Here is a 144179-nt window from a genome sequence, read left to right as displayed (position 1 = left end):
GTGATGCTGTTTTCGTCAAGTTGTCCAGACTATTACACAAAACCACCCCTCAAATCAAAATGTGCATTCTTTTGAGCTTTGTCTGAGCTTTTGCTTTATAAATGATTAGTGCAGTCTTAAATTATACCAGATCTTTGAACTTTTATGTGTAATTTTAAATACCGTATATCGGTGCTTATTATATCCAACATTATTTACTATACAAATGGCTCTTTTTTTTTGGGTAGTGTGCTTAGTGATTCGAAGATGGCTTTGTAGATGTTGCCCCATACTTCAACACAGTCATTTAAATACGGTAACACAAGCTCATTTCACACGTGTGAAGAAGATTCGTGAGAGCTTGATGAATTACACAGGAGCATTTAGTGAACACTCACTTAAGGAGAATTTAGGCAGGCAGTACAGTTTAACCACGGTGTGTTATCGTGTCGTGCTGTCCCAACTCTCTGAAGTTCCCGTCTTCATGAAGGTGTATTTAAACACATGCTGGGGACATTAACTTTAGCTGAACCTTCAAGGTAAACAAAGATATATTGCTGGCGCTAGGGCTTTGACTCCGAACTTCGTTATTCGAATATCATTCGAATATTAAAAAAAATAATGATATTCGAACGAATATTAGCCAGCCCTTAATAATCGAACCTGTTATGGGCATTATTTTTTGTAAATGCGTTTGCTTGTAAACGTTGTTTTAAGTTCAGATTCCGAGGCTTTTTCACGCATTTCAAAATGTAACTACACGTCGCGGCGACGCGCCGTCTCGGCCGTGGCTCCGGTAGCGTTGCATTCCCCGCTAATTCTCAAAGAAGGCAGGCTGGCCCAGGGCCAGGCCAGCTCAGCGGCGTCTTTCTCCCGTCGCGTTCCGTTCTCTACCTACACCGGGCGCTGCACCCTGTCCCTTCTCCCCTTTCTACCTGCCTGCTCAGTGCTGCTGCACATGAGGAAGAACACGCAGAGCGAGGGGGGCTGCTCCTCAGTCACACAACAGAAGAGAAAGGTGACTGTTTCGGCGGCCACAGGAGAGAAATACATTGCGTGCTTGCTGGACAATACTGGCGACTCTTTTTTATTTTACAGAAAGTCGCTGTCTTTTCTACAGAAAGTCGCCAGATTTGTCGCTAGTCGCTTTTGTGAAAAAAAGTCGCTAAGTTGGCAACACCGCCCACACACACTGGCTCGACGCACACACCAGCACACGAGTATAAACCATTGACATATGGTATAAACATCAGACCACTTACGTAGGCTACGGTGAAAGCTCCGAACTTCCTGTCGAAAGCACACTGTTTGTGTTTAATCCAGGGTCTGACTTCATTTTTTTTTTTAAACTGAAGGCATTTAATGGTCAAAATATTATTAATAAATATTCGAATATATTCGAATATTAATATTAATATACAAATGAACTTCGAATATGATTTTTGGGCAAAAGTCAAAGCCCTAGCTGGCGCCCAAATATCTCAGCACGGATAAAATGTGTTATGTGTTTACTTTCTCTATGGCCTTGGCAAGCTGAGCAGTACTGTCTGATCAGCCAGCTGCTATGTCTCCCATCAACTATGGTGGCACAAAGTTAAAGTACTCCTCTGCCTGGAAAGGTTATGAGATTATGTTGGTTACCGACCTGAGTGACACCTGGGTATCATTGCTTCAACTTACATAGGAGTTCCTAAGCTGGAATTCCACAAAAAGTGAACTATACATAATATAAAGTGCTTTCTTGTTCAAAACATGCCTTGCTTTCCCCATTACTCCAATACTCTGTGCTAGCACTAACATGTTTTAATATGGGGTTGCCAGTAGATTTTGTAATCAAGAATCGCACCCAGAAATGTATTTTCATAGGCTCTTTCTATTCACATAATTCAGGAAGCAACAATTAAATATCTGTTGTTTCAACTTACTTTTGGCACACTTTGACAGATTTGTTTTCAAAATTGAGGCAATTAGATTTATCAACATAACATTTTGTCTACATCTTACCTACTGCACTCTACTATTTACTACCAAATAGGGATGTCATGATACCAGAAATGTAGTATCTATATACCAATTCAAGTGAAATTCCATGATTCTCGATACCCAATTCGATACCATGGTAAAAGAACAAAAACAAAACCATAAACCCAACGTACTTAAACATATACACTCCTTTTATTAAAAACCTTTAAACATTACAAAAAAGAACATGCACCGGTACACTCGGTACCGAAGCATCGGTTCGCTTGACATCCCAACCACCAAATAATGAAAAACTGACCATGCAATAAAATAAGACCGAGAACACAACAACTGAGTCATCTTAGCTCGGCCACTTCATGAATCCACCTTCGTAAGTGTTGTTTATTCTGAGGAACGCAGCAATAACAAGGCTGTTTGGCTTTTACAACTGGCAGTAACTTTGAATGCCACAACAGAGAGCCTGACATGCTTTGCTGTGGGAGAGGGCCTTTATTCACTGGCACCAATGTCAGAAATATTCAATTTGTGCTCCAAGCTAAGAAAAAAAAAAAAAAAATGCGGGGCAGACAGAAAAGGTTGAGGAGGAACGAGAACAGAATGTGCACTTTATTTTAGCCAACCCATCTTGTGTGTGAGGAGAGAATTAAATTGGTTGGTTTCTAATTAAAGCCATTGATGGTGTAGTTTCAAACCACATCTGCTGGACTGGAAGCAGCAGGCAGCCAGGAGTGAGAGCAAAGAGGAAAAAAGGCAACACGTATACATGGTTTTCATTTACGGAGTCATTTCCGCTGGTCTTAAAAAGGACAGTGTGGATTGCAATCTGGTTGCAGTGTGTCTAATAAAGGGGTTTTCTTTGCTGCCTTAGTCTATTGGCAATTCTGTCAACATCAGCTCAAATAGCCAAAGAAGTGATGTGGAGCCAAAAATCCTTTGAGTGATTGTGAAGTTATATTTATTTAAAGGAACATGCCGACTTATTGGGTCTTCTGCTTATTCACTGTAACCCCCAGAGTTAGACAAGCCGATACATACCCTTCTCATCTCCGTGTGTGTTGTAACTCTGTCTGACGCCCCCAGCGCTAGCTAAAGCCCGGGACACACGGGGCCAATTATCGGCCGTTGGGACAGTCTGGCGAGGTCAGTGACTCGAGTCTGTTCGGTGTGTCCCGTGCCGTCGCAAGTCTGAGGGGCTGTTGCCGTTCATTTTGGCCGACCTGACATGTTCAGTCGGCGGCAGGGAAGTCGGGACTCACCCGGAAATGGCGAGCGGAATGAGGTGACTAGAGTCTCTCAAAATCTGATGAAAATCTTTTAAACTTTGTTGAGCTGAAATGAAGACCGATTCAGGAACTGCATGGCCTATTTCTCGCTTAAAATGTTTTCAGAAACATGTTTCAGTGAACTATTTTAGTATAATATGAGATCGTATTCTGAACGGCCGCCATGACAGCCTGGCTTTGAATTTCCGGAGAAAACAAACCCATGTGACACGTTTGTCCAATCAGCTGCCGGTTTTCATTTCTTGGGCAACAATACAGAGTAGCGCCGCCTGCTGCTATGGAGACGTATTACGTTTCTCAAGTCGGTGTCGCCTCAGTGTGTCCCGAGGCAGTTTTTTTGGACCTCGGGGACGCAACTGATCATTTCCACTGGCTTTTCTGCCGAGGGTTGGCCGTCTGGTTGGTGTGTAACCACTTTAAGCCTAGCACAGATCCTGGAGGTAACCGGCTCAAACTAGCCTACTGCTCCCAATAAATGACAAAATAACGCCGACATGTTCCTATTTACATGTTGTGATTGGTATAGTCACAGGGTGTACAAATAACAAGGTCACTATGCTTTTATTATCTAGTAATTGTTGACTCTATTACTCCAACTCTGAGCGAACTCCAGGTGAACTCTCTGCTCCTTACCACAGGGCTTCAGGTGCTGCGAGCAAATCACTCCGCCCAAGTAGCAGAAGTAGCAGTGCTTCGCCTTCTGAGAATATAGTTCCCAGTTTGTATACGGTTGGAAGACGGCTGTGTCTCATATGACCTTGTTATTTGTACACGCTGTGACTATACAAATCACAACATGTAAATAGGAAAATGTTGGAGTTATTTTGTCACTTATTGGGTGCAGTAGGCTAGTTGGAACCAGTTACCTCCAGGATCTGTGCTAGGCTTAGCTAGCGCTGTTGGTGTCAGAGTTATAACACGCACCGAGATGAGAAGGGAATGTGTCGACTTGTCTAACTCTGGGGGTTACTGTAAAAAAAGCTAAAGTCCCAATAAGTCGCCGTGTTCCTTTAAGTAATGCAAGTGATTTGGTTGATTGTATACACATTTTGTTAAAACTCAAACACACAGAAACCCATAGAGACATTGGGTTAAAACTCCTGTTTCCATCTCCAGTGGTGGGTGTTGGAATTTTTTCCCCCCGAAGACCAATAATGACACCCACACTCAGGGTTTCTGCTGATGCCGAGTACCTATCCGACACCAGTCGTGTTACCTCCCAAATTTAAAATCTGTAAACCTAAAGTGTGGAACAGATGTCATCCTGTTGTTGAAAGTTTTCTTGCCATTCATGGGATTTGTTTTCTTGCTAGACTTTGGGCTGTTCCTTTTTTCTCCCAGCTCCAATTCAGTGTTAAGTGTGTGTGTGTGTGTGTGTGTGTGCGCGCCTGTACATATGTGATTTGAAAATGTGATAGATTCAGCACATGCAATAAATCAAAACTAAACACACACACACACACACACACACACACACACACACACACACACACACACACACACACACAACTCACACTCTACAGATGTCAACATGACATGGCCAGATGTATGTGTCTGTTTGATGTTCCCTGGCTTGTCCAGATGGGACAGTGCTGGAAATGATCAAGAGATGAGACACGATGAGAGATGGGTAAAATATGTAGGAAAAAAAAACAACTACTTTGTGTATAATCATCATTCAATGATTTGTTAGACATGTGAGCGACATCTGTGTCTGTCTGTGCATACAAAGACAGGAAGAAAAGATGAGAGAAGTATCATCCGACATGGGAGCATACAGAACATATGGGAGACAAATGTGTGTGGAAAAAATCAAAATTGATGTCTCTCTGGATAAAAAAATAAATAAAAAATTGTATAGAGGATACAGGACAGTTTAAGGGAGACAAAGGCATAGAGATGGATGACAAAAAGCTGTTTTTTTTGTTTGTTGTAGAAACATCTCATATTTAACTTTAAACATGATCTGAAGAGCATTTTTCAGGTTGTGCTTGCAGTCAACTTATAAAATATTCTGGAATATGTCACTAATCAGAATTGAAACTTTCTGTTAACTCTGTAAAGTTTTCCAGTCATGACATAGTTAGGAGTGCGACGTCAAAGGCAGCTGGCTTTGCTTTAGATTCTTGAAGATGTTGGTCCAGCTGGCTGTCATGCAACAGTCATTGGAGTCAAGGTATGAATGAGTCCCTAACTGCCTGGAAAGGGATGTCAGGACAGCATTGTAAGTGGCTAGTAAGTGGTGTGTTAGGTCACATCCTCTGTTGAGTGATGGTTGTTTCAGTTTGACATGAATGGCCTCCTTCACTTCTCTTTCAAACGCCTGTCTTCTCTGTCCAATATGTGTAGATTGCTGTCCCTTGTCTGTTAGATGAGTGTAGACAGCTCTGTCTTGAACTGTTTAGAGTCGCTGCATTGGACTGCATACAACATTGCTCTGCATATGCTTGAGTAGGGATGGGAGATATGGCCTAAAATCCATATTGTGATATACATTGCAGCCTCTATCACGATATATAAATTATAATAGAACCATTTCAGAACAGGTTACATAGACCCTAAGGAAAGCCAAACTGCTAAATGTATTTATTTTATTTTTTTAAAAGAGAAAGTAGTATGTAGTTTTGAGAACATTTATTGTGCAAAACTGTAATTATACAACATAATGTTGCAGATAAATAAAATTCAAGTACACTAGTTGCAGAGACTTTAACAAAGAAAAAGCTGAAAGTATTGGGTGTCTTTCCTTTAGTGCAAACCATTCTAAAAGGCACTACACTTAGTTAGTTTAAGTCCTTGGTTCTTAAATGTCACCCAAGATGCAGAGAACAGGAGCAACTTGTCTTTTTAGTTAAGGAACAGACACTGTACTGAAAATACTTTCAGTATTAGGCAAAGATACTTTAAATAAAAACATATTTCAAACATAAAGTTTCTTACCGGCAGCCTAATGTTAGACAGTAAATGCTGTAAACCTATTCTCTGTAAATCTTTACAATCATTCACTGAAAGAACCTAGAAGGCCTGCCTTGTGCATCTAAATGTCCTTAAAACTTGCCAGATCAAAGTTTGCTGTTGTTTTCCGTAGTGAAAGCGTAGGGATTGTTTTCTACTCTTTCTAAAGAGGTTTGTTCCCGTATTCATTTGTGTCTCTTCAGTAATGTTTGCATGTCCAGTGTACAACACAGGACTGATTAGAAACCATTAACATGCACTGTCTGACTGGACCTGAGACTTTTAATGGAAACACAGTAGTTACAATAAATTAAAATAAAATGATTCCCAAAGCTCCTCCACATCATCTCACCAACATCAGTGATGACGACTGGTTGTCCTTGACCTGCTGCGGTCTAGAACAGCGAGGCCCTGGCTTTTAATTAACCCTGTTACCAGTGGTAGCTGTTAAAGGGGACATAAGATGTGCTTCTGAAGACACCAGATTATGCTAATTAGCCTCATTAGCAAGGGTGACCTTTTATAAAATGGTACATTGTTGCCTCAAATGAAAACCACGTTACTGCAGTTTTGACCTTTTTTTTGATTACCTTTTTAATTAAATAAAAAGTTTACCAGACTAGTGATGTGCTGCGTCAGTTTCATGACCTAGGGCCCATAAAATCCATTAACATCTGAAAATTGTCGAGGTCATCAATATGAAAATCAAGCTTTTTTTTTTTGTTCTTCATAATAATTATATGTGGCTATTTTATAAAGGCATGCATTCATCTGTACACTGCAGTGGTCTGTTTTAATTAAACCCAATTAAAGGGCTAAAGTCCACGCTTATAAGAGACGAATACTAATACAAAATTGAGAGAGAGAGAGAGAGAGATCCATCTGCACAACAATACTTCTGCTTTAATGAGCTTGGTTCCCTCAGGTATCTGTGAAGAGATCTTGAGGTATGCAACATGTATCTAGAATGCAAAATGAGTATTTGATTTAATGATTCAATCATAGCGACTTACATTAAATTATTGACTCTTCACGTACATGAGGCCTCACCCTCACTCTGTCAATGTCTTGATGCTGTTTAAGATATACAATGTCTTTAATGGCTGCTGCGCCGCTGCCTCGTTCTCTGTCTTTGAGAAGTGTCGTGATGAAAGTAAGACCAGTAGGACTTTCCCTGTGAGAACAACTAAAGCATACTTAAAGCTTTAGTGCGTAACTTTTTGATATTCATGAACTTCTGTTACATTCAAGCCATTGCCAAATGAGTTGCTACTAAGCTAATTAAGACTATCAGCTCCACACAACTCTCTGTATTTCTCAGTATGGCTATGTTCAGAAGATTGTGTCGTCAGGTGACTTCCCGCGCTTAAGCTCGAGTGAAGATAATTACCTCTTCAGAAGAGTCCATGGGCCGTTCTCAATCTGTGTTCTTCTATTGACTTGTGTTCTTGTGTCCCTGTGAAACGTCATCTTGTGTTGCCAAAGTACTTTCCCAATACACAAGTTCGCATTTCACCAAGAACAGATAAGATTCCCGGAAATGTTCTTGACACGCCCATTTTACCGAGGATGCATTGGCTGGTAACTTGTATGAACTTGGCAGCACCTGTATCCCAACATTCATTTCGGCATTCAATGATGGTCGGGTGTCCGGTACATAGGCAGCCCAAAAACAGGACAATTAACAATTTTCGCTATCTTATTCATCACTAAATTCACTTCTGAGAACATTTTAGGCGAGAAATGAACGGTTTAGATTTCGAATATAGGCAGTCTTGCGAAAATCTTTGCCAAATTGACAATTTGCTCCAAAGTTTTCGGAGCTCCATAAAGTGACGCGGCCCCCAGCTTGCGCCTGCCGGGGCCGCTAGCTCGGCGCTCGGACAGTCCCACTCGGAGACCCCGCTGTAGGACCCCGGAGGGCTTTTAGACCGGTCCCGTAAATAAGAGGCTTTTATTTCGCCGTTGACAGATCATTCGTTTAAATATCACAACACATGTCCATCATAAGATTAACGGGAACCTGTGGTTAATTGTTTTTTTTAGAGTTAAACTCCACACACACACACACACACACACACACACACACACACACACACACACACACACACACACACACAAGTCTGTATTACTATCTTTGTGGGGACATATCATTGACATAATGCATTCCCTAGCCCCTTACCCCTAACCTTAACCATCCCAACTGGAATGCCTAACCTTAACCTCCTCCACCCTAACCATAACCTAATTCTAACCCTAATCCTAAAACCAAGTCTTAACCCTCAAACAGCCCTTTAAACCTTGGGGTCCAGCATTTTGGTCCCCACGAGGCTGTGCAGACCCCACAAGTATACTGTAGTCCCCGGTTGTTGGACCCAACGAATATAGTAAAACAGGTACACACACACACACACACACACACACACACACACACACACACACACACACACACACACACAGCGCAGCAGGGCGGGGAGACAGATGTACAGTTTCTTTTCGGGAGACTTGTTTAAATTATGCCATAGGCTATACATTATATTTTGTATTTAGTTCATATTTTTTTGGTGTATTTTTCGGATTTATTAGAAGTTGAGTTTCAGTCTGTATGATAAATTAACAGTTGTAGCCTACATAAAGTGGTAACATGCTACGACATGTTATGTAGACTAAAGGGGAGACACCAACCTTTTAATTTGAATTGCTAATTTCCATCTATCTGGGCATATACAGTGCACTACAATAATATAGAAATGATAATTCCACATAACACTAATAGAACACATGGGACACACAGTGCATATGCTTACTTATTTTTTAATTTAAACTGACTTAAACTTATACACCAATAATAGTAGGGATTGTGTTCCATTCTTTTGAATAAGTAAGGGGTGTTTGAGCTAAACCATAAACAATAAAATTAAAGCTCAATTAGTTTTATTTTTCAATATTATTGCAATAGTTGTAGCATTATGAGGTTTTCTTGTCCGGAGATTGTTTTAATACAAAGTGGTTATATTGTTGTGGTTTTTATTTCTAGCTGGTATTTTGGAGCCCTGCAGGCATCCTCTGTGCTGGGAGTGTTGAGCAATAACAGGAAGAACGTTGGTTGTTCCAAGAACAACCAGCAAGAACGTTCTCCCCAAGAACACAAGTCCGTTCTTTGCATTCTTGAGATTGAGAAACACCCCATGTTTTTTTAATCCTCCGTGTCCTCGTTGGCTACTAGCAACTGCATGGAGGAGGTGTGGGGGCGCGTGCATGATCACGGAAGGCTTGTATCATGTGGACGCGCCGACAATTTAGTTGTCATTACTTAGAATTCCTCATTCTGGTCAGTTAATGGTTAATTATTAACATCCTTATGCTTAACATATTTGACATGTAATTCCAAAGAGAAGGCCTTGGTCTCCACACCTTTACTGTAACATTCAGACCACTGCACGATTAATACAGTTGGCTTATGGAAAATTGGAAACTGGCATTACTCAACATATGGACCTCTCTCGTATTAATGGACAGAACTTGTGTAGGCAATTCGAAATATTGGGCTCTTTACTGTTTGAACGTTGCAATCAATTCATTAGCCCATTTGGGAATTATGCAAGAGCAAATGCAGCTTAAACTAAGTCAGATTTAATGTACATTCATTGTGTTTAGTGAATCAGATCCTCTAAAGCGGGGGTGTCAAACTCCCTTTCACTAAGGGCTACACTGGGAAATGACAATCACATTAAGGGCCAGACATGTAGAGTTTATTGAGAAGCTTTTATTTCATTGAAAAGTCAAATATCTTTGACTGTCTAACTGCACTTCGCATTTGTCTAATTTTGTCATTTTTGTCGCTTTTTTTTCAACATTTTTGTGGCTTTCTCAGACATTTTCGTTGCTTTTTTGGCACTTTTGACGGTTTTCTTTTTACTTAAAAATTTTGTTTTATTGTTGTCGACATAAAGCCCTACCAAAGTCTGCAAAAATAATTCCTTAGCCATCATGGAATCTTTTTGGTTTGGCGCCAAAATGTATTGTGAACCTAAATTGGTAAGCGGGCCGGTTCAAAATCTGTGAGGGGCCGGATTTGGCCTTGAGTTTGACACGTGTGCGCAACGCTGTCGGACAATACATACTTTATATGTTATATTTAATATCTCCAGATCATTACAGTGTAGAGACTTACTTTTTGTTGTTTAGAAGCAGAGAAATGCGCCCTTTCAACGAGGTCCTCTAACAATTGTAGGCCAACCAGAAGCATTTTTAATCATGGAATTACAGTGACTTTGTAACATGGATAAATAATTATCCAAAATTACCTTACTTAATTTCCGCTTTGTATGGACTTTTCTGTAAAAAAAAAAAAAATAATAACAAAAATAAGAGTTTTATATTTTTGTTGGTTTGTTTCCCCTGATTGCCAAGACTTAGGAGAACAATTTTCAAAAGCCAAGAGTTTAAGTTCTGTGATTTCAGTGAGATTTAATTTCCGTTTAGTCTTTTGTCTTTATAGTCATATAACAATTTATACATTCTTGTAACATCCCTGCAGCATACATATACTGAAAGCCCAGGTTGTTCTGAAAAAAATTGTCTAGAACTTGATTGTGCTTAACAGGGTTAAGTTGACACCAGCATTATTGCACAAGGAGAGGAGACCAGAGAGACGAAAGGGGGGGGGGGGGATGGATTAGACCTCAGAAGGTTGGGAAAAACAACCATGATTTCAAAAATCTGGGAAAAAATGTTTTAATCAACAAAAACTACTATAAAATGATGCAGTAATCAGTTTGTGTGTTTGAAGGGAAAAGGTAAAAGACTACCGAATACAGTTGAACCATTACTAATGCCAAAAAGATTGTTTTAAAGAAACTGCAAGACATAGGTGGTGGTAGTAAAGCAGAAGGAGAGATGGACAAAGAAGAAAGAAAAATGAGATACATTTTAAAAGAAAACTGAAAAGAGAACGTTTGTTTTCGTTGCTTAATTTGCCACAGTAAAATATAACCACTGATCCTAACCCTGCATTATCCAAATTGAATGGTTTTACAATAAACCAGTCTTAAAGAAAAAAAGGCATCACTGGATTACGCAGGGTTTAAGATATTCCATGCAGGGGTTTTCTAAATATAGGCTTGCCACATTCAAACGACTTGTGTGAACAGCCATCAATGCTACCTGTTACTGAGTAGCTGCATGCAACTAGGCAGGGCAAGGCAGCTTTATTTGTATGGCACATTTTAGCAACAAGGCAATTCAAAGTTTAAAAAAAAAAAGGTGGTTGTATGGTAATGGTTGTAAAAGATACAATACGAGAATAAAAGTTACAGTGCTGTATAAGAAATGAACAATTAAAATATATATATATATATATATATATATATATATATATATAAATAAATATTTTATTAACTCAGTGAATTGTTTTTACTTTGTTATTGTCTACTGTTAATTTTCCTTTACCCAGTTTATCAGATTTGTTTATCTATATAATTATATATCATTGTCCAATCTGTGTATTTTGTCTGTTTTCTTATAGCCTTGTGTTGTCGGCGATTTGTTGTTTTGTCTTTTCTTCCTGTTAAAAAACAATAAAAACTACTGATTACAAAATAAGAAAGGCGGCATCCATAAGAGAGGTTTTCAGCCTTGATTTGAAAGAACAGAGTTACAGAGGACCTGCAGTTTTCTGGGAGTTTGTTCCAGATATGTGGTGCATAAAACCTGAACGCTGCTTCGCCCGGTTAAGTTCTGACTCAATGACTAATGAGCTTTCAGTGTAGAAATGGAAAGTGTTCAAATAATTTCATTTACAAGTTTTAAAAAGCTGTTTATAAATTATTATATTTCACATATTTTGTTAAACCTGCTTGTTTGCTCTTGTGTGAATCTAATAAGAGGCATGTGACTGCCAAGGGCATTAGAGGCGCTGCGTAAACATTGCTTCTCTATTCTGCATGAGTGTGGTGTTGATATTAGAATGAACTGCTGAGATCTTACAGCCTGTGATTAACTGATGAATGGGGAGCAGAGTCGCAGAACTAAAGCCCTCCAGCCAACTGAAAGAATCAAGATAATCATATACGCTTAGCCATTTAATATCAATACAGTGCATATGAATTTCATTCATCCGGAAAAACAAACAGAAATGATGAATCGAGGACAGAATTACCATTAGAGGCATTAAACACAAGAATTCGATTAATAATTCAAGGTGTTTGTACTAGGAGGAAGCCACAGTATCTCTGTGATTTAAGCAGTCCCACAATATTAGACACATATCCCAGGTGTTATTGTGTACAGACAGATTACACTGGGACATTGGTATAATTAGAAGGCCCTTTCAAGACACCTGCTAATGTCTCACTATGGGAGTTTACATGAATAGTAAATACCGATGACCTTTTTTTAAAGCATTCTTGCCAAAGAAAGTCAAGGGATGAATTGTGCTGAAACCATGAAGTTGCTTTTATCAGCATTAGAACACGTTTGGTGACGACACCTACACATGGCATAAGGTTTCTTCACACATGCTGGTTAGAACAGAAGCAGAGGTGTTAGATGAAACGCTAACCGGATTTCCACTTAATTACTACTTGTTATTGAAGAGCTAAACAACTTCTTAAGTGTTTCATTAAATTATGGGGGGTGAGATACTTATTTTCATAAAATCAAGTATCAAAAACTGAGGAGGACACGCTGTTGGATGCTGGCCTCCTCTCCTACTCTTTCTTCAATGCCTAACAAATCTATCTATTTCTCTCCCAGTGACCCTGGGAGTCTTTATGATTGAGCAGCACTGGTTGAAGCCTGAAAATATTGTAAACAAATTAATAACCTAACTAATTACACTGGTCGGACTGTTGAGCTCTGTTTCAGACTGATACCTCCGGTTCAGGCTGGTCCTCATCCTCAACACGTGTCTTTTTCAGTGTAAGAGTAGAAAAATGACATAACCGTATTTATAATAAGTGTATTTGATTCACAGCTGCTACATATAGTGTTTTACCGCAAACTAGTTAACTTTCTAAAGCAGGCGCAATTGCTTGTTTGCTAAGAGTCAACATTAACACTCTGACAACATTGTATTCAGAATATAAAATATTTTTATAGCACTTTTTAACGTGTGATTGTGTAAAGGTGTTCACGAGATACCAACCTTTCGTGAACTTGTGGATTTCGCCAGCAGTCTTCTCCTGTTTCTCCTGTCATGGAGACAGACGCTGTGTGTAGTGTGTGTGTGTAGTGTGTGTGTGTAGTGTGTGTGTGTGTGTGTGTGTGTGTGTGTGTGTGTGTGTGTGTGTGTGTGTGTGTGTGTGTGTGTGTGTGTGTAGTAGCGAGAGGCGGGCATAGAGTGACAGAGGAGAGAGGGAAAGCAGGAAATACGAGCAGCTTGAATAAGCTAGATAGTTTTTTAATTTTAAAAAAAAATTGTCTGTGTGTGGCAAACACTGTAGCATCTTTATTTAGTTTTGTTTGTCTTAATCCTGTACAAGTAATCATAATGCTAGGAGAATAAATTAGTCTTTAATAAAATACAGCAAATACTGTATTTTTGTCTGAAATGGACATGCAATTTACACTGACCCAGCATCAGTGATACCATCCACATGCATTGGATGACTGGATTTATGTTTTAAATATTATATTTGATTTAAGACTGCCTTACATTTTTTTTCTTTCAAATCAACTTTTAAATGAAAGGCATCTGCAGCAGAACTCCATAAAAACGTTAAAACATTTCCATTAACACCGATTCCTTGACAGCAGCACTCGCGGCTCTTCCTTCTCCTTTCAGCACAACCTTTACCTTTTACACAGATTAAAATTTTCTAAATGGAGAAAAAAGGTTCAGAGCCGCTGGGTTATACGAGCCAAGAAAAGCATCAGTATTTCTTATGAGCACCCAAATATGAAGAACGGAGGTATATGTTTTAATTAGCCAGCAATGACGACTGAAGGTAATATGTTCTAATTAGGCAGCAATCAACACAGAAAGTATTGTATGATTTAATTAGCTATTTTTGACAATTGAAGGTGCTATATGTTTTAATTAGCCAGCAATGGAAGGCCGAGGATATATGTTTTAATTAGCGCCGTCTCCTGTGGCCTTAAGCCCTCAGGGCTTAAACATTGTGTAGAGTGTTAATCAAACCTGCAGAAATGAGACTAATTGTTTTCGTACAGCAGTTCTCCTGTGGCATGGCAGGAATAATCCTTTCACATTGTGCATCTTTTTTTCCTTTTCTTTTTTTAAAGCTTCAGTAGTCAGATTTAGGTACAACTAGCGATGGTTGGCCTACTTTCATCTGTTCCCAAGTGACCTGTGGGCTTCAGCAGGTGTAGCCTACACATCCATCTCAAATAACTATAAAACTGTTGCTTCCTGTTTTTGATTTTCACAGGAACAGAACAATTATCTCTGGAAACTCTGTGGGACATAGATCTGGCAGTTTCTCAAAATATATTTGAATATATAAACCTATAATACTCTTTAATCCCTGAATAAATTAAAGTGCCCATAATATGCTTTTTCCTTTATTGTGTTCTATATCTTTTTGTGAATGTAATAGGTTTACAAAGTGAAAAAGTCCAATGTCCACCCCAAAGGGAGTTACCATCTCCAACAGAAAACCGCTCCATTGTAGCCCAGCCTTTACTTACGTGACAAACGCGCGTCATTTTGCGTCACTTTGTAACATACGTTATAATGCTCTCCTAGCTGCTAGTGTGGCACGCCCTCAAACCAAACTAGTTAGAGCGGAGGCCCGAAGGGTTCAGATGGTTGAATCGCCATGTCCAGGAGACAGTGCAGACTTAAAACGTTAAGTATGAAAGACTAATTTGTTAACATTTGAATAACTTACCACTCTGAAATGTGGCGTGCCGTGGTCCTCCATTTGGTGATGCCCACACTATACATGTACAATATGTTAGAAGAGCACCAGGAATCCATTTACTTCTCAGACCACATCCTTTACCATTTGTGATTTCATGCTGCATTCACTTGCCGTTAGTGCCACTTAGTTTGCAGCATAAACGCTGAAATAAGATGTTGACTCTGGCAGAATCTTTTCACCAAGATGAAAGTTTTTAGGAGATGGTTGTCGATGCAGTAATAATTTATGACTATATTCATGTGTGATGCGTCATTCCTCACCTTAGCAAAAAAAAACATCAATGCGATTGAATTATTAATGAGGCAACGGACATGCATCAAGAACTTATTGTTCCCCACTTCACACATGATAGCGTACATTACTTTCTCCTTTTAAGGAATAAAAGTCTATTAAGTCTTCTTAATTTATGTCACTGGTCAGTTGTGGCTTCACTGAATTAAATGTTACTCTCCGCAACAATGTTTTGATTATTCGACTTGACCAGAGTGATAAGTATAACGTGAAACGAACTAGAAACAGTAATGTCAACTCTACACTCAAACTTATGATGAACTGGTGCAACATGCTGCTGATAGGCATTCCATCACAGCGAGCAGCATGTCTAATTTTATTGCCAAAGTTACAACACAGCCATGTGAACCTGATATGAAAAGTATGGTTTTTGCAGCGTGTTGCACACTAATGCTGTACAGACTTATATCAATCAAAACATGAACATCAACACTAGTTTGGTCCTTTAACCCCAGTTTGGAACTGAAAGACGAAGTAAAATCAGAGTGGATAGCAGACAATAATTTTATACCGAAGTACACAAGCTGTACCCAATTACCTGGTGTATATTCCAGCCTTATACGTGGACTGCGACAAACACACATTTGCACACATACAGTACATGTGTACTAATCCACACAAGTAAATACTTCCATCCACGGATATATGCCTTGTCAACTCTTGTCTGTTTTGTGGTTTCATTAGATCACATACTCAAGTCTCTCTGCGTTTATTTGCAACAACAAGTATGTTTGTACTGTATGACTTTGTGCACACATTTGCTTGGCTGTGTGTGTGTGTAAAAGATTGTTTGGTTATACATGGCTGCTCTTTAACAGGGACTGTTTTGGGCATTATGGGGTTTATGGGTTCCAGAGTCCTGCTTTCTCTCATTTAAACGCACGCACGCACGCACGCGCACATGCACTTTCTTTACACCACTTTATCTCCTGTCCAGCCAGTTAAATTGATATCACCTCCTCTCAGCCATATGGCACGGTGTATGGTGTGTTGTGGCTCTGCGAGAGAAAATGGAAAAAAAGAATGGTGTCTGAGCTGATGAAGAACAGGTGCAGAGTCAGACAGAAAGAGAAAGGTGGTGAAGGGATAAGGACGTAAAGAGAAGCAGTGTTAGACAGAGAGATGGTAATAATGAAGAGAAAAAAATGATTTAAGGAAAATAGAAGAGAGAAGAATGGAGTCAGACTCTGCTCTGCCCCCATTACAAAAAGCAAATACTTTTCTGATTGGATTTCTTTCAGCACCACTGGTGTGTGTGTGTGTGTGTGTGTGTGTGTGTGTGTGTGTGTGTGTGTGTGTGTGTGTGTGTGTGTGTGTGTGTGTGTGTGTGTGTGTGTGTGTTTCTTTTAAGCAGAACTTGAAAGGAGATCTTTATTCACAAAAACTATTAATTCCGCTGTCACATCAAAGTTTTGTTTTTAAAGATTTTTTTACACGATGAGTTCTGTTATAAATAAATAACTGGGGGTGGCCTCTAGCTCACCCAGTAAGATTGTTCTCCCCACGTTGGCTGAGCCCTGCAGCGGCGCTGGTTCCGACCTGCTGCCCTTTGCTGCGTGTTGTCCCCCATCTCTCTCCCCCTTTCCAGTCTATCCACTGTCACTATATGTTAATGGGAAAAGCCCCCCAAAAAATAATAAATAACTGAGATTTTAATTTGGGCTTCCAGTTGTAGCAGCCGATTGTTCATGGTGACCAAGTGGCTTTGTTGCATGTCTTTGAACTGCATGAAGCACTTCAAACAGGGCATTTAGTTAAGTGAAAAATTATAGCGTGCACATGTGAAAACTTATTTGGGCACACCGCTGCGAATGACTTGATTTCTGACTAGGGTTGGGCATCGTTTGGATTTTAACGATTCTGATTCCAATTCCGATTCTTCCTTTCGATTCCGGTTCTTATCGATTCTCAATTCCGATTCTTTGAGGGGTGGAGTTGAAACGGGTCACATGCCTATTTTCTCGATGCCCAACCCTATTTCTGACTCTTATTAGCAAAGCTCAGTGTACAAAATGGTCAAGTAGCAGCTTCTCCTTTTTTAGCAGGCCTACCACTCTATATATCTCTCTACAACCCTAATATCAAGCCAGCATATTCACTAAGCCATCTCCACTTATGAGTGATCCCATCAATTCTGTAGGATTTGATTTAATCCCTCTCATAACTATACCCCGTCCACATATTCACTCTGTACTGTACATCACACTACTGAAGCTAAAGACCCTCTCCATTCCATTTCACCGAGACTTTAAGAAGGTGAAATTAAAGCTGCCTCACTATGAGCTGTAAGCTGTTGCTGCCTGTTCCTACTTTTGTTTCATTCATGTTTTCCCTCTATGCCTGCCTTAATGTTTGTGGAATTGTGCTGGCTTCACAAAATAATGTCAGTAAATAATACGCATGTGGCTGGTCTCTACTTCAGAGCTCACTGGTCTTTATTTTTATGCCTGTTAGTTTGAATTGTTACAAAATTATTACAGCTTGTTGACAGCAAAGGCCTCAACACACATTCAAATTGACTGAGTTAATTAACATCAATGTTCCCTGAAGAAGTGCCAGGTAGCTATAGCATTGGCCAGACAATAAGTGCATTACCTTGTCTTTGGAGTATTTGTGCTGATGGGAAAGGTTTCGACAGATGGTTTATTGTGTCGTCCTTGATGATTTGTATTCCCATACATTTAGTTTGTTTTTGGGGACAACAAAGAGTCAAAACAGGAACTACATTTCAACAGTGAAATAATAGCAGACGGGCAGCTTCTCGATTGTTTTTTTTTAACATTACAGTAACGCAAACACATTTTTCAGTGTCATGTCTGGAGACAGACACTGTTGTGTTGCAATGACATGACACTGCAAAATAATACTTATAGTGATATGAATACCAGTGCTGCTAATAGTGACAATTTGGGTAAAAGAGAGACAACAGATGCCCTCTTTTTAATTAGCAGCGGACACAAATGATGACAAATGACAGTGGTTGTGGTATTATCCGTGTCAGCCAACCCGGTTGATCTGTTCAGGGTGTAAAAGCAGGGGATAATAGCTTCTCAATTATTCATATTGCTCCTGCGCTCTATGGAGAATACTGTCACACAGCCACTATATGTCTTGATCTAATTAGCCAGAGGAGAGTCAGAGCGGGAGAAATGGAGAGAAGCGGGGATAGAGGGATGGAAAGGAGAACAGCAGGGCAGGGAGGGAGAGAGAGATGGAGAAAAGAGGGGTGAAATAGGGAAGGGAAGATACAGAAGTGTGGAAGTTGTGTTTTGCCTGGAAGCTTTGTAAACACTCTTCAAACAGTGTTTGTTGTCGAGTACTTCCTGAGTCTACGGAACTATCTCTGCATGACTTCCATATTATGTGGTTTGTGTGTGTACATCTGCAATATTCATATATAGGCTATGTCTCTGGCGAATTGTAAGGTAACTTCATCATCCTGTTAAAAGCAGATGTTTTTGTTTGCATGCTCCTCTTACTACTGTAGTTCTTGTGTCAAGAACTCTTAAAAGTGAATCCAATAGTTGAAAACTATCAAATTTGTAATTCATGTTAAGACCTGATGTTTATTGTGTACCAGATAATCTCATACTGTATATGAGACCATCAAACCCACTTGTTTTGGTTTCAAATTTGCATTTTTTTCTTTAATGGTCCAATATGTAATATTTACTGTAATAAATCCAAAAATGACCCCAATGCGTCATTAGATATTGAGGAAACATTTTCAACAGTTGAAATACTATCTGCTAATGCCAGTATTTTCTCCATTCTCCAAATTTCCGTTCCGTGACCGGATTTCTGTTTGTGTTTTGGCCTATGTGTTGTTACCAACTGCCCAGTTTGACAGCCAGGCCGGGTTGCCAGATACACCTGTTAAAACATAAACCCAGCGCGCTACAGCTGTAACGTTAGTACAGCCATAAAAGCAGCAAACAAACAAACAGGATCAGTGGAGATAGATTCTACCCGACCTTAAAAAAATGGCATGTTTTTAACAGTTGCGTGACCAGAGACGTTACAAACCCCGGGTAAATATTGGAAATGTATTTGAAAGATGGAGACAGCTTAGAGCCCAAAAGGATGCCGAGTTGGCTAATTTCCTCCTGAACAGGTAAGCATTAGCTTCAGGCTAATTTATCACGGCTACAAGGGACGGGCATTTTATGTCGTTTCAACATTCGTGTACTCTCATTGAATTATATAGCTAGAGTACAAGAGTTGGTTACTTGCAAGAACAATTGAGACACAGCCAGTAAAGTGATCCCGACTGGTCCTGGCTAACGCCGCCATGCTAACCCTGCTAACTGCTAACGTTGCCCGGAGGACCAGGCAAGCAGGCCACAGCTGTTTACAACGTGTAGCCTGTTCAGCGGCCGTAGCTGACAACGGTGAGTTATTTTAAGCCAAGAGAGGGGGGCTGTAAATCGGAAGAGAGCGTGAGTTAAGCGATTGTTGCTGTAATTCTAAACCAATAAAGTCTGTTTAGTCGGGTGGAGAGGACGGCAAGGTAGTGTTATTTTTAGCGGTTCTCACCGTAATTCTAAGCCGAAAAAGTGTGTCTGTCAGTTGGGTACAGAGCTCCACGTGAGTATGGGCTTTTATGACGGTCAATATAGCCAGCATCTAACGTTAGCTACTCCGCTGTGCTGTGAAGTAATGTTTGGCTATGTGAGACAATATTACATATTGTCTTCTTTCCTGGTCAACTTGTTTGGCAAACTCTTGAGCAATCAGGATGCTCATTTGTCAGCTTGGATTTCCTTACATCAGAGCATCAGAGAAATGGCATAACTGAAGAAGAAATCAGCATCTGGAAAACTGAATTTGTTTCAAACTGAAAGAAAAGTTTGAGGTATGGAACGGTTCTGATATATTGTCAACAGTGAGAGGGATTTTGACACTGCAGTGACATTTGCGTTCCTTGGTAAAATGATTATTAACAATCACGTTGGTTTGGGCCTTACCATACCAAAACCCCAACACGGACACAGACTCAGTTGGCATGCAACTGAACACTTATTTTGTCATAAGCACAGACGCCTCATTCTTGTAAGTGCTCGGCAAACAGAGCTGACACACATACCTGCTGTAAATCTGTTGTTAGTGCATCTTAACCAGAGCTGACATTTATGAAACAATATCAGCCTGACTCTGGAAGACATCGCCGAGACACAAGCATGAATCAAGTCTTAAAATATTGTATACATAATAAAATAAGGGAAAATCAGTTGTTAAGAAAGCGGATAAATATATGCAGTAGCTATATACACTGTGGTGTCAGTGTGCGCTGATGGCAGTGACTGCTTGGAAAACAAACAAAGGATGAAAAAATGAAAACAGCATTATTAAAATGCACACAGGAGGTATCGGACAAGCAGAGGTTTGACAGGAAGCTACGCTCCAAAAATAAAACTTCATGTTAAAGAAAGTAAAGGACCTAAAAAGACAGGCACTGCACAGCCTCCCTCTGCATTGCTGAGAGATGAAATGATATCCAGAGATGTTAATTGTCAGTCATACTGCAGTCTACACTAGGGCTGGGCGATATGGACCAAAAGTCATATCCCGATATATTTTGGCTGAATATCGATATACGATATATATCCCGATATTTTTTTCCGCAAAGTGAGAGCAAATGTTCAGTCAAAGCCCAAATCAAATATGACATGTCACAAGTAGTTTCATAGAAACAGTTGCAAAATCAAATAAATAATAAACCGGTTTCTTCACCTGGTTCATGATTAAATGCTCAGCTGTTCAAATAACAATAAAATGTAAACCTAAATACTGTATAACAGGAGTACCTTTTTTGAAATCAAAGCTCCATAGGCTATTTGTGATTCGTTCCAAAGGTCAATTAAGCTTTAGATATTAATATAATCTACTTTGTTCAAAATGTAATGCCTCATGCCTGTAAGCCTAGGTTATAGTCCCATTCTTCCACTTGATACTGCTTCCACTTAAGTAAACTAAAAGATGAACTATCGACTACAAAACAAAGAAATTTATTATGATCGGTTCACAGATCTGAGTCCAAACGGAAACTTCACCCTTCTGAACTAAGAGTTTCTGCTTCAAGGTGAAGTTTAAACAGACTGAAATGCCCAGGCTCATTCCTCCACTATTTATTTCTGTATGTATTTATGCGTTACATGTAATTTTAACGGGCACTGAGCTCCAGATCCTGCAGCCGCAGACGGTCGCGCGCCCGGCCTGTAGCTTCTTCTCGTCCGCCGCCGGGCAAACTTAGTGGAACTTTCCGCCGATATCGACATACAGTTCGTCCTGGACTACGTGTAAGATCCTACCGGTCACCACTCTGTCTTTGGCTGGTCCGATCTGGATCAGCGGGGACCGGCGCAGCAGCGAGGCGAAGCTGTGTTTTTGCCCGGGGAAGAGACGCTGCGGCCGGCCACGGGGCTCTCCGCCTCCCGCTGCCGCCGGAGCTCAGATTGCTGGTCGAAGGCGGCATATATAATCATAAAACACATTGTCACCTGTTAAATGTTATCCATTGCTGTTTGTTCTTTTCATTTCCTCTATCGAACATAATTAAGCAGTACAAAAGTCCGGCATCTTTAGCGTTGATCTGAATGCTTCGGCCCCCTGTTCCAAGATGGCGGCGGGTTTTGACGTATGTTTAGAACCTCACGGCAACATATCTATGGGAGCAAGGATCACATTTGAACTATATCGATATATGCGATATGGTCTAATTCCATATCTCATTTAAAAATATATCGATATATTTGTTTATATCGATATATCGCCCAGCCCTAGTCTACACTAGTGTTTCCCTTTTGAGTCGTCTTTTTAAGCATTTTTTGTGCTTACTGCAAAACTGCTAAAAGCCAGCTAAATGAAGTGGACAGTTACATTAGACTTACTGATTTCTGTTATTTTCTGTTCTATTGTATTCTATTCTATCCCAAGGCCTCAGTCCCTGCTGATAAATGAAGAAGCCAGTCAGGTTATGCTAATTGATGTCTCCTCCTTTGCTTCCTTCCTCTTTTCTCCAAAGTTCAATTACACTCATCCACTGCCATCCATCACTGGAATGAAGCTGGCTGCGAGGCTAAATTAAATGTGCCAATTTCAATTAGCCAGCGTGAAGCAGTGCAGGGGACAGAGGTGACTGTGGTGGAAATTGGTTAGTGGAGGGGGATTCAAAAATAGGGGTGACGGTGGGAGGGGGATTGGTAGCGCGGTCGGGTGTTTTTGGGAAGCAGAACTGCTCTGAAAAACTACACTGCTCTGTTTATTCTTACGGTTTTATTCCAGCTGTTTAGGAATAAATGCAGCCCTCTGATTTGTTTTCATCAAGGCTCTCTAAAAAAGTGTAATGTGAAAATGTTGATGCTCTACAAATGTCCTATGAGCTGATATTTGAATTTCACATCCAAGCAAAGCTACTCTCATGCACTCCCATGTTTTGGTGATTCTTTTTTTAATTTTTCATGTATGAAAATAATTTGAGTGCAATAATATGATTTCAGTATTAAGACCAGTCAGCAATTGCCAAACACACTGCATACAACATAAAATACTATTGACAATATTATACCCTGGGATATCATGAGAATGCCTGTATAGCTTTGTGTGTGTGATCTGCTGTAAAGAGAAGTATAAACTATACTGCAGCCATTGCAGTACATCACGCAGGTGAGAGTGGACCTGCTGTATTTAAGTCACCTGCATGAAGGTACACTCATTGAGCACAAATAAACGGCAAAATATGAAAGGGGGATTTCTTCAATGCCACACACCTTTTTAGAAAACACTCGTAGAAGCACCATGCAAAGGAATTTGTTGAAGATCTACGTGAAACAAAGAAAATAAGTGTGGGGGAAACACATTTTGGAAGGAGAGAATAAGTGTGAGAAACCCCTGACGATGGCGACGACGATGACGACAACCTAGCAGAACTGATGAGGGAAAAATTATTATGGAATTTATTGTGGTGGATGACCAACCCCTTTCCATGAGGTTTCCACGCTTAATTGAACATCTCAAGCCTCACTACACGATGCCAAACCACCATGAAATAGCTGTCCCACATCTATGCACGCTTGTGAATTCTTCTCAAGATGCTTGGAAAAAGTTGCTGTGGTGGTTTTAGAAGCTGACATATGGAGCACAAACGTGTCCTGTCATCAAGTTTCACACAACCTAATAAACACTAATAGTGTGGCATTGCATAAGGGAGTGCTGAAGCCAAAGTGATTTATGTCTTGCGCGTTGAGGAGATGCACGGCAGAGTTGAAGAGTAAAGTGCATGTCAAATGACAATACTTGGAACATGTTGTCATTTCAGGGGTTGAGTGAAATAATGGCAAGTCATCCAGAATAAGTGTTATAATAGTGTAATTAACCCTTTTTACACGATGAAATAAACTTGTTGGCAATAATGGTATTGAAACACTGTTTACTTTTACCGAGTTTGTCAATTGTACTGATTATGGAGGTTAAAAAAAAGTGAATGATTTAATCCCTAAAGATTATGTCGGGTAAAAACCAAGCCAGCCCTACCAACGACTCACTGCTCCCAAACCTGATAATATATTCTTCACACAAATTGAAAGGTGTGCCATCGTACCACAGATACTATCCCAAAATAAAACTGCCTTCACCTCGGCTTTACGCGTTGTCAAAGCAGCTTGTTTAATAAGCAACAAGCCAAAGACGTTTCTTTGTTACCTGCTTGTTATTAAAGCTGCAGCGGCATGACGACAGCGATCAGAGGAGTTTCTTTGTGTTGCTGTTCAAGCAGCTCTCACATGATAACTAGAACTCTCGGGGCATCAGACAGGAACGGCTGATAAATAATCTCCTCTTTACTGAGGACTGGCAGGCAGCAGGGTGGAGCAGAAATAATAATTTCCCCCCTTTTTCTCCCAGTATCCTCAGCAACGGACCTGGTTTTAGCCATAACCCCCTCCTCCCTCCCTCCCTCAGGCTGAAACAGGCTGATACTTTACACAGAAGTGATTTCAAACTTTTAAACGGTTTCTCTGTGACTTGTATATCCTCTAATTGTTATTCATAGCTCTGTCAGGAGAGGAGGAGGAGAGGGAGGAGAGAGAATGAGAAGAGGAGAGGGGAAAATGTCGAGGACAGACTATGAAGGAGAGGAGAAGAATAGAGGGCAGATGGGCGTACAGAAGAGATAAAATAGAGGATAAAATGAGAAGAGAAGAAAGGAAAATGGACGGTCTCCGATGGTGAGAAGAAGGCAAAAAAGAAGACAGAAATATAGAAAAAAAGGAAGTAACAGGATAAGGACAAAAAAGGAGAAAAGACAATGTGGTGAATTCATACCCTCCTCATATATTGTAAATATAACTCTCTTAACCAAAGGACCTCCGTACAAGCAAAGAGGCAGACAATTAGGACAGTTAGCTGCTGAGTGTGCTGGTTAACATTTCCTATCTGTTAAACTGTAATCAAATCCTGCATTTGTTACCAACTCCCTTGAGACTAGGGTCTCATTTAGAAAAAGAAAAATTACCAGTTGGGGCATGTAACAAATCGTGACAAAGTAATTAGCCTTATACGTATTATAAAACCTAAACTTGATGTGTAAACTAACCTAACTCTGTCAAGTGTACATTTACCGGAGGTGTTTAACTTATGCTTTCAACCCTGCCCACATCATACAGTATCTACTTCACACGGAGTCTGCGCATAGCAGCAATTGTTGGGTTGCATTCATTTGGTGAAGTATTAGCAGTGCACGTTGATCTTCTTTCTTCTGAGTGAAGAAACTTGGCACAGTGAAAAGAGAAGCAGGTGAGTTTGGTACAGCGTTGTTTAGCTACAACTATTGTCACCAACTTTTGGGGAATCTTACTCAACTTGTAATAACTCTTAAATAGGAAATTTACTGTGCATAAGAACTTTTTTGAAATACTTTGATTTACTCTTTTAACTGATTTGTGCCAGACACGCTGTTATGATGACTTATGGAACTGTTGTTTGGTGTCTTAAGAGCCCTGACTGGGATGATGATGGTTTTCATACGTATCCTAGTCACTATGAACACTACAAATGGCACTGTCAATTAGGGTTGCAAAATTCTGGGAATTTTCAAAGTTGGAAACTTTCTATGGGAATTAACGGGAATGAACAGGAATAAACTGGATATTTTTAATATTGCTCGTTATAATACTGTTAGTCTATAACAGGGAACTTAAATTTAGTTGAAAAAAACCACTTGCAGCATAATCTTGGTTCAAACAACCTGATTTAATGCAACTTCAGTTGAATGTCCTCCCTATATTCGTCAATGACACTTGTGTGTTAATTGCATAGCCCACTATCCATAGTAAATCAAAAATGGAATGTTTCTAAAATTCCCCAGCTAAACTTTCCATGTGAAGCAATATTAAAAATATCCAGTTTATTACCATTTATTCCCGTTAATTCCCATGAAAGTTTCCAAATTGGAAGGTTTCCAAAATTCCCTAGCTAAACTTTCCATGGAAAGTTTCCGGAAATTTACCGGAAAATTTTCGCCCCTTTGCAACCCTACTGTAAACTGACTGACTATACTCAAGTTATCCGGGGATTTACACAAACTCCTGACTTTTCCATTTATTAAAACTGTCCAAAATCACACAAAATATAGCATTTATTACACATATTAACCAAAAGTTCATGCATGTTTCCATCATGAAATACCCAGTTAATTGTTTATTCTGCTACAAAACAAGCAAAACCATTGACCAAGAGGAAACTCAGGCAGACAGGGAACTGTTTTCATGCAGAATGGTAGCGGTTAGCCTGCTAGCAGGGGTGAGGACGTAAATGGGATTATGTCTGTAATTGAACCTCATTTCAAACAGCTTGATGTGGAATGAAACTCATCGAGGAATTTGAACTGACAGCACTCCAACATTAACTACGTTTACATGCACATAATATTCTATAACTAACCCTAACCCTTTTTGCCCTAATTCTGAAAAAGACGATTATTAAAACTAAGCCTGTTTACATGTCTAATGAAAGTGAGGATTCCACTAATATTCCCGCTTACATGTGGCGTGCAAAACAGGATTTTTTAAAAGTTTACCAGGGGTGGTGGACTTTTTGGACCGTGTGAACGGTCAACCAGCTTCTTGAAAAGGTCTTATATCCGAGTCTTTGATAATGTTTAAAAGTAGCTGTGTTTCTCCTTCTTATCGGGTCTGCAGCCTTGCAAACTGTTGGCTGGTTATTTTGTGTACAGAAACCATAGCAACGCACAGAGCTGACCTGAAGAGCTAACCTACGGTAAAAACCCAGATTGAGACACATATTTCCCAATGCGCAAAAGTTTCAAAAAATTTCCAAAGAATGCCTCTAAAACCTGAATAATACCGGAATATCCCACATCTTAGTCGGAAAATGCTATATTCGGAAAAAATTCTTGAGGTTACCTTTTGTTCCTAAGGAGTGAACCCTCAGCCAGTGAAAGACATTATTAAAATTGTTTTGTTCTGCACAGAGCCACATCAAAATATGACTCGAGTGCAGAGCATGCCATGAGGCATGACTAATGAATTTCAAGCAGCAAAATAAAAAATGTTATTGGTTGGAAGTCCCAGATTGGTAGATACTGAGAGAGAAAATACTTCTTGATTTGTTCATAATAGATTGCTCATTCTCAATTCAATCCAAATTGGCTGTAAGTAATTATTTCATTGTTATGCATTAACTCAGCAGTGGTGAAATCATGTCTGCGAGAGATTTAAAAAAAAAAAAAGCACATTACTGTGAAACTGAAATAAAGTTTAAAGTGCAAATTTAACCTAATTAATCTCCAAACAAGTCAGCCTAATGTATTGAGTGAATGCTTTCTGGCAGTTATGTAAGAAATTAGTTATTTAATTATTTCCCACACACCATAAACGGGGATGAAACCAAAACTGAAAACCCAGGGCATACAGGGAAGCTGTTACAGCTGTCCCATCATGTGTGTGGGTTTTTAGGAAAAGCATGAATTAACACCATCAGAAATCAAATACTGATCAAGTAAGGATTTTGGTATTTTCAGCAACACCATATACAGGTACATGTCCTTGTAAATATATCAGTTTATGGCTTTATTTATTGCCTTCAGCTGGGAGCACGGTTTGTGGTGCCACCAGTATTTTATACTGTATCATACATTGCATTTTGCAGACTGTGAATGTGATGTAACGGTTTCAGGCAGCAGTGGACATGGTAGAAGCTGGTATTTCTATCTGGGATTTTTTTCAGCGGATAGCTTGAAATGGGTATGTGATTGGAGAACGTAGCTAGCAGCAGAGGGGCAGTCACAGGACAAAAAAAATATAATTAGAAACATAATTTCTTGACAGTCTTGTAGATTTTTGACCAGTTTCACACTTGGATTTACTTGGATCTGTTTGTCAATGTAGTCACAGTATTGTCTGTTAACCTTTACACCACTACTTGGCTTTAATACACCTGAGGCCTGTACTACGAAGGGTTTTGTGTATCACGACGGTGGATGACTTGATACCGGGATCAATCGCCGTGGTAACTTATGCTGAACACCTAACCTGCTCGGGAGCAGGTTATGTTGGAGATTAGAGATCAACCGGTGTAAAAGCACCGCCTACTGACCAATCAATACTCAACTGATAACGGCGTCACCGTTCTTGGAAGATCAGGTGGAGCTCGGTGCAGAGAGAGAGAGAGAGAGAGAGAGAGAGAGAGAGAGAGAGAGAGAGAGAGAGAGAGAGAGAGAGAGAGAGAGAGAGAGAGAGAGATGCGCTCATAAAAGTTAAAACATTTAGAGACCGACAACCCCGTTAACAATCCCTGATGGGTATTTTTATGAAAGATATAGATTTTCAGGGGAGGCATTTACTTATAGGCAATTTGTTGGCTTCTTGAGCCGTGTGTTGCCAATGCGCACATCGGTTTGAATTATGTTTATTTTCTCTCATGATTGCTTACCACTGCCAGGGTTCCAACTGATAATATAAATAGTCTAAAGCAACGACAGTTTATGGAAAGCAAAAGTGTAATTCTGGTCAGATCTTGTGCCTGACTGATGGGGAAGTGATATTGATAAGCGTTGTGATTTACGCATAACAGCGTCGGCATTTTTTGCCAGCTTTCCTTCCTGCGTTTTGCCTGTAGAACCATGTCTGCGTTCTTCATATTTATGTAGAATTATAGTTTGCTCTTCTTATGTAAAATATGCGGCTCCGGTAGATGTTTGCGATTGGTCATGCTGTGCAAACACCGCGTCTTTTATGTGAACGAGCGCGCCGCTGGATTGGGGAAACCCTGGGTTGATTTGAACTAGTTGTTAACCACCGTCGTGACACAGCTTATGCGGGACCGCGGTTGTTAGGTTAGGTGAAGCCGGGTAACTGAAATAAATCCAGGGCACGTTGATCCTGATTCGTAGTACAGGCCCCCGGCGGACCACCCAAGTGTAGACTAGTTCCTACTTAACAGTACAACTCTATTTTGGGGTAACACTGACACCCCAGGGTATTTTAATCCTACCTAGATCATTGTTTTGTTGTTTCTCTCTTATTGACCTTTTCAGCTGTCATCTCATCACAGGGCTATACAGTAAAACCAGGGGCAGGAAAGAGCAGCAACAGTTGTTAGAGTTGTGCCCGTTTTGCTGTACTGTTCGTGTTGTGGTGTGCTGTGTCCCTGGTTTGCCGTAAATCTCCCCCAGTAAATTATAATACCATCTGGATGACTGATTGAAATTACCAGTGTGCATGGGCAAAACCAAATTACCAGTTTCCCCTGGTAATACTAATAACCAGGGAGGGCTTTGGCCTGCATTTATGTGTAACCATTAGAAGTCAAGCAACTCCATTGTCTAGAGGTGAAGTCAAAGTTATGAAGGCAGGTCCAAAGACTTTGAAGCATCACGAAAAACATACAAACACTTCATGGTGCTGCATACAGAATGAAGGAGCAATGCACAATAAATAATCTGAAGTTGGGGGAAAAAAAGGGCCAATAATGATACCATTTCTTTCTTTCTGCGCGGCTGGCTGGTTGTCACCCTATTCTTTAATCTGTTTAGGGTCTAATTGTGAGTAATGGCGCTATTGGCTGATATGGCTTGTAGCTCAGCCAGCCCCTCTGTGCCCACACTGCATATCCAACCCATCTGTGAGCCACACACAGCCACAGCAGAGTCCTTACCAATACACACACCAAAACAACTGTCATGCCAAGAAACACCCACACAGAAACAAAGAGAGACCCTGCACATGTACACATATCACTGCAGCAATCTCACGCGCTCACACTTCACAGCAACCGTCAGCCTTAGCGCGTTGGCTAACCAGCAAAGAGGATTCATAACACACCAAATTAGCTTTAGATTTGCAATGAAAGATCAGTTCATTAAAAATGCATTAAATATGAGCGGGTTCAGTTGATGCTAAATGGAAGAAGGGGGGAAGAGATTAATCTAGACTCTTTTTTTTCTGTCCCCTCTTTTATGTTCTCTTATCCTCTTTCCTCCTGCTCTTTTCTGCCTTTTTGGCGCCTGCAGTGTCACATCTCAAATGGGTGTAATATCTTCTCTTGTGTCAGAATCAGTGTTGCATGTAACCATGATGGTGCAGAAAAGCTCTTTCAGCCTGTCCATCCACTGGAGACGATTATTTGGGCCCAGTTGTTGATCAAATCGGTTTTGGTGCAAACCAGTCATGCACTAGAGTTGCATAGCTGATACATCAGATAACAGATTTTAGGTTGGTCCAATCAAAGAGTTTTGAATTGGGCAAATCAAACATCGGAGGTCCAATTGTTCCAGACAGATGAAAGATGCAGATTGTTTGTCTGGTTTAATATTTCTGAGATAGGAGTCTCGCTCCAGCCTCATGTATTGTACCTTTGCATTTTAACATGCTGATTTACCAGGTGACACTGGCTACAGACACAGTTTTCAGTGTATTGTTCTAAATTGCAGAGATCATTGCCATCAGTGCCATCACTTGGCCAAAACATGTTTTGGCTGAATGTGCTCTGGTCTGTGTCTGTGCTTCCTTCCATCATGGCAGCCTTGCTTCAAGACTAGAGTACCAAGGCATTGTTATCACAATGCAAACCAGAGTTCTTCCATCTATGGTTTTGGGAAATCCAATAACAACATGAGCGAAAAACAATTTTTGTGGGCACAGACCTGTCACCTAATGCATGCCGGTATGATGGGATGATAGAAGCCACACTGAAAGGAGAAGAGTAACTGCAGGCTAGAGAACCGGCAGTTGTTTCCTGAGGAGAAAGGAAGGCAATTTGTGTGCTGGATTATGTGAGACAGAAGAGAGGAATATGAGACAAGTTCTTTGCACACCTATTCTTATCTTTGTGCAGGCGCCAATGAGAGACAATGAGGTCATATCCGTGCACAAAGTTCCAAGTAAACTCCTGCATGCTGAGTAGGGCTGCACAATTAATCGAATTTTAATCACGATCATGATTTTGGCTTCCCACGATCAAATTTGCGTGATCGAGCGATATTTAAAATGCGTCCTAGAACGCTCCTTATCAAAGTTTTTGCAAAGCCACTCTAGCGCTCCATAAACCACTGTCTGATCACGTGCCTTTGTGAGCCAATCAGAGTTGTTCCCTGCACCGCGCAGCTTAGTTTCTAAATGTAGACAGTCACAGAGGACAGAGTAACGTGAGGAAAATTCCACAACAGGTAGCAGTCGGTCATCATAAGCCGGTCACAATGTTTACCGGTTTACCAGTAAACGCAACATCATGTCCCGTATGTTATTTTTTTTTCTCAGACAACAGCAATGACCATAGTGCTAGTTTGTGTCTGTTAGCTCATAGCTTTAGCAGCAGACTGTTTGACGTCCCGTTGTTGGAAATACAGTCACACTACACAGTTTAGCGGTCAGCATTTTAGCTGTGTTTAATCCAGTTACTACTATGGCTAATGTTACCTGCTGTGTAACGTGTTATTAGTGTTTACTAGCGTGACATGCAGCAATGTTTATGTTGCCTCTAACGTGGGTTTCACAGCATCAGAGCGCAACGCAGACATGTAAGTAGCAGTGTAATGAGCCAATGAAATCCGCGTTGCTATTTTGTCAGGTAGATACCTTACGGCAAACGTGCATGTATGGAAAGCGGTCGCACAACAGCTGAAATGGCATACTCATTCACAGTATCCTTCAATAAAGGAGGAATGTAGCACAATATCGATGCATTAACAGGAATGTAGCACAATATGGATGTAAAAGCAGTTATAATTAGCCTATGTGACAATAAAATTTGTTTTGGATAAATCAACAAATAATCGTGATAATTAATCGTGATCTCAATATTGATCAAAATAATCGTGATTATCATTTTGGCCATAATCGTGCAGCCCAAATGCTGAGCAATAATCTGACACATGCAGGCACAAGAAACTGGTCCAATCGTCCACATATCAAAATTTATTTTGGAACATACAAATATACACAAGCATGATGTAATATAGAAATGTCACCACTGTCATAACCGTGCATTTTTCTTTTCTTTTTTCTTGTGTGCAGTTCTTAAATTTGATAGAGGAAACTAATCTTGACAGACTCAACATTTAGAATTAAGATTGTGTCACTGCTGTGTGGTCTTGATTGCTCCAAGGATGGAACTAGATATGAGTGTAAATATGCTTAAACAGGATCGTGCATGGGCTTTTCTCCATAGAAATGCATTTAATGGGCTAACTCTTACCTAAATTGGCCAGGAAGCATAAATGGCATCATTGTAAATAAAAAATGATGTAAGCTGATGTAGGCAGAATAAGATTTACACTCACTTATCACGAAAGCTTATAACTCAAATGCATCCTGGCTGAAGGTGTCAGCGTAGTCCAATCAAAGTGCTTGTTGGATGGTTGAACAGTGTCTAAACATCTCACCATCTTATGTTTCTTATTCTTAACACAACTATTTATGGCACTTGTTGTGTGTACAATTGAGTGCAGCACTATAAATGCCCTCCGGGAGAGACTGTCTAAGATTATTGTGTCTAAGCCCTCTCCATGACGGCAGGCTTTCCAACCCACCTTTAAGTTTGGCCGGGCGTTGAGACCACAGGAGGATTATGAGGACCAGAGGAGACGAGGAGTAGGGGAGGTAGTCTCTCACTGGATCCCACACAGACTTGTTTTACTGTCTTGGACTGGTGGCTCTGCTGCAAAGCAGTGTGGGGGATCAGGGAAAGGGAGATGATGATTATGGAAATGAGCAAGCTCTCTTTCTGAAAGATTAAACAGGCCTCTGATTGCTTTTACATAACCTTCACTCACTGAGACGCAGGCTCGCTCTTTCCCTCCCTCCCTAACTTTCTCAAACTCACTCACACACACACACACACACACACTCACACACACAGACATACATGACGTGTAGTTGGTTTTTCTCATTGCTTTTTCTGTTGTATCTTCTGTATTAAAGTAAACCTTCTCTAACCACTCATTTATGTTCAGTTTCCGACACACCAGCAAAATGCCACCATACATGCAAATCCAGAGAGCTGCAATTTGATTCGTCAGACCTCAGAAGTCAAAACCTCTCCACCAGAGAGCCTGTTGTCGCTCATCATTTTTGGTATATGTATGCATGACATATACCAAAGACAAGACAATGACAATATAGAAGATTATAGTCTGAAACGGGCACGGTTTAAATTTTTTCCCATAAAGCAATCACAACATTATTTATTTTATGGATGGACATAAAGAAGGATGGATAAATGAATGGAGAACAGAGAATATAGCCATTTTCTTAGATTTTTAACTCAATATTAAACAACATTTTTGATGTCTCTCCTTACTGAGAGATCATATTTCTCCCGTATTAGCTTCTCTGCATTGGCTTCCTGTAAAATTCAGGATTGACTTTAAAATCCTTCTCCTGACTTACAAAGCCCTAAATGGTAAAGCACCATCCTATCTAGAACAGCTCTTAGTACCTTATTGTCCCACTAGAGCACTGCGCTCCCAGAATGCAGAGTTACTTGTGGTTCATAGAGTCTCTAAAAGTAGACTGGGTGCCAGAGCCTTGAGCTACCAGGCTCCTTTCCTATGGAACCAGCTCCCAGTCTGGGTTCGGGGGGCAGACACCGTCACCACATTTAAGAGTAAACTGAAAACCCTCCTCTTTGATAAAGCTTATAGTTAGGGAGTGAGGAGTTGCAGCGTCCGCCTAACCCGGCCCACCTGCTTCTCTTCATAGTCATCAGATTTATTTATCATATAATCAATAATATAGTGAGAGTAGAGGGAGGCAGGCCAGTACAGCCCGATCCGGCAGGGGAGAGTTAAAGCCCGATCCGGCACTTCTCTCTAAGCTAACCTGCCTCTCTTAGTTATGCTATTATAATTCTAGACTACCGGGGAAGTTCCTTCCTTCCTATCACACACTGAACTGCTCTCTCATCTCGGTTTACGCTTGTTTCCTTTTGTATGCATCCTATCCAAGAACTACTTGTTACTAACCTAGCGTTTAGAGTTACCTAGAGTTTACTCCCCGGAGTCCTTATGTTTCTTCTTCCTGCAATGCCCAGCTGCGTCCAGCCGCGTCCTGCTGCGTCCGCTGCATCCACCTTTGCTCTGCAGTGCCACGTTACATACCGCAACGCCCTGCTGCGATGTTCATATGCACAGAGTAGTCAGGATCCGGTATAGGAGACTGCACTACTCAGTATGACACGATGTGCCCTGCTATGACATGAACTACGACGACTACCTTCAAAGTCACTGTTCCATTATCTTTAATGTGACTATTATTGCCACTGTTCATCACACCCCCAGCCGGCCCCTTCAGACACCGCCTACCAAGTGTCTGGGTCTGTTCTTCCTAAAAGGGAGTTTTTCCTCGCCACTGTCGCAACAGACACTGCTAATGCTTGCTCTTGAGGGAATTACTGTAATTGTTGGGGCTTTGGAAATTATAGAGTGTGGTCTAGACCTACTCTATCTGTAAAGTGTCTCGAGATAACTCTTGTTATGATTTGATACTAGGGCTGCAGCTATCAATTATTTTAGTAATCTGATATTCTACTGATTATTCCATTCGAGTAATCGGATAAGAAATACTTAGTAAGAAATAATTAGTAAACAGCAATAGTAAATATTTATTATTGTGGTTTACTAAAAAAAAAGGAAACCTGTCGCTTGTTATATACAAAAGACAGGTTTCCTTTTTTAGAAAAAGCAACATTTTTTATTGCCAAATTCCAAGACCCTTAAACAACAACATTACAATAGTACATTTTTGGTGGCCAAAATGTTAATATTTTTCACCCCATTCCCCTTCTTGCCTCTGGCTCTTTACACTGGATATGTAAAAGAGCTGTTCACTGACCTGAGGGTAAATGTGACTGTATGAAGCTTACAGGGCCATTCAACTACACTGTTCTGGGGGACACATTTTCAGAAGCCTAATACACAGGGAGGAGCATAGATATATCTATGGTGAGGAGAAAGAATAAAGAATGCATGATGACGTCATTCACGTGCATATTAAGTAGCCATGCTGGGGGGAGGAGCCGGTTTGTCTCCGGCAGCTAAGTTTGCAAAGATTAGAAGCAAACTAATAAACAGTTAGACTACAAACCGACAGCTTTCGTTTTAGCTTGTTGGTAAAACATCGCTATTAGCAGAGTAGCATGCTGTAGGCTAGTTGTGTAAAACAGCGCTATTAGCAGAGTAGCATGCTGTAGGCTAGTTGTGTAAAACAGCGCTATTAGCAGAGTAGCATGCTGTAGGCTAGCTAGTTGTGTAAAACAGCGCTATTAGCAGAGTAGCATGCTGTAGGCTAGTTGTGTAAAATAGCGCGGTGGACGAGAGCAGCAGACGTTAGCTACCTTGTGTCGGGTTCGCTCCGTGGAATGGATGAGTACACTGGATGTTTGTTACAGAGGTGATGTAGCAGCATGTTTGCAGCTAAAAATGATCCCAAACCTTCTGTCGTTTCCTCTCGCCTATCTCTTCTCTTACACCCTCGCTATTTTCGTCTTCCTTCATTTGTAATCTGGGCCGTCAGTCTTGTTTATATACTGTCTGTGCTTGTGTTGTGTCCATTGACATATATATATATATAAGGTTGTGTCCGCAGAAGCGCAAACCTCGTGTGCGCTAGTAATAATCCTCCGTGCGGAAACACAGTGAGCCGTGAACCTTTGATTTAACGAAGCTTCGAGGCAAAGAATTTTGCTTCGAGGATTTTTTGTAATCGAATTATTCGAGTTATTCGAGGAATCGTTTCAATTTAAAAAAAATTGAATTGTTATTGAATTGACTGCACCATTTGGAGAGGCATTTTAAAAAGTAATTCTGCCGATGGGCTTGGATGCCAATTTTTCCGTAGTCATTTGGGGACCCATTTAATCTTCCCATGACTTTGAGCATCAACCAAGATTTTGACATAATAGTCCAGCTGGTGGCTTTAAACAGTGCTTAGCTTTTATCTCAACTAATTGCCAACACAACCTTCAATTTCTTTGAAATTGTGTGAAACCTCCCCTTTTTGTCAGATTTCCCCAGGACATGCAGCAGGTGCACCACACAGCTGAGATTTAGCCGCTCAGCCGCTAGTAGTTGGGCCAGAGTTAGCTGCTGTGTTGATCCTTGTGGATGAAAAAGTTTTCCCACCTGAGGGCAAGCCTGACAGTGTCAGCAGTCAGCAAACAGTTTTGCATTTCAACTTTGAACAAAAATGTGTGAAATGACCAGAATCGCTTTTAAAGATGGAGTAATGTTACTTAATATTTTAGTTTTTTTGGTTTGCAATTGTAACTGGAATTTGCAGGTGTAGTTTTGGATCTTAGCTTACTAACTGCTCTGCTTGTAATTTTCCCTGGAATGTCGCCACAGACCCCCAGTTCCTAATCCTGCGCATGCAAGGGCTTTCATCAGTGGGTTATACTGAGTAACTGTGTAGGCTCCACCATTGTGTTACCTCATTTGGAGATGGATAGTGACTTTTATTTAAATGAAAACCTTCGGGATTATTACTTTAAAGAATGTCTGGTCACGTTTTCCTCAGCCATGAAACAAGACATTGATGTTTGCATCTTAACCATAGGCTACCAGGGCGTCCCTGTCATGCATGATTAGTTTTATGTCTTCTAAACATTTTGAGGTCACTGCTGGCGCCATCTATGTTGTATACAGTTACCATGGTTACGTGTGTTGTCTATCGTGAGGTTTACTTGTTCACACACACAGTGTCCACGTCACTCTGCTTTAAAGTAATCCAACAGAATGACTCTCCTCCGTGAATCCAGTTGTCGTTACAAACTCCTGCTGTTTTAACAGAGCCGCCCTCTCTTTGCTGTGCCTGCTCACCTTAACCTGACTCTGCCAGATGGATCGCTTCGCATTTGCTCGGCATATCCATCTGGGAACTTTCCGTTGGAGAACTTTTGGGAAGGGGCGAAAATACTGGTTAGCTGATTGGATAAACCATCTGTCTATCACCACCTATGTTGGTGATAGACAGGCCAACTCAACCTGTCAGATCAAACTCTTGCCGAAACCAGTCGGGAGAAGAGCAAAAACATCTTTTCCTCCGAGAAAAGCCTCCAGTGCCGTTTTTTGCTCTTCTTTCAATGAAGGAATACTTTCTAATTCGGATAAAACTTGTGCGATAGCTACGCTCATCTCATCCGTGGAAGCCGCCACGTTGTTTAGACTGAACAGACGCTTCTCGTTGTGTCACACCTAAACCCACCTCAAAGCCAATGCTGATTGGTCGGTCGTTTGGCGAACGGCTCCAAATTTTCTCTATCTCAAGATGCCAGACTGATCTGCGAGTGGAAAACTGGATCTCGCGAGATCAGGACAGTCTCACGAGGCTATGCTCACCTAGCAATAGCATTACCCCAGCTATCTGTCCTCTCCACTGCAGAGCAGCTGATCATTAAGAATATGATTCACTTACTTGTTCACTGAAATACTGTTCATTGTTTGGGTGTGGCTTTGAAGAAGAAGCTAATAACTTTGGATAATTTAGTGATATTTCGATCATGTAGAGCAGGGCTGTTCAATTACAAATTCAACTGGGACCGATTTTAAAACCCTGAAAATGTAGATGGGCCAGACATTTTCATCAGCCTATTTAAGCATTGAAGCAAAACACGCCACTTTTTCTGCTGGCCGTAGGGCTGTTGCTTAAACTACAGAATGTACTTCTGCATACGGACTACACAAGTTTAGAAGCGGATCGAGAGAGAGAGTGCCATTCTGTGCCATGCTGCCCGGCCAACAGTTCTGGCCTTCCCGTCGTCCATTAATTCCTGATAATGGACACCTTGTTGGGCATTAACCCATACGTATAATATAATATTGTAAGAGCTTGTGGTTTTTTGGATTGTGTCAGTCTTTGACCACTAACCTCATTTTACCATCTGTCAAATGCCTGTTGGATTAGAGTGCATGCTGAAAGATCCGTCTGTCTGCCAAACTGAATGACATACGAAGAAGATGACTCGCTAAATGTGGGAATAGCTGACTCCTTAAATAACTAACTTTCCATTTTACCAATCAACTTACTGACTGACTGACTGACTGATGGCTTAATTTGCTGTGTGAGCGGCTGCTTGCTGTGTTTCTGTTTGCAGTTCATTCGAGGACATCCAGCTGATACAAAAACACATTCCCCTTGCATCTAACCAACTTACAGACTCACTGGCAAAATGGATGAATAACTACATTACTGACTGGCTGGCTGACTGACTGGTTAATTAACTAACTGTCTGTTTGTAGCGCACCCAAGGACATCCATCCAGCTTGTACATAAACTATTTCACACAAACTATTTCACAAACACACACACACACAAACAAACACACACACACACACACACACACACACACACACACACACACACACACACACACACACACACACACACACACACACACACACACCTCCTCTCTGGAGTGACGGGGAGAATATTTCCCTGTTTACTCAAGTGCCACTTCATGATTAAAAACTAATCAGGCTTCAGCCAGCCTGGGATCCCCCTACACACTGACACAGAATGAACTGTAATTATCTTAACATGGGAGTAAGGCACGAGAGGCAGAGAGACCTGGACGGGGAGAGAGGAAGGATGAAAGTAAAACGACATGATGGGAAGGTGAGGAGTCAGGTGGAAAACGGAAAAGAAACAGTGGGAGTGGTGTCAGATACAGATGGATGATAAAAAAATGAGAAAGGGAGGTACAGAAAGAGGGAAGAGACATGCAGCTGCTATAAAAGCCTGTTGGCCTTGGTGAGTGTGCATTACTGTAATATAACATTAGCACAGGTGAGATGGCAGCCTTCTGTCTGGTTAAGCTACAAATTGTGACTCAACATAAATAAAACAAGTTTCCGTCAGATATTTGTGTACTTTATTGGTCCCTTGCTGAAACTAAATCTTATTCTGTATTCGGCCTCAAGCTCAGCTAGAAAGTTTAAATGTACAAAGTAGAAGAAAGAAAAGTACCACTTCAAATGACTTCTTTTTTCTAACTTTGCCTTCTCTCAAGCTGCTGAATCATGCTCTTTCTCTTTCTGGCGCAATGCTGAAGTGCACAAGGGCTGCTGCATGGAACCAAGAACAACGCAGTCAGTGTTGAGCTTCAACTCATAATGGCAATTATTCCTCCCAGGGGATGTGATTTGTCATATTGTCATTTTCATTACACTTGGAAAATTGACAATTAAGCCTGTGCAATTCAGTAGTCGGGATCAGAAATAGATTTTCACACATTTGTGTGAAAGGTGAGAATAATCAAATCTGTTAAAGTTGTCACAGTGTCATGTAGGGCTGGGCGATATGGCCTAAAAATAAAATCCACGATTTAAAAAAAATACATATCAGATTTAAGATTTAAATCGATTTTTTTCTTCCCCTACTTAAAAATCAATCTGCTAATCCTCGCTAAAAGTTCAAATCATTTTAACGTTATTGCGCAACCTTGCCCCTATTTTCACCTGTTGCTGAGTAATGTACATTAACATCCCATGGTCTCGTGAATGTAGCATACCTGTAACAAGCTCCTTTGTAGTAACTAGCGGTAAAAAAAATGTCGAAGAGGAGCTCCGTGCTACTCCGGGTTACACGGTTAAAATCTCTTTTTTTTTCTCTCATACTAATGACATGTTTGTTTGTGTTGAAAGCCCGCTTTTATTAAGCAACTGTAGGAAGGCATTCGGAAATGTCAACAGATGAGCGCACACGGGGCAACAAACGCACGTCACAGCTACATAAACAAATTTCCGCACACAGAAAGACGGATGTTAGGGTAATATTTTAAATTTATTTTAATCACAAAAACAAACCTTTGCATCAAGTAAAACAGGCCCATTGGATACCTACATAATAAGCTGTTTTAAATTTAAAATGTTCAATGCCTTATCGCGGTGATGTGACCGAGCCGGACTCGAACCAAACATAATTTCTAAATATCTGTCCGAGCCCGGCCCGGGTATCTGCACTCTAATACGTACACAGAAATCAAAGCGAGAGAGAGAGGAAGCAGGAACAGGTTGCAGGAAAAACTAATATCGAATAGGCATGGATCGGTATGATAACCTTCAGGAAAATGATGTATGTATATTTCAGCCTTAAAATGTATTATTTATTTTATTTGTACTTTTTTTTTTCCATTGAACACAATGTATTTTATTTTTAAACACACTGCACACTGGCAGGGAGAGGGATTTTTAAACTGCACTTTCTGTCCTTCAGAATCTTAGTTCAGAATCAGCTCATACCTTAGGAACGGTATGACAGAAAATGTTAGTGGTTTGGTTTATTTCTTAATTTATGATTCAAGGAACGGCTACCAGTATGCAAACTGACGTCAGTGGGGCGGTTTTTATTTTAAGAGTCAATCAGTTTAGGGGGTCTTTTACACTTTTACTTGTGAGCTGTCAATCAAACTAAAAAGTCCACATTTGAGAAAAGTTAAAGGTGTTGTTACTGTCAGTATATTTTACTGACATTTAGTTTATTATTTGCATGCCCATAATCTAACTCCCTAACTAACTATAACAACACCTTATTCTTTTTTAAAGTAGTTTGGACATTTTAGGCCTTTATAATATACAGTGGATAGCTGACAGGAAATAAAGGCAACCGAGAAGCAACAGAGGTCCCTGGACAGACTCTAACCAAACGTTGTGGTTTATGGTCGGCATCTTTAGCTACTGGGGCACCCCCCTACACATAATTCTAACCTGAAAACCAAGTCTTTTAATACGCCTTTAAAGAAGTCAGGACCACACCAAATCTTTAAAACTCTAAAAATGTCCTCATTCTTAAGGCTCTGACACACCAACCCGACGGCCGACCGTCGGGAGAATCGGAGGTCAAAGTGCCTCTGAACACACCGAAGCGACGCCGACTTGAGCGTACGTTCTGCGCGTGCGCGAGACGTAATACGTCTCCATAACAGCAGGCGGCGCTAATCTGTATTGTCGCCCAAAAACTTAAAACCGGAAATGACGGAACATCTCTCTAGACCTACTAGTAAACAAAGAGCACGCTGTCGTCAGTCATTGTTTTCATCAGAGAGTGTTGGTAGTCAAGAAGGAGCATTTTTCAATTTTTCGTGTCACTTCACTGGTTGGCTCAAGGGCTACCACTCCACCAATCAGATTGGTAATTGAGTCCGACTGGCCACTGGCCAATTCAGCAAGTCAAATCGGCCAAAATGAACGCCGACGGCTCCTCCGACTGACGACGGCACGGAACACACCGAACAGACTCAAGTCACAGACGTCGCCAGACTGTCCGACGGCCGATTAATCGGGTTGGTGTGTCAGCGCCTTTACAGTCCAAAACTGGTTGTTACTAAAACGGAAACATAAGAGGAACCAAACACCCAAGCCTTGAATCAAACGCACACATAGCACCCACATGGGCATCAAAAACATGTACTAGGTTATCCAGTCAGTGCCCTTGATCAAGGCACTGGCTCAGATCTGGAGTTGGTCCCCGGGCGCTGTCATTGGCTGCCCACTGCTCCCTTGAGGGATGGGTTAAATGCAGAGAATGAATTTCGCTACATGTACGTGTATGTGACAAATAAAGTACCTTTACCTTTACCTATTGAGGCTATAGCGATTGGACTGTACCTCCTTCAAATGACCCAACTCCAGTACATACTCTTAGTAAGACTATCTTTAACGTTTCTTGTAAAATAGCAAAAATAATTATCTTTATTTATTACAATATTAGATTGTTTCTCAAAAACTACCGCCCTTATCTGGACATGCAAAGAGAGCCACGCGACATACTTTTGAGAAGGGCTCTGTTCCAAGGCACAGTCTGTCGATTTTATTTGGTTTTGGATGCAGACCTGAGTGCAAAAAGCTACATACACACATACACACACACACACACACACACACACACACACACACACACACACACACACACACACACACACACACACACACACACTCTCTCTCTCACCCTGTCCCCCTCACGCACAGAGTAACTCTCTCGGTGTCCATTGATGATTTTGCGGTGCAGAATGAAGTCTGGCTCCTCGGGGACCCATGGAGTTTAGGTATTTAAGGATTTAAATGAGGAGGATAGAACACACTCACTCTAATACATAAAGTGCACTACACAGAAGGAGAGAGAAAGGAACAGGTACAAAGAATAAAGAGTTATAACTCTTGGCAGCATTGATCTGCTGCAGCTTGTTTCAGCAGCTAAAATGGAAGTTTCACATTAACCTCATTTGGTTAAGTTGTATTGCCACTAGTTACTCTTTATGCTAAATACAAAGAGCCCCCTGCATGTTTTAAGATATAAAAGATGATATAAAACCTGAAAACTAAAATGTTTTCGGATCTTTTTTTTGACAAAAAAAAAAATCAACTACCTCATTACAAAATCTTAAAATAACAGCTACTCCCTCGCCATCATTGGGAAATCCAGAATCTATCATTATGTAAATCTTTTTTTAATTCCAAGTTGAACCACTCCGGTGTTGTATAAAAAGATAATTAATGTATAACAAGCTTTTGTTCAATGTTTAATAGCACACTATTTTCTAGTAATATAAGGATTATTTATTAGGGGTGCGAATTACCGGAGGCCTCATGATACAATATCATCACGATACTTATGTCACGATACTAATTATTGCGATTTTAAACATATTGCAATATTCTGCAATTGATCGCAATTTATTACCTTTTTTCCAACTTCAAATTTTTCCCAATTTCAAATGATGTCCCCAAAAAGAGATTTTGTCAACATCTGTTTTATCTAAAAAGATAAATTTCTCTGTTTGTTGATCTCACTTCAAACTGACCAACACAGATATAATAACAGATTGATACTTGCCGTCTGTTTATCGATACAATATTGCCACGGAAAATATCGCGATACTATGCTGTATCGATTTTTTTCCCCCACCCCTATTATTTTGTATTTGCTGTATTTTCACGTAAGGTATTGATGGTCATAACTGAAAACATCAACAACACCCTAAGCTTCCATCTTGGCCAATCACGCTTGGAATGACAGTAGTTGGTGCAACAGCCCGCTGATCTTCTGCTGGCTGTTTCAAACTGCAAATATATCAGATTACACACTCTGACAACATCACATTTGGCCCGTTAGCGATTAAAATGTTTCCTCTTTTTTTTTTTTTTAACCAGCAAAACTTGATTGCCCTTGTCGTTGCATCTGTCTTTCTCCCAGCTGGGAATGCTAAGTTTGCATAAACGGGTGCAAAAGTTCACCTCCCCACTCTTCCTCCCGGCTGCATCCTCTGCTTTTTAATCTTCACCCCTTCACAAGCTCATTCCTTTACACGTCCTCCTTCCTTCCCCTCTGTCACCTCTAGCTGGTACACACAACAGTTCACTTGTCCTCCTTGTTCTGATTGATTCTCCTTCAGTTTCCTTCGGTCTCTTCTCTCTTTCTCCCAGTGGGACACAGACGGAGAGGTCCAGTCAGGTGCAGAAGTTCACCTCTCCTCCCTCCACACCCCTCTTCCCCAGTGGGACCACGGTTAGCAGGAGGCGCGCATGTTTACTGCTTTTTCAACCTTTCCTCTTGATCTTTCTTCCTCTTTTATTCACACTCCCCTTTCTTCCACTTCTTTGCTAATTCATGTGCAGTAATATTTATCGGTCCTCTTCCCTTTCTTCTTCTTTGTTTGTTCCACGTTGAACTATGGTTAGCAGTAGGAACGTTCAGATCCTTGTCTTTTATTTTCTCTCACTCTACTAGATTCTTTTACTTATACTACTTTTGTCTTTGTTTCTTTTGAACAATACATTATGTTATGCTGCAATTTATTTATATAAACACACCCATCTTAGATTTAATGGAACTTCGACTGCAGCAGAGTCACTACAGATATGAATTAGTCTCATACATCACACTCTTCTATTTGTAACTTCTTTTGGGTGGGAATTCCTTTAACATCACAATCTTAGTGTAGCTTTAAATTCTCCTTCCTCCTACCCCTCTGTTCATTATTCATCTTGCTATCTGGCCTTAGTCATTTAAGGATAATTTGATTTTAGATCTTGAATTTTGAATGTTTACTTGCACAGAAGATTATTCAAATACTCCCACTGTAGGCCAAAGAAAGCAATATTCATTTAGGTATATATTTGCTGTTTTTTTAGACTGATATGACTGTAATCTGAAAAGCTATTTGGGTTTGGCACTGTTGAGACAAAACAAGCAACTTATAAAGTACATGTAAACCTCGACTTTGGACAGTTGCGTTAATGCATTTTACATTGTTAATTGAGAAAATAGTAAGCAAATCAGCTGTTAATGAAAATAACCCTTATTCATTGTGAATGCTAAGAGGATCTGCTTTTAATTCCACACAATAGTGTAATTCAAGCCAGGTCAGAAAGATCACAAAGGTTTCATTCTCATGTCCTCTCCACATTAAAATAATAGTCTCAGTAAAATAATGGCAACATAGTATCACTTTGCTGCACCAGTCCTCTCTCTCTCTCCTTGCCCATTCGGATCTATTTCCCTTCTTTCCTTTCACTTCTTCCTTTGTGTCTCCTCACTGCCTCTCTCTTTCTATGTCCCCTCTTTGTTGTGCATCCAAAGTGCAGCCTGACCTTTCAGGTGTTGCTCCCCAAGGTGTGTGTGTGTGTGTGTGTGTGTGTGTGTGTGTGTGTGTGTGTGTGTGTGTGTGTGTGTGTGTGTGTGTGTGTGTGTGTGTGTGTGTGTGTGTGTGTGTGTGTGTGTGTGTGTGTGTGTGTGTGTGTGTGTGTGTGTGTGTGATTTTTTTTTTTTGCATGACAATTCTTTCTTTATGATGGAGGCGATGAAAACGATAATGTCTTCCCAAAGGTGTGTTTGTGGAGCCAGTGGCTTAATAAGCAATATTGAAGTGATTACAGAATTCCTGAATAATTGGTTCTGGTAACTGTTGCACCCACATAGGAAAAAAAAAAAAGAAAAAAGGTTCTCACTGCAAAACATAGAAAGAATGTGCGTCTGTAATCTAGTTGAAAAAACCAACCAGACCAGGTTATGGTTTCTAAAAAGGTTTTATTTCTAGCCACCCTAGTGACGTGGCTCCATAATGGTGATATCATCAGGTCTTTGTCAACATTTTAAGTTGTCCAAGGCTTTTGTTTATGACCAAATACCTACAAAACTGACCATCAGCCTCGCATTGTGTTTAGTGCAAACTGGCAAATGTTAGCATGCAAAACATTCTGAGCTCAGATATTAAACACGGTAAATATTATACCTGCTAAACATCAGCATGTTAGCATTTAGCTCAAGGCACCGCTGTGCCTAAGTAAAGCTTCTTAGTCAGCCCTGTGTTAAAACACCGCAAAGGGCTGCGTTGATGGGGGTTTGTTTTATCAGGTACCAGTGAGACATGAAATACCATCCAGGAAGTCGAGTTGAAGTTGAGTATTTGACTTGCCGGTAGGGATGTGCCCTATCATATCGTTCATGATTAAAAATGAATACCATGATATGGATGTTTTGTAATGATTTGCTTTCATTACCAAACAAACTGTCTATTTAAATGATTTCATAAAAAGAAAGCAAACCCAGTTTTTTTTCTTTTGAATATCATATATTTGATTGAACCCCGGTCAATAGGGTTGGGTACCTTTCGCATCTGAACCAATATCAGTACAGATAACGGTACTTTTTTCGCCACTTTCCCTCTGTAAAATTACAAAAAAATTTATTTCAGTTGTAAAAACTATTCCAAACCTATTTATCCTATTTACTTAGAACATTATTTATTTAGAATATTTTACACTGACAGAAAGTCAATAAAAACAAAACCCCTCCCTCTCTCCTCCCAAACCCATCCCTACAACCTATTAAATTGAATCATTATTCAACTTTTATTCTTGTATTTGTATATCATTCTTTTTTTTGCCTGTTTTATTTTCATCATGACCGTTTTTAATTACTCTTTAATGTTTCCAAGTGCCCCTGACTGCAGTACGCAGATCGGGGTTGGGCTAAATGTGTGGGCGGAGCTAAATGTTTTGCCTTGTCGCTGAAAGGTGCTGTAGAAATAAAGTTGCCTTGCATTACAACCTCAGCCTGTCAGTCAGTCCCTGGGGCATAGAAGTGTAACGGCAACAGCACCGCGACCGCTTTCGGCTCGCCATTAATATCACATCACAGTGAATGGTGTCTGCGTGAAGTTTTGAGAAAGTGTAACCACACGACGTCCGCACCTCTGCGCGTCTGTGTGTGTGTCGGAGCTCCGTTCTCTGTCAACATGCAGAGAGGACAGATAAGCTTGCGCTCATGCGCTCTCAGGTACCAAAAAATTTTTTTTTACGTGAACCAATACTCTGTAATACCGATGTGATTTGGTCGGTACCGGTAAAAGTACCAGGTCCGGTACCCAACCCTACCGGTCAAAAGGTGACAAGCTGCATTTGCTCATTCACTTTTTATTACGCTAGCATTTAAACACAAAATATTACTCTATTATAAGTTTCTTCGCAATTTAGTTTGACTTTGTACTATATATTCCGTGCATGGATCCCAGAAAGACCACCTGGCTGCCACTGCATCAAGTAATGGTTATCCTGTCAGTGTAAATGTAAGCCATTAAGTACCTAAGCTAACACAAAGTTAACTTCCACACGCTGTTCAATATCATTTTATAAAAAGAGCATTTATTTCAAAGTTTTTTTTCGCTTCGGAGATTGAAGCACATAGTAAAGCAACATTACAATGTTCAGAAAATATAAGTGTGATGCTGTAACATTTGTTTTTAAATCGTATCTTCTTAACATGTTTTTTGTTGTAATACTGGAATATTCTGCATGTATACTAAAATAAGAACTTTTAAAATTGTACAAATTGGTACCATAAAACTTGACAGAGAATAAAAACGAGGCGTTCTCTCACTGCAACAGATTGCTAGTTTTCCTCTTAAACAGGGAGAAGGAACTAAGAAACGCCAAATAATGAAAAAAAAAAAAAGCGAGAGGTTGTATTCACACAGGCAATAAACCAAAGCGGATATTTAACTTTTGGCAGTAGTTTTCTTATAGCTGTCCAAAAATGAAAATGAAATACTACGTAGTTCTGCATGTTTAGACAACCATAATCTGAGCTGCAAAGAGTTAAACATGAATGTGTTCCTGTGTAGCTGCAGCCAAAGAAAGACAATTATTGTCATAATAATGATGATGATAATAATAATAATAATAAAAAACAACAATAATAATAATAATATAACATTAAAAAGAGATTGAACAAGAACCTACACACTTAAAAAGGATGTTCTGCTTTCAGCCTCTCTGTATATGTTGCTCCGAAAAGACACCTTGTGTTATTTTCCAGTGTGCACATTTTATGTTTGAATAGCAACACGTGTTGATACAACACGTGTTGCTGCCAACATAGCTGGTGTTGGGGGGAAAAAAAACACAATGCACATTTTCACGGTCTACATTTTCCATGCTGGCAGAAACTGCACATCCTATTTAAAGAGTGCACCAGGCGCAAGTTGGATCCTCAGTGATATATCACATGTCTGCACATTGCTCTGTACATACCTATCATGGAGAATAGTTTGCTTTCTGAATATACTTTTCAAGTTACAAAAAGAAACAAAAGGAGAAAAAAAAAGAGAATGCACTGCGTTGCAAGAGTGTCCATTTAAGTTTAAGGCGATCTTTAGAGCTCACAGGTTTTTACTCATTGTGATTGATCATCATTGGTGGACTCTGAATGAGGAAAGTGATCATTCGTCGGTGGACTCGGTATGGGAAGTGATTGTTGATAGGAGGAATGGGGACACAGGGGCGTGGCGAGGGGAAGCTTTTCTTTTCGCGTCTTCTCTGCAGTGAAGAATGAAAACAAAGAATCGTCCACAGTTTTTCAATTGAATCCATGTTGTTTTGGGACTAGAAAAAAGTTATTGGTGTAGCATTTTCACAGATACCCAGTCCTTGTAGGATCATTTGTCTGTGTGTAGCTACTGAAGCTAGCAGTCTCTATCGTTACTCCTGTTGTGTTCACCCCTGGAGTTGTTGTTTATTTATTATAAGGCCACCATACTGTGAAGATGCTGTGAGCGTCTTCAAAGTATCAACAACCCAGAGTCTGTCACGCTATCGATACCACAGTAACTGCTGAATTTTGAACACAACATTGGAGAAAAAAAAAATGTTTTGTTTCAACTGTTTGACCCCTTTTATTTCCCTTCCGTAACATCAGACAGTTGCTGCATCCCAGACTAACTTTTTCTTTTAATTAGTTTGTATCTTTCTCTTCCGGTCTTTCCATGTGTCTTTTACATACATCACAAAGAGAGCAACTAAGGGAATATACCCCACTCAGGAACCGTTGAGGAAGTACGTGAATCTGGTCCACAAAAGTATATAGAACCTCTAAGAAACTAAACAGTTCGCTATAAGCAAGTTATTTTGATCACACAGCGACATTTTTTTCCCAACAATTTACTTTCAAACTGACAAACTTGTGGCCTAACAAATCTCCTAGCCCTGAAATGCTCAAGTCTGTAGAAAAAGAAAGGGAAGGAGACGTACTGTAGGCGGGAAAAGAGAGAGATTTTGGAAATACTGGGCGTTCATTATGTGTTCGTTAACAAATAGTCTTGGAGGACCAGGGAGGCGCTGTGAAAGGGAGAGCTGTTAACGTCCGTTGCACATTGGCATAAACTGATCAGGTTGTAGTTGATAACAATTGACACTGGGGAGTGTTAGCCTCAGTTAACAAATCCTCATGGAATCCATAAATCGGGGGGCGTCCAATCAGTGCGACCACTGTTAAGAGTCTTCCCCATCATCACCATCGTTAATGAAGCAGTCTTTGGTTCCGTACAGATCTGCCAGCTTCTTAAACCTTGGCCCCCAACTCTGCAGATAGTCATAATCCAAGTCAGACTCTGTTGTGACAGACTCGAGGGAACTCAGTGACCCAGCCAATGATCCTCTGCCTTCGTATCCGTAGATCTGAATGGAGTCGTAAGGAGGTGCAGTCGGGTCGCTGTCAGCCTCTGCAATTCGAGTCTTGATGAAGTCATCAACATCGACACTGTTGGCTGCCGGACGGCCAGCGCCAGGCCTCATGGGATATTGAAGCTCTGGTTTGATGTCCTTTCTTGGCAGGAAACCGTTGGCACCATCTGGGTTCTGGACAATTAGAAAGAGCGCACCAGTCAGATAAGGCTCTAAAGAGACTTTGAAGTTGTAGAGCATGAGAAAGAGCTGACGAAAAATTGCTTGTTGACGAATGAGGTACATCATGCTCTAATATCAGCAAATAACATAAGAGAATATGAACAAAATTTAAATTAGGGCTGCACAATTAATCACAATTGTATCGAAATCGCAATATGAACTAGTGCAATATCCAAAGCGCAGGGGAGTGCAATATTTGTTAATGGCAAAATGTGTGTCAAACCATTGTGAATGAAGTATTGTGGTGCTGCAGAGATGTCCCGGCCTACAAATCCTATCCTACAGACTAAAGAAAAAATCTTTTTTCTGGTACAGATCTTCGCAAAAATCATACAATAATAATTTTAATTTTTTTCAATGTTAATAATTGTCAATGAGAATAATGATACAAAAACGATCATTCCCTCCAATATCGTGACTCATATCGCAATATCAGTCAAAATAATCACAATTAGATATTTTCCTCATATCGTGCAGCCCTATTTCACATTTTTATTCTTCATTGACTCTACCTATTATCTTTTTTTTAACAAAAACAGAGAAACATAAAGAATACTAGGATGCCACCCTGGCCTTCTTCATACCTGCAGCGTAGCGATGTCGAAAGCCTCCGTGTCCTCCTCACCACCTCCCTCGTCATCGTACGTGATTATATTCTCCCTGATGTCCTCTTCCTCAAAAACTATCAATGGCTCCTTCTTCTGACGCCTCAGTGCAACAAACAACACCACTATTGCTGCCAAAAGAAACGCACAAATCAAACATTGCTCTGGATGTAGGGATTACACAACAGTCCTCACACAATCTCTGTAATAAAGGGGAAAAGCTGCCATTAAATAATTAGTATGCACTGTGGGAGATGTGTAATTAGACCTCGGACAGTTTAATTAATATCATTACTGTATTGTGCTATACACACACTTGCCATTTTAATTGCTGGTGGTTAGCAACATGTCCGCCTTCTAAAGGGTTCTCAGTTGTGTACTACTATTGGGTAGAATGCAGTGTAAACTCAAGCTGTGAAGATACAATGTGCTAGTACATTACAGAAAAAAAAGGAAGATGGATAACAGCTGCAGTGTGGGTAACCTTGTGCACTGAGGAAGAAAACTAAGGCTGGAGACGCAATTGAAGACTTTTAAAACTTTTGCTGTTTTTGAAAGCCCGTTGTGCACATTTTCACAAAATAAAAAAATTAAACCAATTGTCGCTCAAATGTGCCCAGACTAAAGGATTATGCAAGGATGGGGGTATGAGAGAGTATAGAATTGATGCTGTAGCTGCTGATGCACAGGTGGCTCCGGGAGCTCAAACAATGCAGTGCAACATTTACAGAGGTGGACAGCCTGATTTACTTCCCCACATTTCACCTCCATGTAAAGTAAATATAGAATTGTTTGGAATTAGTTGGACATCAAGTTGACAGACTTGGTTAAAAGACTCATTCTGTAAACACACCGCTGGAAAATCTTGTGTAAATGAGTAATTTCTTTGACATTGCCCACCTAACATAGCTCCAATTTTAAGTTATAGCTCCTTACCCAGCAGAATGACAATACAAGCCAGGATAGCTATTAGCGCCCCTGTGCTGAGACCAGCGGGTAGGACGTAGGGCTCCACGTTGCAGGAGAGGATGGTGTCTCTGCTGTCACAGGAACAGACTCTGATGGTCAGGGTGTTGGTGCTGCTCATAGCGGGGAAACCGTTGTCGTTTATCTCAATGGGAAGGTAGTAAACATCCTGGGTCAGACGGCTGAATCCTTTACGGAGCACATAGATACTGGCTGTGCTGTCTGTCGAGAGACCGAAATATGTTGGTAAGTAGATAGAAAAATGATGGAAATATACTGTGTTAAACCTACTATAGAAGAGTTAAGTATAAAAGAAAATAAGTACACATTGCTGAATTTGAATACCAAATTCTGCTTCAGACTTTTATTATATCATCTTTCCCCCCCTCTAACAATGGAAGAGATGAGGTTCTTTACAGGCTTCATCACCTAGCAAACGGTCTCTAAAATGTACATTTAAAATACATTACCGAGCAATGTAAGTGAAACGTATAAAAGCTACCGCACTGAACAGGGTACTTGGAGCAAAGTAAGGAAAGTAGCCCAAAATTGCTGAATGAACAGCAAATCATATTCATTGTACACAGAGTTACAGTGCCTTGCGAAAGTATTCGGCCCCCTTGAACGTTTCGACCTTTTGCCACATTTCAGGCCTCAAACATAAAGATATAAAACTGTAATTTTTTGTGAAGAATCAACAACAAGTGGGTCCCAATTATGAAGTGGAACGAAATTCATTGGCTATTTCAAACTTTTTTAACAAATAAAAAACTGAAAAAGTGGGCGTGCAAAATTATTCAGCCCCTTTACTTTCAGTGCAGCAAACTCTCTCCAGAAGTTCAGTGAGGATCTCTGAATGATCCAATGTTGACCTAAATGACTAATGATGATAAATAGAATCCAGCTGTGTGTAATCAAGTCTCCGTATAAATGCACCTGCTCTGTGATAGTCTCAGAGGTCCGTTTAAAGCGCAGAGAGCATCATGAAGAACAAGGAACACACCAGGCAGGTCCGAGATACTGTTGCGGAGAAGTTTAAAGCCGGATTTGGATACAAAAAGATTTCCCAAGCTTTAAACATCCCAAGGAGCACTGTGCAAGCGATAATATTGAAATGGAAGGAGTATCAGACCACTACAAATCTACGGAGACCGGGCCGTCCCTTTTAAACTTTCAGCTCATACAATGAGAAGACTGATCAGAGATGCAGCCAAGAGGCCCATGATCACTCTGGATGAACTGCAGAGATCTACAGCTGAGGTGGGAGACTCTGTCCATAGGACAACAATCAGTCGTATACTGCACAAATCTGGCCTTTATGGAAGAGTGGCAAGAAGAAAGCCATTTCTTAAAGATATCCATAAAAAGTGTCGTTTTAAAGTTTGCCAAAAGCCACCTGGGAGACACACCAAACATGTGGAAGAAGGTGCTGTGGTCAGATGAAACCAAAATCGAACTTTTGGCAACAATGCAAAACGTTATGTTTGGCGTAAAAGCAACACAGCTCATCACCCTGAACACACCATCCCCACTGTCAAACATGGTGGTGGCAGCATCATCGTTGGCGGCTTTTCTTCAGCAGGGACAGGGAAGATGGTTAAAATTGATGGGAAGATGGATGGAGCCAAATACAGGACCATTCTGGAAGAAAACCTGATGGAGTCTGCAAAAGACCTGAGACTGGGACGGAGATTTGTCTTCCAACAAGACAATGATCCAAAACATAAAGCAAAATCTACAATGGAATGGTTCACAAATAAACATATCCAGGTGTTAGAATGGCCAAGTCAAAGTCCAGACCTGAATCCAATCGAGAATCTGTGGAAAGAACTGAAAACTGCTGTTCACAAACGCTTCCATCCAACCTCACTGAGCTCTAGCTGTTTTGCAAGGAGGAATGGGCAAAAATGTCAGTCTCTTGATGTGCAAAACTGATAGAGAATACCCCGCACGCTACAGCCTGCTAATCGCAGCAAAAGGTGGCGCTACAAAGTATTAACTTAAGGGGGCTGAATAATTTTGCACGCCCCAATATTTCAGTTTTTTATTTGTTTAAAAGGTTTGAAATATCCAATAAATTTCGTTCCACTTCATGATTGTGTCCCACTTGTTGTTGATTCTTCACAAAAAATTACAGTTTTATATCTTTATGTTTGAGGCCTGAAATGTGGCAAAAGGTCGAAAAGTTGAAGGGGGCCGAATACTTTCGCAAGGCACTGTACTCATGGACAACTTTGCAGCATTACACACTGGTCTTACTATACTTGCGAGAGCCCCCAGTCGCTGCATTTATTCCTTAACTTTTTGCTCCAACCTGAACCTTAAATCAAGCTAAATCCTTAATTTTAACCTTAAAGCTAAAAGCACTTTTAGATCCGTATTTTAGCACATTCAACAGCAGCAGCATAGTGACACACATCTCTCTTGTTTTCTATTTGGGATTTCTTGATTACTGAATTTCTCCCTTTTTGTCTCTTTTCATTTCCCCCAGTTCTTTTTTCTGTGAGTGCAGGATGCAACACACACACCTGGAACATACTGTTGAGAAGGGCTCTGTTCCAAGGCACAGTCTGTCGACTGATTTTATTTGGTTTTGTATGCTCAATACTTCCTACCCTCAGATCTTATACTTTCTTCCCTGTTTATCATATGAAACTCAACTCAAGCATCATTCACATGTCCGCTTTTGTGTTCTTCTCTTGTTCAGTCTCATACAACCTCTTTTTCTCCATCTATATACTTCTTTTCTTGCCTCTATCTGGCTCTCTGCCATTTACTTTCTTGTAGTCTCTCTCCCAGCACTCCCAAAACTTAATTCAATCAGTGGGCCCCCTAAGATATATGTACAGACGGACAGAGCCCCCACTGCAATTAATACAACCCACACAACATGTGTGCATTTGCGTGTGTGCGCGAGAGATTCAGAGCACCTGCTGCTTTCAACAAGGTAGTGTAAGCCTCCATCTGGTAAGGCTTTGATCTAATCGGAGTGAAGGTGGGGAGGGGGGGAATAGACCGCAGATAAAGAAACTGTAAGATTGATGACTACAAAGGGCTAGAAACTGAAAGAAAGAAGTGAAAAGAATAAAAGAAAAATAATATTGTAATGGTCCTCTACCTCTGTTGTCTTTGAGGGAGAAGTTGTGGTTGTGGGTGACTTCTGGAGCGAGGCTGAACGTGAAGTGTTGTCTGTGAGCCATCTCATCTTTGTCCACTGCACTTACGGTTTCAATAACCTTAGAGACACACAGAAACCCAAATCAGAAAGAAAAACACGGTTATGTGGGTATTTAATGTTTGTTTACGGTAATCCCTCAATCCGTGTGCATACAGATGCTGTTCTACGCCTAAGCATGCATGCACGGACACACACGCTCTCACACGGACACACGTACCTTCCCTGGCGCCACATTTTCACACATGAGGACTTCGTTGTTGGTGGCGAACTCTGGGGAGTTGTCATTTACATCTTTCACTTTAATGTTAACACGCACTTTGGTGTCTTGGTGGTGGCCTCCTACACACACACACACACACACACACACACACACACACACACACACCACACACACACACACACACACAAAGTAGAGGGCAAAATCATCAGTATTCTGCTGCATACAAAAATTCAAAGCAGTGTCAAAGTCATTAAAAACGTCATTTGTGCTTCTGTGTGTGTGTGTGTGTGTGTGTGTGTGTGTGTGTGTGTGTGTGTGTGTGTGTGTGTGTGTGTGTGTGAGATAGCTTGTGTGTCTGCATTGTAATCCATGTTTTTGGCATTGGCTGAACACAAAGCTGACAATAAATATTCCCCAGCAAGAATTGCCTGTCAATCAGTCAGCCACTCAGCCAGCTATTTATTTTTGATTTGCAAAAATTACAGACATGAGTTTGTTAGACATCAACATATCCAGTCAGACAGTTTGCCACTTAGTTAGCCTGCTCCCACACTTTTTTTTTCCCGAAACAATTTTGATATTCTAAAGAGACAAATGTCAAGTTATGCCTGCTGAAGAATAAATTAGTAAAAATAGTGTGATGCAGACAGAATGATGTCGAAACAGCCAAAATAGACACATACGGCAAATCCAGAATATTAACTAAGAGAGACTGCGAGAGACTAGTGTATTTTTCTAACCATCCATTTATCTTTTAAAAAAAGAAAAAAATAAACATTCGTTTCTACACTGTACTGCCTTGCATATTTGTAATTCTAGGCAGTATCATTTTTCCACTACCCTGTCATTACTAGGCATTTATTTAGCTTTCCAGTGCCTGTTAGCGGTTAGCGTAGCCTGCAATGGTCCTAGTTTTGTGGGCGCCGAGCCCGTTTCCATCTGGCCGTCTGGCGTCTAGCACGCCACAGGGAAACCACGCTGCGCTCTGGTAGTTTGAGCCCCAACCACAGAATACCAGGGTGGGGCCACTGTGGCTTGCTGGCTGGAGAGTTTGTGGGGTCGAAGCCGAGGAGAGAAAGCTCCGGAGGGCCTGTGAGTCGACTGGCATTCCCCTCTTTTCGCCCCTCACTATAGTTAGCTAGAGTGTTGGTGGTGGACGTGGATAGTAAAAAGTTTTAGTGGTGCCTTAACTTGAGTTTTCACTTCTCTTTCACTGCACCAGGGTTTAGATCAGCTGTTGTGTCACTGACCATCTGCCTACCAACCTTCTGTGCTGTAATCCCCTCATTCAATCAGTAATAAATGTTAAATTAAAGCGAACACATGACATTTTTTACCAGTTCAAATCTTAGTGGTGTGTCAACAGCTGGTTGTGCTATATGCCTTCAGATTTCCTTCCAGTTGTCTTTTGTGGATTCAAATAACAAATATACAATTTAGAAGAAGTTTTGAATCCTAGTTGGTAGAATTACTAGACACATTTCAGATAACTTGCACATCTATCAATAGCCTACTAAACAGTAGATCTGCGTTTGTTTCTATTTCTGACTAAGATGTTACATGAAAACAACACAAGATGCCATGCAGAAAAACTGCACATGAACACAACTGTTGCGTGCACTGGCTGTCGACACACTAACTGGGGTAACAGCTGTTTACACTCAACAAAAATAATACCACCAAGCATCTGCATGTAGCCCATTCCTCCTGGCTGAATCTGAATATATAATTAGTTTACCATGGTTAAGGCAGTTCTTCACTGACAGTCACAGCAAAAAAAATGCTAACTTTAGTCCCACCCAGAGGGGAGAAAAAAATTAAAGGCAGCAGCTTGAATCCACTTAAATGTTGTACATAAGATGTCATGGACAGTATCCAGCACCGCAGAATGACCGGTTGTGCTCTGGAGGCCAGCAAATGTACAGCCTAGTGGCTGTCTGGGATTTTCCCATCTGTTTGTTCCTCTTTGACTTTTTCTCTCCATCCTACATCAGACTATACTGTTTATCATTTCAGTAGCAGAACTCATGCAACAGCCAAGATCAAATACAGGCAGACTGTAGCTCTTTAACTGGTCTTCTGAAATGGCTGAAAATATCAGTAAATTAGCACTGACAGTCTCATAGCCATTGTGTCACTTCACATTCAAACGTAATAGGTGTGGAGACAAAACTGTAATGAGTCGCAGTCCAAATACTTTTTTAGCTAATACCATGATGGTGATTAGAAGTGTGTGAAGCATATATTTGAGATGAATTGGAAGATATCCACATGCCCCCACACACACACACACACATCAAATTCACTTCCAATTCTCTTCAAATGTTTTCAGGTTTGGATGTGTGTGTCTGTGCATACATACCTATCTCTGTGGCTGACACAGATATATTATGCCAGGGCTGTGCTTCTCTGTCCAGTGGTCTTGTCGTGGTGATCTTGCCGTCCTCTGCGTTTATGCTAAAGAACTGCTCTATATCTGTGTACAGAGGGATCATGTACCTATACGGAGAATGAACACACACAAATAATAGTGCTATTAAACATTAGGATTAAAATATTCACAGAAATGGTATACATAAATGTGAATTACATCACAATTATAGGTTGCACATTAGGACATTGATACCTTAATTTTCTGAGTGAAAACTTAAGTGATATTAATAAAAAACAAGTAGCAGCTGCAAGATGCAGCGAATCATCTAAATTTTAAAGCGGGACATGTGCTTTCAGTTAGATTATTGTGGAGAAAATGTGGTTACCAAAAGAAAAATAACTTTGCAAACAGCTGTAATGTGTAATTACTGTACAGTATATCGGAATATTGTTTTATAGCGAGTCTAGAATCGGGGATAGTTTTTCCGTTGATTTTTATGCAGTTTGGATGGCTATGCTTATGTAATCCCTATTCTGTTGAAACCTTCTTTCTATGTAAGCTGTGTTTCTGCATACAAATATGAGTTGAAGTTGTTCTGAGTCATATTGTTTGTTCAGTGTAGCTGAAGGAACATTATTTAAAAGTTTTTTTTTTTTTGGCAATGTTCCAATTTACTCTGGTGTGAAAATTGAAATTCTCCCACTGCTACAAGCCTGACTTAGCCAGTGTGTGTGCATTCTGTGTGTGTCTCTTTGTTACCTGACGGGATTGTTGGCAACATCAGTGTCCTTGGCGTGGACTCGTCCCACCAGGGTGCCTTCCGGCGCATTCTCCTCCACCTCAAAAGTGTAACTGGGATCTACAAACACAGGAGGCTCATCTGCATCCTCCACTGATATCTACACACACACACACACACACACACACACACACACACACACACACACACACACACACACAGTTAGAAGGCTCCTGTGATATTTATCTCGTCACACACGCCTTTTATTTTGACAGGACAGGGGAGAGACAGGGGGAATGACATGCTGCAAAGGGCCACAGGGCGGAGTCGAACCTGCGGCCCGCTTCGCCGAGGAGTAAACCTCTATATATACCTACCAGGTGAGCTACCCAGGCGCCCGTCGTCACACACTGTTGCACACAATCAAATGCATGCACTCACACTCCTTGCCATTTAAATCCATTTTTACATGTGTACCTTTATTGTGGCTTCGTCCTTATAAGGCCCCCAAGCGAGGTATTGAGGGTCAACATGAGGGTTGGATCCCTCCACCTTCAAAGTGTACGACCGTTTAGTCTCAAAGTCCACTGGCTGGGGGGGGAGAGAGAGAGAGAGAGAGAGGCCACTTAATCAGTTTGTTTCAAATCAAAAATCATCCCTGTTTTACCAAATATTAACTGTAAACACACATTTAAATTGTACATCATTTTTTTGCAGTGTAATACTATCTGAATGCTAAATCAAATGCACTGTATATCCACTACAGCAGTGCTGTAACCTTACCCTCTGGTAGGGGGAGCTGTTGTTACATGAATGAAAACAGTCAAATTATCACATTATCACAGCAGCAGTCTGTTAGCACTAGTATTACATAGCAGCAAAAACAGGAGTAACCCGAATGCACACTAGTATAATATTACATGATATAATATGAGTAGTTTGGGACCAAAATGAATCATTTGGTTGTTTCTTTTGATGAAAACAATACAAGTCTGTTTTTAATGAGCCAGGATTAGGTTTGGGAGTTTGGGACATCACATGATAAAAGGGAGTAAGAAGTGTTATGGGTGACATGGAGGGTGATGAAATTTAAGTGCCCAGGCCACAAGACTGGCTTTTCTTTCTTCCTATATAATTTTTCATTTATTACATCCTTTATAACCGAGACCGGTACATTGAGAATACATTATAATTTAAAAGTTTCTGGCATTGTCTTTTTCAATATCGCAGGTATGCCAATGAAAAAACCCTGGGATTCAATTCACTCATATAGAACTGAGCTCCAATTCACTTACTCTATAAGGGGAGAAAACCAATTGACTTGTAATGGCCTTGATATTGAATAGACTTGAGTGTGTGCTTTGAGGTATGCTGCTCAAAAAGAAAACATCACACATTTTCCTCACATCGCCTTTTCATTCAGCCATTAAAAAGTGGCACAGCGGTTACAAAGCGATGACTCTAATCGTGCGTCTAATAATTCTTCCTCTTTCTTCCTGACTTCTATTCTCATGTACTGAGTGCTACAGGGAAAACCGTTAAGTCAACAAATGTGTTGGCAGTCATTGTATAAAAGCTATAATACCAAAGTGATGCTCTCTCTGCCATGGTTAGGAGGACTTGCACATTGCCAACAGCACTTGGCTGCGACATGCGCTCATCCCCAGCTCTGTCGTAGCCATAATCACAGTAAAATAAAAAATAAAAAAAGCACTGTTATGGGTATCATTGCTGTATTATGAACCCAGATTATAACCACTTTCACCCTCCTACCAGTATTTTTTCCAGCCAGTACGGCTGATGTTGTACTGGCAAAGTCCCAGGAGCAAGCTTGATCTTTTCATCTCCTGGCTACCATCACTTAATGAAATTCCAGTAGGAGGAAAGCGGTTTACTGTCATAGAGGAGTGAATAAACTAGAGAATATTCCTTTTAAGAAGCCAGAATCCGAATATTTACTGTTCTTTTTTTTTTTTTTTTTTTAAATAACAAATGATCAAAATGGTTGGCGATTTAATGTAATAATTGACGATTAATAGATTAATCTTTGCAGCTGTGGAAGCAACCCTGCTTTTTATTGATAAAAGGCTCCGAACTCTTATCAAGAATATAGTAGAGAAAGTTTGAACACCAAGGATATTGTTTCCGTTTCTCAGTGATCAACCATGGTGGCCAGTCCCCATCATCTGCAGGTAACGCCTCTGAAAACAGCTTGCAGTAGCTCCCTAATCAGATCAGATTCAGAACTGTTTTGGTGTGATGCGGCTGCCAAATGACTCGGCGCTAGAGGGACATTTCTTTTTAATGGTTTGTTCCACTCTCATTCAGTCACAGCGACATCTGACTCTGTGGTGTCGGTGTTTAACGTGTTGATGACAGGTACAATGCTAGTTGGATAGATGTGACCCAGTTCTTTCATTTTCTCTTTTTTGTCACGCTCCCTCTGTCTCTGGGTCTCCTCTGCTCTCTCTCTCGCTCTCTCTCTCTCTTTCTCTGTCCCTCAATCTCCCAGTCTACAGAGCCACCCTCTTTTTATTCTCTCCCTCTTTGTGTAATCAGTGTGAGATAATAATATTCACAATACTGCCTTCCTCCCTATTCTCCCTCTCTCTCCCTAACACACACACACACACACACACACACACACACACACACACACACACACACACACACACACACACACACACACACAGCTCCTTAATATTCTGTGGACTGCTTTCGACAGGACACAGTTGAAAGAGAATAGCTGATTTGTGTGTGCGTGTGTGTGTGTGTGTGTGTGTTAGGGAGAGAGAGGGAGAATAGGGAGGATGGCAGTATTGTGAATATTATTATCTCACACTGATTGTGGTACCTGTGTGTGGTACATGACATTTTTACTCTGAGGTCGATGGTCCTGTCTAGTTTCAGTCATAGTGAGTTGAGCGTAAGATGTTTAAACACACATTTAATACTTCTCAGTGTTCTGCCTTTGGCTAGTTTACAGCCAAACACACGCACACACCCGCGCGCACACAGACAAACATGATGCCCCACTTGAGTGGTATCAGTTGCTCGCGTTACTTTAATGGGGCTGTCCCGCTTTGCTCATCTGTACATTTAATCACATTTGCTTCTAACTTCTTTGACATATCCTTCTTAACTTCCTTTAACTGTTCCCAGTTTTTTTTTTTTTTTTTTTTACATTTATCTGTATTCCAGTTCTTAATCAAATCCGGTCAAACTTCACAAATTCCCACCTGAGAGCTGCCCACTACAACCACATAGTTTTCTACTGTTCTACTGATCTGTGGGTTAACTGCCTTGCTCCAGGGCACACACATTGCAGTTGTTGAGAGAGGAGAGGGCGCATTACTCATTATCACTCGCTCATTTACCTGCTCAATCCTGGTGGGATGAGAGCCCCTAACCCTGGCAGTCTTAATGCCATGCTCTCGCACTGAGCTCCAATGGAATCGCTCACGCAGACGGTTGTGAGAAAAAGCATGAAACAGACTTGTATCGATTGATTCAGACAGAGATTTTCCCACAGCGTCAGTAAAAACGAGCTGTGGGTTAAGGCTGGCTGCTCTTTTGAGCAACGTCATTGCTGTCTGGACAGGAAATGCAGCTTTCCACGAATGCCATCACACTTTCAAGCACATGCTGTAATTAACATATTTGAATGCCAAGCCTTTCACCAAATAAGGACATGCTGCTTTTCTGTGGGTTGAATGTCTGGCAAACCCTAAAATTGTCTTCTTTTAATTTCTAGGATAACAATCCAAAACAGAGGGGGAAAAGAGCTTTTTCAGAGACTTTGGTATACATTTCCTTCTTATTTTGCCCCACACATTGATAGCATGATTATAAATGGTATTATTATTTCGACTGAGCGACTGAGAGGTCGGACACCACAGGCTACCACAGCTCACTGAAAGATTCAGCTCATAATCCTGACCTGCAGCTACACATACAACAGTGTGTGTGTGTGTGTGTGTGTGTATGTGTGTGTGTGTGTGTGTGTGTGTGTGTGTGTGTGTGTGAGAGGTTTTGTTTGCGTGTATAAGAAAGAGAGTGCTGTGTATTTGACAGAGCACTGTGTGTATTTGAGAGAATAAGGGACTGCGTGTGTGTGTGCAATAAAGAGAGAAAGAGTGAGCAAAAGTAATTGTGTGTGCTGAGCTGGATCACTGAGAGCTACAGTTAGTGTGTGTGTGTGTGTGTGTGTGTCACAGTGCAGAAAATGAGCTCTCTGGGCTAGAGAAGCATGAAAGTTAATGCACTCACACATACACACAACCATGAAAGTGAGTGTTCATATCAAACACAATAAGAAACCGTGAGGGTCATCAGAGAAGGGAAGGGAACACCAGCAAAACCTTTCTAACTGCTGCATATCTTGTCATTTTTCACACATTAAATTAACACACAAATATGGAGTGAAATAATAGACTTGTTGAGGTCTCACACTAAACTGCTTTGTCTTTAGAAAATGTGCCGTCTCAACTACATTTCTGTGCTGGCAAAATTGGAAAAAGTGGATGATGATGCACACATGAAGCAGCCACTTTCAGCTAATAGTGCTTTTGACAAATGTTCCTTACCAGAAATGGCTACAACCAGAAGAAACAAAAACAACCAAGCTGTGAAATCTTTTATTACTGTATCCCCACCTACGAATGCATCCTAACAACTTTTACTAGCTTTAAATACGTCTGTCCTCTTCTCCCAAGCTCATTCCTTTCCTCTTTTCTGCCTTTCCTGGCTATAATCAATATATATTTGAATATATACACATGCACTCACGCACGGCAGCAGACACACAAACAGACTAGTTGGTGAACATAGTGGAGCATTTAGCATCTGAAGAGCCAGATAGTTCCATTAGCAGTTGGTAGAGACCAAAAACATAGCTACAACAGAGACTGAATATTGGTCTAATATTAATTAGATGGACAGAAACACGGTTCCAAATGAATGGAAATGTTGCTCCGTAACTGCAGGATGTGTCAGTAAGAAACTGCTGGCTTACAAGTTTGTCTTGTCAACTTAAAAGTTGTTTTCACAAATTGTTTCCACTGCCTCCAAGTGGCCAAAAACAAATCACTTATAGCAGGTTTGAGTTCATTGGTCTTTTTCTTTCCTTCCTTACCTTCTTCAGTTTAATAACAGCCTCTCTGGTCTCAGAGTCAGTTCTCAGTTCAAACATGGCCAGTCCATCTCCGTCCAATAAGCGGTAGTTCACCATCCCGTTGTCTCCAAGGTCAGGGTCTTTGGCCTTAAGACGGCCCACTTCCTCTCCTGGCACTTTATCCTCTGATACAGACATGGAATACACACCTGGGAGAAAAAAAGGCAAAAAAAATGATTTACTTGGCTTTGGCTGCGTGGTTGGTGATGTTAGCGTCAACTTCTGGCCATAGCTTGCTTTTGTATTCAACACTCTAGAGGCTTTAGAGAATTCCTGGCTGGCTGCCACTGTGTTTACTATCTGAGGCAGGGTCAGTTTTGGAGGGCAGAGAGGCATTAACATGAACTATGCCATCTGTCTCATATGGCCCAAAGGATATGCATATGGCCCAAAGGATATTAATACCCCCTATAGTGTCAGGTGAGTGTGTGTCTGAGGGAGTAGACACCTGGCTTGCAGAATGGGAGCAGTAGGACCATATGTCTATAGTAGTCTCTCTCCTCTTTTATCCCTTTCTCATATTTCTCATTCACTCTTTCCCCAAACCTTTTTATCATCAAATCCTCCTCTCGCCTCTGTCCATCATTCTACTTCTACTTCCCAAATCTGTCATTTCCTCCTTCCTTTCTCCCCTTCCATCTTCTCTGGAGCTCCTCAATCCCTCCTTCCTCGCTTCCTCCTCCTACTCTATGATTTAGGAATTGAGCACAGAGTGGACTCTTCACTTTATAGGTTGTACACCATTAGCATGTTTATCCTGCTTATCCAGGCGTCCAAATCTTGTGTATCATGAAATTTGCTTGGTCACGTGGCTTCTGAGCAAATGCGAGTGGGAGAGGAGGGCGATTCACAGGACTTGATCCATCCAGCCCAAATCTCTCCTGCTCCACATCTCCTTCAATCCTCACCAAATCCCTCCTCCCAATCTTTCCTCTTCCTCTCTGTTCCTGCTTTTTAAACTTCTCTCCATACGGTTTGACTCTGTTTTGGTAACATCGTTCCCTCCCTCTGCATCTCTATATGCTTCTCCCCTATCCACGTCTAACGTTTCCTTCCAAATCTCTCCATTCATCCTCACCTCTCCTCCCCCTCTCCGCCCTGCTTCTCTCACATGCATTCCTCCTCCTCTCTCTCTTCTGCCTGCCTCTTCTGGCTAAAAGCTCATTTCATCCTTGCCCTCCCTTTGCCTCTCTCTTCTCCTGTCGTTCCATTCTTGCCTGTCCTAAGTAGCTTAACTTCAATGGCTCCTGGCAGCTGAGTTAAACATTGTATGACAGGACACACAGGCAGCCTGGCATACCTGGCTGCGAGCTAAAATGAGACACAGCTCATACACGAAATGTATATTTGCCATCGAGTACCACAGTGGAAGCAAATATGAGTTTCAAAAAGTAAGTCCTGCAGATGCAAATCACCCATACTTTTCTGTTTTTAATTAAAAACTAATGTTCTTTTACACACGTTACTCTATGAGAAAGCAAGTCGGACAGTTTGAGAAAATCATTAGACGCTTTCATTACCCCCACATAAATGATTGCACTATTTGTATTCACACAGATGTCCGATGTCTGATCTTGGATAAAAAAGCTCATAAGACCAGCAAAGTTTAAATATAAACACCAATAAAGAGCCTCAGAAATGTAACTCATGTAATGACCACAATCGCCTAGATCAGTGATTTTTAATCCTACAATGCTTTTTTACATTACTTGTAATGTTTATTACTACTTATACTGGAGACATTTATGTGGCAGATTGGCAATATTGTAGATGTTAGTATTTCAAACCTGGCAGGCAGACTAGCTTCATGAAGAAATTAGTATAGTTTAGGAAAACATATTGCCTCTATCCAACAATGGGCACCGGTTTTATTTTTTTAAACAAACTGAACAGCTATTTATGTAAATATTTATTTAAGTGACAATTATTAACTAGATAGTTCGTTACTCATGCAAAGAGCGCGCGCGTGTGTGTGTGTGTGTGTGTGTGTGTGTGTGTTCTTTTGTTGTTGACTAAAGCTTGATTTTATGCTTCTGCGTAAAATCTACGCCCTGGCTGTGTACGTGGAGACAAACCTACGCCGGATCCTACACCGTAGCCGGATGTGCACCTCTTGAAAAATGTAAGTACACGTGGCTCGGCCGTGGCTTGGTAGTGTTGCATTTCCCCCTACTCATTTCCTGGTCTTCCTTCTCCATTAACAACATGAAATCAAGGAGAGGGTTAACTTTTCCCGCTACAGATTTCCCACCGTGGTCAGAAAACACAGGCGAGACACTTTGTTTTTTCTCACTGTGACTCTAGAGTCGCTACTCGCTCCGAAGCTAATCACCGTCACTCTCTCACTCGCTCTACTACACGCTCCCCACGCACACACATGCCGGCCCTGCTCTTCTCTTAAAGAGATCGATGCACAAGTATAAACTTCAGGCCACTTATGTAGAGCCTCCACACAACCATAAATCTAGCGTTAAGATCAGCTTTTAGTTTTGCTTTGTGGTAACAATATTAAACAGATTCTTGAAAGAAACCTCTTGTCATTATTTTGATCACAGAAAATATTATTGTAGAGTATATTGTTATTGAAAGTTAAAATGATTAGTATCACTAACTATATTGGCAATTTAAACAGGATTCAGTTTTAGCTTGCTACTACTTTCATTTCTTCTCATGAGATGATGGTATGTATTGCACTTAAAGGGTCAGACATACTCCAACACAGTTCTGCATGTTCTTATGATTTAATATGTGAAAGTCTCTTATACAAATTAATAAGTAATGTCCACTTATTTTAAATGGGTATGAAGATGTGCTACGGTTCAAGAAAAGTTGAGATATGTTTTATTTATTGCTATTTTTGTTGGATTATTTATATGCGTCTTCTCAGTTTTAATGTATTTTACACATAATATTACTTTCTGGTCAAACCTTTATTTGTAATTCCTCGCCAAGGTTTAAAGATGGTTTTAACATCCCTGCTGTGGCACAGAAATAACTTCCCGAATGGTAATCTTCCTTTCCTTTCATGTTAGGTTTTTCTTTATTAATGGATCCTGGTTTGGTTTTTGGTGATGAGAATAGACGGTTCTGTAATAGCGGTCCTAAAAGACACTGGAGGTAAATGTTGTGCAAATACAATCCTGCAGATATCAACCAAAAGATAATCTTTGACAACTTCAGATGTCTTTTACCATCTGCTTTGTTCTGCATTGCTAATGTTTAAACAGGAATGAGAGCGAGCTGGCTGTGAAGGACTGTGGCTGACATATATAATAACAACCATCTCTGTCATTTTAGTCTAATAAAGTCAGAGAGTTGAAGAACAATCGCTTTCTATTTGCCTTTGTTTTTCTGCTCCTCCTCCTGTCTGTACTGTAATAGATTTTCAGAGTGGCAAACGGAAGATGCTTGATAATAAGGTGTAAGGGAGAGAATTACACAGAAAGCAGAAAGTCTGTGAGAAACAGAGAGAGATGGAGAGATCAAACCTTGGAGTGAAAGAAAAATATAACTGCTTGAATGGAAACTGAAAAGCTGATGGAACATATGAGAGGGAGTCAAGCTGTGCTCTATCTTTTTCTGTCTGTTTTTATCTCAGTTGTCTTCTCTCTCGTATCTGCTTTATTTCTTTTTTTTTTTGCCTCTTGCTTTGCCTCTGTTTTTTTTTCTTGACTTACTTATCTGATTTCCCATTTTCTCTCTCTCTCTCTCTTTCTCTCTCTCTCTCTCTCTCTCTCTCTCTCTCTCTCTCTCCCCCCGCTCCGCGCTCTCTCACTCTGCCCAACTACTAAATAAGTAATCACTGTCCTCATTCACACCATCTGGGATGCTTTTCTTGCAGGTGTTTGTACTGCTTCCACTTTTTTTAAACAAGGGTACCCACTTCCACAACATATTGCTATTTGATGTGTTGTCCTGTATCACAGATGTAAACTGCTAGTGATGCACAGCTGACGTTTGGAGTAATGCAAAGAGGTACTGAGTAAAAACTTATGACTAATAATGTTTGGTTATAAAACCTGTATTTTTGTGCGATAGACTACAGACTCTGTACTACATTTAACAATTGAGGGAGTAGGGCTGGGTATCGTTAAAAATCTTTCGATCCGGTGCCAATTTTGATACAGTTTCAATGCCAGTTCCTTAACGATACTTTTTTCGATACCATATGTTTTAAAATCCATTTCAACATCAACAAAAATACATTTAACACAAAACTTTTCTTTTCCACCTTAATTGTGAATCAAAACAGTTATCAGAATAAAAAAATTCTGTTAACTCAGTAACATTAATAAAACTGGTTGTGCTTTTGGATAGGGGTGCGCCAGTCAGAGACTCAAGATTGGTATCAATCCGAACTTTAAACATTAACAAAAAAACGAGAAACCTTTTTGCTACAACATGAACATATTATAAATAATAAACAAATTACATTGTGTACAGGCTAATATTGAACTAACTAAAATGCAAAGAAATGTAAACAACAAAGACTTTTTAGTGCAAACTGCATAATGACACAAACCTTTAACAACAAACTTGGTGACTGCCCTGTTGGTGACACTGAACTAATGGAGAACTAACTTAAGTGCAAAGGAATGTCATTGAATTGCCTTGTTGCTGAAAGGTGCTGTAGAAATAAAGTTGCCTTGCCTTACAACCGCAGCCTGTCAGTCAGTCATCAGGGCCTAGAGACCACTGTTGTGCCTGCTTGTCTCAGAGGAAGTGTAACGGCAACCGCACCGCGAGCACTTTCGCCTCTCCATTAATATCATATCGCGGTGAATTGCGTCTGCGTGAAGTTCTGAAAAACTGTAACCACACTTGAAACCACTTTATCGGCATCGCCGTGACTCGCTGTGACTTCAACAAAACTGCAGAGCTGATGTAGTTTGCTCCATCCGCACCTCTGCGCGCGCACGTGTGTGTGTCGGAGCTCCACTCTCTGTCAATATGCAGAGAGGACAGATAAGCTTGCGCTTATGCACTCAAACGCTTTTGGAACCGAATTTATGTATTTTTTTTACGACGTAGTTAAGCTGCGGCTGCGGGAAACCCTGCTGATCTGTTGAATTGGATTGCGTTAGGTTATATGTTTCAACATTGTGCCATCTACGATTATGTAAGAGCTCATGGTACTAAAAATAAATATGGATATCTCAATATGGACACTTCCAAATATACAGTACATACATACTGAAGACAGTCTGCTGGAGAAAAATATCAAATTCTCCTTCAAAATGTCTGTTTGTCGTTAACTACAGAATCAGATTTTTGCTTTGCATTGCAGGACACTGGTGCGCAGTCAGCTTGTTGGAATACACAAGAACTGGAGTGATGGTTTTGACAGTTTCTTTCTCTCTTTCGCTCTGTCTTTTACATTCCTTCCCTCATTGCTTCTGCTCGTGTCTCTCGCTTTCCTCGCCTTTTCAGCTTCTCCACAGGCTAAATCCTGAGCCCTCGTCTCTTCTTTTCCCCTCCTGTCTTTTCTCCTCCTGTCTTTTCTCCATCCATTCCTGCAGCTACTCTGCTGAATTGCTGCCAGGGGTGGCTCTGCTCACAGCCACGGGAGGGGAGAACGTGGAAGAACAAAAAATGAAAAAACAGAGAGGCAGAAAGATACTCCATGGCAGGGCGAGGGAGAAGATAGATACAGAAACAGAGAAAGGGGGTGTTGGACATAGGAGGAGACTTGAGACTGGTTGAGAAAAATACAGTGGTGCAAATCACTGCAGAGGTCTACATTATTCCCGTTTCTATCCGATAACCAGAAAGATTGAATCTTTGGTGGAACATTAGCTGTCTGGGCATAATTGCCATCTATATACTTGTTATTACCAACATTGCCATAAGATGAATCATATTTGTTTTTTTTATAGTAATACAATAATGTAAGCATACCTTTTATAGAGGAATACCTGCAGAAGGGTTAACCCTGTACAAATTGTGATTCCTTCATCAAAATCTATTACCAAAAATAAGTATTGAATTTTTATGTCTCTGTCTCTCTCTGTCTCATTTCCTCTTTAAAGATTAAATCTACAGCTCTTGACAAATCCAGGCTAAATATTTCACTACTTTGTATTGCACAGCAAGTCAGTAATTCAACAAATGTCCTTAGGAGAGGTTTAAACGCACGCACGCGCAGGCACGAACACCAGGCACGCACACACGCCTGAAGACATTGCAGGGGCCCAGTAAAGAACCTTTTATACTTGATTTCTTAACTTATCTTTTGTGCCTCTCACTGTGACTTCCCTAGCTTCTATATTGCTTGCTAGAGACATGCTTTCTGGATTGTACACACCGATATACAGCACACACAGAGTGATGTACATGTACACACGTGTAAGTGGACCGACATAACCCACATGCATGGATGTGCGGTGCAGGACAGGATAGAAAGCTGCAGGATGGGAGTACAGGCAGACTGTAATGTGGCTGGTGGTGATGCCGTACATAGGAACGTTACATGCAGTCTTACAGTATATATTATAGATAAATAGAAGGTGTTTGTACTCACTCTGTGGAAATTTTGGAGGGTTGTCATTGACATCTGTGAGGGTGATTTTAACCTCGGTGGTCCCCGACAGCCCACCCATGTGACCACCCATGTCTTTGGCCTGGATGACGACATCATACTCCTGCCGTGCCTCACGGTCCATGTTTGGCAAGGCTGTACGAATTATACCTGAATGGACATATGTTAACATTACATGAATGCTCAGATTTCACTTTCTTTATGACTATTGCGTCATTATCAATCTAAATTACGTAATTCAGAAATGTTATTTTAATGATTTAAAAAAAAAAAAAAAAACTTGAATGTGATTTACATTTACGCTCAGGATGATTGTCATTTATTTCGAGCCATTTCATTTTGCAAGAAAACACACCATCAGTCATTGTTTATTTACATCAGAACTCTAGTTAAACGTGTAAAGTATTATATTTCTCCATTTCAAGCCCTAGTGATCTTTTCTTTCTGTTTAATTCATCACCGGCTGCTCTCTTTCCATCTCTCTTTTTCTTTCTCCACATGTCTAGCTGCAGTGTCTGGGAGTTGCGGCTTTCTACTGTCATATTATGCCAAGTGTGTGCATATATGTGTGTGACAGCATGCAAAGCTGATAATCTCCAAACCAATTAGAAATGTGAGCTATGGATTTGAGCCAGTCAAATACCCAACACCAGTTTGATTAGCCAGATTTACTCTGCCCAAATCTCTCACGCCCCATTTCCTAACCACTCTCTTTCCATTAACTCACTCTCTCTAAACCAATGTGTCTCTCCTTCTCTACCCTAACCTCTCTCTTTCTGTTCTTCTTCACTCTCTCTGACCCAACACAGCTCCGTGTCCGCATAATGCCCTAACCTCTGTCCTTCATCCACTTTCTTCCTTTAATGCAAACCCAAATATTAGGCCTGGGCTGTGCAGAGAACAGGCTGAATGTCCTCTGGGGAGCTCTCTTTTTTTTTTTTTTTTGAACAGCAGCGCCTTCTTTTTCTCACCAATTTCAGTGGGAAGGACGTGCTGTTACGTGATCCCTGCAGCAGCGAGTTCTTACTTTTCATATTAAGAGTGCTAGGCGGTAAAAATGTTGCAGAAAGACACAAGTGTTCAGTTTGATCTTAGCGACAAAAGCTGCATGATAGATCCAACCGTTATTGCTTGTTGTCTACAATGTTGGGATACACAATCATGCCAAAATCATATGGATTATTTCTTCTAAATATTTCAATATCATTTATAATAGTAATAATAATGACTGTAAGACTTGAGTAGATTTGAGGAATACACTTTTTAAATTTTTGAAAAAGCAGATTTTTAACTATTTATTGTATTGTTATTGTCCATGTTGCCTGGTTGTGTTACAATATAAAGGTGAATCCAAACAGACAGGTTTAAGGAAAGTGAATACACAGAGACTCAACTGCAGAGAAACACAATGAAAGTGCTTGGTTACACCAAACGTGACATGTTGAAATGTGCACGCTGAGATATGCAGTTAGGATTTGCACCACTCATTGTAAAGGTCCTGTATAACATAACAAAATACTTACCAAAGTGTGGATGTCTAGTGGTACTTGCTGCACATGACTTTATATCATCTACATGCAGGATGCTGTTCAGTGAGCTAGCATGTATGAGACTTGTAAGCCTTTTCGTGTGTTTGTGTTTTTTTTAATGACACTACGTTTGGTTGTAGTGTAAATGCCTGGTGACCCAGGCCAGGGTTCTGTTTTCAGCCTCACCTGTCTGAGGCTCCACAGAGAAATACGGTTGTCCTTGCAGGATGCTGTACACCAGCCTGGCACTGTTGCCGTAGGTGGGGTCATCAGCGTCTGTAGCTGTCACCTGCATCACTGACGTACCTACAGGACAGACACACAGACATGACAGACAAGTCAGGAGATGACTCTACCTCAGTGATGCGGTTCGAGAATGGTTTGAGGAATAGGCTTGTCACAGAGTACATGTCGTTTCACCTGCCTGCACGGCTGGATGGGGAAAGGGAATGAAAAACACTCTCCCTTCTCTCAAACTACAGCTGAATTGCTCCTGTGGGGCTGGTCTCCACTTTCATTTCTCTATATTTCATCATTGTCGGGTGGAAACATCCACTCTCCAATCTTGGTGATTTTCATGTTTTAAATAAAACGGTATATTTCTTCTACAACCGCTGGATTTATGAAACCCTTTCAAAACCCATTTGATGTGAAAGATGCACGATTGTCAAGCTACCAAACAAGGTGAAAGCAAATGTTCTTGCTGTAAATCTCTGTTAACTGAACTTGACACAGTTAAGCTGAGCAAAAGTATGAAAAACATTCTGTTAATGTTGCGTAATTGCTGAAAACTCATGAAACTCACTCAAAAATGTGAAAGAAAAGTAAAATCAACAACAGCTTAGACTTGCAGAGAGGCATTTTATTCCATAGAAACAATTAAGTAATAAACATGAATGATTTACAAATGGTAATACATAACCCATTGCTAAGCAATATTAAAAATATCCAGTTTATTCCCATTAATTCCTGTTAATTCCCATTACAGTTTCCAAATTGGAATGTTTCCAAAATTACTTTCCATGGAAAGTAATTTGCAGTTTCATATATGATGTTTGAATGGTTCCAGTTGCAGCTACTTTAGCACCACTCTGCTACTCCATTTTAAATCCATTGGGTATATAACTGTAATCAAGTTTCATTCAACCCTGGTTTCAGTGTGGCAGCTACCTTAAGTGTACCCGGTAAATTACCAAGAATGATAATTTGAAAGAGACTTCTCTCTGTTCTAATTCTGACATCCAAGAGGGAACATGGACCTAGTTAGTCAAATTACAGCTTTTCTTTCTGTTCCACTTCTGTGGTTGAGGATGATGGCACCGGCGGCCCCTCCCTGCCAGACTTCTGTATTCAGGTTTCAGTTTAAGAAGCTGATGGGAGGGGGAAAAAAAGCCTTAACAGAGCTCATTCAGAAGTTCCTTCTTTGGAAGTCCGGTCCATTCAGAGAAGGGATTTTCTGGCTTTCAGAGTTTTGGGCAGCACTGCTGCCAGTGTGGTTCATTTCAGGTCAGCCTCGAGGGGTTGAAGACTCTCCAAGACCACATACTATTTGGAAAGAAAATCTATCAAGATCAGAAGCTCTAAGTAAGGAGACTCTAAGGAGATGGCAGGAGCTCTTGCCCATGCCAACTTAGTGCTAAATATTTTCTTGCTTCTGGTTGAGTCTATTTTTTTGCACATAGAAGGAAAGAGAGAAGAAAAATGAACGGGCTTTTTAGGAGCTGGACGTGTAAGCTAATGGTACTGTCAGCCCCTCGCTGTCACACTTTCTATGGTCAGATTTCAGTGATAATTAATAATGAATGAAAAAGTCTGCTTAGCAGACAAACAACACGATGAACTCTATAGGTGACTTCATTAAGAAACGCCACTCACTATGCAATCGATAGCTTTTTGTGCTATTGAATATCTATCAAAGTCGCTGTTATCAAATCATGTTTGATATTTGGAAATAAAACAATTCTGCTGGTCAGTTTCACAGCTATACCTTCACTTCAAGACAGGGTAGGCATTAGAGCATTTAAGAAGCGTTTATGTCAAATTTGTATTTTTAACTACTTCTGACTCCTCATTTCCCATGTTTAAAATTAGGACTAAATTTTAAACCAAACATCTGCCTTGTCACACAAGCACATAATGTATATTTTGGATAATTAGCCTAACACTCTGTAGGTTAACATGCTTAGTAGGGGTGTGACGGGACACCCAGCTGACGAGGCACGATATTGGGTTCACAAGATCGAGACGAGATTTTAACACTATTTTACAGAAAACTTCAATGCAGAAGTAAGACCGAAAAAGTAGTCCTTTATTCAATCGAAAGTGACAAAATGAAAACCATGCACTGAAAGGTTTTGCCATAAACTCAAATGACTGGCTTCTCTCCTGTATAACTAACAGTTACACTGTTACTTATTCCATGTATGGTGGAGGGAATCTCTTCACTCAGAGAAGGTTACAGCATAACTAAGCGTCGTCTGGCATATGTTGAGACCTAATGTTTTGTACTTGAATTTGTTATAGAGAGAGAGCGAGCAGTGGTACTCTAACGTTCTAACGCTGGGTTTTACAGGCAGCTTTTTTCTTCCGCTATGTAAAAGTAAACCTCAGTCAACTTTGGAGAACGCCCGGGGGATCTTCTATGCTAATTTCAAGGCTGCTGCTCTGCACGTGTGTACTGATATCGCGAGACAGTTTTTAACTTGTTTAATCTCACGAGATCTTGTGGGGACGAGATCTCGTCGCACTTCTAATACTTAGCTAACATGCATATACCTTCCAAGACGTTGTCCTAGTCTTCTACTAGACTACCATTAGCCCATGGTATTAATCCCAAGTTATATTGACCCAGTTGCAGTTTTTCTGTTTTGCATTTCACTTTCTCCTAACCAGCCTTGGACATTTTTAATATTCAACCTAAGCCTTTCCCTTTTACCAAACCTTAGACTCCCCTCCTGTCCCCTTACCCTTTCTTCAACTACTCACCAACATTTGACATCTCCGGCACCCTGGCATAGTACGGCCCATGTAGAAACTCAGGAGGATTATCGTTGATGTCCTGAACTTTCACTATGAACTCTGATGGAGGCTCCAAAGGCTTATTAGTGTCCCTGTCCACGGCCTGGGCTGTTAAAGTGTACTGGGCCTGCTCTTCACGGTCCAGGGTTTTTGTAGCGTGGATGTTGCCCGTCTTGTCATCGATAACAAAGATCGTTCCCGCACCTTCACCGGACAGGATATACTTGATGTTGCCAATGCCCGAGTCTACGTCTGAGTGGAGCTGAATTAGGAGGGGAGGAGGAGGGCGAGATAAGAGTAAAGAGAGAGACGAACCAGAACGAAAACAAAGATGAGACATATTGCAAAGACTGGATGTGCTTTGTTCTGAAAACATCTGGATTTCAGATGGGGTGGAACTTAAAGAGAGACAGACTGGTGATTACAGAGTGAGACAGCTAGTCTGGTCGACAGGCAGGACTGCAATCCATATTGCAGCCATGACGGCAATCCATATTGCAGCCATGACATGAGGCGTCTTTCTCAAGTCTACAAATTAAAGGAGCGGAAAGACTGAGCCAGACAGGCTAGTGGATGTGCTGTGGAAGACAGGCAAACTAATAAGTAAGGGATTTAAAACGTTGTCATCCACCCAAATTGAAGAATGTTTAACATTCAGTTAAAGTCTTGTTCTTCCTTTACAACCCCAAGACTATGAAATATGATGCATTGTAAATATAATTTGTTGGTTGTAATGAAAGCCGCTGCTCGGTTTGAGTGATGTTGTTTTGGAGGAGTACCACCAATCATCCTCACCTTAAATGTGAACATGACCTCTGTTTTTTTTCTATCTCTCTCTCTCACTCTCTCTCTCTCTCTCTCTGTCTCTCTCTCTCTCTCTCTCTCTGTCTCTCTCTCCCTTCACAAATGGGAAAAGCACATTTATCCCCTATTGGAGTTAGTCATTTGCCCTCACCCTGCATGCCCCCACCATGATTGTAAATGGAGGGCAGTTTGGCTTTTAGTTAAACAGTAATTGTTATTTAGGGATTAATTGTGTTTGAATCAAGAGAAGAGAAGTTGATTTCAGAATGCTTTATGAACTCATGCTTTACTATACTCACCCTGCCCACCAGAACTGGGTCAGGCCCAGTGTACTCCTCAATGACAAAGAACTGATTCCAGACCCATCCTCGTTTGGACCTGTGGAGTACCTGCCCCTCCTTCCCTGCCCTCTGTCTGTGTCTATGCAGCGACAAGTGACCTAAAAGCACAACAACAAACACCAATACATTTCTGGCTGTGAGTGTGATCCAGCCGGCTGTAGAACAACTCCCAAGTACGAGACACACGTTAAAGCCAAATGAGAAGGAAACATGGTTGCTTTTGTCATACCTGGATGTCTGTGTCTGTGGCCCCTTTGATCCAAAGAAGCATTTCCTTTCCGGGTTCCTAATGCAACGCTACAGAGTGCAGAAACTCCCACCAGCACCAGGAAGGCCCTCAGCGGCCCAAGGCCGTTCCGCTTCATCGTCGGTATCGCCATCTTGCCCAACCTGAGCGGTTGCTCTTCACTCCGCCCCTACTTTCTGGTTGCTCTCAGTGGAGCTCCGCTCCCACTGAGGTGATATCCTGTTTTTGCTAACAAAATGTTGTTGATGAACTTCCTAGTTCATTAGCTGAGAAGGGGCCTGTTGGTGCGGCTACTCATCACCCACTTCCACGTTACTGCCTTTCTTCTCGTTCTTCTTTTCTCACAATTGGTCAACTCCCTCTCTCCTCTGGTCACAGAGCCTAGAAGAGAGCAGAGGAAAAAAAGAATGAAAATGCTGCTTCGAAAACAAAACAGTTGAGCAAATCTGTTTCCCATGCAAACAGATTCATCTTTGTAAAAGTGTTGAATTTAACACTGACAGCAAAAGCAGCATAAATTGTGTAGTGATCATTCATTCCTGTCTGTTATAGAGTCAGGGTAATGTTCATTGACTCCAGTTGGAGATCTGACTTCTTAAATAGTTGTCGTGTTGATTAGGACATTATACTAATTACCAAGACAATGCTGTTTTGTAAACTCATTAGCTTTAATTCAATTAGACACAGCCTGATTCAGTGTGGGAGGTAAAGCTCATGTGCAACACCAGTGTCGCTCTATTTACAGCCCTTTCAAATGCAACAAAAGTAATGTAACGCAAACGCAGGAATGTATGAAAGTCATTCGAGGCAGATATTGTCACGACTCTCCCTCAAACCCTTTTACATGTGGTTCATTTCGATCTGTTAAGAGGAGACGCAGATATTTGATTTGTACAAAATCCAGTTAGTCCATCAACAGTTCTGACCTGTGAAGCAAGAAACTGTTAATTACAAGAAACTGATTGTTAATTACAAGAAACTGATTGTTAATTACAAGAAACTGATTGTTAATTACAAGAAACTGATTGTTAATTACAAGAAACTGTAGCTAAATGTCAATACAATACCTTAAAGGGTAACTTTGTTTGTTTCAGTTTTTTTCAACCTGGACCTTATTTTCCCATGTTTTTGTGTGTTAGTGACTGATGGGAGTGTGGTGGGTTTAGCGATAGCGATCTTGGTGCCGTTTCCAGTTAAAAAGGATTTAGGCTGTGTTTAGACGGAAACGATCTGAAGAGAAAACGTAAAAGTGGCGTTGCGTTCTCACTTTTTATTCCGCGTTTAGACAAGAGTTTTGGGGGGGAAATCTGCGTGCATATGGTGACGCAAAAGTGTGTGAAATTCAATGTAGTATGCACGCCAGGCGGCTAGGTGGCACTGCCACACAACACCACCAAGTCAGGGCCCCTGCGTAGAACCTTCCTTCTACTTCTCTCCTTAGTAGCGCGAAACCAAAACATGTCGAAGCGAACAACAAAAGCTTGTCTGGAAAGACGAGGAGGTGGAGTTGCATGTTTGTCTGATGATGACCGGCACAGTTGACCGTGATAAGCCACAGCACAGCACCCACGGGAGCACTACCAATACCCTGAGCCTCGCGAGAGGCAGCGGGCAGAGGAGGCTGAAGCAGACCCTCCTCTGGCCGCTGGCCGCTGCCTCTCGCTCTCTCTCTCTCTCTTTCTCTTCATCCGCAACGTTGTCAACTGCTCTGGCTCAAATGAATAGCCTACATATTGTCATCGAACTATAACAACCTTATCCACATTGTCGAAATCATTTAAATATTGAGCCATTACATTGAAATTCTTTTAGATAACAGGAGCCTATAATTTTGGTAGCCTACTCTGTAACAACAGACTACCTAGATGCCTTTTTCTGTGTCAAATGAAAGGCATCGATAAAATATGTTTTCGTTTTCACCTGCGAGCGTCATCGTGTAAACAGGACCTTAGTCTTTAAGGTCTATCTTTAAAGGGATTTTTTTTTTTTTTTTTACATTTCCATAATGTTTTCCATAATTTATAATAACAATCTGAGCCTATCCGTGGCATAAACAGCACTTTGAATGCACTGACGGAATTGTCAGTGCACATTTGCCCTACAGGATTACATTGCAGCCCGGTTTGCGGCTGACACTGGACCAATTTCAAAGATGTTTGTTTACATTAGTCACTTTGACACCAATGCATGGGGAAACAAGGTTCAGGTTGAAAAAAAAAAAATTCTGAAATTACCCTTTAAGTGTAATTTTAAAGAAAACTCCTGGCTCATGAGCAGGTTGAAAAATAAATGTGATGGGAACATTGAAGGAATTAATCAAATTACTCCATGATTAGGGCTGGGCGATATATCGATATAAACAAATATATCGATATATTTTTAAATGAGATGAATTAGACCATATCGCATATATCGATATAGTTCAAATGTGATCCTTGCTCCCATAGATATGTCGCCGTGAGGTTCTAAACATACGTCAAAACCCGCCGCCATCTTGGAACAGGGGGCCGAAGCATTCAGATCAACGCTAAAGATGCCGGACTTTTGTACTGCTTAATTATGTTTGATAGAGGAAATGAAAAGAACAAACAGCAATGGATAACATTTAACAGGTGACAATGTGTTTTATGATTATATATGCCGCCTTCGACCAGCAATCTGAGCTCCGGCGGCAGCGGGAGGCGGAGAGCCCCGTGGCCGGCCACAGCGCGTCTCTTCCCCGGGCAAAAACACAGCTTCGCCTGCGCTGCTGCCGGTCCCCGCTGATCCAGATCGGACCAGCCAAAGACAGAGTGGTGATCGGTAGGATCTTACGCAGTACGTAACCGAGCGTATGTCGATATCGGCGGAAAGTTCCACTAAGTTTGCCGGCGGCAGGCGGACTGAAAGAAGCTACAGCGGGGCAGCGACCGTCTGCGGCTGCAGGATCTGGAGCTCAGTGCCCGTTAAAATTACATGTAACGCATAAATACATACAGAAATAAATAGTGGAGGAATGAGCCTGGACATTTCAGTCTGTTTAAACTTCACCTTGAAGCAGAAACTCTTAGTTCAGAAGGGTGAAGTTTCCGTTTGGACTCAGATCTGTGAACCGATCATAATAAATTTCTTTGTTTTGTAGTCGATAGTTCATCTTAAGTTTATTTAAGTGGAAGCAGTATCAAGTGGAAGAATGGGACTATAACCTAGGCTTACAGGCATGAGGCATTACATTTTGAACAAAGTAGATTATATTAATATCTAAAGCTTAATTGACCTTTGGAACGAATCACAAATAGCCTATGGAGCTTTGATTTCAAAAAAGGTACTCCTGTTATACAGTATTTAGGTTTACATTTTATTGTTATTTGAACAGCTGAGCATTTAATCATGAACCAGGTGAAGAAACCGGTTTATTATTTATTTGATTTTGCAACTGTTTCTATGAAACTACTTGTGACATGTCATATTTGATTTGGGCTTTGACTGAACATTTGCTCTCACTTCGCGGAAAAAAATATCGGGATATATATCGTATATCGATATTCAGCCAAAATATATCGGGATATGACTTTTGGTCCATATCGCCCAGCCCTATCCATGATCCACTGAATAGAGGACAAAGGGCCTCTAGCATTCATGCTGCACTTCTAACACAGTATGCTTAGTTCCTTATCTTGGCTTTTAGTACCAACAAGTGGCAGTCTGCTTGTCTGTCCCTTTTCAAGCCAGCCCATACGTGTTTTTACAGATCTGCTACCTTCATGAGTATGGTTAAGTTTGGGTGTTTAGATGACTAACACTACTTTGTTGAGATGAGTGAAAGCGTGTGGTCTTGGTAAAAAGAAACCAATGTTAGATGTTGGTAAGAGATGGGAACTGTATGCAGCAGTATAACAATGTCATGCTACTTCCACCTTTGCAATGAACAAATGCTGTCACTTTTCACTTGTTTTTCTGGCCTTATAGTAGACTGTGAATAAAAATATAGGAATGATATACTTAGGACAGGAATGCTTATATGGTATGATAGCTAGGCCAACAGGGTGACACCCTTAGCTGTGTTGACTCATGTCAAGATAACACTTGGTATAGGAGGTCAGACAAAAGACGAGAGAGGTTACTAGAAAATTAGAAACAAGTGTAGCTAATTACACTTCATTAAGGCAATGACGTCACTGAACTGACCGACACCTATATGTCCGATATCTCATTTCCTAGCCCAGTGGTTAAAGTACTGATGCATCATTTGCACACAGCCGCATCTCCAATGAACCTCCATTACGGCACCTGACATGGTTGAAAGGAGATTTGGGACACACCTGCGCGCCCTCTACGTTATATTCCACATCGACCCGTAGTGTCTCTCACCGAAGAGCCAGGCATCCGAATAATGCAAATACAGCCACAGTAGACTTCAAAATAATTGAACTAATGCTGCCAGTATTCCAAAATCAGTCAACAAATGCAAGAAGCAAACACTGTCAGTAAGTAATTGCGTGCACAAATCCCTTGACAACAGCAACAAATTAGTTTTTTCCAGCTGTAGCTGTGTGACTCTCCGGGATTCTTCTTTTTCTTTTCATTCTGATGATTTTCTTCTGTCTTAACCTATACTTTGCCATATGAATAAAGGCTGTGTACGCTAATGTGTGTTTAATATTCCATAGCTCAGATGTTAAAAATACCCTCAGGACTCATTGTGGCTCCTGTTGACCACATGACCAGCCAACCAGGAAGTGTTGACAGTCAATCCCATACCGGCTCATCATCTGGCTAATTATCCTTGAGTCTTCTGATTGATGTGCACATTTGTTTGTGTTTCTGTGTGTGTGTGTGTGTGTGTGTGTGTGTGTGTGTGTGTGTGTGTGTGTGTGTGTGTGTGTGTGTGTGTGTGTGTGTGTTCTTGTCTATCATTTGTCTGCATAAGCCCTAAACGCTGTTTCGTCTTTGCCACAGCAATTTATCTGCTTGATGCGATATACGTGAGACTAAACCCAAAATACCTTAAAGGATTGTAGAGAAATCTGAGACGAACGCCAAAGCAGAAAAGACCAGACGATAAGACGAGAAGATGCAACTATGTGAGGTTAATTTAGCCTTTTCTGTCCATTTTACTCAAAGCCATGTAGTCTTAAAAGTAACTTAAAACCACAATGAGAAACACGGCTTAATGTGCTTTAAAAAAAAATGTAAAAAAAAAAAAAAAAAAAGTAGAGTTATAAAAAAAAAAAAAAAAAGCTAAAAAAAAAAAAAAAAAGACAATTTACAACAAGAAAACAAAAGCAACATCTCAGGAATATCTATTCTTGGATGTTGTCAATTGCAGGTGAAACAATTTGTGAATTTCTTCAACATGTCAAACAAGTCTTAAAAACATCACCACCAAAACAATTAGGAACCCTGGTGTGCACTTGTTGTGCAACGAGCTGACACCTGCTATGCAGAATCTGGTAACATGGTCTCAAACTGTCATTTATGTGTCAAATTAAGTGTCGGCTTTAATTAACAAGCAAAAATAAAGCAAGTCCAAAATAAATTGCTTTTACCATTATCCTGAAACCCTGCTACCAGTCATCTGTTATTTGCCTCAAAAGCTGTCAAGTCAAACACATGAAAAACAACAACAATAAAACAGATTGGTAGCAGAGTGGCGGCTCACAAATACTCTTTGACTGTGAGTGTGATAATGTGTGACTTGTTTGACAATGAAATGACCCTGCTGCCAAATTAAAATAAAGCAATTGATAGAAAATGACTTCCTCACACAAGATGGGGAATCAACACCACCACTTACATATCCTAACCATTCAGTTCCTTTTTATATACGTTAAACACATAGGGCCCTATTTTAACGATCTAAGTGCACGGCGTGGAGCGCCTGGCACAGGTGCGTTCAGGGCGTGTACGAATCCACTTTTGCTAGTTGAACGGCAGAAAAAAGGGTCCGTGTGCCAGGCGCATGTTCAAAGGGGTTGTACTTAGTGTCTTCATTAATAAATGGTGTGTTTGGGCGTAACATACAATAAACTAATCAGAGTGTCATCTTCCATTTCCTTTAAAAGCCAGGCGTGTTTGTACCTTGGCGCATTGCTATTATGATGTGGATTTCCTGCTTAATAATTTTTTTTTATCTTTTGTGTGTGTGTGTGTGTGTGTCACACTTGTGTTGGGCTTTGCGTTGCGCCGGGCGCAAGACAGGGTCCTTAGGGTCTGCATATATGGATTGGGAATCCTGCAGATTCTATGTCTAATGTCTATGTCTTTTGTTGTTTTCTTTACTTTTCTGACATCTGTAATGGGGGGAGAGAGAGAGAGAGAAACCCAGAAACACACAGTGATAATGACTCCCCAGGGCGAACATGCCTTTTGGCCAGGCCACTTCCTCTGTCTGAATAAATGACTCAAGAGTCACATTAGAATAGTGAACAGCATACGTGTGTGTGTGTGTGTGTGTGTGTGTGTGTGTGTGTGTGTGTGTGTGTGTGTGTGTGTGTGTGTGTGTGTGTGTGTGTGTGTGTGTGTGTGTGTGTGTGTGTGTGTGTGTGTGTGTGTGTGTGTGTGTGTGTGTGCACCATTCCCTTGGGCTCTTAGCGATGCTGTGAATCCATGAGTCAAGTAGTCAGCTAGACTGTGATTCATTGGCTAACATTAGAGGCCACCTAGACCCACTGTGTGTGTGTGTGTGTGTGTGTTTGTCACAAAGGTCAGAGCAATAGGATTAAAAAAAAAGCGCGACATGCCCCCAGCTGACATATTCTCACTAACCACATTTGTGCATTTGGTTATGAAAAACTATACATGTCCAATCGGGAGTGTGTCTTTAAATGTCTGCATCTGATTATGTATTATTCAGGTACGTAAGTGGAGTGTTACAACTATATTTTAATAGGTGGGGACGGAAGGACAGACTTTGTCCTTTTTAAGAATCGGTCATTTTCAGATAACAACATAGTTTAAAATTGGAATCAGTCCTATAATCCTCTTATTCTTTTCTTGCATTCCATTTCTTTGCACCCAACCCCATTAGGAACACAATGGTTAGCAAACAGACATTCTGTGTTTAACAGAGTATGGGTCTGAAGTAAAAGATTGTTTGAGGAGGTTATAGCATTTCTTTTCTTGTCATGCTCCCTTTTCTGGCTCTGTTGCATGCTGTGCCTCTTCAGTCAGAGTAGCAGTAATAGCCGCCCAGCTGCAATCACAGTGATTATCTCCAGAACCGAAAAACAGAGCGCATAGTAGCACATACTCCACCAACTGTGAATAAATGGAGCCAATTTCTCCAGCTTCGCTAGTTTTCTTTAATAGGGCCTTTATCCCAGTCTTTTCTCTAGGTTTCATGTGCACAGGCAAGATGTGTTTGATCAAAGGTTGTGGTTTTAATGTCGGCAGCTAGAGCTGAAATCTTTTCACACATCTTCAGCTACGAAAAGTGTACAGATGTTGTGGAAAGTGGTCATACTACTCGACGTATGTTGGAGTTTGATGCATAAATATTGTTTACTTTATTGGCACTCTCAACTAGGACATGTTTGACCCTGCAACCCAAGGAACTTTTCTCAGTGGTGTGGTCTCGGACCATGAAAAGTGTGCCGTATGTGTGATTGATACACTAAAACTCTCCACTATACAGATTAATTGTTATACAATGTTAACAATATATTAACAATTCACAATGCAGACTGACGGGGCGAATAGCTACCGTCACGGTAGCGATGCGCTACCTATTTCATTTCTCAAAGGCTGAGCGCAAAGGTTGCCTGTATATGTTTGTCTAGCGTGTCAATATGTTCTGTTAATTATCACACTGTTTTCAAATCATCTGTTAGCCTAGCCATTCATCAAATCCCCCACAATAATCCCGTAGCTTTCTTGTGCACATATTTAACATCTAATACTGCAGTGATTTATATGCTATAGCTACATCCATCAATACATAGTTCTCTTATTGTTTAAAACCATCCCATTTACTTCACAAACATGACCGGTTATAATAACCACGCAACACACATGTCTTTAATTACGTATCTGTTTATTGAGCTTAAAAGGTAGCATAGTGTAACATCTTTGTGTCTTACCGGCGTCTCGTGTTTGTGTGTTTAAAGGAACGTTTGCCGTGATTGTCGGGTTTAAATGACACTATGACTTCCGGGGCAATAGGAAATAGGAGTTTGGGTAATTAATTTATTAGCCGTCAATATATCTTGTGGCTTTGTCAAATGTTAGCTTGAACCATATGAATGATATTCTGTACATTTTTAAGCTTTATAGCTATATGAATTTTGGCTATTTTAAAGCCTTTATTGTTTACTCACCTGAGCCACCCCTGTATTGTACTGTTGTGTTGGTATGTTCCAATTCCAGTGGCGCGATTCAGGCCTATAGACTAGCAGCTTAGACTAGCACAATTTGTAAACCGCTGTATAATTTGACCGTTTTCGACTCTCATGTGCTCCACTCTCATTTCTCTCTGGTAAGCCAAACCTCCAAACACATGCCTGAAAACTATACAGAGAAAACCTGTCCGTATGCTTTTCTTCCCTCTCAGCTCCAACTTTCTTTATCCTCTCCTTCTCTCTGTAGTAGGGGTCATTGGTAATAAAGATGATTCATTCTTTACGGATGTGATATATATCCCTGTCTACCTGGGCACACTCTGTGTGAGTGTGTAGGTAGCTGACTGTGTGCGTCTTGTGTGCGTCCACCCTGTCCCAACATATTGCCTGTCAGGGATCTGTAGGCAAACAATGGTCAGACTGTACCTTGTCTGCACAATGTGTACAAAAGGAATGATACATACATATGGAGAATTAAAGGAGAAAGGAACGGCTGTATTTGTTGTGAAATTTCTTTGTGCAGCCGCTTTCCTTTTCACATTGGACAAAGCCTTTCAAACATGGTCTGAAGTAGGGCTGCAGCTATCGATTCTTTTTGTAATCGATTAATCTAGCACTTTATCGATCGATTAATCTGATAATTTTTTTTGCGTTTTTAAACAACCCAAACTAGGGAAAAAAGCAATATTTTCGGAAAAAGCAACATTTGTATTGCCTACATTGCTTACAATATCATCTCTCAAAAAAATAAACATTAAGTGCATTTAAGTGCCATATTACATTTATTTATACACGTTTTTAAAGATTTTTTTTTTTCAAATGATATCAACCTCAAACTAAGGCATACATTAAACATACACAAACATTACATTAAGTTGTGCAACTTAACTTTCAGAACTACAAGTTTCAACCTGAGACTGATCTGTATATACAGTAGGCCTATATGTAAGTATTAGTTATACTCAACCTATTTTCATTTATATATTTGATTATAATGTCACACAGCTCTGTTACACTTATGCTATTAGATCGTTGATCAGCTGTTTCTCCAGAGAGAGAGAGAGAGAGAGAGAGATAGAGAGAGAGAGAGAGAGGCGCAACAATCAGCTGTTTTTCCGAAGGGATAGTCAACGCGTCTGCTCATCAGATCGTGGTCACCACTACGTATTTTCTTGTCTTTGTTTTTGGTAGTTGTTGTGTTTGGTGTAGTTTCATCGTCCATACGACTCTGTGATTTACTTTAGTCGGTCCTCTTCGTGGAATGGATGATTAAGTTAGACGTCGTGCTATTATCGTGGTATGCTAGTTTGATTTTGCAGTAGACACACTGTACAGAGTTTTAGTTTTAATTACGTTTGAACTGATTCCAAACTTTGGACACTTTCTGTCGTTTTCTCCAGCCTGTCTCTTCTCTTAGCCCCTCGCTATTTACGCTCTAGCATGTGTCGCCAGCAGCAGACTGAGCTGCGTCTGTGCGACAGTAATAATGCTCCGTGCGGAAACACCGTCCGTCAGCGATACAACGTTGGTAACATTGATTTAACGAAGCTTCGAGGCAGTCATTTTGCATCGAGGATTTTTTGTAATCTAATTATTCAAGGAATTGTTTCAGCCCTAGTCTGATGATCCCCAAATCATCTCTGCATTCATCAACAGAGCCATTGTATTATTTAATCAGTTAGTTGTTCCGAGGGATTTTTATTCATAAAGCTGGTATGTCTGAAAGCTAGCCTGACAAGCCAGACCCACATCAAGATGTTGGGTCTGGGAACTCCCCATTGGCAGGGCTCAATCCGAGGGGCGGGATAAACGGTTGTCTTTCAGATTCTCTCTGCACGTAATAGGATAGCGCTACAACCAACCAGAGCAACGAAGAAGGTAGCGGAACTAGTTGATAGATTAAACTTCTGCCGTATCAGGTCGGCAAAACTCCGAACACATCTTCCTTTTTTAAGAATGATTTCAGAGCCCTTCTTTGTTCTTTTCTCAAAGAAAAGCTTAACTCCAAGTCTTCCAGAAGACCGCTGTTCCCAGCAGCAGCAGCAGCAGCCATAAGCCCGCCCACCGACTCTATACACGACGGGATTGGCCCGGCCAGACTAGAGTTTGGTTTTTCCAGCTTGCAGGCCAACGGAGAGTTGCTAGGCCCCCCCCCCCACCGGCTGCAAATTAAATTTGCTGCCGCTAGGGTGCGTCTAGATTTCTAGGCTATCTGAAAGGCAGATTTTCACAACTAACTGTGTTAAGATAATGGATGTTGACTGTTGTAATAACTGGGAAAGTGACCATTTAGGATCAGAGTTTTAACACATGGCTGCCGCTTGTGATTCTCTGTCTTCACACAGTTCAAATACTGACTCACATTTGGCATGTTTTTTTCTTTTTTTTCTTTTCTGTTCTGAATTGACCACAGTGAACAGCAACTCTCCCCAAGCCACGAAACTAAAGGATTATGTCTGAATTAGGTAAGCAGTTGACATGAACAGGAAATGGATGTAGAATGTGTTGTTTGTTCCAACAGCACAGCCTGAAGGCGACATTTGTCCCCTCTGTGTTCTCACAGTCGCTGTATCATCGTTTGTTCCTGCCACATTGGTGTCATTCGGCGTGGTGGCGAGCCTGCTCTGACATGAACAAAGATGGCAGTACAACAGAGAATTTCTGGTCCACTGCCTCATTTTGGAGATGAATTTACTCGAGGCACTGAATTCAAACGGCGATGTAGGAACAAGTTTTAAGTTTTAAAATAGTTTAAAAAAACAGCAAAGGTAATAAACTCACACAGCTCGGACCATTACTATTACTATGCGTTGGCTTTCAATACAAGTTGAGCTTTGATATCTTGACCTTTTTTCTACGGTTAGTTATTTTGTATTGTATATTGTGTATTGTCTGTGTATATTATCTTTGATTTTTGGAGCTTGTTAATAGGGATGCACCGAATATTCGGCCACCGAACATTTTCGGCCGAAAATGGCCCAAAAGGGCATTTTCGGTTTTCGGCGGAAATACCTTTATCACCGAAACAATACGGCCGAAAATGTTGTGATGACGCAAACAGAAAACGCGACCTGCACGTGTGTCAGTACCCGATCCACCTGCAAAGCGTCTCCTAAGCAAAGAGGTTGAGACGGACCACGGAGTGAAAACAATGAAAAGTACTCTTAGAGTCTGTCAGCACACGTTTCAGTGAGATCTGTTCGGATCCTCTGCACTTCATCGCGACTGTACTTGATCCACGTTATGAAGACCATTACTTGGATGCGGAAATAAAGCAGGGCGCACGAGAAATGATCCAGGCCGCGATGGATGCGGAGAACCCGCGTGGAGACGGAGACGGACGCGGCCAGCGCCAGGAGATCAGAGCGCAGAAAAAAAGACTTGTCTCGCTGCACCAGATGAGGGGCATGCACCCTCGTTGTCTGATATGTTCAGTGAAATCCTGCAAGAAAGTGCCTCAATTAATAATAATAATAATAACAATAGGTAAGCTATTCTGTTCTTAGGCTACTGTATACTGTATGTGACTATCAGATTGTAGCCATATTTCTGCTAGATATTTTTTTAATTAAACTTTAATATTAATTTATACAATTGCAATGCCTTGATTTTAGTAAAGTTAGTACACAGTCATAGCCATAAATGCAATGGTACTAATAATTGGCTTAATTTCTTTCGGTGTTTCGGTTTCGGTTTTCGGTCTTGGTTTCCTCTTTTTTCGGTTTTCGGTTTCGGCCAAGAATTTTCATTTCGGTGCATCACTACTTGTTAAGCACTTTGGTCAACTATGGTTGTTTGTAACTATATCAATAAAATTTAACTGAACATTTCCATTTTTGTGTGATAGGTATGAACATTGTAACATTACCCTGCTTTGTCTTCATGGCCTCAGGATGGTATAAGGTCATTTCTGTCCTGATCTAAAAGTGTACGTAGCTAGAGCTGTTTACAATGAACAGCCCAGTATGGGTTTGAGATCTTGCCTGAGGAGATGCACTGAAGGACACCACAAACACACCACAAGGATTAGCTATTGCCAGGTCCAAACCTGTAACCCTTCAGTCACACGGGCGCTCCTCCAGCCACTAGACCCTTCTATAACCCTATAACACTATTTGAACCAGATGTGGTATACTTTTCCCCCCATGTTGCTGCTGGGATGAGAAAAGGGGGTCATGTGAGGTTTAGTCTTGCATTGCCAGACCTTCCTCCACAGCGCCAGACCTTCTTCCACAGCGCTGCGGAGGAGGGTCTGGCTAGTCCACACAGTCATTCCGGGATGGGAGAAAAACGTGCTCTGGTTTATTGGCATTTCTTTAAACCAATCACAATCATCTCGGGCGGCGCCAAGCGCCTGACGCAATGACGATGCCGCTGCAAAATAGCCTCGGGAAGGAACTTGTTCTGGGGGAACATGTGCTTGTTCAAAAGTTGTTTTAGTCGTGCAACAGAAAACTCAGATTGATAGTTCTCATAAATCCATCGGAGTGTTTGTTTGTTTTGTTTTCTTCGAGACCGCAGAGGGTGGGAGGGTGGGAGAGGGTTTTTGTTCTTGTTCAGTTTGTGTTTCTCTGTTCTGCGCACCATCTGATATTACCTGTTGCACATTGTGGAATTTGTTTTGTATGTCTGAAGGGGCTAATAAAAAGTTGATCACAAAAAAAAAAAAAACATCCACCGGAGTTTAGAATGCCAACACAAAGAAAGAGGAAGGTGAAGGACATCCGGATGAAAATGAAGTACCACCGGCGGCACCAGAGCAATCCCCTGAATAAAATCGTCGACGACATAGACTGTGAGGTTTAAAATGAGTTACTGTAGAAATACACTCCTACTCGTCAAAACAAATCGCAGAGCTACTCTGCTGTCCATTCAAAGCTGCAGACTGCACAGTTTTCTTTTTTTAAGAATATGAGGGATGGATGAAATGAATCAAACAGAGAGCAGAGGAAGGAGAGAGATTGACTTTATTTCTATTGGTTGTCATTCTCTTAAGAGTCATGTTTCTGTCCAACAACTGTCAGGTGAATTTAACAAAAAAAAGTTTGAGATATTGCAAAGATTTGACCATCCAATTGTAATGGTTGTCATCTGCTAGGTTGAAATGCAAATGCATTAGATTGTTGAAAGTTAGGGGGGTTGGACGAGATTCATACTAAATAAGAAAAAAGGCTGGTTAAGTAGTTATCATTAGGTTAGTTATCATTTATATTATTTTGTGAAAAATGATTGTATGAAAACAAAGGACTGAGAGACTGAGTGAGAGACTGAGAAGACATTGAGGGACACAGAACAGTAGAAGACACACAGACAGACAGACAGATATAGACAGGGAGTCGGTGTATTAAAGTTCACTTTGGGTATTTTGTTTCGGTGGCCAGCTCTTTGTGGTCTGTTAAAAGCTTAAAAACAGAGCGGTGCTGAAAACCGACACCCAGCGTTTAGCTCACACCGCGAAACCTGAGGCTTAATTGCCTTTCAATTAGAGGAACTAATAGGCCTGTGTGTGTGTGTGTGTGTGTGTGTGTGTGTGTGTGTGAGAGAGAGTTGCTAGCCTCTCATTAATACCAATTTTCACGAATGCTGAGAAAGTTTTGCAGCGATTTCTGTGTAATTGCTTCACCACACACACACAGCAGACTAACTTTGCTGTTACGTGTGTCCTTGTATGCATGCGGTCTGCGTGTTATGAATGTGTTAACGTGTGTAGAAGTTGCTGATTTCTGTTCAGCCATTTGTGAAAACCAAGTGCTATTACCATCCACAAGACCCCACGTCTGCTGTTTTCTCACTCTCTCTCACACTCACACTCACTCATGTACTATTATCTCTAATCAACCCCACTTAGTATATTGTTACATGAAAGGGAATGAAGTACTCCTCAATGTTCTTGTGCTGTGTTAATGTCAAGAAAATGTAAATCTAAATACCAAGGGTAATTATTATGTAATGTAATAATTTTGCAGTTTCTGATTATGCCATTTATTACACTTTCGCAGTGTTTCTATTTTGTCAGATATTTGAATATGACAAAAATATTTTTTTTGTGTTGATCTTGTGTACTTTTTGTTTCCTAAATCATCAAGCCCAGTCGAAAACACATGGCACGACTGCACCCTCCATGATCACTGACTTTGATAACACCATGGTCAGAGGTGTGTGGCGCAGTGGAAAAACACGGTGGATGAAGGCATACACCAGCAGTACATGTGGACTAGCATTAGTCTCTACCAAATCATGTCACCTGTTGTAATGCACTTTGTGTCACAGAGCTTTTATAGATTTTTGATGGAGGGAACAGTCTGAAGAGGGTCATTTTCCTCAGCGAAGCAGATCGGTTTCCTCTTGGGAGGCACAAAAGCATCAACTGACTCACGCCCTTGTGTGGAAGCGGCAGAATCATCGCGAGTGAATATGGACTCACTTAGCTTGGAAGGAGTAAACACTATTTGGTACAATAAATAACGTTGCAGGCCTTGGAGAGCAGTTGGGTAACAGGTCAATGGTTTTAGGAAACGGGCCAAATACAAACTGCTGCCCAAAGAACCAGTTTAAAGTGCCCATATTATGAAAAAAACACTTTTTCTGGGATTTGGGGTGTTCTTTTGTGTCTCTGGTGCTTCCACACACATACAAACTTTGAAAAAAATCCATCCATGCTGTTTTGAGTGAGATACGGTTTCTGAATGTGTCCTGCCTTCAGTCTCCTAGTGAGCTGTTCAAAATCGGCTCGGACTGTGACATCACAGTCCGAAATGAGCTGGCTAACCACAACCGTTAGCTCGTAGCGTTAGCGTTAGCCGGCTAACGCTAGCATGCTACGTCGTTCTCAATAGCAAAGCACTGCTACAACACACACAAGTTCACCATAATCTACAAAAGAACTACTTACATGTGCACCCTCATTTAGAAGTCTCCCAGCTAATCCTGCCTTGTAACTGACCAAAGTTGGAGAAACAGGCTTTCTTTTACTGTCTCTAGAGTTAGCTAGCTGACATGATCTACATCTGAGCTACTGCGCATGTGCGAGTGCAATCAAAGATAGTACAGAAGAAGATGAAAAGAGGTCTCACTCTGTAGCTAAAACAGAAACCAGGTGAAAAGAGGATCTGCAGCAGTGAGAGAGAGCTGTGCAGTACAACAAAAATATGGTGTTTTTTGAAAATTAAACCATGTAAACCTATTCTGGTACAACCTTAAAATACAGTTATGAACCTGAAAATGAGCATAATATGGGCGCTTTAAGCTACAGGAAGAGATATTTGTCATCTATAGAATGTGTGACATCCAAAGTGTTCACTTCTTGATTTATGGCTCTCGGTGACAGTTCTGCGTTGGATGTCAGTCACATCCAGCGGTGATATAGACAGGTATACTTGTAATTGCAGCAACACCATTGTCACAACTTGGTGAAAGAAATCAGTAAAGAGTGACTTCTCCAACATTGCTATTGGCACAACAAAAGCGTTCGTGGCACGTGATGTTAATTTGAAGAATGCTGAATGAACAAAGCTGATAATGAAGACGACAAACACTGTGCTGACAGCACATACAAACTTCCATTTGTTGCATTCAGATAACTAGCACCTAATTAACTCTGCCATTGTTGTGTTTGGGAAGTCCAATTTGCACAATCATTATGTTTTAAAGTACTTTATATCATAAAAAGAAACCCTGTTTACATGTGTATTTTGAGAACATCTTTTTGTTTTGCTCATTTTGATTAGCATCCTCAAATTACTGAGAATCCCACTCATTTGTATGGAAATGATATGCAATTTGTGGTGAAATATGTGCAATCAGAACACTTCTTTCTGCTAATGAGACAGAGATGGTGTTTTAAAATCATTTGAGCAAGCACGTTTTGTGCCTTTTTAATAATTTGTTTAAAATCGGTATGACCATGATTCAGCTCTATAAAGACAGCTGCTTCATAATTTCACATCATGCATTTCTGTAAAGGACAGACTGTTTGCAACACAAAACCAGTATTTCCCACATGGAGAGTTATTGTCTTTGCATGGTTAAAGTATTTCAAATACCATTCGTCATGTCCGACACTTTTTCACAGAATTTAAATATTAAAAGGAATGTTTTCGGCAATTTGTACAAAAAGTAAACGTCTTCTCCATTGTAGCATTCACAAAACTATTACTCCTCCTTGTAAATAAAAAGGTTAGACAAAGAATTTGGTGTAGAAAAATGTGTTTTCAATGCAGCGAAACACAATGAAAACAAACGATGCCGGTAATAAGGGCGTTTCAGCAGGGTGCGTCACTCGGTTGTTCCTGATATGTCCTTTTTATATTCGGAAAGAAATCTTCTGAGCTGAAAACAAGTTGATGACGGAACCAATCAGCTCTTTGTGTTCCTCCAAATGAGTGGCTGAAATACAGTAGACAGTAACCCAACAGGCAGGCTGATGAGATGCAGTTAAGCTTGAGGCAGAAACAACGTAGCTTCAATTAGCCTGCTGACCGCTGTTTATTGGCTATTTGTTTGCTGGGAATGCCCTCTTCCTTGACTTTAACTTTGGGACTGTTTAGCCTTTTACTCCCGATAATTGGAAAGATGAACTTCACTTCGCAGGTTATTATGACGAGCAATCTCCAAAATGCCCAACACTAGAATTAAACGTGGAAATAAAAAAAATTAAAAAAAACACGTTGTACTCAAGACGATGTTAGAATTGACTTAAACGGAAAGCCTATAATGTGGTGTGGAAGGGCGTCCTTAATTAACCAGCACTTTAATTATCCCTCTGTCCTTCTCTTTCTGTTTTTTTATTATCTGTTCTTCTTTCTCCTGCAATCCCATCTTTTTCCTTCTTCGCTTCACAGTCCAGTAGAATCCATCTAAGCAATTATAGCTTTGCATTACAGCGTTAGACTGACACTGTAATTACTGCGGAAGACGTTTAGAATATACTTAGGAATGGAAAATGAATGCGCTTAATCACAGGGTGCTGCAGAACATCGCAGGTGTTTCCATATTTGTTTTTCTTATTTTGCTTATTATCTCTCATGACTTATGACCCACGGAAGCTGCCAGACTTTTTCTTGCAGGGTCTTCAAAAAAAAAAAATTCTGAATCAATGATCCAGTCTTCATTATTTGTGTACACATCGACACAGGGTTAATAAATGAAGTGATTCACAAAGAACTCATTGAGGAGTTCTGCGCACGTACACGCACACACACACACACACACACACACACACACACACCATCACAAGAGATTCAGGACAATGTCACCTTTTTAATCTGAGTGAGACTTAGATAAAAGGACAGATGAGTACGACAGGGGTGCCAAGACAAACACGGGGAGTAAAGGGGGAATCGTTTTTGGGAAAAGATGCTGCTCAATCATAAAAATAAGAAGAACACACAAATGCACACAATTCCTATAAATTGAAATGGGGAAGGGAGGAAAGTTAAAGGAATTTATGCTATGGAAAAGAAAACCTGAGACTCTCTATGGCGCTCACTCTGTCCTTCTCACTCCATTTGTGTGTGTGTGTGTGTGTGTGTGTTTTGGTCTATAGCCCCTAAGGGAGGGTTAGAAAGAGAGAGGTGGGGGGGCAGGAAATGGTGGCGTCTGGAATTGATTTGAGGCTAAAGGAAAAATAAAATACTTGAGATTCTTAAAGGCCCGGGGAGCAGGGACAGGCGACCACAGAGAAATGAAGAAAGGTAGAAGAAGAAAAAAAAAAAGAGACTCCACATAACCACAAAAAGAAAAAAAGAAAAAAGTGGTAGGAAGCAAACGTAAAGAAAGATTTATACTTCTGCAATAAAGTCTGTGAGGTTTCCATGAATACACTGTGGCCGGATCTTAGTTTACCTCTTAAAAAATAGGGTTATACAGGCTACATGTACTACATGGTGAGAATAGAGATTCTTTTCCATGGGCTGATTTGTGTTTCCTTGTGTCCGGGTGGTTGTGTAGATTGTTGTCGGAGAAAAACATTTGAATTATAGGGATAGATGACTTTATATTCAAGACTTGAAAATGTCCAAAATATCAGCTTTGGCAGTGTGGTGCCTGTCAAAGAAAGATGCCATATGCAGGAATATAGTAAGTAATAACTTAGGTTTAGAGTTTAGAGTAGGAATGAAGAATAGACTGACCACAAATCAAAAGGTAGAATGAGAAAATGGATAGGAAGAAGAGAAGAGGAGGAAAGGGAAAGTAGAGAAGCTCCTTTTGGAGAACTGGAGTGAAGGGAAGATGAGGGGAAAAGGGAGTAGAGTAACTTGAGACGCTGCTGCAGTGGCTTGAGATTCCCTTTTAAAACCTGTTTCACACTACAGCTGTGGAACTGTTTCTTTTCTATCCCATTTCAACAGCAGTGTGTAAGCAACCACCATGTGATACCCACACACGTAATGTTTCTTGACAAGATGGTCCAAACTAAGCTGAACCACTGATGCTGCAAATTTGTAAAAACTTACATGAACTAATGAAATGCACAAGAAGCACACATATGGTCATCTGAACCATTTTGTTGTTGTGTTTCTTTGAAACTAGGTACTAAAGGGTCCACTTTAGGTCCAAGTGGTAGAGGAAATATGAGGAGAAAAACCTCTGTCCATCCTCGGACCCACATCAAGTGTCTTTACTAATGACTTTCAATATTAATAACTTTAGTTGCATAACTGTAACTAGTTTGTTTTATTTATTTTTTTCTGAGTTGACGACCTCCAGAGTGAGCACCTTCTAACTTTTACAGTAGGAGGTCTGAGGATAAAGATCGAATGCAATCAATCAGTCAATAAAAATGCTTTTTTATTTCTTTCAAATAATCAAAAACAAATGTGTGCATGAGGTGGTTCTGATGGAAACCCTTAGGCTAATCGTCTGTTGAATGTGTACGCGTTGCTTTACTGGAACATTCCTGCTGTAAAACCACCCTGGCCGACTTTTTAAATGACACGACATTAGTAATTAAATCGTCCTTCCGTTTTTCATGCGTAAACTGTGAAAACTGTGAATCGCTCCGCCGCAGAGGACCAGTGAATGCGCCATTAACTGATCAGCGGGAAGGCCGTTCATCTTATTAGCGAAGCTCGTTAAACCGACCACAACAATGACGAGCGCTGTTGTGTGTTATTGGCCCCCTGTGCAACCGCTGCGCAGCTGCCAAACCGCCGCAGATAGAGAAGAGAGAGGCAGGTAAACAATAATGTATGCTGCCTTTTCAGTCCACAGCAAACAAGTGAAATTATGAACGAACAAATAATGGATCATGGTGACGGAGAAATGAAGAGATCAACTGAAATTGCGCAGCAGCATGGGAACGAGAGGAAGAAAGAGACCAACAGAAAGGGATTTGTGTCCAGCTAGGTTAGCCATGTGTGTCAGCGAGTCTGTTCCAACGTGATGAATAGACTAAAGATATTAGAATATGAGACAGAGAGAGAGAGAGATGGCAAAGGGAGGCTGAGAGGATAGGAGGTGGAAATCCTTTTTTTTTTTTCTATTCTTCCCCATAGAGAAATGAGAGAGTTAATCCCCAGGGGCTTACATTTGTTTTTTCCTCTTTATCTCTCTGTATTTCAGTATTTCTGCCTTCTGACATTCTCTCTGCTCCCTCCTGATCTTGGCTTTGTCTCCCTCTTATTCTGTCTTTGTTTGTTTCTGCTCACATTCTGCTGTTAGCCATCATCCATATTTGCATCTCTTCTTTCTCCTCTTCCCCCCCTCCATGTCCTTCTCTTGTTGAATTCCCTCTGTCCCCGAATCCCCATCTTTTCCTCTGTCCCCTCCATCCCTCTGATTCTTTGCAGGGTTTATGGGTTTATGTTGCATGGTAATCTCACTGCAAACATTTATCTGCTCATTCTTTCTCTCCCTTTCCTTCTTTTTTTTCTGTCCTTCTTGTTGCTCAGCAGGACTGCGTGTTCTGGAGTGATGGTGCTTATTGGATATTTACCTTTGATTTGTGCACACGGAACCCAGATGAGGGAAGAGCAGCACAAGGAGCAATGAAATGCTGAACGGAAAAGATTAAAGAAGAGACAAATGTGACTAAACAGAGCAGTGAATACAAATTCAGAGCATAACACCCCAGGTAAAGGCCAGCGCACAGCAGAATTCAGGTGAAACCCATCCAAGGCCTCCATCAGGAAAAGTTTCATCTGATCTTTAAAAATCGGAGCGAAAGAAAATGATCCGTCTGGCCATCAGCCCATCCATCCACCCATCCGTCCATCTGTCCGTCTGTCCATCCATCTATCCCATGATCCCTTTGTAATGCTTCATGTGTTTAAAAAGAAATTTTGAGTCACAAAGTATTGTTTCTCTAGTTCCAGTGGGAATCTATTTCAGGTGGCTTTGTGACGGTAGGCTTGGTTGATCGAGCCAAGCATGTATTCTCATATTGGAGGATAACTCCATATCTTGCATCCTTTGAGCCCCCACCCCCCCAAAAAAAGCAATTTCCCTCCATTGTGAAATGCCATTTTCTCCTGATAGTAGATCCCTTAAGCTTTCAAATTAAACATTGTCACCTGATCTCATCACTCAGTGTTCCCAAAGCTCTGATGGTTACATCATCACCTGTGTACCTGTTTTATAAGTAATACCCAGGACAGATTTTTACACCAAGTCAGGGAATAGCTTTTATTCCCCGTTTACTGTTTAGTGTTTACTGGCATGACATTTTAGCATTCCTGAGTTTTGAAATCTGTTCAGTTTCCATTTGAATTTGCCAATCTCTGAAGGTGCCAAGGGCACAAAAAGGGAGAAAAATGTCAGTGACATTCAACTGTTTTAAAGTTTGAATTATAATGCCAGTATTGGCTCTGTCAGACGGAGGATTTCAAATTCCTAGATATTTTATGAAATGAGACTGCAATTATTCCATTTTGAAAGTGCGCCAATCCACACAAGTTCCAATACTGCTCAGTACTGCGCCATCCAGAAAAGAAGTGGAAAATGATCAAGATAGTCTGTCTCTACAAAATATTCTTATTTTTTTTTTTTTTTAAGATTATCTTTTGTGCATTTTAGGCCTTTATTTATAGGACAGCTGAAGACATGAAAGGGGAGAGAGGGGGGGAATGACATGCAGCAAAGGGCCGCAGGTTGGAGTCGAACCCGCGGCGTTGAGGACTAAAACTTTGTATATGGGTGCGCACTCTACAAGGTGAGCTACCCAGGCGCTCCCTAAAATAAACATTATCACCTTTTTTCCAACTACAAATTATGTCCCCAAAGGAAAACTCATGTTTTATCTAAAAAGACAGATTTCACTGTTTGTTCATCTCACTTTATTTGACTGAAAAAGCAATTTGATTTAATTATTCTAGTACCAGAAGTTACATTTGCATGTGCAATGTATGTAATAAAAGATTGATACTTGGTGTCCGTGTATTGATACAGTATTGTCACAAAAAATATCACGATACTATGCTGTATCGATCCCCCCCCCACCACCCCTATTAAACTAATGCTCTTATTCAGGATGGGGAAAGGATGAGTGCAAGAGTAGTGTAAGCTTAAACCGCTAAAGAGCAAATATTACAAAAGACATCCAAAGAAGCATTAAAGCCACAGTCGGTGTACAGAGAGCATTTGTAGTGACATGCATCTGTTACCCTCGGATGATCCCAGAGAAGTGATGGCAGCAGGAATGCTTCATCAAAGGACTGATGTTTCAAAGATGCCTGATATGTTGCCTCCTGCAATTTATCTGGTGATTCATCCATCTGCCACCATCACCAACAGCTAAGCCTGTCTGCTGTTTAAAACCAGCCTTTTTGTCATTTTTAAGTGGCCACACACGCTCAACAGGTAGTAATGAGCCTCCGGAACTGATTAATCACACTCCAGCACTGCATCCTCACAGCATCCACAAGTACACAAGCAATACACACAAACTCCAGCCTCCGACATCCCAGTAAGACAGCGTTAGATGATGGATGGGGATGGGAGCAGCTATGGTATGGAAAACGAGCACAATCTGTAATTGAGTTCTGAACAGGCCAATCATAACCAAGCAGGTGGTGGGGTTGTTTTTTCCAAATGGTTTAATTTATTTTCTATCTGCTCGCTTTGGAACTTCTGACGTGTAAATGTATTTGCTACCAGCTTCGAGGAGAAACGACCTTGAATCAAGTTGTGATTTGGTACGGACTACTTCCTGGCATCCCAAGCTGTCCCTGTTGTAGCTCAGTGGACTTCTGGAACAATTGAATCACATGGCATCTGTTTGTGTGAGTGGGTGGGAAAGGGCAGTGTCTTTAAAAGTCTCTGCAGGTTTTCCAGAGTATTTTATTGATGTCTGCTTTTTTATATCTAGCTCTCAATCAGTCAGACTGCTGGGTAATCAATACTGGTAGAGGGCATTAAGAGAGAGAGAGAGTGTGTGTGTGTGTGTGTGTGTGTGTGTGTGTGTGTGTGTGTGTGTGTGTGTGTGTGTGTGTGTGTGTGTGTGTGTGTGTGTGTGTGTGTGTGTGTGTGTGTGTGTGTGTGTGTGTGTGTACACCCCCCTGGGAAAGGAATCTTCTCCCTAATTCCTGCTCCTTATCTATCCTCCCAGACACCCATCAGTGTCACATTTTTAAAGATATATGAGCCTGATAGTTAACGAGTTTTAACAGCATTTTCCTGCTCTACTTTACACAGGCTTTTCAGGAATGGGTTGCACCCTCCACTGACTTTATGTGTTAATACTGTATGTAACATTCACTGTTTGTCATGTTTTGCAAATGCCAGACATTTTTCTGTAGGTTAAGGAAATAATTTCTTGCTGCCAGCATGACATTAAACAGAGCTCGAACTTTAACTGGCTTCCACAGCTTGGTCTTAATGCATGCTGAAATCATGTCTTTCCTGATGTTTTTTTTTTTTTTTATCAACACATAAATTAATAAATAAATTAAATCGCATCCACTGCCAGATCCCGTTGTGTACGAGCCTTGGAACAAGAATCCACAAATGCACAAGCAGTAGGGCGCAAATGCTGAGAGGAGCTATCTTGACCTGATTGACCGTCTTTTTTTTAGGGACTTATAGTGTCTTATACACAGCAGATCAGATGATTAGCAGATTAGGGGTCCGTTTCAGAGAGCAGGTTTAGTGAAAACTCTGAGTTTGTTAACCCTGAGATGAGGGAAACTCTGGGTTTTCTGTTTCAGAAAGGGAGGTTAATTGAACCTGAGAGAGAGGGGTAACTCCAGCCCCGTTTCAGAAGAGGTAACTTAACCTCAGGCGCAGTTACTATGGTAACTGAACCTGTGAACCTAACCTGGTCGGGAGCAGGTTCTCTTCAAGAAACCTTGAGTTTCTCTCAGTCTCCTCCCTCTGACACGGCGCTCTTGCCACTTTCATTTCCTCATTCATTCATTCAGACTGTATCAGGTGCATTTTAGCACTTTTTGTTATCTGTATTAATAAAAAAAATGTATTGGTTTATGTTAGGCAGATTATAAAAGTTTTTTTCTCAAACATTGCATGTCCTTTTGTCGACGATCCCGTTGATGAAAAAGCTGTGTTACTTCACAGTTTACGTCGGGAGATGATATGGAGTCCTGACTAGATGTATTATCATTTCCACATAACCAATTTGAGAGGTATTTCCATCACAGTCGATCATATACCTTAACCGTCCTCATATCATTAACATCCACCATCGTGGCCGTGCTTTTACCAGCAGATTCTTTGTGTCGCATTACACAAAGAATCTGTCGTTTTTTTTTCAAACGGTAGTGTTCTTTACAACATTGGTGATGCGGCTCATATTAGTAAAGCCACTGTATGCAGAGCCGTCAGAAGAGTGAGGCTGATCACTCTGAAACGTTTCTGTAGTGTTCCCCTGGACACAAACAGTGAGAGCCATTAAAAAGAATTAAATGATTATAAATTATATTTCTGTTAATGATCATGGTGCTGCAGGCTCAGAATGGGATCAGCTTACTTTTTCGCTCGCAGGATTGCACCTAAATAAAATTATAAGTGTAATACCATTCCAGTTTTCACCAGTAATATTATAGGTTACCTGTGATTAAATATGAAATGAATACACTGTCAATGCTTACGCATTGACTCGAGCACCAATGTTCTCCCACACCAATTCTGTCTTTTGCAGCAGCCGCTCTGTTGCTTTTTTTAACGAAATACATGTTCAAACTCGCTGTATGTGCGCATGAGTATTTCCGCCGACCTGTTTGTTTGTGGTTGTTACCATGGTGAATCGTAGAATCATGGCTCCATTCATGCTGCCTTTTTATAGTGGTGGTGCACGCGCTTATCTCTGAGTGAACCTACTCTGAGTAGAGTGAACCAACTCAAATCAGCTGTTCTGGAACCGAAAACTCAGCGTTTCCCATCTCAGGGTAAATCAACTCAGAGTTCAGGGTCAGACTCAGAGTTTGTTAAACCTCCTTCCTGAAATGGACCCCTGAAAACCGGCTTTTTGAGTTTGCTTTTTGATGTTTGTTGATAAACCTTTGGGCAGAAGCGCACTGTAGTTTCATGGGAATTCTCACTTCAAAATCTCATTTTGGAATCATTACACTGCAGCTATACTTAATCTGCAATGATGCTGCTATAAGCATTACACTGTAGTTAATGCATGCAAATTCAGCACGCGAGTCAAATAAATGTACTGGATACATAATCTGTATGTAAACAAAGCTGCAGTGGTAATGTAGCCACTTCTCATGTGAAATAACTCCCATTTTAGAGAAATGTGAACTAATTATTAACATTTTGGTGATGACCAGTGTAAAAACACAACAACCTGGAGTTGGTGTGTGCAGCTAAAGTTTGCAGCTCTGCAGCCAGCCCAAGATTAATTCTACCAAGCCTTTGGCTGAGGCTAAAATAGAGCGTAATTTAGAAACTATCTCACCGTATCATGAAAACACAACCGGCGAAGAGACAGAATGGATGATTGTCCTAATATCCTCCTGCTGTGTTTGTGTGTGAAACTGCTATAGACTGAAATAACAATGAGAAACGCATGCACGTACAGCCACATATACAGTACACACACAACAATAAATATGATTATTTCATTCATAGGCCATGTGCCAAGAGAAGGCAATAATCTGAGAGAGAGAGAGAGATAATGTGACCTTAGACCACAATTTGTTCCTTCTCTATCTCTCTTTTTTTTCACAAATCTAAGACACACACACACACACACACACACACACACACACAGAAACCTTTGTCAAGGTTGTCGCGGTGACAGAAGAGGTCATCTGGATGAATGCCTCCTATTATGGGATATGTGCTCAGATCCCGGTTTGGAGGTCAAAAGGTTAAATATCCAATCAGCACGCAGTGTAGCTAAACCCTTTGGAACCAAGAATCAAAATAAGTTACAGGCGAAATCGATACATGCCGATGAGGACGCATTTCATACACAGCCACCCAGTATAATCCAGGCCAAACCAGATGGGCGAAGAGCTTAAGTCTTCATTGATGTCCGACTGATGTGAGATTTTACAACATTTAAGCCTCTAATAAACCCGTCTTCAATATCTATACATTTTACCATTCTCGTCACTTAATGCAGTCAGTGTTGCCACAACAGCTGATTTTCTCATTGGCCGATGTTGGGTTGTTATTAACAGGTGAATTGTGGCCTTTATAGGAAATCCAAGACATTGATTTAACCCTGGTGTACAGGCAGGGAAGGATGTGTAGTGTGTTGATCCTTGGTATTTTAAATTGTTAATATTAGTATCCTTAATCATAACATTCATTTTTCATTTGTGATGCTTGAACATATCTGCGTAATAATCTACTTTTTTGTTGTGTTCCATGCCCAACAGTTCTTTCAGACTTAAAATGTTCAAAGATTTGTCTTTTTACTGTGGTTCCCGTCTGACCAACTGTCTCGGAGTCTTATTTTACCTGTTTGTCTTTTTCCAGTTTCCAGCCTGCAGTTGAAGGATTAGAATATGCTGTTCTGAAATCGGCTCGTCAGCCTGCCAGCCACTGATAAGCACACTCGGGATCGATTTGATCTGCCTTTAATCTATTCAACTTTTTCAGGCGAATGAAAAAATGCTTAGTATGGGAGATGTGAGGTGCACGATACGGTGACTTTGGGAACACGTCCCCAGAGGGCAAATGCATTGTAAGCTGCATTTTCAGGCATGAAATCATATTAAATATGCATTTTTTACAAGTCCTCTTTAACAAGCTGCTGTAGGCAAAAACAAGCTAAACAATTCAGAATATTTCTCTAGTAACCATGACGGACAAAGATCACTGCTAAAAGAGACGGAGGCAAAAATATGAAAGTGCCTTAAGTAAGTAAGTAAGAAAGAAAGAGGAAAAACACCACACACAAATATAAAGAATGAATGAAAGAATTGGCGATAAAGTTCTCTGTGGGCTTTCACCAATCCTTCTCTGTTGCTCATTATATCTCTGAAAGAGAGGGAGCCAGTTCAACAGAATGCTAAACAGGCAAGTGGGGTCTGACGTATCAAAGCCAATTCACAAGCCTTTTGATTCTATACACACACACACACACACACACACACACATACACACACAGAGCATTGGAAAGAAAAATGGCAGAACTCACCTTTACCTCATTACTGGTGTGGGATACGTTGGGGGTTTTCTCCTCTGCACGGCGACACAGATCTGCTGAGGGGAACAGGAGACAGAATTTAGATGAATCACATGTAGGAACGACCATTTATTGAAGAGGAAAGGGTATACAGTAGTATGTGATTATGATGTAATATGATGTATATCTCATTAAGTGTGTGCAGTTATGCTGGGGGTAGAGTCGGCAAAGAGATGTGTGGCTTGCTTATATCAGGGTATTTATCGGAAGGATGAAAATGAAAGTAAAAGAAAAGCAGGAAATAAACAAATATGAAGTGGTTAATTATGCTAATTTAAACATTAGCAATTTAACAAACAAAGCTTTTAACCTTAAGTACGTGAAGCTGTCAGATACTCTTCCGAATCCGCCTTTCTTAAGCTCTCTAGAATGAATTTCCAAGGTTAAAATTTTTTTTTCCCAAGCCATTAAATAACTACAATAACCAAGACTGCAGGCTGACAGCATTCGAGCAGAAATACTGCAGGGATTTGGGATTTTCAAACAGTGTTCATATTGCCCTCCCAAAAGTATTGCATTCCACTATCTCATGACACCAACCACACTGTAGTAAAATGTTTAAAAAGTAAGTAAAGAAATATAAATAAGGGCGCCCGGATAGCTCAGTTGGTAGAGCGGGCGCCCATATATAGAGGTTTACTCCTCGACACCACCGGGCCCAGGTTCGACCTGTGGCCCTTTGCTGCATGTCGTTCCCCCCCTCTCTCACCCATTTCATGTCTTCAGCTGTCCTGTCAAATAAAGGCCTAAAATGCCCAAAAAATGCATAAATAAAATAAAATATATTTAATTCATGTGTTGACCAAGCCAGTATTGCTCTAAATTAACCAAGCCTCTTCCTGTATGTACAGTGCACTAGCCTGCAGCTAGTTTAGGCTTGTTAAGACTTTCACCATACAGCCTGATGTATGAGCACAGAGTGGACAGACTGCAGTCTAAACATTATGGACACAAAAACTAACTCGGAGTTCAGCTGTAAACTGTTGTCCTGATTCATTACAGTTTACATCACATCCCAACAACAGAGCATCTTTTTTGATTGGCTGGAGGGTGTCTTTAAAAACTGTATATCTGACCTGGAGGTGCCGACCCCAGTGGTTTTGACAAATTCGGTCCAGAGTTCTGCTTTTTATTTTCATGTGCACATTGCGGGTTTGGGCAAAAAATATAAATGTTGCTATGAGGTATTGCTTTCAGTATTAAAGAACAATGTTGGTGTCATGTAATCTTTAATGAACTGTTCTCATAAAGAGAGCAGAATTGCCATTTTATCACATTTATTTACAGCCTGGTTTGCCTCTGTGCATCAGTACTACATTATTGTCCAGAAACTATTGAAAAACAAAAAAGTGGTGCGTTGTGTGATATATATTCTTTAATGAGATGAACAGCCAATGACTACGTTTACATGCACATAATATTCCGTTTTTTGCCCATATTCTGAAAAAGGCGATATTCCGACTAAGCTGTTTACATGGCTAAAGAAAGTGAAAATTCCACTAATATTCCCATTTACATGTAGCTGAGCAAAATAAGTTTTTTTTGTTTGTTTTTTTGTCAAAGTTTACCAGCGGCATTCCTTCAAACAGCTTCTTGAAAAAGGTTGGTGTAGCGATGTGTGTGCATATCCAAAAACCTGTTGATATCCGTGTTTAATCATGTTTAAAAGTAGCTGGGCGCATGGGTAGCTCACCTGGTAGAGCACGCGCCCATATACAGAGGTTTACTCCCCGACGCAGCAGCCGCAGGTTCCACTCCAACCTGCGGCCCTTTGCTGCATGTCATTCCCCATCTCTCTCACCCCTTTCACGGCTTCAGCTCTGTCCTATAAATAAAGGCTTAAAATGGCCAAAAAATAATCTTAAAAAAAAAAAAAAGTAGCTGTGTTTCTCCTTCTTATCGGGTCTGCAGCCTTGCAAACTGTGGGCTGGTTGGTTTGTGTACAGCAACCATAGCAACGCACAGAGCAGACCATAAGCTGTAAACTGCGGTAAAAACCCTGATTGAGACGCATGTTCTGAATGCGCTGTATACATGTCCAAAGAATGCCTCTAAAACCTAAATAATACCGGAATATCCCACGTCATAATAGGAAAATGCTTAATTCGGAAAAAGGCCTTATTTTGAATATCCAGACGGAATATGCTGTTTACTAGCCTGACAAGCCAGACCCACATCCAGATGTTGGGTCTGGGAACTCACCATTGGCAGGGCTCAATCCGAGGGGCGGGATAAACAGTTGTCTTTCAGATTCTCTCTGCACGTAATAGGATAGCGCTACAACCAGGCAGAGCAACGAAGAAGGTATCCGGTCGGCAAAACTCCGAACACACCTTCCTTTTTAAAGAATGACTTCAGTGCCGTTCTTTGTTCTTTCCTCAGAGAAAAGCTGAACTCCAAGTCTTCCAGAGTCGCGGCCAAAGCTGACTCGAAAGACCGCTGTTCACCAGCAGCAGCAGCAGCAGCAGCAGCCATCTTCTTTGTTTGTTTGTTATTACTGTCATAACTCTGCCGTCATTACGTTAAGCCCGCCCACCGACTCTATACACGATGTGATTGGCCCGGCTTGAGTTTGACTTTTCCAGCTCGCAAGCCAACCTAGAGTTGCTAGACCCCCTGGCTGCAAATTAAATTTGCTGCCGATAGGGTTCATCTAGATTTTTAGGCTGGCTGTTTACATGACCTGTATCAAATTCGGAATATTGTCATATTCGGAATAATAGTGGAATATTGGTGTGCATGTAAACGTTCTCAGTGTTGTTTAAGTATTTTTTTCGGTGTTCTGTGGCAAGAATAACGTTACTGGTTCATGCAATGTGGTGGAATGAAATTCGTGGACTACAACAAACTTTCAAAAAAGGATGCCAATTTAAAGTCAGCCAGTCTTTTTTTTGTGATTGTATAACCACAATAGTGCAGTCCAAGTAAACAGTCTGACATTCGTTCTTTTCTTTCAACTCATCCTTTTTTTTTCGTGTACCAGGACTAACTAACTAATGTGTTGCTGCTTACATGGCACACAGTGGTGAGAAAAAAAAAAAAAAAAAAAAAATATTAAAAAAAAAACTTTAAAAAAAAAAAAAAAAAATTTTTTTATAGAAGGGTGTTTTTAACCCCAAAAAAAATCTATTAAATTTCAGTTTTAAATTTTTAGTTACTAATACATAAGGCTCACTTGTACCACAAGAAAGGTCACAAAATGAATATGTGCAGCAGCATTTCATAGTGCTAAGGCTTCTGTATGAGCAGCACTGATTGGAAGCAAGTGGACTAACAGCAATGTGGCTTTCAAAGGCCGGGCCAGGGCCCAAAGGTTGGACTCTTAAAGATTAGAATTGGTTACGAATGATTTTGAGGACATTTGTAATTGAAGCCGCTGCCTTTATGTTTCCATTGCATTCCCAGTTCACCTGAGGTGTTATCTGGGCAGGGAAATGAACAGGACATGTCCTCACTTCCATCAGTTACTACCAGTGAGAAGCCCTTGAGCTAGCTACTTAACCCTGGCCTGTCGCAGTGGAGCGGCTCAGGGCCCGCGGTAGTGGTCCCCCGCGTGAGTGTTAACAGGGCGTTACTGAAAATTGAAATTCACTGGGTGAATAAGGGTAAAAGAAAAAGGAAAAAACTCAGCAGTCTGGCAACATAAGATTTTTCTAAACGTTCCCTTTCATCCATTAATGATGTGGGTGTGATGGTGCATGAGTGAAGAGATGAGGAAAAATACTGCGAGAGAGATATTTTACTACGCCGTAATGGCTAAATATCAAAAGGCCAAAAACTGCCTTTATCCTTGGTGCCACATTTCTTTTATCCACGTCTTTAGAAATGTGCAGTGAGAGATCACACAGCTCCGAGTACCGAGACTCTGCAATAATTATCCATTATTAGCAGGAACTAAAGATCAGCACAAGTAGCGTTGGTAGAAAACACTTTTGTGAGGAATTGAATGTGTCTGTTTTGTGTGGGTTTTTTTTTTTTTTCTTCAGACCAACAACCATAATAGAAAGACAACTCCAAATTCTTAGATGTTTAACACTATTATGCCTGAGATAATTGGGCATTACATTGCTGCTTTCATCTCTGACACAGATGAAAGCAGTTTACTTTATTACATTACTCCAAACATACACATGGTGAATTAATAACTAATCTGTTGGGTTTAATTAGTTTCAACCCGATTACGTTTTTGTTTTTTTTGCGGGAAATTATGTTTGTAGATCCATTCTATTCTGTTCTATGCAAACAAGTTGTCAACAGATTGGAGCAATGCTTAATAAGTTGCTCAAAGACTTTTTGTTAATGTATGATCTGTACTGCTCATCTGTAAATCAAGAAGGATTTTGGGAACACAGTCATTTTTGTTCCTAATATGTCTAATTAATAAGAAAAATAACTTGTTTGCATCAAATTTACAGCACCTTTAGGTTCCACCAACACCTTCATCATCAGCAGAGCATTATACCAAATCCTTATTATTCAGGGTTGGTAGTGTTCCTCCTGTACAACACCAATCATCATCATGCTATTATTATCACGCAGCAGATCGGCCTGCTTTGTATGCAGACAGCGCTGACTCCTTTCACCTTGTTAAAGAAGAAGAAATAGTTTTATCAGAGTATCTGTAGCAACACGTGCTGACACAGCACATGCCGTTAATAGCGGCGATGTGTTGCGCTGTCCGTAACTACACCACAGATGTTTTCAAATGAGCCATGCTTTTTGAAGCCTTCCACTAATCATCATTGTGTGACACGAGCAATGTCGGTATGGAATTAGACCAATCACTATTGTGCTATCGTTATTTTCATTCAGCAGCTAAAGCTGCCTGCTTTGCATGCAGAGACGATTGAGCTCATTCCAACCAGAAAATGACAGCTTGTTATGTGAAGGAAAATAGATTTCACTATGCTGTTGTGTTGCAAAGAGACCCTGAGACAATACGGTCAATACTGTAAAGCACCGTCTGAATTGGTTCTCATGTGAAATGTGCAATGCATGAATAAAGGCCTATTGATTGGTAGTCTACTGCAAACCACACTGTAGTGCGCATGTTTCGCTGCATGCTCACAGGCTTCCACCAAGTGATAATATTTTGTATTGATTCATTTTGATGAATTGCATTCATATCTGAAGAGTGATTTCCCTCACCGTAAAATTGGTGATCTCGTGTTTTGTTTCAGCAATAAATAACAATCAAGATAAGAACAGTTGAAAGACGTTGTGATGTATGACTACACTCAATAGAGCCCTTGGTGTACAAATTATATTTTGGCTGCAGTGTGCGTCCCTAATATGACCTTTTTTTTTTTTATTGTATCAGGCAGCTATGTGGATCCATACATTGAAAGCACTGCGCATCCCTGCTATATTCTTCCCTCTTGCACTGCACAACAAGCATTATGTGGCAAAACACCAGCCCTTCATGCACATACTGTTGTATGAGTTTTGTTCTCCTCTGTTCCACAAAAGACTAAAAGCAGATATGAGATGATATTGGCTACATCTGCTAGAAAAAAGGTCCTTAAGGATACAAACTGTCATCATCTCTCAGCTTAGCTACCCATCATTGCAGAAAATAATCAGAAATGTACCAGTTTCTTTTTGAGATTTTTGAGCTGTCGAAGGCATGCCTACCTGCTCGCTCACACACACACAACGATATTTGCACACACAGATTTCAGGCACACATGCAAATAGACTGCTTGAAATGCAGCCATTAGTGTTGCGTCTGTCATTAGCTAAAAGGCCTGAAGCTGGAGTGAGACCAGAATAATTATTCTGATTATAGTCCTCTAGCTGAGCTCTATCCAAACACATTACACTCTCACGGATTAAAATCTGGTGTTTCTAAATCAAGATGCTGGGATTTATTTCATGATAGCAGCCAATTGGGATCTCAACATTGCCTCTAAAGCTGGACAAAAAAGCCTAATTTTATGCAGGCCTATAAAGGCAAACCGAAATGTCTAATAGTTTGTGCGGAGTGAAGATAAAGTTTAAAGCCATTTTCTTACAAAGAATCTCCTAACACAGCTACTGCTCTTTGGGTTTATAGGGCAGTATAACAGTTGACCTTTACTTGGCTGGATCCGAGGGCCCTGAAGTCATTCCTGACCCAGAGTTTAAAGCCCCTTTTGACCTCTGCAGACCTTTTCAACAATAACGCATGGTTAGCGGGAGGTGCTTGTCATTCTGTCCTAAAATATAAAGGTTTTCCTCTCCAGCACTAACTGGCCACACCAGTTAAATAGACACCATCTGACCGTTTTAAAATGATCATTATCAAAATGAGAAATCTTTTTTTTGTGTGGCTCCATTTAACAGATAAAGGGTGAGTGCAGCCTGCTTTAAAACCACACGCTACAAATTTATGGATCGTATGTTCGATGGCAAGCTGCTTAAAATACCCATCATATGTAATCACAATGTCTCAAGTCGCCGAATGGGTGTTTATGTAAGAAAGTGATTATACGCATGAATGTGAGAGTGAATATGGGCTTGTAACTGTGAGCATGTGTTCATGAGTTTGATGCTCTCCGTAAGACTGCGGTGAAATGATGCAAGCAGAATGTGATAGCGACTTTGAGGATCAGCACAGTGGGCGCAGCTGGCACACACACACACACACACACACACACACACACACACACACACACTGGTAGGGACTGGTGGATCCCAGCTGTGTCAGTATGCGCCGGTTTGTATTCACAGGTGCATGGGCACATAGACAATCACACACAGGCACATTTTATTGAGTGCATACAAGCTGCTGAAGTGTTACCGTGTACTGGTTCATACGTGCCAGCACTCACGGGTTGCTTAAATTTCCCTGCATGATTTCCACGTACAGTCCCATTGGCAAGCATTGTGCCAAACAATGGGTCAGCAATTTATGAGAACTGTCTAAAAGGGACACCGGCATGTAAAACTACTGTATTTAGCTATGTGACTCTTCTTTATCAACACTCTTTTTTTTTTTTATCTTATTTTCGGTGCACAGTTCCTTTCATATATTCTATCTTAAGGCAAGCATCCTCCTCCTCCTCCTCCTCCTCCTCTTCCTCTCAACCCCTTTCTGACTCATTGCTGAGTCTAAAATAAAATCCTCCACAGGAGATGCAGGTGCAAGTGGCAGGCAGTTATTTTACAGGGGATTGGCTGGTAACTATAGGCCTATTTCTTATTTTTTTTTTTTGGGCTCAGACGTCCTGCTCCCACAATAGTGCTACTCCTACAACACTTGCTCTAGACAGCAGAGTATTTTTCCACTTCCTCATCTGAAAATATAAGCCCAGTTTTCTGTCAGCTGCTCTGAAATAGCTTTATGTGGTTATATAAGCCTGAAAGCAAGATTGTTTTATCTCCACTCACAAGCAATGACTTTCTTACCCTCAAAAACATTAGATTCTACTTTCATTATTTTATATTTAAGTATATTACCAACTTAAAAGCATGAAAAGACAAATAACTGTGTGAAATGCATTAAGTCGGACAATAACTTGTGACAGAAACTCCAGTATTGTGCATGCAGCCTTAACATTTTTATATATGTGTGTGTAAAGAAACATATTCCCCTACGTTTTCAGTTTTGCCTTATCAACCATGGCAATAGCGTAACAATTAAAGCCAAGCAAGTGCTGATAGTGCTGATGAAGCCACCTCCTTGTTTTTTGCCCAAATTAAGATTTGGGCTGATATTTGTGAGTTTCAGATTGTGAAACATGCTGATATTCAATTTTACAATGACATGAGATAAAAGTGGAATGTGTGGCTGTTGACATGGTTGCTTGATCGTCAGAATCTGTCGATGGACTAATTGATCGACAGACAACTAATCCATCAATCTGCCAATTGTAAGCACTAAATTATAATGTCATGGACTACAAAAGCACACATTACACCACATGAAGTTAAATGGATATTCAAATGCACGTTTAGCTTTTGAAGTAAGCTGCAGACACTTGAAAGCACTCAGCACTCTTATTAAATCTGCAGAATATGTGAACCGCAGTGGTGGGTGTAAGGTCACCGGCAGACATGTTGATGCTGTCTGCCTTTTAAAGCGGAGTTTGATCTGAACAGCCATGACAAGATGGAGAACCCCCTGTAATTTGAAGACTTTGGATATTCTTATTTACTCCCCCTTCCTTCACAGCCACTAATTTGAACCACTAATCACTTCTGACAAAACGATCCTTACTGCAAGAAAAATTTAAACAAATCATTTGGCTTAAATATAACATGCATGTACACTTACCATTACCATACGTGCATAACGTATATTGTTAGCATAGGTTGCCACTGCAAAATGTGCTGCTCTACCAGTGTAGCTACACAAGCTCAGCTAATTGTCATTGTATCTAAGTGACACCGCAAGTTGATATTGTGTCATTGAGTCCAGCAGAATGCTAGTGTGCTTGTATTTTACTGTCTAGACTTTGCAATCACAGCTTAGGTCCATGGGACACAGGGAACTACTTGAAGGCAACATACTGTCGATGAGCAATTTGGCTGAAATCCGTGAGCCATCAGTATTATCCTCTGGTGATGCTATTGTAAATCGTAACTCATTACATTTTCCACATTCATTTCTTCTTAATTTGGTTCCGTCCCTGGAGAAGGCAACACTGCTCATTTACAAAAAGCTGTTTCAAAATCGGTGAGGTAATTTAAGACTCTTAAGATTTCACCCTCAGGGTTCCTACGGCCACAGACTTCTTTATCGCTTTAAGGTTAAAAAAGAAAAGAAAAAAAAAAGCTTTTATTATCCCCTTCAAGGTTCTTGAGTGTAGTGTAGTGTACACACTAGTCATTTGCATCTTGTATGTACATTGTGTTCACATTGGAGGCAGCCACTTTATTCAGCCTTCTAGACACAAACACACTCATACATAACAAATACCTAACGTGCGCACGCTCATTAAAACCCAACATGGAAACACTACGCACAGAAGTCACTAACTTCACCATAGATCCAGACACAGAGAGGGCAACACATGTACGGAGGGCTTACAAAAACAAATAATGACGGCATGGGTTACCGACGACATGACTGAGGGAGACGAGACATATTCTAGTTGACATGTTGACTTAGAGTCAGAGAAAAATGAGCAAGAGTCATTTAACTGACGAGGTGAGAGAGAGAGAGAGAGAGAATAAATATGCTTTTTACTTATTCAGTTCTGCATGGCTGGGCTGCTTATGTATGTACTTGCACACTCAGTTATGACTTGGCTCACTTGTCGATGATTTTCATTTAGATAGTTTGTTATTGTATGACACGCTCTCTTACTCATATAGCAGTTCAGCCAGCACTTCACACATACACACACAAATACACACGCACATGAATATATAATGATCTCTCACAACTGTATCTTGACACAGGCTTGGCAGTGTGATTTCTATCTGTTTAAACTAGAGCATAAGAAAAACAACAACCAACCAAGCTCACATCTGAGTTAAAAATAAAATCCTTCAGATCAGGAAGTGGCTCATACTGACAAATCGCATACAGATAAAGAGACCTTTCCCATCAATTATGTACTGTATTTAGGAGTAAATGCCATCACCATCTCTGGGATATTATCCTAGAAATGTTCTTTTTAATTTTGATTTCCATTTGTGTGTGCTCTCGGTTGGATAAGCAGTTGGAAAGTCCTTCAGCTGGAGGACACGCTGAAGATTTAAAGCCTGGAAAGTGGAAAGCATCCTTTGTGCTACGGTGTTCTCCAGCGAGATACTGAGTCATGAAACCTTTGGTAACTCATGATCCGGTTTATTTATAATGACATAAGTATATGTGCATCAGTTCAATATTCACCTGTGAGCCTAGTGGCATATCAAGAGACCCTCGGTTGGGTCGTGACCTAGTCTTGCATTGCCAGACGATCACAATCGTCTTGGGCGGCGCCAAGTTCCAAACGCAGTGCCTGGTGCCTCTGCAAAATGGCCTTGGGAGGGAACTTATTTTGGTGGAACATTTGCACCCCGCAAACTACATACGGTATTAAATGAAGTTAACCGTTCATACAAAGCAGTAACGTGAGCTTTTTAAATTAGCTGGGTACGTGGTTATACGTCATTTGCTCTTACCAGCGTGTCGCCGTGTGTACTTTGTCCACAGCAAACCTCCACCAATCGGTCCCAAAACGTCCCAGTTAGAGAGGAAATGCCGTAAACATATTCTTTGTAAATCTTTACAATCATTCCTCGTAAGAACCAAGCAGGCCTGCCTTATAGCACAATCCCAAAAATGTCCTCAAAACTTGCCATTTTCATCGTGTAGCGTGCTAGCCTGTAGTTTGTTCTTGTTTACCATAGCGAAGGGATTATGATAATCGCAAAACAAAGAGAGTGAAGCGGAGGGGCAAAGACTGACATCCTGCTCGTGAGTCACACACCCGATGTCAGGCTTTATCCTGGAAATGTACTTCTGTTGATCCAGACTAGGTCGTGAGCTAAATATTGAGAAACTCTTCCCTACCAGACACTGTTCTGTTGCTATCTACTGTTCCCATCTCTTTGGCAAATGGGCAAGAAAATAACAGAAGTTTCCTCCTGGGATCAATAATGTTTAATGTTATTACATTACTGCTCCACCATGTAATATAAAGTATATAATTCAACACTGAAAAGGCTATTTAGTTTTTGGACAACCAAAGTGCAGCCAGTGACAAATAGTATAGAGTTGAAGCTAAATTAAAGACTGCCTAGATTTTAACTTGTCACAGATGTTAATCTTTAACTAAAAACCCCAGGAAATCAAGTCAGAATGTGAAATTGCTTCGTGGTTATGTAGGTATTTGTTTTCGTTATGACAGTCACTGATTGGAGATCTCGGACTCTCCCAGCTTTTTATTTACCACCCCATCACATGGATCCATGTAAACACAGGCTATCATTGTCCTGCCCACTAATTAATGAGTCCAGTCAGAGTGCTGGATGCCTGCACGCCCGGTCTTCCTCCTCCAGAGAAAACTGCTGGCAGTCCTATGAATCACCGCATTCAAATGGTCTCGTGGTAAAAGAGCAAAAAATGATTGAAAACCAAAAGGAGAAATTCATGAGGCTGGATGAGCGATGATAAATGGATTAGCACTAGATGACATTTCCATCACCACCTCATCGATCACCTTTGGGACATTTTAAGTGTGTGTGTGTGTGTGTGTGTGTGTGTGTGTGTGTGTGTGTGTGTGTGTGTGTGTGTGTGTGTGTGTGTGTGTGTGTGTGTGGCGTGTGTGTGTGTCATATGCAGATGTGTGTGTCTATTTGTTTGTCATATGCAGAATCAGGCCGATGAAAACAGCTTTCCCCCACCCCCGCACAAACACACGCGTACACACACACACACACACACCATTTAAATCTATCTGAAAATAGGGACATTTTAAACACTGAGATGTTGCAGATATGCACTAGGCTATAACGTTTTTTATTTCTAACAAATGTATTAAATCATAAAGCTACAACTTCCCATCCCTTCTTCTGTCATGAAATCTTCTAATATTGTGTTTGTGCATATTGCTTTTTTATTTTCTTCCAAATGAGCTGTTTTTTTTTTTTTTTTTCTGTTTTTGGACTGACAGTGCAGGTTCCTTGCATACTTTGTTGTAGTAAACCCACGATTGATCTTTTTTCACTAAGATTTCTATATGATACAGATTTACTCGAGCTGCTCTCAGGATGCAGAGGCATTTATGCTTAAAGGAGAAAGATGAAGCTCACTTAGAGCAAGCAAGACGAGCTGCAGATGACAGTCAAACTGCACTTTGAGCCCAGTGCACCTGTTTGATAAATATCAGGAACATCTCCAGCCACAGGATGACTATGAAACAAGGTGCAAATGGCTCAGAACATCTGGCCCTGACTCTCTGCTCCTCTCTGGCCTCCTCTCTCTTTCTTTTGGTCTGTCTCTTGGTATTCAGCGGCTGCTCTCTTGCAGCTCAGACTCTCTTATCTAAATCTCCATTCAAACGGAGAAAGAAACAGAGCCAGGGAGAGCGAGTCAGAGATAGATAATACAGGTCACTCTCCAATGACAACTCTAAAAGGCATCTGGGGAGAGGAGAGAAAAGGAGGGAGAGGGGAGAGCTGCTGCAAAACAGTATATGGATTTCTGCTCTGAGCTGAGACCATGGAAAACACGCAGACTTAATAAGTAGCTTGGTATGAAAGTTACTGTACAGCTGGTGATTTCCGAGGCTCACGGCGTCTTAGTCGTTTATTTTAAGATCCGCTGAAAGCCCGTGGCAATGAAAAATCAGCAAAAAATACCCACCATATGCCTGAGTAATGGAAAGCTAAGCTGAGCAACACCGAGCGGTATTAACTCTTATCGATGCGAGAAGGAACTTGTACCCTTTTGTCATTTTGATACCACAAAAATAGTCCTTGCTCATTTTTTACATGCTGGCAGAATTGTTTTGGTAGTGTATTTTCATCTTGATGCCAGGACAAAACTGAAACACTTTAAGGCTGTTACGATGTTTAATTTTACCACTGAAAACCGCAAGCATTTTTTTCATGGCGTTTATTTTTATTATATATATTTTCACAAGCAGTTTTCATACAGCCATCCCTCAAACCATCAGCTGACCATCAACCTAATGTCAAGGAGAATCAAACGGTCTCAAATGAATGGTTTTTATTCTGTCAACATCCATAACTAGTAATATTGTGTAGCATGAAAGGAGACCTGGAGGTTATAGCAGTGGGTGGGTTTGTTACTGGATACCAATGTTAATCCCGTTGCTGCTGGAAATATACTGTAGGTTTCAACAAAATGAAGGAACTTATAGTGATTATAAAATGATGAGAAAAGTGAAGGTTGTCTGTTTATTTCAAACATACACTGCCTCCATACTTCAGTTGTCTTCTACCGAGCTTAGGTATTTGTTAATCATGATGTACCTAAAGCCCAGTTTTCTAAACACACATATTATATATTGGTTTGTCACTCACTCTCTCTCTCACACACACACACACACACACACACACACACACACACACACACACACACACACACACACACACACGCTAAGCAGTTTTAAATATTCCAAGTTTATAACATTCCCTGCTACTGCCTGGTTAATCTTCTCTCTTTTAATTTATAGTTTCTACTTGAAGCTGATATAGATTAGGACTGATATTCAAAACTACACACACACACACACACACACACACACAAGATGCAACAGACCTATATTTATATATACACAACCAGCACCCAGACACTGCTATTTTTGAGTTATGTTCAGTCCTAATCTCGAGCAGGAGTAAAAATGAGTCCATTAAATATGAGGATGTTTGTTTGGGGGTGGGTGTAGATGTTTTTATCTCTCTCGATTACTCTCAGTCTCTTCTCTATCTTCACCATTCTCCCTCTCTCCTCTCTATTCATCCCCCTCATCACTTCCCTACTGACTCCCTCTCTTTCTCCTTACCCGAGGCAGACAGTAAACTCCAAACTAAAATGAATTTGGCATGTTCTCAACCTGCTGACGAATCTAGCGCTTCTATCTAAATGGCCGTATTTTCGCTGAGACTCCGGATCTTTTCATAGAACGATGTCTGCGCCACATGAAGCAGCTTGGAAGTTTCTGTGGGACTTAACATGACTCGCCAGTTCCTCAAATATAGAAGCATATGAGAGTCAGAATAATTCAATGAAGCCAAAAAAACAATGCTGTACCCAACCAACTACAGAGTAAATCATGTTGTAGGCGAGGATCCACTGAAAGAGGCTGTTCAGGTCTCCAGCCTGCCCACACTGCAGCCATCAAAGCCTTAAACAAGACAGTTTACTGTGTTACAGTACAGTAGACCTCGAAACAAATCTACCTCGGACCATTTACTGTTACCTTTATTGGCTGTGTGTGTGTGTGTGTGTGTGTGTGTGTGTGTGTGTGTGTGTGTGTGTGTGTGTGTGTGTGTGTGTGTGTGTGTGTGTGTGTGTGTGTGTGTGTGTGTGTGTGTGCGCATGTGTTGAATTGATCAACACCCCCTTTTCAGGTCTCTTTTTTTATACCTACTTGTTATATACAGTATTTAGCTATTTCTCCTTCCTCAGCCCTCCTTTTCCTCGACTCTCTCTCTCTCTTTGTCTCTGCCCACCTCAACCTCTCAACCCCTCTCAGCACTCTCTCTCTCTCTCTCTGTCTCTGTCTCTCGCGGTGCTATCATAGGGTTGTAATGTAAAGTCAGCCTCAATCTATCTCCGTTGCCTCTCTCTCTTTATGTGTGTGCTATCAGATGTAGTTGGTATAGCTTAAGTCAGCCCTGCTGTCCAGGCTAAATGAATGTTAAAAGCCTATTGAGTTTCTTTGCACGGGCTATACTGTGTGTGTGTGTGTGTGTGTGTGTGTGTGTGTGTGTGTGTGTGTGTGTGTTGCATGTAATGTGATGCAGTCTTTTAATTTAGGATAGGAGACGCAGTCAGCAGGTAGAGGTTATGACCTCTGCTAGAGGAGACACGAAAATGATTTCAAGGTAAAGTAGCAGAACATATGGGGCTGCTGCCGGTGGAGTGGATGGCTGCTGTATCGTACGTTTGTGTATTGTAAGTAGGAACAAAAAAAAGGGTTTTCTCCATTATGGTATGGAAGACAAAAACTACCTCAGAAAATCAATAGAATTCATTGCTATCTTCTGTGATGCTACATCTTTCACCTTTTGCGTTCCCTATCTACTTTAGCTACTTGATGTCCTAGAGCTCAAGTGAAAACTATATACATACAGTACAGGCCAAAAGTTTGGACACACCTTCTCATTCAATGCGTTTCCTTTTTATTTTCATGACTATTTACATTGTAGATTCTCACTGAAGGCATCAAAACTACGAATGAACACATATGGAATTATGTACTTAACAAAAAAGTGTGAAATAACTGAAAACAGTCTTGAAGGAGTTCCCAGTTCCCTGGCCCTTTTGCCTTCACTCTGCGGTCCAGCTCACCACAAACCATCTCGATTGGGTTCAGGTCCGGTGACTGTGGAGGCCAGGTCATCTGGTGCAGCACTCCATCACTCTCCTTCTTGGTCAAATAGCCCTTACACAGCCTGGAGGTGTGTTTGGGGTCATTGTCCTGTTGAAAAATAAATGATGATCCAACTAAACGCAAACCGGATGGGATGGCATGTTGCTGCAGGATGCTGTGGTAGCCATGCTGGTTCAGTATGCCTTCAATTTTGAATAAATCCCCAACAGTGTCACCAGCAAAGCACCCCAACACCATCACACCTCCTCCTCCATGCTTCACGGTGGGAACCAAGCATGTAGAATCCATCCGTTGACCTTTTCTGCATCGCACAAAGACACGGCGGTTGGAAACAAAGATCTCAAATTTGGACTCATCAGACCAAAGCACAGATTTCCACTGGTCTAATGTCCATTCCTTGTGTTTCTTGGCCCAAACAAATCTCTTCTGCTTGTTGCCTCTCCTTAGCAGTGGTTTCCTAGCAGCTACTTGACCATGAAGGCCTGATTCGCGCATTCTCCTCTTAACAGTTGTTCTAGAGATGTGTCTGCTGCTAGAACTCTGTGTGGCATTCATCTGGTCTCTAATCTGAGCTGCTGTTAACTTGCGATTTCTGAGGCTGGCGACTCGGATGAACTTATCCTCAGCAGCAGAGGTGACTCTTGGTCTTCCTTTCCTGGGGCGGTCCTCATGTTAGCCAGTTTCGTTGTAGCGCTTGATGGTTTTTGTGACTGCACTTGGGGACACATTCGAAGTTTTCGCAATTTTCCGGACTGACTGACCTTCATTTGTTAAAGTAATGTAAGTAAGGTTCTTGCCATAATATGAATTCTAACAGTTGTCCAATAGGGCTGTCGGCTGTGTATCAACCTGACTTTTGCACAACACAACTGATGGTCCCAACCCCATTTAATAAGGGAAAAAATTCCACTAATTAACCCTGATAAGGCACACCTGTGAAGTGAAAACCATTTCAGGTGACTACCTCATGAAGCTCATTGAGAGAACACCAAGGGTTTGCAGCGCTATCAAAAAAGCAAAGGTTGGCTACTTTGAGGAATCTAAAATATAAGACATGTTTTCAGTTATTTCACACTTTTTTGTTAACTACATAATTCCATATGTGTTCATTCATAGTTTTGATGCCTTCAGTGAGAATCTACAATGTAAATAGTCGCATAGAAAACGCATTGAATGAGGTGTGTCCAAACTTTTGGCCTGTACTGTGTGTGTGTGTGTGTGTGTGTGTGTGTGTGTGTGTGTGTGTGTGTGTGTGTGTGTGTGTGTGTGTGTATATATATATATATATATATATATATATATATATATATATATATATAGAGAGAGAGAGAGAGAGAGAGAGAGAGAGAGACCCCAGGTCACGTTATACTCGTTCTAAGAATCGTTGAGGAGCCGACTGAGATTTTGCATTGAAGTGGTTTTTGAGGCCACCCAGAGAAGCGGCCCTCCTTCTGGCAGTAATGACTTGGAGAATCACGTGGAGAGAGCTGAGCAGCGGCAGCAGTAACTGGATCAATGAAGAGACTGCAGTTCGAAAATAGGGGTTGCCGTAATCAATTGGACTCCTAACTGCTGCTGGTGGAGAATCTCAGTCACCGTCCAATCTGTTTTGTTTTTTGTTTTTTTTGTTCTGTCATACATTCTGCCACTGACACTTTGCTTTCCTTTTTCTTATTCTCTACATATGTTATGCTTTCATAAGTTTAGCATTTTGTTTTTGCTTATTAAAATTTCAGAGTGGACTTTTATTGCTCCCAATTACCCAACTGACATGTTTTGTATTGCAAAACCTAGACAGCAACGGGGGGGATTCTGAGTTTAAACATGTCACTGCCCTAGGCAGCACGGATTGAGGCTTTGCGTGCAAAGCTGAATCCATTTCCCCTCAATCTGTTTGTGCCCTTCACTTATTTCTGCCCTGTTTTCTCTGATTTGCCATCACAAGGCTATAATCCAGGTCCAAACACCCTGCAAATGTCAAATATTTTCCTCCTAATTGGCTGCCTGTTATGTCGTCTCTACACACAGCCTCTTCTCCAAAGTTGTTTTTCAGTGTTTTTCTCCTGCCTGGATGTGTAACTACCTGTTAACCCCCCGTACTGTCAATGGCAACCTGCAGGCAGCAGGTGTTAGACCACCTTTGTTTAAAACCTCATGTCTTGTCTCTTCACATAGTAGCTGATCCAGCTGTTTGGTTATACAAAAAATACACAGTGGTTGTTTTGTCATTAAATATTGTCACTTTTTACTGATCAGAGCAAATAAATAAAATCAGATCATTCCTCCTCTATTGTTTCCTCCCTTATTTTATATTTTATTTGTCTCATCGATGGATGTGCCCTGCACCAAACTATCCTGGACAGAGTATTTAATGTCAACAGCAAACACACACACACAAGCCTGCACTCTAACACTAGGGTGGCACTATAAATGGTTTATGTCACAATCGTTGTCAAGCACCCCCACCACCCATCACAGTAACACATAGACGCACACGCACGCGCGCACACACACACACACACACACACACACACACACACACACACACACACACACACACACACACACACACACACACTCCCTCAAGCATCAGCCATGGAATTGAAAAGCCACTTCAGAAAAATAATGGAGCTGTGGCAGCCCTGCAGTGTGTGTGTGTGTGTGTGTGTTGTGTGTGTGTGTGTGTGTGGGGTTGAGCTGTGATTTGCATCTGCACACAAGCAAAATGTGAACTCTCAAATGAGGCTGTAATTGGTTTAAATGTCTTCCCATACGGATTTCACATATGGACTAATTAATTAACATTTTCACATCTAAAAAGTAAAAGTGTTATCCAGAATGACTTGAGAGAGCAACAGCAGAGAAATGTTTAATTCACTGATCATTAACATAAGCAGCAAACGTAGTGGTCAGAGCTATAGTGCACGGACAGTAACACTGTGACTGCAAAAGTTCATGCAAGACCGAGGAAGACAAAAAGAATATAAAGAGCTTAGGAGTGAAGTAAAGAGGATTTTCTTTTATCTGCCATTATTCAGATGCACCATTTAGATAGAAAGATAAATAGATGGAGAGACAGAGAGACAGACAGCTTGTAGAGACTTGGCTGGTGATGAATAACCCCATCTGCCTGTCATTACTACTAGAGCTACTAATGCCACACACACACACACAAAGCCAGATCTGTCACAGATCCCCTCTAAACAGCCTCAGGGGATCCAGGACAAGATAAAGTGAGGAGAGAGCCGAGATGCTAGGTGTGTCCAGGGCTGTAGATAAGTATAGAGAGGCTGCACTAAGGAAACCAAAAGCAGGACAGAACACACCAGGAGGGGTAAACACCTGTTCCCCCACTCGCAAATTTTTTGGCAAACCACCTATTTTTAGTGTGCCTTTTGTACTGAATCGCAAAAGCTCTTTGGTGCTTTTGATAGCCAGTTGTGACATTAGCCAGCTACAGAACAATTTCGGAGACTGGCAAAGCTATTAGCAAGTTACCGGTGGTTCTTCTACGATCCCTGATGGCTTGTGTGGATCTACGGCCTTCTGAAATGAAGCCCTTCCAGCAATCGAACGAGATAAAGTGATGGACGTGATTAGAAACATCACCAGACGTCAAACCAATCTAACAGAGGATCAAAGCACGTTCACAGTAATACGTGTTCTGACGTTGTCAAGCTGTACAGTGGAATTACGATTTCATTTATTTGTGTCAGTCTTGCTAATTCACTGTAGATGAGTTAGGATTGGACTGTTCGACGAGTTCGGTTTTTACAGGTATTGTGACATCACATCACACTGGAAAATAGACAAATAAAAGTAAAAGTAAAAACACTGGAAAATAAAGTGAAAGAAATGTAAGTCGAAGGGGAGAGAATTGTTTCACTACTCACGCAATGTATTGGAGCAAGAAGAGGGAGATTTAATTCACTGGGACTTGCAGTGTTTCTTGAGGAGAGGTGTGTTTTCAGTTATTATTGAGCTCTCCATCTTTTACCAATCCCACACAATTTCCTGGGAAGCTTGCCGATTGTTTTTTTTTAACTACTTGAGTGTTTGTAGCAACTTAACAGTAATTTAAATTCCTCAAGCTGTTCTTGCTTTTACACTTCGGTCTGAAAACCAGAGCTGAGGGGCTGTTCTCTTCCAGTTTAATCAATCCAGCAAGTGGACAGTTTGGAGGCTCTGTAATAGCTAACAACTGGAGGTCATACCCAGCCAGACGTTTGTGTTGGTTTTGTGTAGTGTGTGAAAACGGATACACAGGGAGACCGAGCGAGACAAATAAACAGGTTGGATGAAAAAAAAAAAACGACAAAAAAAAACACCTAGAGTCAATTTATCAACCTTACAAAACCTCTATATTTACCCTCTATATTTATCTTGGTGACCTACTGACGTCAGACTGACCTGGGAAGAAACCATTGCATCTCAGTAACGGTGAACTGCTTTTTCTTTTTTTTCGCCATGTTGAGGCCTTGTGATTATAGGTTTCTGGACCTTATATTGAACCGGTACTGTGTTTACAACAGATGTGACACGTGTGTAAAAAATATAGAAACCATAAAAGGAAAGCGACAGAGTGGCTTTCATCAAGGACACTGTTTTGACAGATGTTCCACTTCCCAATGCGACTCAAATCTCCAACTTTCTGTGTGTGCCACCCATACACCCCCAAACGCACACCTCTCTGCTTTCTCTAAGCCCTTTGTGGTTGGGTGTACTGAAGCTGTTTGAAACGTTTTATATGTGTAGAACAAGGCTACTTTGTCTGCCTCTGTCGTACTTTTCCTGACACACACGGACACTTCTACACACGCAAAGACAAAGATAAAGGGTGAGGCTTCATTACCTGTGAGCACAAGTGGGTATGATGACATCCAGGTGCAATGCCTAGCCATTAAAACTCATAACCGTGTCTCCCCTGATCTCTGTCGCGACACACAATGCATGAATGGAACTCTCTTTTGGAAAAGTAAAGACCAAGCTTCGGTTAATACTGTAATCCCAAAGAGAAACGGCTACACCAAGAGGAGTCAATAATTGAATTATCTAGCACCGAAATGATTTGTCGGTCATTCAATGAAGCTATTAGTTATTTGGGTAACACTTTACTTGAAGGTATCTACATAAGCGTGACATGACACTGTCATGTCACTCTTATGAACACATGAACTCTAACCCTAACTCTAACCATAGAGCATGCATTGAGCATGCATTGAGGTTCACTTTGAGATTGTGGAACCATTGGCATTGTAGTCTATATGCTAATATCTGAACACTCTTTTTGTGTATTGTGGAACTCTGACTGTTGTAGTCATTTCTTATTGTATGTGTTTTATCTTGTATTTGTCTGCCTTTTACTATGTTTTGTATTGTGCTATGGACCATTTTTTGTGTGTGTCCTGAATAAAGAATATGATGATGATGATGACATAACCATAACTTGTCATGACACTTACTAAAAGAAGCGTTATGTCATAAACGTTTATGACTTGTTTATAATGTTTATGACACGTTCATAACAGTGTCATGTCACTCTTATGTAGATACCTTCATGTAAGGTGTAACCGTTATTCGACAAGAAATCTCGAGTCAACTGGCTCAGGTGCAGCTCTGCAATGATCTCACCACCTGTGTAATTTAATGTATTGACACATGTGCTTTCTAGCACTTAATTTCTCTAGCTGGTGAAATATATATGTTACTGAGTTTAGCATCTACCCTGCAGGATAGCAGGGGGTTGTCCTTTTCTCTCCCTGTTTGGTAAAACCGAGACTAACAGGAACTAACAGTCCACCTCCATTCAAATCAGCATCTCTGCGTGTTGTGATACACCAGGAAGTGTGCTTTTCTGATGTGTCACAACATGCTAGGTAAACAAACGCAGAATTAGAATAGGGAGAAAAGACCATTCATGTCAAGACGCACATTCCTGTGCATCTTAATGACATCAGGGAGGTTAAAGTTTAGGGGGAACAGGAACAAACAATAGAGATAAAAAAGACCATAAAAGGGCCAACCATTTACATCACACTCAACTTATTTGTCAGCCCTTTATTGTGTGTGTGTGTGTGTGTGTGTGTGTGTGTGTGTGTGTGTGTGTGTGTGTGTGTGTGTGTGTGTGTGTGTGTGCGCGCGCACATGTTGTATTTCCTAACCTCCTACTGTGTCTCCCTGTAGGTCCGGCACACACACACCATTACAATAAGTGTCCCTTTTACTGCAGTTGACTGTAGTGTTATGTAAATGTGTGACGTTACAGGCCCTCTTTCTCACTCACAGGACACTTTACTCCTTTACTGCATTGTCTCTGACATCCACCCTCCACTAATATGTAATGGTTAGAAGTTATTACCATCCACTGTTTCCATAACGACAGCCCTGCCTCCTCCAGGACCACCCAGACTTCAGAAAGTGTTGCCCCTTTTAGTTAACATGCACACAAATTGTTTTTGTCACATTTGCTTATAGCGGCTACTTAATGAGAACATAGACACTAAAACCATTCACCTGTCTATGTGGATAGTGGATATATATATATCTATCTATCTCCACTATGCAACAGCTAGCTGAATGGTTAAGAACAGGACTTGTAGAGCATCCTGTTTCTTTAAAAGTGTGGACACACAGGGCCGACCGTTGACAGAAAAGCCAGTCGAAATGATCATTCTCCGCGTGTTGGTCCAAAAAGTGCCACAGAACACACCAAAAAGACGAGATGTAATACATCTCTATAGCAGCAGGCGGCGCTACTCTGTATTGTTGCCCAAGAAATGAAAACCGGCAGCTGATTGGACGAACGCGTCACATGGGTTTGTTTTCTCCGGAAATTCAAAGCCAGACTGTCATGGCGGCCGTTCAGAATACGATCTCATATTATACTAAAATAGTTCACTGAAACACGTTTCTGAATACATTTTAAGCGAGAAATAGGCCGTGCAGTTCCTGAATCTGTCTTCATTTCAGCTCAACAAAGGTCAGTTTAAAAGATTTTCGTCAGATTTTGAGAGACCCTAGTCACCTCATTCCGCTCGACATTTCCGGGTCAGTCCCGACTGCCCTGCCGCCGACTGAACATGTCAGGTCGGCGGGACACACCGAACGGATTCAAGTCACTGACCTCGCCAGACTGTCCCAACGGCCGATAATCGGCCCTGTGTATCAGCACCTTAAGACCTAGACCCCTACTGTTAATACACATGGTTCTTTTTGAACTGCAGTGCGCATCAGTGTGACCTTTCCACTGATAATACAATGGAAATGAGGGCTGTGCTAAAGAGGGGGTGTTTCTTAGCATTTGATCAACAGGTGAGTACCTGAGATGGCGAGCTGAATGCAAAAGCCATACTGTGTATAAAGCCGCCAGAGCTCCCAGAACACAAACATGACGGAGTGCATGCCATACAAATGAAAACAAAACTCTTCTCTGTCACTGTGGAAGCCATCAACGATGTAATGGTTTTTGCAGACAAACTTACAATCTCTCAATTTCTGCCTTTTCTTTTGTGTTTTTTGGAAATTGAAATCTTCCACAATGTTAAAATGTGTGTCTGTAAAGATTTTGACCAAGCACTTCAGCAATATTTTGTCACCCAAAAAGTATTTTGAAAAGTTTTGATATGGTACAATCAGTCACTTGACAAAAGACCTTCCCTCTTACCAACCCTGCACAGTATCCTGAGTGTACGCATGGTTTAGTCAAGAGGTAAGATGGGGGGAAAGAGAAGGGGAGTGAAGCGAGAGAGTCGAAGGGTAAATGAGGGAAGAAAAGAAGTAGGAAAGGAGAAAAACCAAAAAAAACAAGTGAATATGTGAAATTTGAGAAACAGTGGTGGGGAATAAACCCAGACTTTGCTTAGCATGTCCAACCAATCAAGAATGCCAGAAATAGCTTGGTCCTTTAGCCATAACCACACACAAGCTCATGCACACTGAGGAACTGGGGGCCACAGCTATGGAAAACTCATAAAATTTTGAGTTTTAGAAGGCCCAAAAATAGAGAGAGAGAGAGAGAGAGAGAGAGAGAGAGAGAGAGAGAGAGAGAGAGAGAGAGATCGAAATGGCTTGCCCTCAAAGCAGGTAGTTTGTGTGTGTGTGAGCTTGCTGTCAGACTAGGTTTGTCTCAACCGAGCTATTCACAGCTGGGAAACTGGCATCACACACACATACAAAGATGTCCCTACTGCAGTGAACAACCAAGGCCTGCACCGCTAGAGTTTCCATCCCTTGTTCTCCTTTTGCCTCATTTCTTCTTTCTATTCTTCGTCTTTCTCGGTCTTATCTCACCGAACAAAAATAGAGACAAATGAGGAAGGAAATGTACAGCTAATTGTGTACATTTCCTTCCTCATTTGTCTCTAGTTTCTCTCTCCTCTTCCTCTTCCCCTTACGTCTTATTTTTATATCCAGTGAACAGAAAGGCCTAGAAAATACTGACTGCTATTATACATGAAGCATTGACTAAAGCTGCAATGCTCCTTTCCATTATTTGAAGTAGATATAATTTAAGTCTAATCTGTCTTTGAGTTTCCCAGAGGTGGAAACAACCTTTCCAATCACAAATCCAGTCACTCAGTCTACTCTTCGCTTATTCTTGTAGGTTTTAAGCGTGTCTCATCAAGAACTAATAAAGTGTTTCAGCTCCCCCCCCCCGTCCTTTCCTACCTGTGCTCGCTCTAATATGCTCTTATCTTGCAGCTAAAAAGCTTTTCTACTTCACTGCTCTGCTCTCATTTCTGTCCTGCGGCTCTGACTCTTGCACTTCTTACTACCGCATGCTGCTAATGTTTGTAATCTAGGAATTTTACCATATTCTGCTATTGCTTTAAGAGTGTCAGTTGGGTGTGTTAAAGGTAAGCACACACACCTCGGACAAGAGATCATTTTCAGAGCATTCGGCAAGACGTATAGTCCGTGTGGTGGATAGAAAAGCTGTGATAGCCGATCCACCTCTCACTGGGGTGTTTACAGTTCAAGACACCTGTGTTAATGGCAAAATAGGGAAACAGGTATAGAGGCTTTGTATGGGTGTGTGTTGAGGCGATGCCAGTGACCTGAATTATACAGCACTGTCTGTCTGTCTGTCTGTCTGTCTGTCTGTCTGTCTGTGCCTTCAGGCTTCCATCTTTTATTGTTCTGGACAGATAAAGAGATTGGGTCGCACAGAAAAGAGTCCTAAAAAATCACTCGCCCGCGCACACACGCAGACACTCACACACACACACACACACACACACACACACACACACACACACACACACACACACACACACACACACAGAGGCATGAACGACCACGCATACACACAATCAGATGGTTCTTCGGATGAAAGGGTCATTGTAGTAGCATAGCCAAATGCTGGCAGCACTCGACAGCTAAAACGCACACACACACACACACACATACACACACACACACACACACACACACACACACACACAAACACAAAATTCTTGTTGGACAAAACGCTCCTTGTCTTAAAACCTGAGAGTCTGACCCGTTTAAACACACAAATCCCACACACACACATACACACACTGCCTGCACATGGACTCATAAAGGTGGATTATCCTCATTTACAAATGTATGGTTTTGTGACTGACCCATTAGCAAAACTAGAGGGCGCACAACCCAATGAATTATTCAGCACCTCCTTAAGGGTTAAAACGGGCGGAAAATACGCTAGTTAAGATCTCAAAGACCAGACAGAATACACTTTTAAAGAGAAAAAGAGGGACTAAATACGTGAAAAGAAAACACTGGTCAGAAGTTTTCAGAAGTATTAAATATTAAAGGTCACTTCTGTTAATCAAAATAAAAGTAATACATGTAAAATATACAGCGGTACAAACAAGTGCACAGAGAAAGCAACAAAAAAGAATATTTTCCTCTCCAAAAGTTAGAACAATGTTACTAACGGAACAGCATGAATTATTCAGAGCCTCCTTAAGAGTGATTTCAGGCGGAAAATACACTTGTTAAAAGAGTTTTTGAAAAAAAGAAAATACTAAAGGGACAAAATACATTTCATAAGATATGACACAAAAAGCCCTTATTCTCAGAGGTAATGAAAAATAGAAGAAAAAAGAAGAAAACAACGATTAACCTTAAGCCCCATTGAGAGTTGAAACACGTAAAAATATGTTTCTATATGGTTAAAAAAACATGTTTTTTATGATGAACATCTGCGAGTCCTGATGAGTATGACTATTTACATGTCAGGGAAAGAAAAATATGGTCTTATGGTCTCGCCTCCAAGCAGACACATGGATGAGCTGAAGAAGGAACCTGCCATGCCTTCCATAAAGAGTGCAAATCAAAAATCCTCCTGATGATTACATGACTCGCTGGCCTTGGACAGCGAGGTAAATCATAAATCAATCAAAAACAAATCCCTCCCCCCCCCGTCCTGCTCTCCCCTCACCCCTCCCGTCCATCTGTCCTTCTCCTCTTGTCATCTACCTCTTCCAATCTAGCTTCTCTCTTTAAAACAAAAATATATATCTCCATCCCTCTCTTCCTCAAACCTTCGATCTTTCTTTCTGTATCCATCCAGGCGTATATAAGTGAGTGTGGCAGGCCTGGTTGGTGTGTCTTTGTGCATCACTGCTTTAGACTAACAAACCCCCACCCAATATCCTCCTTACACACACACACACACACACACACACACACACACACACACACACACACACACACACACGCATTCAAAACACAGAAGAACTTTTTGAGAGTCATGCCAGATGTTCCAGGCTTCATATTAATACAACCACATCCTCCCCTCTTAATTTCCCTCCCCTCTCTCCCTTTTCTGCTATTTTGTCCCGATTCCTCCTTTTCCTTCACTTATTTGGCCTCCTATTCATTTTTTCCCTACTTTTTTTTTTTATAGAAGCTCCTCTTCCTCTCCCATGCTTTTAAAACCTCATTATTTATTCTCCCCTCATTTTGTCTTCATTGTACTCTTTGTGTCACTTGCATCCTCCACTTTTCTTCCGCATCCTTAATTTGTTTGGATGTTTGTACACCAATTTCGCTCCCTTTCCTTTCTATTCTCTCTCCCCTTCCCTCTCCCTCTTCTCCTCAGTTCCTCTCCTCTTTTTCCCTTTCTCCCTCGCCTCTTTAATGTCTAAGCGGTTCTATATTCTGTATTTCTACAGTCCATTCACTGTCGGCTCAATCAGCTCCAAACAGGCAATATCCATTCTCAATTATTTCCTAATAGTCTGGATACAACAGATGTGCCAACGTTTTTTAAGATCGCCATCCTTCCTTTTCCACTTTACTCCATGTCTTCCCCTTCATACTATTATATAAATCCGTCATTCATTCTCATTTTTTGAGTCTTTCTTAATTTAAATAGACTTAACACATCTTTCCTAAATCCTGCCTTTCTTTCTTTCTCGCTTGAATTTGATTGCGTGTTTCCTTATTAACCATCTGCATCCCTATTCCCCTTCTTTTTTCTCATTTCCTCTTCTTTTTTGCACCATTTCTTGCTTTATTCCCCTCCAAAATACCCCACATCCTTCTCCTCCCTCCCTGTCATTCTTTCTATTGATTCTCTTCTGGGGTCTCTCTCAGCTGTCAGAAGGAGATGGGATCCTCTGATGTCCCCAACCATGATAAACAAATTCTGTCTCTCACAAAACTCTTTGGGATACAGAGCACACGCCCACAAAGACTTAAATGGAAAAACAGATGGGAGACAGAGAGCGATGATCAGGACAGAGAGAGAGAGAGGCTACGGATTTGCACACCTATTCATTTTAACGTCTCTTGGGGTGGCAAGCTGCGGCTACACTTTATTATGGCAAATGTCTTTTTTTTATCTCTTTGGATCCCTTTCTTTATTTTTGCCCCAAAAATGCCTTTTTACCTATCCCACTTTCATACTAACCACCCTTTCTGCATTTTATCTTCCTGAATACATCTTCTACATTTTTGTGTACTATTTTAATCATTTCCAGCATTTTATCACAGTGATTTCATAAGAAGCAAAATCTCGGTTGTCTCTCAGCATCTCTCCTTCATTTCTTCATCCTTTTATCCCTGCATCCAGGCAAACACACTCCTCAATCTACCCATGCTCCCAGTCCTCCCTCCCTGCCATCCTCCCTCCCATTCATCGAAGTATTGATCTAGCTGTCCATGATATGTCACGGTGATTGACGGCTACTAATTGGCTTAATCCCACCCCGGGGGCTTGTAGCTCTTCGGCTGATCTGGATACAGCTGTCCTATTGTCCAACAGCTGACACCATGACCCCCGGGAGCCGGCGAGGGAGAGGGAGACAGAAAGAAGAGATAGTGAGATGGAGAGAGAGAAAGATGCATTCATTTACAAGCCACACCTTTTTATTTTTATTGGAATAACATGTTCTTGCATCGTTCTGATGGGTATATTAAGTAGAAAAGTATAATTTCAACAAGCTAAGTTGAAGGAAAAGCGCAGTGTTTTGGGAGACTTTTTGTTCAGCTCATCTTTTCCAACACAACGATCATCAAAGTGTTGTTAGCGCCCTATGCTAACACTTGAGTGCACTTGCAGCATCAAACACTGGAGCAAACGATTTACCAACGATTTTTGCTTCTACACTATATTTAAATAATATATATATGCTGTTGATCTCGTGTAGTATGGAATTGAAAAACTGTCTGTGTGTATTCCTTAAGCATGGAAGCCAACTGCTAAAATGATGGTGAGCGAGAAGAGTGCCCAGAAAGGCAGACATATGTCAGAGTCAGACAAGCCTCTGTACCACTGGCAGCAGGTTTTCATCAAGCGGTTTGACAGACCGATCTGGCTCAAAGGTCAACGTTTCTTTCACTGCAATATATGTGCATCAACAAACGTGTGACCCGCCAAAGTGTCCTTGAGCGAGACAGCGAGTCACTTAGGTCGAGATGGGAAAGAGAGAAGGAGGGAGACAGTCGCCCCAAGAGACGAAGGAAGCAGCCCTAAGCACACCCAGATTAGCTTTGCTCTATTGAGGAGGCAAGGGGCAGAACACAAGGTCTTAGTGGATGCCACTAAGCCTTTAAAGACCTCTCTTCAGCCTGGGATGTATACACCCCCCCCCCCTCCATCCCATTTATCCAGTAACTGACACACACCGTTTGCATTCACATTAGCCCGTGGAGACCTTACTGACCAAACATTCAGGCTCACAGTCAGGCCATGATCTGTGCACCTAGACGTCATTAGTGGTTTTATAGCTTCAAAGCAGTTTTTATTCATGATGATAAAGTGCAATGATGGGTTTGATCTCAAAGCAGTATGTGCATCATCAAACGCTTTATTCCTTTGTAAGTAAGGACCGCAGGATAGCTAATAAGTTCATAAATATTTAATAGTTCTTCTCTCGTGTCAGCTGTTCAACGTTGGACATCTAAACGTGGAATAGAATATAAAATAAAAACGGGAAAGAAATAGAAAATTACCTTGTTGCAGTTGTACAAGTAACAAGGATATGTCTTACAGTATGGTTGGATATGCAACTGATTTGATCTTTGATCCTGTCACTGATGCACCTAACACTTAGCATAATATACACTACTGGTCAAAAGTTTTACATTGTTTACCCATTTCTTGTTCCCTGAAAAAGGCCTTTTTGTAAAATTCTGAGTTCAGTTCTTTCAGTTTTGGGTAACCTTACTTTTTTTTTTTTAAACCTCAGGCAGTTCACCACTTAACTTTGTACCATTTCAAGCTATTCATTGGACTTGAACTGCTGAAATTTCAATAAAAAACTTGGGGTGTTTTGACCAGTAGTGAATGCTTGAAGGGCTTCATTTCAACATGGTATTATGGATCTGTATGTGACATTTGTTCTTGCAGAATTTGGTTTGGAAATGTAAAATATAAACCATCTTAAGCAAATGTCTTGACAACCTTTTACTTTAACAATGTAGCTTAATGAGTAATATCTGAAAAGTAGCCATTTTCTTTTTTATTCAAATGGTTAATAACTTATTTTTGGGAATAAACTGATACGTGAAGATGAATGAGTTCTGGTGAGTTGACGGGGACAAGGGGGGTGGGCATGGAGGTAAGAGGGAGGAATTGATCAGCAATGTTGCGGACCATTACCCCTACCATGCATGTGTAATGACCCTAATTACCTCTCTAAATCGCCCTCTCCCACCCCTCACCCGCCAACCACTGACGAACACTCGACTCAGTGACAAACTGGTGGACACAAGGGTCATTGTGCCAAAACATCCTCCCCTGCAAAACGATACCCTCTGCTCTCCCCCTTCATTCTTATTTCCCTCCCCGTTTTCTGTTCCCCCTTGTCCCGCTCCAAACCAATGCACGGACGCGCTGGGTACTTGATAATAACAACCTCCCTCCCTCCAGCCCCACATGGTGGTTGAAGCCAGATCCCCTCCCTTCTTCCTCCAGGTTGACACAGAGAGCCCTTTGTTGTCCTGAGCTGCAATCACATACCTCAATAAGCCTGCACTCTTGGTTCTTCTCTCTCTCTCTCTCTCTCCCTCCCTAACCAAAGACCCCCGTGTGAATCGCATATCTCAACAAAGGTTCCCGTAACTGATGCATGGTTAGACAACCATCTGGAAAAATGTTGCCATTGCCATGAAAAAAGTGGATTGACCCAATGTTTGTGTTAGTGCCCCGAGTTAGCAGCAAAACATTTATTTGGATGTAGGATCATAATAATTATGTTTTGTGTTCCAGACAAATGGCTTAAAATGAATTTATTTTTCATGAAATGGGGAGCTCCACTGTATCCTTGAGGATCCCAAAACCTCTTTGTGAAAACTTGCAATACCAAAAAAAAATGCCATTATCACTAGACCCTGGAGTCGAGAGTTAATATTTCTGAACTAAGAACTCAACACCAGCAGCACTGTGCAGTAAAGTGTCCTGAAGGACCTGAACCCTTTCCTCCCCGTTCAGTATACATTGTGCAAGGATAAATAGAAAATGGAAATCCTCTCAAATGAGAGAAGTGTTTTCTCTTTCTCAGCTCCAAATGTCACAGGAAGATATTGTCTTTGATATATTTCTTTTTTCATCTCGAGAGTGAAACCTGATGACATTCAGCTCTTATCGCTCTAATCTGCTCTTAACGACTGGTGCATTGCCTTGTTGAATAAAATATTAGCATGCTCTGTGAACAAAACATCAGGACTATTTTGTCATATAAAAAGGTCAAAACAGCTGTCTAGACAAGCGGTGATGTATTTACTACTGTATGCCTGCCCCTGTGCACACGCATGCACACACACACACACACACACACACACACACACACACACACACACACACACACACACTGTCAAACTACTACTGCAGTAAACTTGTAAGGATTGTTTTGAGACTAGATCCCTTTCACAAACTCCTAATCCATACTGCATCCTTTACCACCACACCTGAACTCAACCTAATGCTTTATCTCACTTTAAAAAAATTATAATAATAAAAAAAAATTTATATATACAGAATTGTCTGCTCTTTGGAGGAAATCCCAGGTCTTTCTCTGGTTTTGGAGACACCTGGTCCTCATAAAGATTATAGAGCACAAGGCAAGATGCATGCTTACATGTACACAGACACACACACACACACACACACACACACACACACACACACACACACACACACACATATTCAGACTCATGCACACACGCAGAGCCTAGGGTGAACAAGCATATCTCACCTTAAATGACACGGACATATGCACACGGACTGACAATGACTTTTATTTGTTGCTCTGGTGATGCTCATGCTCAGGTGCACGGAAATGACACATATACAGACTACAGATCGACCTTGCATGGTCAGCTTTAGCACCAGTATGTGGAAACACATGCAGGGACACATTAGAGTGACACTGACACACACACACACACACACACACACACACACACACACACACACACACACACACACACACCACAGACACACTGTGACCTTGTTTGTTCAACCTTGCCACTAGAATATAAACAGTGTTGATGGCTATTGCCTTCATAACATCACAATAAAAAGAAACACAATTTGATGTCACTCTACATAAAGACTGAAAACACATAGGATGTATGAAAATGGCTCCAAGCCACTGCTACTTCACTGGATGAAAAATGTAACTTTTAAAATTTGACTTGTCGATCTGTATAGATTTCAAATGAATTGCAACAACAACCACTGCTGTGTTATAGACCATTAAAAACATATCCATGTTAACAATATCTAATTATAAGCAGTGTAAAATGGCTGTGGATTTGAAAAGTGTCTGTTAGAATTACAAAAATGGCAACCTGTCAGATCACTTGAGTGAAGTGTTATTTCCAGTCAAACATTCACCCATAGTAACACCTGCTGAAATACTAAGTGATTGGCACCACATCTTTCACCTCTCGCTCACATACTCATCAACGTTCAAAGGGCAGAATCGGCTGTGCTTTTTGAAATCCTTCCCTTTGAATGGCAGGGGTTGATTATATTTCATATATCAGATTAATAGCGGTGTGAAGAAAAGTGTCAGTATCCAGATCGGCCTTGTATCAGTCCTTCCACTTGTCCCTATATATAGCTAGGGCCTTCTATAGCGATATAACAATTAGCCAGTCCTAGAGGAAGCTACTATCTGTTATTCACTGCCTCTCCTTTCACTGAAAAGGTCAATGCTGTCAACAGCTGCAACTGAAACCTAAAGAGACAGTTGAAGCGGGAGATCAAGACTGACAGAGAATGAGAAATTGAGACTTTTTAGAAGATTTCTAAAAGATAAAGAACAGAGAAGCAGATATACCAACAAAAAAAACAGGACGGATGACAAAACCGATAAAGGTTGCTTTATGTGCTTGCTGCTATATAAGTCTGTGAGTCATGGTCAAGGATTAAGGCAAAGAGATATACACTGGAGTCAAGCCGTTCACATGGAAAAAAAATTGAAATTAATACTGTTCAATGAAGAAGCAGCAGTCATATTCAATCATATTACACCATTATATGTGTTACGGTCAATGATGCATGGCTAGAGAGAGAGACAGACAGAAATGAAAAAGAGGGACAGGAAAAAGAGGGAAAGATGCTAAAAGGGAGTGTGAGAGTTAGTGAGAGTGATGGCAGGGAGAGAGAAAGGACAGCAAAAAAAAATAAAGAAAGAGACAGAGGGAGGCGAATGGAGAGAAGTTATTATGGTAAAGAGGTCAACCTTGCAGTAATGCTCTCTCGTGTGTGGAAGAAAACATGCCTTTTGTGTGTCATGTTATATATTTATGTGTGTTATCTCTATTTCTCTTCCTCTACTTCTGTGTATGTGCATGAGTCATCATCTGCCACTACGCCGTCTAATCATAAAGTGTGCACTCTTGTTTGCGTGTTTAGTGTAGGGCTAAAACAGTGGTTATATAATCTCAAGGCCTTGTGTGTGTGTGTGTGTGTGTGTGTGTGTGTGTGTGTGTGTGTGTGTGTGTGTGTGTGTGTGTGTGTGTGTGTGTGTGTGTGTGTGTGTGTGTGTGTGTGTGTGTGTGTGTGTGTGTGAGTGAGAAGGTACACAGAAGACTGAAACATTGTCTTTCAGAGCCCACCTTGACATCCGCAGAGCTGACTCAACGAGGACTCAGCAGTTTTTTTGGAGAGTGGCTCATTAGTAAAACAAATTATGTGACGACAAAATACAAATGCACGGATGGTTTTTTGCCATCTGTCTGATGCTTAATTTTAGCAAACGTTTAGTGATACCAGAACTGTCATGTTATATATTTAATAATAAAACTCAATTGTATTTAATATATCTGCTGTAGTCAGGTTTATTTTGGAACACTTTTCAGCTGAGTAACTGTGTCCTGTCTAGCTAATGCACAGCTGGGATAAATACAGAAGATGGGGGGGACAAGAGGGGTGAGGCATACTGAAGAAGGCTGGCGAAGGAAAGTGAGAAAGGAGGAAGGGAGGAGAGATAAGAAGAGAGGATAGGGGAGGATGGAACGAAAGGAAAGAGGAGAGGACGAGACAGGAGAGGATGAGAACTCCTTGATAAGTCCCAGTGTGATCAAAGCGCTACTTTGACATCAAGAGCATGCCTTGCCAGCATGCTGAGTGGTTAATGCTAGAAATGCACAAACACACTTTGAAACATTAAAATATACAGTATGTGACTAAGAAGACTCTTCTAATATCCATCCAAGTGATAATGATACACACAGTAAGATGGTCTGTGTTTCCAAAAACATTCTCCTCCTTATGGTTTGGCCTCGTAGCTGTCCAAACGTGGAAAAAAACGTGAATTCTAATCGTATCGATTCTCGTGACTTTCATTTGCTTTTGCATTATGCAGCTATTTCTGTCCTCTGTGCCCTCCTCTGTCATTCAATTCAATTTCTCACTTTCTTTAATTTCTCACTTTCTTGTTAGTCTAAACTGTGGCAAAACAAAGGAAAAATGTGCAGGGAGGGATGTATGACAAATGCTCGTGGCCAGACAGAGGTCACAGTTGCATGTTTTTTTTTTTTAGACCTGTGAGCCAACAGGACGCCATTTCTTTTTTTTATTTAAACTATCAGTCTGTTTATCTGCCTGTCGCTTCATCCACCCCTACGATGCAAAGTCCTCTATCTAACCCTGCTCATAATCAGATAAGCTCTATGCAGCAGTTGCTGTTTTGGCTGACCTGTGTGTGTGTGTGTGTGTGTGTGTGTGTGTGTGTGTGTGTGTGTGTGTGTTAGCCTTATGACAAGTTGTTTTCTGCTTCTGGTTTCAGCACTGCTGTGTGTCTGTGCACGCTGCAAAATAACGCTGCTAACATGGACAGAACACACACACACTTCCACAGTATAAATGCATGCATGTACAGCACACACACAAACACACATTGTAACTTGAGGCTATACCCGTCTGTCCATAGAGTTCACCTTTACAAATGTGTTCCATCAGCAAAATTAACTCGCTACAATTAGCATAACCATGTTAATTATGGTAATCAACAACACACCGTCTGCAAATACACACTCCAAGTTGTGCGTTTGTGTGTGTGTGTGTGTGTGTGTGTGTGTGTGTGTGTGTCGCAAGCTTAGGGGAGTGAAGTGAAGAGATATAATGGTGAAAGTGACAGAGCGAGAAAGAGAAATAGATTGAGAGGTGGATAACCAATAATTTGTTTGTCATTTGTCAAAGAACAATTTGAGAACATCACTTTGGGTTCTCGGGAAGTTGCACTGAGAATTTATTTTGCTATTTTCATGCATTTTACTAACACAAAGATGAATCAATATGGAAATAAACATTTGGTTGCAGAAAATGTGGATGAGGATGGGAGGAGGAAGACTGTAGAAAGAGAGTGAGTTATGAATGGCCACTTCATTGGTGGCTCCAAAGAGAAAATGAACACACACACACACACACACACACACACACACACATACACACACACACTGTTAATTATTATCCTGAATAATGAGAAGCAAACGACTCATTAAATCTCTCCTTGACCCGCACGCAGAGACTAGCCTCTCTTTCCTTCTTCCTTTTCTTTCTCACTGACTCTACTGTACTTCATGCACAATCTGTCAAACCAGAAGCCTTTCCGCTGAGAATTATTAATTGGCATTAAAACAAAATCCTCAAAAAATCACTGACCCCCAAGCTACAGTAGTTTTCTGGAACAAATGGCTGGAAAGAATGCAAAGAAAACCTCCTCAAATTCATACATGAGATGAACTTTGTTGCTGACCTTCATCACATATCCCTTCTCTTTTTCTCTTCTGCCTCACTGTGTCTCTCCCTGCTGAATACTGTCTACTAGAGCACAAATATGCTGATAAAATTAGCAGTAAAAAAAACAAACAACAACCTTGCTTTTCTTCCTCTCGTGTGACCGGTGTCATGAGACCACAAACCACCTGACTGCACCTAACGACTGTCACAGAAAACAAATTACATTGGGACACACACACACACACACAAACACACACACACACACACACACACACACAGGAAACAAATTTGCACCATATATACACCTGCAAACTCTCATTGACGTTACATGTGCTTTCACATACAGGCGTGCATTTGTGGACGAGGACAGCTTATGTGCACACACTTATACAAACACGAGGCGCTCTGATCAATATAGCTCTCTATCTGGAGTAATCAATTCACATTCTACTCCGATCAATATCCCCGTCAACGCAGCATTCTGATCACCAATAGCGAGATCAATGAAATTGCTCGTTAATCCTGAATTACCATTGATCCGTTATCACAATTACACCACAGCCTCATCATCTGGCAGTACATCCACACGGCTCTAATGTATGGGAGAAAAGGTCACGCTATCTGAAGAGCAAATATTCAGCCACTCATGGAGAACAACCGACCGAGCTTTAACACTAAAAGCCACGGGGATTTCTGCTGCAGCTTCAGGCATTATGCTCTCAGGATAAAAAGGCGATTAAAAAGCAAAGTTTTAAAAGTCGATTTTTTTTTTTCGATTGACGCTCGAGTGTTCATGTGCCGCCCGCCACATGCTTTTTGTTTAATTGCAGCGTGTGGTGTCCTTGTTGTTTTCCGGTATTATTTGTGGTGACATTTCCTGTCTCTGAGTCCTGATGTGCATCCATCCAGCTTCCGCTTGCGCTAGTTAAATGACTTCAATGTGACTTTCCTCATCAAATAATGAAAGCACGGGACATGTTCATGAGTGACGCTGTCACTGGTTTATTTCTGTGGCCAAAAAAATGAAAAGCATTTTCCAGCTTACTGACTTTAGCTTGATGTTTAATTGTATTTCATTTTCTTTGTCCTTTTCAGGGTTATGGGGATTGGATTAAATCCCAGCAGGCAGTAGGTTGAAGGCAGGGAAACACCCTCAAAAGATCGAAAACTTAGAGTCAAGATCGAAGTCAAAGATCGAGTCAACACGTCTAACGTATTTGATTTCTAGTTCGGATTAAAAGATAAAGTTTGTGCAGATTTGAGCTGTTTAATAGCTTGAAACATACAATCCGAAAAATAGGATGTTTTCACAAACTTAGTGGACAAAAGAACGCCTTAAAATGTCAGTTGACGGGCAAAGTTTGGACTCAAAGACACAGTTTTTAAGTGAATAATAGCAATAATGGGTTGACTACATCTCTTTATTAAAACCTTTTGAACATATGGGTAATTTTGCTTGTCCAGTTCATGCACTTTACCGTTCATGTCACTGGAATGTAGAACGCTGGCGGACTAACTGAAACCACATGAGCACAAGAAAAAGAAACATACAAACTACTCCATGCTTATAGTCCTAGGAAACTAAACCCAGGACATTCTACTGCCAGGAAACTGTGTCAACAACAGTCAACCACCTGTGCTGGCTCAGTCCTCCTCAACTGCACCAATACGCAGGAAATCACCCACCCCCACCCCACCCACCTTATCCCTCGTTAAATGCAAACAAATCAGCCACTGTCTTTTTTTCCCCCTCTTGAAGGCAAGGAAAGAGATGAGAGGTCAAAAACACTAATTACTGACTCCGTTATTTAATCTGGTTGAGGCCGGAGATTAGAGTTATAATCCCATCGCACTGCCACAGGAAATTCTGAAATCAGTGTAACATCTACCTGGTTTACCATGTTTACTTGGATAGAGGAGAAGAGGACAGGAAAACAGAGATAAAGAGCTGAGGGAGAACTCAGTGCAGAAAGGGCTAAAAAGTCTATCGAACCCGTGGACCTATAGGGACCAGGAGATAGCAAAGCAGAACCCTCCCTCTCTCTCTCTCTCTCTCTCTCTCTCTCTCTCTCTCTCTCTCTGGGAGGTAATGCAAATCTTAAGGTAACAGAAGCCAGTCACGGTGAACATACTTATCCAGACAGACCACTTTTTTGTGTGTGTGCGCGCGCGTGCGTGTGCGTTTGGGGTGATTGAATCCTGCATCCCTGGGGAGCCTAACTACCTCTCCATCTCTCTGACTGGCCCTCTCAGAGAAAGAGTGACAGGTTTGGCAAGAAAAACGAATTAGAAAGAAAGAGAAGAAAAAAGAGAGAGCAGACCAGTCGTTGCCGCAGCAAAGCCCAACAGCTCCCTCTGTCGTCACTTAGAAAAGGTCTCATTCATTCCCCTCTTTACCTCTCTTTCTACCTTCTCTTTGACTTCTGTCTCCTCATCTTCAACATCTCCTTCTGTTTCTCTTCGCAGCCTTTTCTTTTCCCCCTCTTTCACAGTTTCAAAGTAATACGTTTACAGTGCCATGGTGTGTGAGAATGGAGCAGCTGGCCCTTAATTAAATATAAATATAACAATTACAGTGTAATAAATGAATCTCTCTATCTCACTGCCTCCCTGGTAACCTACGTCAGTGGGGTTTGCAGCCAGCAAGGCTTTTCTTCTTCTTTCTTCAAAATTCAGTCCTGCACATTTCAAGAATGTGGAAAAATCAACACAACTTTGGCCAAACTTTAAAAATCTTTAAAAGTGGCTCACAGCCAGTCAAAGCCAAACTTCAAAGTGAACACCAGGACATAAACATATCATATGCAGGCGAGGGTCATGGTTTACATAAAACATACATAGGTTGTCTGCAAAGTCATTCAATGTAAAGAACATCAAATATTAAGCCTGTAAGTCTGCAAAAAGATGAAACGGATAAATGTCTGAAAAGGAGAAGAGAATATGGAACCCAACTTTAATCACTATGTAGCTCTTAACCTGTATTTAGCTCAGAGTCTATACTATTATGCACTTATTGCATACTCCCCACCAACACAATGTGATCGGTAACCGTGATTAGAGCGTGCAGCTTAACTCGAATACAACATTCACTGGCCTAGATGTGTCTTTTCAAACATAGCTGAAGGAACGCTCACGGATTTAATTATGTCTACAAACTATAAGGAACACAGCCATGAAGCAGAATATATCCATTGCCAGGTCCTGAAACGGCTTATTCCAATCCAACGAATCTGACGACATTTCTGTGTCACTTTCTGTGCGATTTCTTGGCTGAACATCAGTGGAAAATATCTGATACCTCACCCACCCCGCTTTCATCTGTCATCCAAGCCAGGTTTCTGTATACCGCTCACCCTAAATAGCACAAAGATTCACTGGTACAAGGGGATTCTGTGTTTCTGTCCTGCTTTTAAAGTATACAATCACATTCCCAGACGGAAAGCCTCGCTTTTGTGGGAAGTGAAAAGGGAGCTAGACAGTTCGTACCTGAGATAGATAAGTGAAGACAAGCAGATTCTGGCTGCAGGTCTCGTTTCAGCTCCCGACAGCGGTGGCTCTCTAAGAGGGAGATGAAATACAGTGCTGATAGAAGTCACGCTGCCCTCCAATTCTCCCCCGCCTCCTCCTCTCATATTCTGATAGGAGTCATGCTCTTTTTTTTTTCCGTCTCAGCTCTGCTCCTCTTCCGATCGCCTGCCTGGTTGTCTCTCCTCTCGTCTCCTCTGGTCTCCCCTCATTTCCTCTCCGGCTCCTCTTTCTTGCCTCTTGATCCTCCCCTCTGTCCTCTGTCCTCTATCCTAACTGAATCACTATGTGACTGAAATACTGGGGCTACAAGAATTAATTAGAAAATTAAGCAAACATCCTAAAGCACCAATTGGGCCGGTAGTGCGGTGTTATTTACTAAAAACCCTTTAGTGGAGCCACAGTGAGACGGCTCTGATAGTAAGCCTGTGGTCGCAGAGCGAATATAAGAGGCAGCGATTCAACACTAGAAAAATTAGGGACGTTCTTTTCATGTGATATGTCTTTTGAGTGGCCACCGAACCACAAAGTCAAATCACAGAACCAAGGAAAAAAAAGGGGAATTATGTGTTTCTTCTCCACAATGTTGACTGGTCTGTAGGCTAATTAACAAAATGCAGGGGGTGGAAATAAACAGCGCTGTCTAAAAAGTAACCACATAATAAAGACATGCAGAGGAAAACCAACAACACTGTCGCAACACTGGAAACAAGAGGGGGGAGGCACAAGGAGCTTCTCGCCTGTGAGAATGTAACACAAGAAGTTAGACGCTTTTTTCTTCTGTTTAACGAACTGGAGCTAGGACCTCTGAGGGGTCGCTCTCTGTGCATATTTCTGTCTTTTCGTGACGGCAGACTTTTTTGTCTTCCTTTTTAAAGGCACTGCAACAAAAAATAAAAAAAAATAAAAATAAAAAAATAAAAAAAACAGCACTGCAAGCCAGCCAAGCCTGGCTGGTAAGAACCCTCTGTCGAATAAAATACAACAGCAGCAAATTATTTTCTCAATGGCTCCCACAAGACTGAGCAGAGAGTCAGGGAGAGTGGGGTGAGGAGAGATGGGAGAAGGAGAGGGAGAGGAAGAGGAGTGGGAGAGCGATGGGGAAGATGAAATGCAAAAGGAAAAAAGAGAGGTGCTGGAGGTGGGGGAGAGAGGGGAGATATTTCATAGAGCAACAGTGTGGGAGACAGAAGGAGAGAGAGAGAGAGAGGGAGAGATTATTGCCTGCTTGGGAGCAGCAATGTTGAGCTGTGCCATGAATACCAAAGACTGTACAGCCCTACAGTCAATGCCTCTCTCTCTCTCTCTCTCTCTCTTCTCTCTCTGCTCCCCCATTGAAAACCCAGCAGAATTGCAGCTGGCCAAATTATACACCGATATCTCACTTACTCTTCCTTGAAAACGACTCAGCAGCAGCTCAGTACTTCATGCATCCATAATTATTCTTATAAGACCGGCTCACACACTCAACCAGCAAGGGCACCTTTTAAGTAGATTTCAGTAGATGTATGTGCAACAATTAAAGACTGATCTAATGTGGCCCTACAGGGACGATAAGCCAAACACACGGACCTAATTGAGTGCCGAATATGCCTGCATGAACCTCTGGGCAAGTGATCTGTATGCAGTTTTAATGCAGTTTCACCAGCGCTGGCGCACACGGAAAGGGCAAGGACGCAGCTCTGGTTGAAGTATTCAAATGGACTGAATTCTAAACCGTATGGAGTCTTTGGGGCTTCACATTTCAAGATCTTAAGTCTACAAAGCGATAATGAACCATGCAAAGAGAGGAAACCGACGCAGAAAGGACATCACATAGGCTTAAGTTGATCATTTAAACTGTAAAAATACTCTTTTTGGTGAAAACGCCTTTTGGGAGAAATAGACCAATGTGCCAAATAAATGCAAATGAAGTCCATCCAAAAAGTGACGACCGTTCGTCTCTTTTGATTTAGTGATTAAGTGAATTCTCTCATTTTCTGAATGATGTGAGTTGACCGTGAAACATACACAAGCCCTTAGCCTGCGTTGACGGTGATCCAAAGAAAAGTTGTGCGTCGCCGTTACGCATAGGCGCCGGGAGGCACCGACACAGCGAAAGAGAGCCTACACCGAGATTATAGCCTCGATACGTGGCCAGACATACACGCATATACACACACTGTCGGACGCGCACGCACACATCAGACGAGCGCAAAAAAAATGCAGACACACGCCAAAACACACACGGCGCCGGAAACGTGAAAAAAAAAATACAGTCTGTGTTTTGTGAAAACCGCACAAATCCAACCGTCATCCAGTGGTCCCGAGGACCGAAGAAAGTCGGCACTGTTAGAGCCAGCAGCACAACAGATGCACTCATATTTGGTTTCCATTGATAATGCGCAACGGCTCTGTGGGGTCCTTATTCCTTACGTGCTCATACATTAAAAAAAAGTCTGACATCCTCTCACAGTGACCTTTTTATAGATGTAATGCTTGTGTGACAACCCTGTGTTTGGATTAATCCAGAGTCGAATCCAAAATCTCCCCGGAAACCGAAACATTTCACTTGGGTCGCTCTCGCCTGTTTTACGCTCATTAAAAGCCTCTGCAGAAAGACGCACGGACAGCGAGGGGAGAGAGAGAAGCAGACTGGGAGGGGAAAGCGATGAATGGGACCGTGTCGAAGTAACAACGGCTAAATCCCAGTCCTTTAACTCAAGCGGTCCTTACCTTGGAAGTGAGAAACTCCGTGCGCAGCCCGTCTCTCCAAGGAAATTCCTCCAATACATACAAGCCGGTCGAAAACGATCACTTCTGTCAACAATGATTGCTTCTTTCATCAGATGTCCAACACATCCACTGATTTAAAACCCAGTTTTTGTCTGTGTGTGTGCGCTTGGAGAAGAGGGGGTAAAAAAAAAACCAAATGTTCTTTCTCCTATATTTTATCCTGCTGGAGCGCAGAGGCAAGACAATACCAAACCAACCAACCAAGCGGGTTAAAATATGGATACAAAAAACAAAATATGATAGACAGAGCAGTAGTGCGTCTTGATAACGTTCCGAGATTGAAGTGATGAACAGGAGTGGTGAGGAGGTTTTGGGTGTTGGGAGAGAAAAGAGGGGAATCACCGTAGCATCCCTCCCTCCTTAGGTTATCAAATCCGGTAGTCTACCGTCAGCGCCGTTTATCCGTCCTCTCTCCAAGAGCCTCGGAAGCGGTGTGAGGGGAACTGCACGGGCGCGCAGTGGCAACGAGAGAGAGGGAGGGGAGGGGGGAGAGTGTGAAAAAGAGAGAGAGAGAGAGATGTCGCTGCCGATGGAGGGCGTTGGAAACTAGACTAATTCTCTCTCTCCTCTCACTTTCTCCTCTGTATAATCGGTCTTGTTATGGTAATCATATAATATTTTGGTGTTAAGATAACTTTTAAATACCCTGCCATGGCACTGTGTGAATAAGTTGTGGTACTACAGAAGATAAATACATCATTAAGCAAATAAGATCTCAGAAGATAATCTGATAAGAGCATTGTACTGCAGGCTACAGAGAAACATACATTTATTTAAATGCATGTGGGTGTTTCTGATAAAAAAAAAATCACTTATGCTGAGTAAGCTGTTGTGTATATAATGCAGAAGTGTTTAGATCACATAATATTCCTATTATTGTGACACTGTTCACCGCTTCAGATCAAAATCCAGAGTGAAAGGCTGCAGCAGAAGGAGCCCTGCAGACAGGGGTAAATGAATGCAACAGTTGCTCTTTTCTCATTGGCTGAGAGCTGCGTCCAATCGCTGCCAGAGCAGATTTAGAATCTCATAGGCAGCCAATGAGAGGAGAGAAGGGGAGTGTGGAGGGAGGGGCGGCTGAGGAAGGCCCTTCTTTCTGAGAGACGACTGGCTGAATAAAAGTCCCATTTAAAATGTCTCCCGGCCAATGATAAAAGAGGAGGAATAAACTCTTGGAAAGAGAAAATCTCATCATTTCAGTCTGTGACACAGATGGTTTGTGACTCTCTCCATCTATGTATTGTAAAAGTATTAAGTAAAGTCACACTTTATTTATTCATGTATTTATTTCAATAGACTTTTTTTGGCTCATAATCTGACTCATTTGCTTCCTACATTTATCTTTGAAGAGCTGGGGCAGCTTTCATTTGGATTACGTGGATTATCTAGTTATATTCCAGATTTTCACAGAAAAATACCCAGATTTCTCTAAATAAGCAGATCAGGTTCAAGTGACTCTGACATCCAAAAGTGTT

At 41.1% G+C, this 144179-nt stretch overlaps 1 protein-coding gene across 4 annotated transcripts; it reads right to left on the bottom strand.

The window, feature by feature from the left end:
- Positions 1 to 46502: 46502 nt before the first annotated feature.
- On the bottom strand, positions 46503 to 143133 carry cdh11 (cadherin 11, type 2, OB-cadherin (osteoblast)). Of its 4 annotated transcripts, none has more exons than XM_039783873.1 (16): positions 142645 to 143133; positions 101671 to 101735; positions 74782 to 75180; positions 74511 to 74650; positions 73375 to 73669; positions 70576 to 70695; positions 68843 to 69010; positions 62284 to 62471; positions 57627 to 57740; positions 57170 to 57309; positions 56399 to 56535; positions 54034 to 54155; positions 53757 to 53874; positions 50609 to 50860; positions 49652 to 49803; positions 46503 to 49019 (listed from the first exon to the last, which is right to left on the bottom strand). In XM_039783873.1, the coding sequence occupies exons 3-16, from the start codon at positions 74930 to 74932 to the stop codon at positions 48654 to 48656; spliced, it is 2463 nt and encodes an 820-aa protein (XP_039639807.1). In that variant the 5' UTR covers positions 74933 to 75180; positions 101671 to 101735; positions 142645 to 143133; the 3' UTR covers positions 46503 to 48653. The 4 variants fall into 4 exon arrangements, with proteins under 4 accessions (XP_039639807.1, XP_039639808.1, XP_039639809.1 ...); XM_039783874.1 differs by having other exon boundaries at positions 101677 to 101735; XM_039783875.1 differs by having other exon boundaries at positions 101671 to 101732.
- Positions 143134 to 144179: the final 1046 nt, after the last annotated feature.

Source organism: Perca fluviatilis, chromosome 19, assembly GCF_010015445.1.
Source record: "Perca fluviatilis chromosome 19, GENO_Pfluv_1.0, whole genome shotgun sequence".
Taxonomy (NCBI): Eukaryota; Metazoa; Chordata; class Actinopteri; order Perciformes; family Percidae; genus Perca; species Perca fluviatilis.
The sequence above is the reverse complement of the archived record's forward strand: the minus strand, read 5'-3'. Positions and strand labels throughout refer to the sequence as shown.

Bases quoted from the DNA above. Each gene is read 5' to 3' on its own strand.
- cdh11 (XM_039783873.1), bottom strand. From the start codon at position 74,932: ATGGCGATACCGACGATGAAGCGGAACGGCCTTGGGCCGCTGAGGGCC. The intron at 54,156-56,398 runs GTATGTATGCAC...GTGTGTGTGTAG, and splicing joins TGTGTCAGCCACAGAGATAG to GAGGCCACCACCAAGACACC. The intron at 50,861-53,756 runs GTAGAGGACCAT...GTCTCTCGACAG, and splicing joins CTCCCTCAAAGACAACAGAG to ACAGCACAGCCAGTATCTAT.